This window comes from Leiobunum rupestre, chromosome 2 (genome assembly GCF_980474605.1).
Source record: "Leiobunum rupestre chromosome 2, qqLeiRupe1.1.hap1, whole genome shotgun sequence".
NCBI lineage: Eukaryota > Metazoa > Arthropoda > Arachnida > Opiliones > Sclerosomatidae > Leiobunum > Leiobunum rupestre.
This window is the reverse complement of record NC_143385.1, coordinates 9661585-9791563: the sequence shown is the minus strand read 5'-3', so window position 1 is coordinate 9791563 and position 129979 is coordinate 9661585. Positions and strand designations below refer to the sequence as shown.

General features: G+C 35.8%; 1 protein-coding gene across 1 annotated transcript; it reads left to right on the top strand.

The window, feature by feature from the left end:
- Nucleotides 1-25646: 25646 nt before the first annotated feature.
- LOC149956053 (ABC transporter G family member 20-like) lies at nt 25647-101579 on the top strand. The gene is made up of 13 exons (XM_090166749.1): nt 25647-25736; nt 26580-27096; nt 27632-27824; nt 61795-61954; nt 72895-73049; nt 73122-73323; nt 75223-75411; nt 79759-80112; nt 83140-83317; nt 86378-86490; nt 91411-91747; nt 97833-97919; nt 99023-101579. Exons 1-13 carry the CDS (start codon nt 25647-25649, stop codon nt 99238-99240), a joined length of 2793 nt encoding a protein of 930 aa, XP_090022875.1. The 3' UTR covers nt 99241-101579.
- Nucleotides 101580-129979: the final 28400 nt, after the last annotated feature.

The window sequence follows — 129979 nt, the reverse complement described above, 5'->3', positions numbered from 1 at the left end:
ATGATTAATCACTAACAATCACAATAATATTGTGAGAAATCACTAAAAATCACCAAAATATTGTGAGAAATCCCTGGCAATCACAGAAAAAGTATGATAAATCACTGACAATCACAATAATATTGTGAGAAATCACTAAAAATCACCAAAATATTGTGAGAAATCCCTGGCAATCACAGAAAAAGTATGATAAATCACTGACAATCACAATAATATTGTGAGAAATCACTAAAAATCACCAAAATATTGTGAGAAATCCCTGGCAATCACAGAAAAAGTATGATTAATCACTAACAATCACAATAATATTGTGAGAAATCACTAAAAATCACCAAAATATTGTGAGAAATCCCTGGCAATCACAGAAAAAGTATGATTAATCACTAACAATCACAATAATATTGTGAGAAATCACTAAAAATCACCAAAATATTGTGAGAAATCCCTGGCAATCACAGAAAAATTGGGTTATATCGCTGACAATCACAGAAATATTGTGAGAAATCACTAGAAATCATCGAAATATTGTGATAAATCCCTGGCAATCACAGGAAAAGTATGATAAATCACTGACAATCACAATAATATTGTGAGAAATCACTAAAAATCACCAAAATATTGTGAGAAATCCCTGGCAATCACAGAAAAAGTATGATAAATCACTGACAATCACAATAATATTGTGAGAAATCACTAAAAATCACCAAAATATTGTGAGAAATCCCTGGCAATCACAGAAAAAGTATGATTAATCACTAACAATCACAATAATATTGTGAGAAATCACTAAAAATCACCAAAATATTGTGAGAAATCCCTGGCAATCACAGAAAAAGTATGATTAATCACTAACAATCACAATAATATTGTGAGAAATCACTAAAAATCACCAAAATATTGTGAGAAATCCCTGGCAATCACAGAAAAAGTATGATTAATCACTAACAATCACAATAATATTGTGAGAAATCACTAAAAATCACCAAAATATTGTGAGAAATCCCTGGCAATCACAGAAAAATTGGGTTATATCGCTGACAATCACAGAAATATTGTGAGAAATCACTAGAAATCATCGAAATATTGTGATAAATCCCTGGCAATCACAGGAAAAGTATGATAAATCACTGACAATCACAATAATATTGTGAGAAATCACTAAAAATCACCAAAATATTGTGAGAAATCCCTGGCAATCACAGAAAAAGTATGATAAATCACTGACAATCACAATAATATTGTGAGAAATCACTAAAAATCACCAAAATATTGTGAGAAATCCCTGGCAATCACAGAAAAAGTATGATTAATCACTAACAATCACAATAATATTGTGAGAAATCACTAAAAATCACCAAAATATTGTGAGAAATCCCTGGCAATCACAGAAAAAGTATGATTAATCACTAACAATCACAATAATATTGTGAGAAATCACTAAAAATCACCAAAATATTGTGAGAAATCCCTGGCAATCACAGAAAAAGTATGATTAATCACTAACAATCACAATAATATTGTGAGAAATCACTAAAAATCACCAAAATATTGTGAGAAATCCCTGGCAATCACAGAAAAATTGGGTTATATCGCTGACAATCACAGAAATATTGTGAGAAATCACTAGAAATCATCGAAATATTGTGATAAATCCCTGGCAATCACAGGAAAAGTATGATAAATCACTGACAATCACAATAATATTGTGAGAAATCACTAAAAATCACCAAAATATTGTGAGAAATCCCTGGCAATCACAGAAAAAGTATGATAAATCACTGACAATCACAATAATATTGTGAGAAATCACTAAAAATCACCAAAATATTGTGAGAAATCCCTGGCAATCACAGAAAAAGTATGATTAATCACTAACAATCACAATAATATTGTGAGAAATCACTAAAAATCACCAAAATATTGTGAGAAATCCCTGGCAATCACAGAAAAAGTATGATTAATCACTAACAATCACAATAATATTGTGAGAAATCACTAAAAATCACCAAAATATTGTGAGAAATCCCTGGCAATCACAGAAAAATTGGGTTATATCGCTGACAATCACAGAAATATTGTGAGAAATCACTAGAAATCACAGAAAAAGTATGATAAATCACTGACAATCACAATAATATTGTGAGAAATCACTAAAAATCACCAAAATATTGTGAGAAATCCCTGGCAATCACAGAAAAAGTATGATTAATCACTAACAATCACAATAATATTGTGAGAAATCACTAAAAATCACCAAAATATTGTGAGAAATCCCTGGCAATCACAGAAAAAGTATGATTAATCACTAACAATCACAATAATATTGTGAGAAATCACTAAAAATCACCAAAATATTGTGAGAAATCCCTGGCAATCACAGAAAAAGTATGATTAATCACTAACAATCACAATAATATTGTGAGAAATCACTAAAAATCACCAAAATATTGTGAGAAATCCCTGGCAATCACAGAAAAATTGGGTTATATCGCTGACAATCACAGAAATATTGTGAGAAATCACTAGAAATCATCGAAATATTGTGATAAATCCCTGGCAATCACAGGAAAAGTATGATAAATCACTGACAATCACAATAATATTGTGAGAAATCCCTGGCAATCACAGAAAAAGTATGATAAATCACTGACAATCACAATAATATTGTGAGAAATCACTAAAAATCACCAAAATATTGTGAGAAATCCCTGGCAATCACAGAAAAAGTATGATTAATCACTAACAATCACAATAATATTGTGAGAAATCACTAAAAATCACCAAAATATTGTGAGAAATCCCTGGCAATCACAGAAAAAGTATGATTAATCACTAACAATCACAATAATATTGTGAGAAATCACTAAAAATCACCAAAATATTGTGAGAAATCCCTGGCAATCACAGAAAAATTGGGTTATATCGCTGACAATCACAGAAATATTGTGAGAAATCACTAGAAATCATCGAAATATTGTGATAAATCCCTGGCAATCACAGGAAAAGTATGATAAATCACTGACAATCACAATAATATTGTGAGAAATCACTAAAAATCACCAAAATATTGTGAGAAATCCCTGGCAATCACAGAAAAATTATGATAAATCACTAACAATTAGAGCTCGGCGTTTGGATAAGAAATAATCACTTTATTTATTTTTATCCACAAACGACAATTATCCGGGAAAAAACGATTATTTTACATGTTAAACTGCCGTGGATAATATCCGTGGATAAACAGTTAATCGTAATTTTTATGGTTAATCAAAACTTTAGCGGTTAATTTATCTGTTTCGCCGAACTCTACTAACAATCACAGAAATATTGTGAGAAATCACTAGAAATCAGTAAATTACCGAAATATTGTGAGAAATCCTTGGCAATCACCGAAAATTTATGAAAAATCATTACATGTAGGTGTACAAACGATTAACGATTGTCTCGTTCAATAGTGGCTACAGCCAGGGTGTACCTAAGCGCAAATAAAATACCCCGTAAATCATTTTTAATTACATTTGTGTGTTTCGAACCAGGAAATTCATAACGTCTGACGTCAAGGCTTTTTATTTAACTTTTTGTAGATTTTAATTTACATATTAAGGATATTAAATAAACGGCTTGCAAATATATTTTTTCCAACATAACGACTAGACTTCTACGACGCGAAAATTTGACCGGCGGTGACGATTGCAGTGTGCCGATTTTTTTGTCGGCGGCGGCGTTGAACCAAAATGTAACGTCGGTAGCGGCATGGCGCAGCGTTTATATGAAATTTCGTTTTCATTGTAGGACGTTTTAGCAATTACTTTTCTATGAGTTTAAATCCCAGTTCACACTATACTATGGGTCGGAGTGTGCAATAACTGGTGGCTTTACCGGGGCGCACTGGGAGATGTTAGCTCTGATCAAACGGTCCTATCTCCACCTCCGACTTCGGTCAGGTTTGGACTGGATACTGAGCTTCGGCTCAGGCTAGCGGAGAGGGTCCGTGCAAACTGGCCGCCTCGGTGGTTTGCTAGCCTGCTGTGGGGCGGCGGGCTTCCGTATGAGGGCACGGCGGTGCTGTTTCCCGGCCTTTTGTTTCCGGTGCCAGCTGTGCCGGGTTACTTGGGCTGCTGTGTACCCGTCGTTCCCGTTTAGGAGCTCTCTCCAAAGGGTTTGACTCCTTACCTACGTAGGTCGGGTGTCGGCTGGAGTTGCTACAGCATCCACTCTTGATCCCCCTGCTGTGTGTGAAGTGGGGATTGGTCCACCCATTGCTGCACCTTCTGCTGGGTTGAGTGGCTTGCGTCAAAGGTGCGACCATCAGTAGTAGGGTTCTGCTACCCATGCTGGATTTGTCACCTGTCCGGGCTTGGGGACGCCGGCGTAGTGCACTATGATGATAGGCCTCCGGTGGTATGGTCTTTGTTACTAGGTACACCGGGCTATAAATTCTGACACACACTATACAATTAATTGGGCCACTTAATTGAAACCAACTTATTGTAAGCAAGAAAATTGTACAGTGTGAACAGAATAAGTTGGAACAATGGTTACAATGTTTCTGTTCACACTATTCAATTTTCTTGCTTAAAATTAGTTGGTTTCAATTAAGTGGCCTAATTAATTGTATAGTGTGAACTGGGCTTAAGACGTTCGCACTAGCAAAGTAATAATTGAAATAAATACAATTTTGTTAAACTGCAAAGACACTGATATCAACGGACAATCTGTTAGCCTTGTTAACAAATATTATAAACCGTCGGCGACACGCCGTTCAAAAGGTTTCGGCGGCGGCGGCGGCGGAAAAAATATATAAAACTTAACTAAAAGCCATTGGCTAATAGTCCCTGCTGTTATATCGTAAAAAAACCTTTTCGTTTGCATGTTTGTGAAAGAATATAGCGGAAAAATGAGCTGAATCTGAATGTCGATGGTGGAAGTTCGTGAGACATGTCAGAGGAGCGCTAGCCCACCAAAAGCGTGTAATAAGGGTTTAATTTGTAAATAATTTTCATTTAAATTAAATTTGTATTTTGTGCACTAATATTTGGCAGTAAGCCATAAATAAACCATGAAAAATGACATGGGCATCCCAATTTGATTATTTCCGATACAGAGGGCCGCTAAAGCCAGCCCCGTCCACCTTATGCGTAAATCTTTAATATTTTAAATTCATATGGCATATGAGGTATCAAACGAAAGCTTATAACATTAATGTATCATTAATTATATGAATTGTTTGTGCGGTAAGACTAATATTGAAAAATAAAGATTTTTATAATTTAATGAGTTTAATAGCTAGTTTTACAAGTTGTTCTTCTGATCACATAGAAATATATATACAAATTTATATATCGTCGTCACTAATAATAATAATATTTCGTAAAGAAAAACCATTGCAGGCAACCACGGATGCCTAAGCCTTTACAAGGTGGTTACCAGGACCATCACAACACGTATAGTCATGTCAATATCCGTGAAAACAATTTAAATCAAAAATAACTTAACCAAACTAAGAATTTAGAAGGATCCATTGAGCAAATAAAAATTGTGAAACCAGCGAACGAAATTGAGGAACAGATAGCAGAGAGGCATTTTCCCGGATGTCATCGGGCAAGCTTTTCCAGGCTAGAGCAGCCCGAAAGAAAAATGAATTATCCAGAATATCACTTATATCACTCGCGACATTCTCATTTTCAACATAAGCGTTTCCAACACCGTTTTCCAAGTTCAAAACGTAATCTCCATGCGCTGGAAGTGGGCCCTCCGAATAGCTGGCGTTAGTGCTCCCGTGCTTGCAGGAAGCGTCTGCTTAAGAATTCATTTTCGAAAATAACTAGCGACCAGCGATATTTTTTGATTGGCTTTCGAGTGTCCGGAGACTAGGAATTTCTCTATTGAACAATTTCCTCGGAAATGTTTGTTAAGCAGTCAATGCTTCCCGAACGTCCATTTCAGCGAGGACAAAGTTATTCCAAAAGCTAGTTTAACCTTTGCCGGAAAACCAACCAGTAACGTCGGTACCAGATATAGCGTGTAAACCAGGAAAATCGGAAGCCTTCAGCTGTCCAAGAGCGTCAAAAATGGTTTTAATTTCTGAACTTAAAGTTTTCGATCCTGTTCTTACGAACGTAGAGTGCGCTGGTAGCTGAGGGTATCTTCGGATTGCCGAGATTAGAACATCCGTGTCGGATGATAAAAATTTATAATTTGGTTGCTCCTCTTTGGGAAGCGTGCGCAGCGTGGATGTGTATCAGATTTGTAGCCCGGTGTACCGCAAACAGAGTGCACACCCCCGGAGGCCCTCATCATAAGGCCCTACGCCAGCGTCCACAGCCCGGACAGGTGACAGAACAGCCAAGGCAGCGAGAGAACCCTACCGCTGACGGTCGCACCTTCGACGCAAGCCGCTCAACCCAGCAGAAGGTGCAACAATGGGACGACAGCGTGGATAATAATTTTAGTGTCCGCCTTTTCGTGAGAGCTCGCTAATTCGGAGCTATCAAAATAGACCACGATATTATTTTTTCTTCGATTAGATTTCTCTATCAGAAAATTTCTCAAGGAGACGGTGATATCATCTCTTATTTTAATATGTGAGAGTTCCTTTTTTAAGGGTACCGAGTGAATCTTAGTATTTCCTTCGATCTTGTACCTTTTATTGCCGAATTTCTTTTTTGCCTTCTAAGTAGTGTTCGTACGGGGTCAAAATTAAGTCGGGGTCGGGGTCGGGGTTAAGCTATCCCCGAAAAAAATAAGACGGGGTCAGGGTCTAAGAAAAATGTCGGGCGGTTTCGGGGTCGGGGTCGGGGTTAAGCTATCCCAGAAAAAAATCTTGGGTTCAGGTAAAACCACCGCCGATAAAAATAACAACTGGCTTATTTATAACTAAAAGAACCATATAATTTCGTAGAAGAAGGTTTAAAGTAAAAAAAGACCAAATAAATAAGTTCCTTTTCAATTCCAAAGTTCAAACTACAAACATACTTTCCCGAAAACTAACCCCGAAAAATAACACTCCCGACTTTATTTTTTATCTTCGGTACCGGGGTCGGGGTCGTGGGAAATGTCGGGGGTTTTCGGGGTCGGAGTCGCCGTACGAATACTACTTCTATAGGCGTAGCGTTTTTAAGGGAGTTGTCGATATAAGTATCGATACTACATGAACTTCTGACAACCGGTCATATTTGTGAAATACCCTGTCGCGGAAGTATTTCGCTAGTTCGGAGCACGTATTCAAGTTATTTATACTTATAGACTATTTATCAGCCCTCCCATCAATTATAACCACATCGAAGTCATCGGGTAGAAACTACTCTATTTTCGAAAGGCTTCGATAGTGCAACAAGTAGATGAAGAAGTCGGTATGATATATTGATCCATTAGCACTAAATAAAGCTCTCGGTATCACAAGTAGTTCGTATTTTCTAATTACGTCATGTAAATCCATGTCTGTCCGAGATCTACGTAAGAGAATTCGACGCGCGAAAAGATTCCGATCTTCTTTCAACTCTAAAATGCCAACTTTGTTTTTAACTTTCACCTTTTTTGCGGTGGTACTAAGCAATTGAAGATTAACATTGCGAAGAGGGTGCCAAAGGTTTACTTTAAACCTTCAACTATTCGTTCTTCGACAAACTTTTCGTGCTCCTTCTTACCGATCGCGCTCATTTCGCAGATATCTTTTACTATGTCCCCTAGGAGGGGTTTTACAATCACCGTGTCTGTCTGTCTGTGGGTCTGTCTGTCTGGGCTGCGAACGCGTACGTATTTTCGGGGCAAAGTGTAATCACTGCGTTCGCAGTTTCTTGGAATTAGGGAAAAGCTTTTTCCAAAAGAGCCCTCGTCATTGGGTGTAGTATAAATGTTTTTCATTATGCGTTAGTATCGGGCGTGAATCGAACCCGAGCCCTCCTGCACGACAGGTGAGCGTTCTACCACAGAACCACTGAAAATAGGTATATTATGGCTTGCCAACTTGTTCTACTTGCGTTGGCGCTACTGATTTCGACACTAAATTTATTAGGTCTGCTCCTTCGTATTTAAACGAATTTGTAAAAGTGTTTATCGTAGAAATGAGTTTCGAAACATTTTTTAATTTGCGGGACGAAACAGATCTTTTATCTTCGTACTGTTTCGAATAGTTTTGACTGGTGAATACGCTTGTTCCCGCCATAAGTTTTGTTTATTCTGCTAATTTCGCCAATTGAGGAGAAGTGAGAAAAACTTTGTAAGAGTCTCTTGTCCAACGGTTATTCCAAGCAATCCGCCAATTTTTAACTTACACTTTTCTTGTCCAAGGCCTTCGTCCCCACCTAGACTACAGAAAGGTGTAAACATTTTGTTTTGTGACCTCCAAGGGTTATTCCAACCAATCCGCCAATTTTTAACTTACACTTTTCTCGTCCAAGGCCTTCGTCCCCACCTAGACTACAGAAAGGTGTAAACTTTTTGTTTGGTGACCAACTCCCGCGTTTAATAGAGCAATAGATAAAACTTCTTTCGCAATTATAGTTTCGACGTCTCGCAATCAAGCCGCAATTAACTGGCCACTGCGGGTCTCTCTGTGTTTAGTTAAAGCCACTCCAATTTGTTATGGCATTTCACTATTTCCGCGTATGGTTTTAGTATCAGTCAGGGCAGCTAGGCGAGGTGTTAAGGTCTCAAATATTAGAGATTGAGCGAGGCGAATGGATCTCTGCTCAGTTTCGCTGCCCCGTCGGGAATCAGATAAAAGCGTGGCTTTTCCAACCATACACCACTTGAAAAATAAAACAAGATCTCGCGGTAGAGTGGATTCATCAATTGAGACCCGTTAAATTCCAATTTTTTGGAAGATGTAACTAAATTTCTGATCTTAGGCGGTTTTCATTATTGTCTTCCTCCAATCTTATCAATGCCAAATTTTTCGTGGTCTTTAAAGAACCGCGTTCTCTTTCGCGTTTTTTCTTTGGTTGTGAAAATTCGATACCTAAAATCTCTTCTTTAAAGAAATCTTTAAGTTTCCTTCGAGACATTAGGTTGTCTTTATTTGAGTCCAAACCATTCGAAATGCAAATATTGAAATAAACATTATGTAGCTCAACTATCGTTGTTAAAAGTGGCGTAGCCAGGGGGGGGTACAGGCTGCACATGTGCCCCCCCCCCCCGAAACGTATCGTCATACGTACAAATATTTTTATTTTTTTACTTTTTTTTTCAATGGTGTTCTCCTCCCCGAAACAAAATCCTGGCTACGCCACTGGTAGTTACGTTCTCCCCTACGAGATATTCTTCGACCAGGTTATTAAACTCTATTTTCGAAGCTATTATGGTCGCGTTTTCTCTCTGGACTGGATTTTCCATATCTTTATTCCGACGCAGTACTTTTATAACGTTATTGTTCCAACAGTTAAGGCGGTATATAACATCTAATAATAATAATAATAATCAGCTAGGCTAATACCCAAGGCATCACTTAATTAGGCCTAAGTCATCAAGTGATTTTTAAAGCCATTAATTCAGGAGGCCGGGTTACAAATGCGTAGGAGAGTGGTGGCAAGTCCTTCATGCCACGCGAGCCAACAGCTCCCGACACTAACTATTACCGTTAAACTCAACAAGTTTTTATGGAAGGGGAAACCGAAGAGCTCGTGGGAAAACCCCTTAAGCCAGTGGGGAGAAAACTTGTAAACTCAACGCGGAACGAGTAGTTCCGAGTTTTCCCCCAGTGCCACAGGCTGGGATCGAACCCGGCTACCGTGAGCGTCTGTTTCACTTATACATTCGCTAAGACGCACCCGCCAAATGTCATTTCGGCCCAAATCACCTGCTCCACTTCGATCATATGATATTGCATGCCAGGGATATTTTTTCGAACCCTTTTCGTCACAGAAAAAAAACATTGAGTTTTTAGTTACTTCAAAGTGGATGAAGCACTGGCGACTGAGGTCGAAGCATGGGCAAACTACTACAGGACTCGCAATTCTATACTAAGCTCCCATAGAGTATTTCTCTTCGAACTGTCGCGCTATTCGACTGGAGTGCTACCGTGCGTAATTCGCGAGTTAAAAATCTGGTACAAAATTTTCATGGAAAATTTAGATTTACCAGTAAATAATGAAGTTAATATTACGTCTTGAGCTGTACTCTTTACTTGCAAATATTATTTTGAATATCCATTCGATATTATGTAATTTAACAGCCTTTTCGAAGATTCATTAAGAGGGCTATTTTGTTCATCCTCTAATTTTTCAACCGTTTCGCAAAGATTGATATCTATTGTCAAGAATATCTGATATTCAAAAATACGTATCATATAAGTTAATAAAATAGATTAGTATAACATAACATGAAAATTCAGCGTTAATTTTACCTTTCAATAATCTGATCTACAACTCCGTGGACGCTGCCATCTTGTCCCAAATTTTTAAATTCAAAGCACTTCACTAGGTGGCGCTGCCCGTCACGTAAAATTTCAACGCGACATTTGGAAGACAAATTGTTTTACAACTCTTTGCTCATAAAATGTTTGAGTAAACCTTTTGTAGTATATATAAAAGAGATGCCAGGAGCATTTATTTAATTTAAGCTCGTTTACCTCACCTTTCATTTTCGTTAGAAATGTCTGACAGTAGGGCTGTGCGATTAGTGGTTTTAGGTAGAGCTCGGAATTTGGATAAGAAATATCCGTTATATTTGTTTTTATCCATAACCGAAAATTATCCGAATACAAACTGATTTTTTGCATATTAAATCGTTTTATAACCGCGAGTAATATCCATATATAAACAGTTAACCAAAATGTTTACGAATAATCGAAACTTTAGTGGTTAATTTATCTATTCCACCGAGCTCTAGTTTTAGGCTATCGAGTCGGTTATCGAGTACCATTTTATTTTCATCGAGTATTCGAGTCGAGCAGAGACGGCGATCCCGTGGAGGCTCAGGGGCTCGAGCCCCCCGGGGAAAAACAAACGAAGGCAGAGCCCCCACAGAAATAAAATTGAGGAAAAATGGTAGTCAGGGAAATAATTATAATCTCACGGCCTTTATTTGGATCCGAATTCAGTCTTTTTACTGAAGTTATTTGGAGATTTCCGATGCGAGTAGCATTAAGATGATATAACAGTAAAATTGATATTGATAGATTCGTCCAAACAGAAAATCGCCGCGTCGTGTACCATATTTTACCTAAAATACCTTCGTAAAGTATGTGGCTAAGAAAGGCTTAATGATCTAGCCATGTACACAGGTATTTTTTCTACAGATATTGATTTAACTTTTGTTATCAAGGTATTCATTGACGGGTGAGATACAAGAAAGAACGCTTTTAAAAAAATATATAATATTAAAAATTTAGAGCTGTACATTTTATTGCTTAAGTTGGAGTCGAGTAATATTTAAGTTCTTAAGTTCTAAAGTATTTTATTCCGGCAAAAGGCGATGCCCATCACGCCAGAGGGCTGTACAGTAGTTTGCAAGGTAAATTTATAAAACAATGAGATCAAAGAGTATATACAGGGTAATTTACACAGGATAATGAGATCAGGTTAAATAAGCGTTTAGCTCACGGGTGAACTTTGAGTGGTCCACAATGCATTTGAGGAGGTCCGGAGTTGAAGTCCTCATGAAAGGGAGAACGTAGTGCGGTCCACGCCGACCTCCACGAGGGGATCGAGCCCAGCCCGAAATGGAGTGGGAGAGAGGAGATCGAGCGCCGTGAGTTTTATGGATGATAGTGTGGACCGTCACGAGGCGTTTTACTCGCCGACGCGACCGGAGGGAGGGCCAGTGGACGTTCTGGAGAACCCGAGTTACGCTGACGTCCCACGAGTAGCCGATAGACATAGCGAAACGAACAGCCTTCCGCTGAACCATTTCAATCTTGTGGATTGATGCTGCCGTGTGAGGAGACCACACGGACGAGCAGTAGTCCAGGATTGGGGTCATATGAGTCTTGACGGCGGAGGATTTCATGGGGAACGAGCAACCGTGCAGGTGACGCTGGAGAAATCCAAGGGCACGATGCCCTTGGGAAACGATCCTCGAGATGTGAGAATCCCAAGAAAGCGTAGAAGTGACGGTGACTCCAAGGTATTTGAATGTCTTGACATGCTCAAGAGCCTCCCCAGAGAGGTGGTAGCGATAGGCGTGAGGCTTAGAGCCCGGGCGGTGGAGGGAAAGCACCTTACACTTATTGGGGTTAAGTTGAAGCTTCCAGCGGGCGCTCCAAGAGATAATTTGGTCGAGATCACCTTCTAGCGTATAGTGATCGGCTGGCACCCCAATCGCCCTTGACAGGGCCACATCGTAGATGGAGAGCCGAGAGACAACCCCTGTGCCGACATCGTTGACCTAGATGGTAAAAAGCAGAGGACCGAGGACAGACCCTTGTGGGACACTCGAGGGAACTGGGTGCCAGGCAGACTCGGCACCTGGTAGCACAACCCGGAATTCGCGGCCCTCCAGATATGCCTCGAGCCACAGCAGTGTAGAACCACGAACGCCGTAGGAGCGGAGCTTGGCCAGGAGGATCTGGTGTGGGACAGTGTCAAACGCTTTCCGAAAGTCAAGAAAGATGACATCGACCTGTGGGAACTCCTCAAGACCAGAAGAGCATTCATCCACACAGTTGAGGAGCTGAGTTTCAGTGCTGTGGCCCCAGCGAAAACCGTGTTGTGCGGGAGTAAGAACGTCGTAGTAGTCAAGGTGGGCAGTAATGGACGACACCACAATATGCTCAGTGACCTTGAGCAGATGGGCCAAGAGGGAAATGTGGCGATATTCTTCGGGATCGTCGGCCGGACCACCCTTGGGCACCGGCGTCACGTTCGCGCGCTTCCAATCCTGAGGAAGCACCGCTGTGGAGATGGAGCAAGCAATTAGTCCAGCCACAAGAGCCGCCAGCATTTGAGAATGGCCGGGTGGACACCATCAGGGTCGGGCGCTTTGTTAGGATCAAGGCGTTGTAGTTGCTTGAGAACACCCTCAGTAGAGATCTCAATGTCCTCCATGAGTGGACAGAGAAGGGGGAGGAGAGGTATGGCACAGAGTACAGGCTCAGTGTACGCACGCCTGAAGGTGTTCGCCAAAATCTCGGCCTTGGCGGACGGGGAAGAGACAACACCCGAAGGAGTACGGAGGTCCGGGACTTGCGAGTGTTTGGTTTTGCGGCTGATGGCACGATAAAAAGCACGCTTATTATCCACAGAGTTAAGAGCAGCGGCGTTGAGATAGCACGGTGACTACGGAAAGCAGCGGCGTTGGCCGGAGACGGGTAGAGTTTGCTGCGCCCATAACGACGCTGGGCTTTGCGGATAAGGCGCTTTAGCGCCGAGGTCATCCACGGAACATTGAACCGCGACGAGATAGTTCGCAACGGCGTATTGCGAGAGACAACCGCCGCAAGGGTAGACTTGAAGACATCCCACTTGTCTATCATAGCCTCCACGTCCGCCTTCCCAATAGCCAAACAGGTGCGGTGGGGAGGGCGAGGCGGAGGACTTTCAATGCTGAAAACTATTCCTTTAATTTAAATTAACCACAGTTTCCACAACTTTGAAGGTAGCGTTTATTTCCCCCTAAAAAGTTGTAAAAACCGCTCTTTGAACTTTGAAGCAACGAGGATAGAAAATACAAATAGTTTAGAGAGCAGCTTATTCGAGTAATCAGGTACCCGAATATGCAATTTTTTGGTACTCGGTAATAGACGAGTATTATCCAGTTACTTATTCGAGGTCGAGTTCGAGTACTCGACCTCAAAAAAGGCCGAGTACTCCATGATGTTCGAGTAAACTGATTAGAATATTAGCTGCCATTTTTATTTATGTGAGAATGCTCGGAGGCATATAGCTCAATCGTCACGAAATACGGAAAAGTTCAGTTCAGTTCAGTTTATGCTTGAAAACAGGGTGCCTTGTCAAATTTACTCTTATGTCCAGGGCTTTTCGTAATAAAACGTCATCGATACGTCACTCCTGACGCAGAAGCAAAGACTTATGAGATAACGGACTGTTTTATGATAAAGGAGCTTACTGTAAAATCGCTTTGTATAAACGCTAAAAATCGTCAAGGTGAACGTGACAGAAATAACAGGTGCGAAACTGCCAGGTATTGTTTAATGGAACCAACAAACCCCCACAAGATTATTTATGTTGCGGTCGCCACAGCTGTACTACCTTCAAAATTCCTTTCCCAAAACGTAGAGCTCTGCGTAACAGATAAATTAACTGACAAAATTTCGATTAATCGTAAATATTTTGGTTCAACTGTTTATTTATGGATAATATCCATGGATAAACAACGATTTAACACGCAAAAAAATAATTTATATTTTCGGATAATTGTAGGTTATGGATAAAAATAAAATAAGTGGTTAATTTTTATCCAAACGCCGAACTCTACCCAATCGGGTCCCCTCGTAGGACTTCAGTTAGTAAGGCCATGGAGGCCTCCACGAATAACGCGCGTAAAATAATTTATAGGTGGCAGGGTAATATTTTAAATAATTAAAACGAAATATTGTAACCTGACTGAACGAATGTTATATCTATCCCACCAAGACCAAGTTAAAATGTTGGTAGAACGTATACTTGTAACATTATTGAAACAACTGACTTTGCAAGATCAGTAAAAACATTTTCCGCAAAAAATACCAAGTTGGCGCGCCAAAATATACCTCTCCCCGGAAGAGATTGTCCATGGAGAAATAAAATAAAAGCCGACTCAGTCTTTGGGCTGTGTCAGTTTATTTTGAAAATAGATGCTAGCGTCACCTGGTTGGCGTACTGTACCAAATAGCGGGGCCAATTTAAACTTCTTCCGTTATTCCTCCATGGTTTGTCCGAGGGTTTGTCTATGATATTATTTAATCTGAAAACGTGGAAGTCCATGGCTCAGCTGTAAAAGATCCATGGCCTGCTAAGAATATTAGCCGCGTTCACACTAAACACTTTGGAACCGTTTTAAACCGGTTTCGAAAGATCAAATTGTAAAATTTTGCTGTCGAATGTATTTATCGTATGGCTATTAATACAGTCAACACCGTAAATGTTAAATTTTATCTTCCGAAACCATTTAAAAACGGTTCCAAAGTGTCTAGTGTGAACGCGGCTAATATGAACCGGGTTGGATTCCTATCAACAACCGTATTTTAAATTTAATAATTTCATTTTAATTTAATCTATAAATAATAAAAGTCTTACAGATTAAATAGACTTTTATAAACTTATTAACGAAAATTTATTATAGAATAAATAGACTTTTAAAAACTTATTAACGAAAATTTATTAAAGAATAAATAGACTTTTATAAACTTATTAACGAAAATTTATTATAGAATAAATAGACTTTTATAAACTTATTAACGAAAATTTATTATAGAATAGATAGACTTTTATAAACTTATTAAGGAAAATGTATTATAGAATAAAAAGACTTTTAAAAACTTATTAACGAAATTTATTAAAGAATAAATAGACTTTTATAAACTTATTAACGAAAATTTATTATAGAATAAATAGACTTTTATAAACTTATTAAGGAAAATGTATTACAGAATAAATAGACTTTTATAAACTTATTAACGAAAATTTATTATAGAATAAATAGACTTTTATAAACTTATTAACGAAAATTTATTATAGAATAGATAGACTTTTATAAACTTATTAAGAAAAATGTATTATAGAATAAATAGACTTTTAAAAACTTATTAACGAAAATTTATTAAAGAATAAATAGACTTTTATAAACTTATTAACGAAAATTTATTATAGAATAGATAGACTTTTATAAACTTATTAAGGAAAATGTATTACAGAATAAATAGACTTTTATAAACTTATTAACGAAAATTTATTATAGAATAGATAGACTTTTATAAACTTATTAAGGAAAATGTATTATAGAATAAAAAGACTTTTAAAAACTTATTAACGAAATTTATTAAAGAATAAATAGACTTTTATAAACTTATTAACGAAAATTTATTATAGAATAAATAGACTTTTATAAACTTATTAAGGAAAATGTATTACAGAATAAATAGACTTTTATAAACTTATTAACGAAAATTTATTATAGAATAAATAGACTTTTATAAACTTATTAACGAAAATTTATTATAGAATAGATAGACTTTTATAAACTTATTAAGAAAAATGTATTATAGAATAAATAGACTTTTAAAAACTTATTAACGAAAATTTATTAAAGAATAAATAGACTTTTATAAACTTATTAACGAAAATTTATTATAGAATAGATAGACTTTTATAAACTTATTAAGGAAAATGTATTACAGAATAAATAGACTTTTATAAACTTATTAACGAAAATTTATTATAGAATAGATAGACTTTTATAAACTTATTAAGAAAAATGTATTATAGAATAAATAGACTTTTAAAAACTTATTAACGAAAATTTATTAAAGAATAAATAGACTTTTATAAACTTATTAACGAAAATTTATTATAGAATAGATAGACTTTTATAAACTTATTAAGGAAAATGTATTACAGAATAAATAGACTTTTATAAACTTATTAACGAAAATTTATTATAGAATAGATAGACTTTTATAAACTTATTAAGGAAAATGTATTATAGAATAAATAGACTTTTATAAACTTATTAAGGAAAATGTATTACAGAATAAATAGACTTTTATAAACTTATTAACGAAAATTTATTATAGAATAAATTGACGTTAATAAGTTTATAAAAACGTAAAGGTCCCAAAGATGTTTCTCTAAATGTCGTTGTTGTCAAATACGTGTCGGTGGTTCTGTGGTAGATCACTCGCCTGTCATGTAAAAAGGCTCGAGTTCGGATCCCGCTTGGTACTATCGCTTGTGAAAAAAAAGCCGAATAACGTGGAAACTCTGCCATTTGGATGCTAAGATGTTTCACGTAGCCCTTAGCGCTCGGTCCGTCCCAAAAGTCATTAAATAGAAGTTGGAGAGTAGAAACACAAAACGCACAACACCCACACACGTCGCAACACTCACACACTTCGCAACACAAACACATAAAAACAATTAACCCTTTTCCAAAATTCGAGAAACTACGATCGCGGTTTTTATGACCCTTGGCCCCGGTACTGCGAAAGCGTTCGCAGCCCAAACATGTTGTCAGAATTTATAGCCCGCTGTACCGGTATCGCAGCCCAGACAGACAGACAGACAGTCACACAAACCAACACGGTGGTTGTAAAACTGAAATAAACCATGAAAATTGCCCAAAAAAAATAGCCGGGGCCTAGAAAATTATCAAACCACAGTCGAAAATAACCTTGAAAGTTTTTATTCGTATTGAATTTTCAAAGTGGCATTATTTCTGAATTGGGTCTTAAATTGATTCTCAGGGTCGAGAAATAAGTATAGTTGTATCCTAGGTTGTATTTCATCTCTGGCAGTTTGATTGAAGGGGCCAAAGTTGTTTTACAATGGCTGTAATGCGAATATAAATACTGGTATAAAGAGGATTAAGCAAACCTCGGCTTTAGTTTTTATTTCACAATAAATTGACGGAACTAGTGGTTTCTAACTGCTTGTATTTGATTATCATACTCTTGTTTTATGCAGATAACAAGTTAAGTTATCACTTCCTCTTTTCGGCTTTCCGTTGCTATGCAACGCGTTTTGAAATTTTTAATGTTTAGGCTTAGTTTCGCGCACGGTACTGATGAGTTCCAAATAGGACGAAACTGCGACCGTTGGAATTTCTGGCTAATTTATTTTAATTCATTTTATTTCGTTTTTATGTAGTTTTTTACTCGAAGATCTATTTGATCCGAGATTCGCGTCTTTTTGTTTGCTCGAAGACCTATTGGTACGAGTTCTTTGTAAGTTTTTTAATTTTTTTAGGGTTTAGCTATTTTATCCCTTTTAATTATGGACTAATCTACTTTTTCACGTATTTTATCATCTTATGCAGATAACAAAGCATACAAAACACGTTTTATAATCTGTAATGTTAATTGATTAGCCTTTTAATTCAAAACATTAAACCTTTTTTTTGTTAAATTTTAGTCGAAAGAGTTTTATTTCAAATATTTGTCACGAAAAGTAAACGTAAAAAAGATAAATTCAGTTATTACTCAGATTGCGGTGAAACAGTTCTGTTATCTGCAGTTCTTGAAAAATAAACTTCTTCATTGGCACGTTTATTTAAGATGTACAGTTCAAACAGCGACTTAAAAACACCTGTATTCCGCTTATATGTAATTACAGAAATCCTTACCGCTACTTGTAATGCTTATCGCGGCAGATTTTCGTCTCGATGTGGCTGACTATAGCCACGTTCACACTTACCCCTTAAATCGCTTCTTTTAGATAACTAGTTTTCGAAACCAGCGTGAGAAATCGCTTCGTGTTGGTTCGGTAAGCAATTGACGGCTTTTAAAATTCATTTTGCGCGTGAAAATACCTCTACATGTTATGGTCAAAAAAGCACGCAAAGAAGGCTGTGTGCCCAAGACATGTACCTGTAGTGTCGCGCGCTAAAACGTCATTTCAAAATCCGTCAATTCGTCCAAGTCGGTTCGCTTGGAATCGCTTTCAAAACGACAAGGCGGGGAAGTCAAATTGCTCGTATTTTCAAAAATAATGGGGATAAAATTCTAAATAATGTCCAATAATATTATTGTATGTATAGTAAACATGATTAACTAATTGTTTTGGGATACATTTTAGTATTTTCAAAATTCTAGTCATAATTTGAAATGGCGTTAAGCCTTGGCTATAAGCGAACCGGGCTGAATAGATTTCGCACGTGTGAACCAAAAATTATCGTCGACGGTCAAAATTTCCATACAAACCGACCTAAACTGGGTTTTAGGCTCTAGTGTGAACGTGGCTTATGTTAAATTAGCAAACATCTACGTGAGAGGGGAGCGCGCGCAGAGGGGATTTTATCTTTTGTAGGCGGGGCCAAAGCCGTCAGAGTGATCTTACCATACGCGATACGGCATCATAAGCATTCCAAGTAGAGGTATGGATTCAGGCACTGATAATTATGAATAAACATCAAAATATTCTTTTAGTAAATTCGCTAGGGTTTTTTCGCGTTCCAGGTGAATAAACATCCACGAACGTACCGATTTCGGGGGATAGGATCTGATAATAAATATTTTATTTTATTACCATGAGGAATTTATATGGTAATTACTTATGAACAAAAGACCGGCTACTTCATGGTTTTATTTTTTTAAATCTCGAGATTTAAAAAAATAATAATAAAATCTTTTCTTTTGTTCAGTAGTAAATACAATATTAGATTTGATATTTTAAACTCGATTCAAATGAGACACCAGTGACTTGAAATCCCAAATATAAAGTCTCCAAAACTTTAATTTTGGCAAATGAATCTCAGTATGCCAACGATCTTGAATGGTTAGAGAGTGTACTCTGCCTAAAATCCCCCTTCAGGTCACCCATTTAAACATCCAAATTAGTCCCCTTAATATCGAATAGCTATGTAATTAATGGCTATAGTATGGCAGTGGGGTGGCGAAGTGGTTAGCACTTTCGCCTCGCAGCAAGAGGAGCCGGGTTCGATCCCAACTTGTGGCACTGGGTGAAAACTCGGAACAACTCCTTCCGCGTTGAGTAGGGAACTGCGGGCTCGCGTGGGGTGAAGGGCTTGCCACCACCCTCCTACGCATTGTAACCCGGCCACCTGTATTAGTGGCTTTAAAAGTCGCTCGATAACTTAGGCCCAAGGTGGTGCCTTGGGTATTAGCCTAGCTGATTATTATTATTAGTTAAGGGGAATATCAACTTCCATATTTATTTATTAAGATCAACGAACTTAGAACTCATGTTTAACAGGAGCTAGGGATAATTGGCGCTAGTTACGTAGAAAATTACGCAGTAGCGCGTTTTGTGCCAGGGCTGGAAAAAAAACCTTTTTTTTATTTTTTTTTGTTTAAATCAGGTTTTTTAAACACATCTTTATTTTACTTGTAATCTATTTTTCGCTTTTGTTTAACCGGGCATACATATTACTAATCAACTAAAAATTAATATGAGTATTATTACAAGTCTCACGTGACCAGAACGAAGCTTTAGTTTCATTTTAGATTTTGTATCAATGCAGGGTGACCAGGAAAATGCCTCGAAAATTTTATAGAAAAATTAGAAAGTTTTCAAGCGAATTAAAGGAAAATGTAGGAAAAAAACCATAAACAAAAATAAAGTTTCTTATCGAAAAACAGTAAATTAAATAAAGTGAAATACATGTATAGGATGAAGAAGGGTACAACGATGATGGAATTTTCTCGGGCTATAAACTACATGAGAAAAACTAAAGGAATTTATAGGAAGGTATTGAAAACATAGGAAATGTGGTCACCTTGTAAATGTTTTAGAAATGTAATCATTTCGGTAAGAAATTGTACAAACATTTTTTAATAATTTTTAAGTAATTAAAAAAAACAAATTATTATAAAAAAAATTTATAGTAAAAATAAAACATTGGTCTTTCTATGATTTAAACCATGGTTTAAGCCAAACCATGTTTTTTGCAGAAGATTTTGGGATTTAGTTCATACTAGGCCTACATTTATTTAAACTTGTAGGTTGTTACTTCGCTAAGTACATTTTTCTATGGTAAAGCGCATTGTTTGGCGATGCTGAGGAAACCAGTTTGGGAAAAAACAGTGATGTAATTTGAAAAAATAAGTGATCAGAATATCAATGCAGAAATGTACAGGCTAGATTTTGTTTTTGACGAAGACAAGATAAAAATATTACATATAATATATGTGCATCACGTGCCCTGCTACAAAGGCGTTCAACCGCGAAATAAGATTATTTAACTCAACTCTATTGCAGTTTTTTTTATATTAAAAGAAGTATGCGCTTTCATATTTTTAAGTGTATCAATGTATTTCCCATGGCGCGCTTTGTTAAATTACAGCCACTTGTAGCGCCACGGTGTCCGATATTTTAAATATTTCCACCCAAATATTAAGTACAATCGCAATATAATAAAGGAACGACGTTAAGCCTAATAATTATCTTTTGTTCGTCAGCTTGTTTTAAAGCAGGTGGTCCGCATATAGGTGGAAACGTTAGACGATACTGTCGGTAGGAGCGCTGGCAGCGATTCAATTTGAATCGTTCGCGTCGTATTAGTGTATTTGCCCGAGATTAAGTAGACTGGATAGTTCAAATCGAGGTAATTTGCTTTTAGAAATAATTTTTTTTTATGCATAAAATTCTTTTATAAAAATATTTTATGACCAATTTACTCGATATTTTAATTTTTAAAGTTAATAATTAAGAAATTCGTTAACATTTATTTAATTAGAAATGTAGTATTTACAATAATTAAACAAGTACCAACTTCGTACAATAACTAATATAGATTTACGATTTTTTAAGAATTATTGTTATTTACAAAAATTATATTTTAGTAATTTTCGTAAAGGACCCAATAACTATTTTAGTAATTTTCTAAAATTAGCTATTTCATATTTCCCTATATTAAAACTAACTACTAATTAACTACAATAAAAATAATTGTAATTTTAATATTTTATGTTATTAAGTAACCTATTAAAATTCATTAAATTGAAAATTAAGGCAATATCCAATTTAAATTATTAAATTAATCATTTTAATTTTTAAATTAATGATTTTCTATAATAGTACTTTTTAAATAAATAAATAATAATTAATATAATTGTCAAAATTTGTAAATTGTTAATTTATTATAATTAGACATTTCTTATTTTACTACATAAAGTTACTTATTTACTGCAATAAGTAATTTAGTAATTTAATTTAAGTAGAAATTTAATATTTTACTATAATAAGAAAGTAATTAATTTACTGCAATAAGTAATTTTATATTAATAAAAATTTATTATTTTTCTTAGAAAATTACTAATGTAGTGCAATAACCAATTCAGAAATTTTGCATTATTAGTAATTTATTATTACACATGACCAAGAACCTATATAATTATGTATAAGAACGTTGAACGATCAATTTGGCGCCTGGTGCCATGAATCCCATGATGCAATCGGTTACAGAATAACTCCGCCCAAAAAACCGCGCGCTAAAGGTGTAAGCCGTTTCTAGTTCAAGCGCGCGCTGCACGCGATATTAGGGTGGAGTTATTCTGAAACCGATTAAATCATGGCCAAAGCGATGCCTTTTGTTCAACGTTCTTATACATATATACGATCTTGATATGACAAATATTCAGTAACGAAAATAATTTGTAATTTTAAAAATTGCCAATTAAGTAATTTAGAGAGTAGTTAGTTATATTGAAAACCAGCCTCACTTTTAATTTTTCAAAACTACAAAATTAATAATTTGAAAAATAAGTAATTTAAAAAAGTCAGTAAAAATTTGCTTTTTTTGGCAAATATAACAATTTATAAAAAATAGTCAATAAGCAATTTGCTGGAATATTTATTGTCCTGTTTAGAAAACTGGACATTTGGTTAATTAATTATTTAGTTATTTCCTCGTTAGGTAAAGAACTTTACTTAAATTTGTAACTATATTCAATACTAATTTAGTATTTTCCATATTAAATTACTATTTTCCATAGTAAATTAGTATTTTCCATAGTAAATTAGTATTTTCCATATTAAATTACTATTTTCCATAGTAAATTAGTATTTTCCATAGTAAATTAGTATTTTCCATAGTAAATTAGTATTTTCCATAGTAAATTAGTATTTTCCATAGTAAATTAGTATTTTCCATAGTAAATTAGTATTTTCCAAAGTAAATTAGTATTTTCCATAGTAAATTAGTATTTTCCACAGTATATTAGTATTTTCCATAGTAAAATAGTATTTTCCATAGTAAATTAGTATTTTCCATAGGAAATTAGTATTTTCCATAGGAAATTAGTATTTTCCATAGTAAATTAGTATTTTCCATAGGAAATTAGTATTTTCCATATTAAATTAGTATTTTCCATAGTAAATTAGTATTTTCCATAGTAAATTAGTATTTTCCATAGTAAATTAGTATTTTCCATAGTAAATTAGTATTTTCCATAGTAAATTAGTATTTTCCATAGTAAATTAGTATTTTCCATAGTAAATTAGTATTTTCCACAGTAAATTAGTATTTTCCATATTAAATTAGTATTTTCCATAGTAAATTAGTATTTTCCATAGTAAATTAGTATTTTCCATAGTCAATTAGTATTTTTCATAGTAAATTAGTATTTTCCATAGTAAATTAGTATTTTCCATAGTAAATTAGTATTTTCCATAGTAAATTAGTATTTTCCATAATAAATTAGTATTTTCCATAGTAAATTAGTATTTTCCATAGTAAATTATTGATTATTATTACTATTGATTTCCCTAGTAAATTATTGATATCCGTGGGAAATGATTGATTTCCATAGTAAATTAGTGATTTCCATAGTTAATTAGTGATTTCCATAGTTAATTAGTGATTTCCATAGTAAATTAGTGATTTCCATAGTTAATTAGTGGTTTCCATAGTTAATTAGTGATTTCCATAGTAAATTAGTGATTTCCATAGTAAATTAGTGATTTCTATAGTAAATTAGCTATTAATTTAATAATTAACTTAATAAACTAGGAATTCTCATAATTAATAAACTTAATAAACTAGGAATTCCCATAAATAATAAACTTAATAAACTAGGAATTCCCATAAATAATAAACTTAATAAACTAGGAATTCCCATAAATAATAAACTTAATAAACTAGGAATTCCCATAAATAATAAACTAGGAATTCCCATAAATAATAAACTTAATAAACTAGGAATTCCCATAAATAATAAACTTAATAAACTAGGAATTCCCATAAATAATAAACTAGGAATTCCCATAAATAATAAACTTAATAAACTAGGAATTCCCATAAATAATAAACTTAATAAACTAGGAATTCCCATAAATAATAAACTTAATAAACTAGGAATTCCCATAAATAATAAACTTAATAAACTAGGAATTCCCATAAATAATAAACTTAATAAACTAGGAATTCCCATAAATAATAAACTTAATAAACTAGGAATTCCCATAAATAATAAACTTAATAAACTAGGAATTCCCATAAATAATAAACTTAATAAACTAGGAATTCCCATAAATAATAAACTTAATAAACTAGGAATTCCCATAAATAATAAACTTAATAAACTAGGAATTCCCATAAATAATAAACTTAATAAACTAGGAATTCCCATAAATAATAAACTTAATAAACTAGGAATTCCCATAAATAATAAACTTAATAAACTAGGAATTCCCATAAATAATAAACTTAATAAACTAGGAATTCCCATAAATAATAAACTTAATAAACTAGGAATTCCCATAAATAATAAACTTAATAAACTAGGAATTCCCATAAATAATAAACTTAATAAACTAGGAATTCCCATAAATAATAAACTTAATAAACTAGGAATTACCATAAATAATAAACTTAATAAACTAGGAATTCCCTTAAATAATAAAATTAATGAACTAGGAATTCCCATAAATAATAAACTTAATAAACTAGGAATTCCCATAAATAATAAACTTAATAAACTAGGAATTCCCATAAATAATAAATTTAATAAACTAGGAATTCCCTTAAATAATAAAATTAATGAACTAGGAATTCCCATAAATAATAAACTTATTAAACTAGGAATTCCCATAAATAATAAACTTAATAAACTAGGAATTCCCATAAATAATAAACTTATTAAATTAGGAATTCCCATAAATAATAAACTTATTAAACTAGGAATTCCCATAAATAATAAACTTAATAAACTAGGAATTACCATAAATAATAAACCTATTAAATTAGGAATTCCCATAAATAATAATCCTATTAAACTAGGAATTCCCTTAAATAATAAAATTAATGAACTAGGAATTCCCATAAATAATAAACTTATTAAACTAGGAATTCCCATAAATAATAAACTTAATAAACTAGGAATTCCCATAAATAATAAATTAGTAAATCTATTAATTAATTAATTAGTCAATCGGTTGATTAGTAAATTAGTAATTATCTTAATGAGTAAATTTTTAATTACCTTAATGAGTAAATTAGTAATATACATAATAGTAATTTTAACAATAAATAATTTAATTCCATTGATAATTGAGAGTAGACCGCAATGAAATCCTTTCGAGTGAAACCAGAAATAATGTAGTTTTTAACGAACCTCTACAATTTTAGAACTTGCCAGATATGCCTTTGTTTTCGCAAACCATAAACCAGCTAAAGCTCAGAATTTCCCGAAATCAGCGCTAGAAAGTTTTTGCGTCAAATCATTTTTTTGGAACTGGTTACCGCGGCTCATTTAAAAGTTATATACGTATAGGCTTCAGAAACTGGAAATAAAAGAAGCCCGTGCTATTGATCGTAAAGAACCTTGAAGCCGTCGACGCGGCTAAGCTTCGGAAGCCTCGGCCGCTGAACTAGCGCGTACAAAAACCCTTCGGGCCTGTGGCTGGAAGTGCGAGCTTGTGTATGAGCGTCAGTCGCGCGTTTGGGTACTACAAAGCCACTCGTTCTTCGAACAAGTGTTAACCAACTTAACCGTCGTAATGGAATACATTTTCGGGACGGATAATTCAGCGGAAATGACATAGTTTCGTAACGGAGATATTTAACTAATGTAACGAGCTTTAGTATCAACAACTATGGATAGGGGACGGTCATCGAATGGTGAGCGTGAACTGGATATCGTGTTGTTGCCCCTTGTCGGTGGTGGCAGTGGGCGGACTGCTGTCGTAAGTTCCACGCCGCCCGAAGAATGCAAGTTAGCCGTGCACAGCGTTGCCAACCTGATCCAATAGAATTATCGTACCAACACCTGAAAATTATCGTATTTCAGTCCTATTTATCGTACCGTTCGTAGGCTTCAAAAATATCTAGAGGTCTGATTAGCGAGTAGAAAAGGGGGGCGAAATTAAAAAGGGGAACGGTTTTTACACACAATCCTAAGGATTTGTGTGTATTAGTCTCACGTACAGTGTAGCCGTTGCCGCCGAAGCCGCCGTGTCGCGCATATCCCTTCAACGTTTAGGGCTAGAAGAGTCAATGATATCTCGTTCGAATGTACATACATTACCATTCATAAAGTTTTCAAATTGGAGCCCAAAAAGTTGGGCATTTACCCAATTTACCGTTTTCGGTGATTTCGCTTTATGTGGTAGATATTTTCTTTAAAATTAAGTCCGATAACGTTAAAAAAATATTATTGGATAGGTTAGGATTCAGTTGAACTACAACTTCGGTTATATCAGTAAATATTAAATTTAAGTATAGTTTTCGGGGTTATTAACTGGACCCCAATGTTCGTGGTTTTATATTTCCGCCTGAAAGTCGACATAACGTTCCTTAATTTAAGTCCGACTTTCATGAAAGTTATATTTTTGAATAGCCGTGGTTTACATATAGCCTAGAAATGCAATTTCGTTGCTTAATTTTAATTCTTAGTAAGGTATTTTGTACCGCGAATAAGTACCCCCATCAACTCCAACATTGGAAATACGTGTGGTTATAGATAATTTAAGCGAATTTCTCTCTGGCATTTTCCAAGGCCGTTCTAATATGACTGGGTTTCCTACAAGAGTACCCTAACCGCCTATCACAAAGCTATTCGTGATGCCAAGAGGGCATCATGGAGAAGTTTTTGCGAGAATATATCCGATATTCCCAGCACTGCCAAACTAATGAAAATTATGGAACATGATAATACTAAACATCTCGACACCATTAGGTTGAAGGATGGAAGTTTTTCGACATCTGGCAAGGAAACTCTAACACATATGTTGGAGACGCACTTTCCAGACTCTAGGGTCACAGACAGTTGTGGCACTGATAGTCTCCCTCTTAGGATACAACGTACCAAAAGGGAAGACTGGGCTGTGGCAAAACAGATTGTCACACACTCCAGGCTTATGTGGGCGATAAATTCCTTTAAGCCTTATAAGTCCCCAGGTCCGGATGGGATCTTTCCCATTTTGCTGCAGGAGGGCAGCGATACCCTCTGCCCACTGCTCTGCAGAATCTACAGGGCTTGTATTGCCTTAGGGCATATTCCAAGCTCCTCGAAGCTCTCTAGGGCCATTTTTATCCCCAAGCCCGGTAAGTCAAACTACCTTGAGGCTAAGGCATTTCGGCCAATTAGTCTCACTTCTTTTCTCCTGAAAATTTTGGAGAAACTGGTAGACTGTTATATTAGGGAAGAGGTTATTTCCCAAACGCCTCTCTCTACTGCTCAGTATGCATATCAAAAGGGCAAATCTACTGAGACCGCCTTGCATGGCATTAGAAATTGCCTTGAGAGAGCAATTGAGTTTAAAGAAATCGCTCTTGCGGTTTTTCTTGACATTGAGGGGGCCTTTGACAAGGTCTCAAGTGCAGTCTTGATGAAGGCTTCCAAGAGGTTTGGTATCAATGACACACTTTGATCAAATCTATGCTGACGAACCGAAGGGTGAACTCCCTCCTGCTTGGCGATACCCTGATGGTCTCCACTAGCCGTGGGTGCCCACAGGGGGGGGGGGTGTTCTCTCTCCCCTGTTGTGGTGCCTCGTGGTGTATGAACTACTGAGGACGCTGAACAGAGGGGGGTGCCGCTGTTTTGGTTACGCCGACGATATTGCTATCATTGTCACAGGGAAATTCCCAACGACAGTTAAGGATGCTATGAGGAGAGCTCTTGCATCAGTAGAAAACTTGTGCAATGAAGTGAACCTCACGGTCAATCCCAGTAAGATGGTTCTGGTTCCTTTTACCCGTAAAAGGACTAGGGGAGCGTTTAATGCTATTTCCTTGTTCGGTACCAACCTGGAGGAAAGCACTGAAGTGAAGTACTTAGGTGTTATCCTTGACAACAAAGTAACATGGAAACCACATCTTGACTATATTATCAAGAAGGGTCAGCAAGTCCTGGGGCTTGAGTCCTAGTGTTGTTCACTGGCTTTACACAATGATCATCAGACCCATACTCTCCTATGCAGCTGTGGTTCTTGTGGCCAAGGGTTACTCTCAAAACGGTGCAGTCAAAACTGCGCACTCTTCAAAGGCTAGCTTGCGTTGGCATAACAGGAGCTATGAGAACAGCCCCAACTGCTTCTCTAGAAATTCTACTGAATATTCTTCCTCTACATTTGTTTATAGAGGAAGCTGCTACTTTTGGTGTCTATAGGCTAAACCAAAATGGGTGGAGGATGGCCAATAGTTGGGGAAAGAGCCACACTACGCTTATTAGGGATATTTAAAGTCGGTTACCTGTTCTCTCAATGGGTTCTGACAACATGGCTGCTAAACTTCGTTTTAATAAGCCTTTCGGCGTGTACTTCCCTAGCCGCATGGAATGGTCAAATGTTACCCTCGGTACCAGAGGGGAAGTTGTCTGGTTCACCGATGGGTCTAAAACCCATCTAGGTGCGGGCGCAGGGATGTATTGCCTAACGACCAAGTACGGCTTCTACGAAAGCCTTGGAATTTACGCAAGTGTCTTTCAGGCAGAGATTTCTGCTATCTGCTTCTGTGTTGACTTCTGTCTTAAGAAGAACTATCGCGGGAAAGTTATCCAAATTTGTTCGGATAGCCAGGCTGCTTTAAAAGCTCTAAACCAGTCTAATGTTTCTTCTAGACTGGTTCTTAGCTGCTTGGATCTCTTTCTAATCTCGGGACGCTTAATAAGGTTCAACTTTATTGGGTCCCTGGACATGAGGGGTATCATGGGAATGAAAAGGCTGACGTCTTGGCCAGGGAGGGTGCGATGGCTGGGTTCTGTGAACCAGAACCCGCTGTCCCTATCCCCCGTGGCTTGATACGCAGCCTGGTCTCCAAGTACATGACTACCCGTCAACTCGAGCTTATATGTGTGGCCGTGGATATACATTGGTTATGTCACCGGCGTTGTAGGTTGCTGTGAATAACTCAAACAAACTTAACACATTAGAAGGATTGTGTGTATTCTGACCGTCGTACGTCTTGTTCTCTCTCTTAGAGCACTGATGGCGCGCTATTCCAAGGCAAAGAGAATCACCGGCAGCGTTGCCATACGTACTATAATTATGGTACAAATACCATAATTTTGCATAATATTATAAATGGTACTATTTTTTTGAGAGCGCACTATAGTTTAATTGTAAACATATTTCTAAGAATAAACTTTGATAGCAAACCTAAGCCTCAAAACGGGTATTTTTCAACAACGTACAATACAAAAACTCATTCCTACTGAATTATCGTACAATCGCCAATATCGTACGTTGTAATATCGTACATCCTACTGAATTATCGTACAATTGCCGATATCGTACGTTGTGATATCGTACATCGTACGGAAGGTGAAATTATCGTACAAAACGATAATTATCGTACAGGTTGGCAACGCTGGCCGTGCATGTGCGTGATGCCCAGTTCACTTACTCTGCTACCAGAAAGGAAAGTGGCCCGGCCATTTTAAAGGATCTGACTCTGACAATTTTCGAAGGATTCATGTAAGTACTTCAGTGTAAAAAATAAGTTATTTTTCCATCAATTATTAGGTCACACTTCGAAAAGGTGTAGGAATATGAAAAAATGTCAGGGTTGTTCAAAATGCAAAATACTTTCTCCATAACTTAAAATGCATAATGCAAAATACTTTATCGGCAACTTAAAATGCATAATGCAAAATACTTTCTCCATAATTCAAAATGCAAAATACAAAATGCATTTCGAAAATTGGTTTTTCTAAATGCAAACTGGTTTTACAAATGCACTCTGTTTACTTTTATACAGTTAGTTTTTAATCATTAATTAGTAATCAATTATTTAATAAATAAATTAATTAATTAATTAATTTAATTAATTATTAATAATTAGTCATTAATTAATTAATTATTAATAATTAGTCAATAATTAATTAATTATTAATAATTAGTCATCAATTAATTAATTATTAATAATTATTCATTAATTAATTAATTAATAATAATTAGTCAATAATTAATTAGTTATTAATAATTAGTCAATAATTAATTAATTATTAATAATTAGTCAATAATTAATTAATTAATAATAATTAGTAATTCATTATTTAATAAATTAATTATTAATAATAATTGGTAATTCATTATTTAATTAATTATTACTAATAATTAGTAATTAATTAATTATCTAATTAATAATAAATAATTAGTAATTAGTAATTAATTAATTCTCTAATTAATAATTAGTAATTAGTAATAAATTAGTAATTGGTAATAAATTAGTAATTAATAATAAATTAGTCATTAGTAATAAATTAATTATTAATCAAATAATTATTAATTAGTAATTAAATATTAATAATTAAATAGTAATTAATACGTAAAGATTTCAAAACCATCCTCGCTGCCAACCAGCATGGGAAATAAAGCGGTGGCATTGTACGAACATGGATTAATCGGCTTTTTTATTCCTATGTGTTGCAATATGATAATATATAGGTAATTTTATACTAAGGTGTTATAGTATCATTTAGTATGAAAAAATAGGGTTTTTTAATTCCAATATGTGTGGTGTGTGCGAGTTGAAAATCTTCAATCCACCATACCAAACCCACCTTAAAAAAATTATTTTAAAATTTAAAAGGCATTATTTAACACGGGTTACGAATTACCACTCAATAATAATACAATCAGCTAAAAATCAGCTTAGCTAATACCCAAGGCACCACCCTAGGCCCAAGTAATCTAGAGCAGGGATTCCTCGGAACTATTTGGAAAAAAATATTAAGTGCTAATAAACCATAATATAGGGCTTACATTTGTAGCCCGTAAAACGTATGCTGTTTATTTAGGCTTTATTTTATGCTATTTATTTGTTGTAGTTAAACGGCGAGCACATACTATCTTGGGTATAAATTATCTTCCGTTTTCGTGGGAGTTTATGCTTTTTTAGTTTAGTCTAAAATTTTATTCAAATTTTCGCGAGTTCTGACGCATAATTTTATTTTAAAAATGAAATCCGGGGTTGTTTCGATGTAGAGCTCTGCGTAACAGATAAATTAACTGACAAAATTTCGATTAATCGTAAATATTTTGGTGAACTGTTTATTTATGTATATTATCCATGGATAAACAACGATTTAACATGCAAAAAATAATTTATATTTTCGGATAATTGTAGGTTATGGATAAAAATAAAATAAGTGGTTAATTTTTATCCAAACACCGAACTCTATTTCGATGTAATAAGTTTCCTCAGGTTTCCTGTATCCATCATATGAATGATCTACGATACCACCAAAGAGTATAAAAACTTCGTAATCTATAGAGATATAATGACGGCCGAAAGCAGTAAAGGAAGTTGTAGCAACCCGGGGGGGGGGGGGGATGGCACTCACAAGGAGACTATTTTTTTTACACTCGGGTGTTTGGTAGACCTTCATGAAACTTGAAAAACCCCAAAGGGAATTGTCTCCATAGGCAACCAAAAAGGTTTTTGACAACACAAAATTGAATTTTTCCTATGGAAACTAACATGGGAATAGATTTTAAGGGTACCCCCTGTAACAATGTTAAAAAAAATTGAAATTTTGGAAATGCTAAATACTTATAAAGCGCCACTAAACTTAAGTGGCGCTTTAGACTAGGCGCCCACTGGCTCTCTGTTTCGTATCCGTCCTGCCTTCCACAAGGCATTGCCTCCGTTACGAAGCAAAGGCTTGTGGAAGCCAGGACAGAGACGTTACGAGGAGCAGTGAGCGCTTGGCCTAGGCCACGTACGCTTAAGAATATTTATCCGGTTTAAAATCAGACGCAAAACTTAAGGGGTGAATTTGATAAACGGGTAGTACTTTTATGTTAGCTAACATGTTTCATAATTCGTTTTGGTGATTTTTTTTATTAGAAAGTTATAGAAAAAGTGTTTTCTACTAAAAATCTGTTTTTATTTGGTAAAAAAAGGTTAATTTTAGTGTTTTTACGCATTGCAATAACAAGTAAAACAATACCGGAAAAGGTTTCATTCCAAACGTAGGATTAAATTATCATATCATTTCGATGAATATTCATTCTTATTTGAAATCTTTTTATAACTAAACCTACAATACTTTCTCAATGGACAATTGCTGTAAATCGCGACACATTCAAATCATGATTTAATTTGTAATGATCACTTTTTAGAACAGGATATACAAATGGCAAAAGGTTTGTCACACCAAAAGCCATTCCAACTCTGGTTTGGTTTCCATAGAATTAAAACAAGTAAAAATAGTCTAAATAATTTTTTTATTTAATCTAAAGAAATTACATCCAGTTGAAAGTGAAATAGAAAAAACCGGTGATGCTAACTTCTCACCTTTAAATTTTGACCAAGGATCATTTCGTGTAGGTTTAATCTTAGGGTTTAATTATGTTATTATAATTTGAGCAATATCTCCTTGGTTTTTAGCCAATTTTGTTTAGTTGTTATGAAGAGATATTCCTCTCTCTATAACAGAAATGTAGTCTAAGAACTAGAACTGTCTGTATTACGAAATATTGTTGGCATGGACATCTTCCCAGATCACCATGATGCTGAAGTTGGAATCGAACATCATCATTAAGAAAGTTATTAATTTATATTGCAAGCTTAGACTTCACAAATTAGCGAAGGACAAAAATCTAGAAATTAAGGGTCAAGCCATCAGACTTAAATTGTCAAAGCTAATTTTATTTCAAGGACAATAGCTACAAACCTTTAGTAGAATCATCCATTTCATCAAAATTCCATTTACTTTTGTTTACAATTTAGAATCTCAGAATATTCCCATAACAAGCCATAACCACAACACACCGGATAGTACACGAGTTACTTAAGCCTTTGACAAAATATCCTTTCGCAATTAGAATTTTTTTGTTTTTAATTAAAAGATCATCTGCTGCTTTTTATTTGGGTTTTGAAAGAATTAATTGACTTATTTAAAAATTATAATAAAAATTAACCTTATTTTAAATTCTCACAGCCAAAATATTCGCGAATCACGTCAGAGTACCTAAAATATTACAAACACGAACATGTGTGACGTGTCACGTGATGATTTTTTATTTTCTCACCTAATCGACAGGCGTCGCTTAAACGTGGTACCACAGGAATACGGAACAAATACCGGTTGTCTCCTAGTTATCGCTCCCGTAATAACCCCCCGTTGAATCTTGGGTCTATTTCTTTATTATGTCTATGGTTACACCTCGGGTAGTCTCCTTGTCAGTGAATTTGCTCTTCGAATTTCGGTACCGCAGCGCCACTACGGCAGTTTTTAGCGACAATCGTAAATTGGAAAATCGCGTCTCCATTCTCCAACCCAAAAAATAGTTTGGTGAATAATGCTTATAGATCATAATTGTAAGCATACTCACCCAAAAAGAAAGAAGCCAAAAGTAGGTAAATAATTTATATTAAATGGTATAAACTAAACTATAAATATGTAACCTAATTGGCTAATATTCTCACTAATTTAGAAATATTTAATGCTGTTTACATTGAAAACACGATATTGAGATAATTAATGAAATTTGAAGGAAACTTCGAAAATGAAGAAGATTTTTTTCTATAGGAAAAAGCAAAAGTTCTTCAATGTTACGATGAAATAAGGTTGAAAGAAATCACTTATCTAACGCCAACAGGTTTGGAATTCTTGGGTGTTTTTCGCGACAAAAATTATAATTTCGATATTGATGGATTTGTTTTGAAGAAAGAGTTGTTGCTGGGAGACGCAGATTTTATAAATGAAGTGCAGTTATCATTTCGACACATTTTAACATTTTATTAACTTAATGTAAGGTACCGAAAGACTGTCATCTATTCATTCTTATTTCGATTTTTCAATGAACTGCAATGTAAATTCTTAAATTCATGTCCAAACCCAGAAGCTGACGATTCGACAAAAGAGCCTGAAAATTTTGAATATGGCCAATTACACCATGTATGTGAAAATAATACAAACAAAATTAAAGCTCTGTCCGATTGCAAAGATTTCCAGAAAAATGTGCTCCAACCAAAACCTAAAGATTCAATACTCGCCCAGCATTCATGGTCATTAAAACAAGATAGAGGTGGACTACTTCATTTATCAGAAAAAGGTTTCAGCTTTTTCAAAATGGCTTTTTCGGCGTTTGGATACACTGTACTCTTTTCAGGGGCGGACTGACCCGGTAGGCAGGTGGGCGCTATACCACGGGGCCGCGACCACAATTACCTTTTATTTCGACATGGGGCCGCTTGAAAAGCGATTTGTGGGCCGCAAGTCAACAGTGTCCACCTCACAAAAAAGGTGCCAGTCCGCCCCTGACCCTGCTTGTAATGCATTTTACCAGTGGCCGGGTTATTTAATAATAATTAGCTAGGCTAATACCCTAGGCGCCACCACAGTCCCAAGTCAGCTAGCGCCTTTTAATGCCTTATTTACAGGACTGGTGGCCGTGTAAAATTGTGTAGGAGTGTCGTTGCCAACCATTTATGTCACGTGAACTAATCAACCATACATTTTATATATATAATCAATTTTAATTTAAAGTTTTACGAGGGTTTAGTTCCAGGTTACTCAATATCTACGGGAGGGGGCGGGAACTAATCGTCATTTTAGTATCGTATTATACAATATTGCAAAAACGTGGTACACCGATGAAGTGGACAAACATTATGATTTGTAAACACTTCTCTCGGTAAGTTGTGTGGCAATTTTTTAATGAAATAGTGGAATATAATTAATTACAACCGATACTATAATTTGGTTTTAAAATATATTTACAGGAGTTTATAAATCATAACTAATGAGTTTAATAACCTGTAATATGTTTTAAAAAATGCTTGTACCATTTCTTTATCAATTTGCGCTCCAATATGTAATGATTGGTTTTATCGCTCTTAATAATATCCTATTGGTAGAAATAATCCAATAAAAAGTCATCAATGGCGATGTCTCGCACTTAATAATATCCTATTGGTAGAAATAATCCAATAAAAAGTCATCAATGGCGATGTCTCGCACTTAATAATATCCTATTGGTAGAAATAATCCAATAAAAAGTCATCAATGGCGATGTCTCGCACTTAATAATATCCTATTGGTAGAAATAATCCAATAAAAAGTCATCAATGGCGATGTCATCCATGGGTTTATCTATTTGAATGAAAATAGACCTTCGTATTATCTACCAATTCAGATAAAAGAAAGCTTAATCGGAACATTTAATTTTATACGTTTCACCTTTGACCCCTCTTATCTGTAAGACGTTCAAACCATATAAATAAACCGTCGCGTACGATCAGAATTCAATTATCAAGTTAATCTGATTAGGAGGGTCTATCTGAAAGAAAAAAAAACAATTGTGCGTTGGGTAAATTCTTCAATAAATAAAGTAGACATTCTTTCAGATAAAAACATCACAACCTTTATCTCATTCGTTTTCGTAATATACTTGGTTTTCGCAAATGAATATTGCATCGGTTAATCTAATTTTTTTATCCGATTATCCGTTACGCGGTAGGCTAATAGTTTGGTAGAATTCACAGGTGACTTGTTAACTCAGTTCCCGGACAGACGGATTTTCAAACGGAAGCGTGGCAGGCACCTCTAAACTGCGAAGTGACGTATATTGAGACATAATAAAGTGTCGTTTGGACCGTCTGAAGTACAAAATACAAAGTGGCCAATTTGCCAAATGCCTTTACTGCGCGGTGTATAAGCACACTCGACCAGTTGCGTACCTAAACCCTTTGACGCTCGGGGCGCATCACGAATTTGCCGCCCTCCCAATTTCCAAGAGTGTTATCGCTAAAAACATTAAAAACTTCAATACAAGGCACTGTAGGCACACCATAACGAATTATTGTGTTCTAAAGGCTAGTAACCTTGCTTTATTATCTACAAATTATTTGAAATGTTCATGTGTTCCGCGTTACAGCAAAAGTACAAAAACACTAAGAATACGCATTCATTCTAGCCAAATGAACAAAACGTTAGACTCACTACGAGAAAAGGATAAACGTTAACCATTACTAAAAACAGGCAATTATCTTTACTTGAATGAAAAATGCTGCCCTACAGAAAATGCCGCCCGGGTGGACAGCCCCCTCCACCCTCCCCTAGGCGTTTATCGTAGACAGTGACACTCCGTCGAGTGTGAAACCAGCTTAAGTCGTTTGCCTCGGTTTCAACGTATGAAAAGAATTAACAAATAAGTGTAACACTTTTCGGAGCAGTACACGTTGCCTCCAACGTATGATCCGACATAACAAATATAAGTGTGACACTTATAGGAGCAGTACGCACGTCGCTCTCAACGTGTGACGAAAAGTAACAAATAAGTGTGACACTGATTTTAATCGGGTTTTCGACAGGATTGTGTGTATTCTGACTGTCGTACGTCTTGTTTCAAAACGAAGAGCTTGGTAAATATCGGCCTGCATGAGCAATTAAGGGGTCGGCCTTATTCGGCCCACGGGCTTTGACGGATTTCGGGTGGCCCACCCCACTCATCTCTAAAAAATCGGAAGAAAAGTACTTCGGTACTATTATGTTGAAATACGCTTACGTGATATATTTAGTTATATAGCAAAGAACAAAAACCGTATGTGACGGTACCATGGACACTTTCAGGACAAATAGTGGATTTCCTTAGAGATGTAGACTGGCGTTGTTTAATTTATTTTAGTTACTTGCAAGATGCTATTTCTTCAATTGTCTGATCTTTTTCTTTTCGTTGAACAAAGAATTGATATGAACTTTGTTCCCGATTCTATATCACTAGTCCTAAACAATTTCGTCTATATTTCCTCAAATAATAAAAATAGCTTTCTAGAGCATTGTGGCAGTGCCTATAATAAGGCTCCCTACACCGACAAAAAAATTAAACAGAGCCACGCGAGTCCGTCCGTGTAAAGGTTTGATATAGGTTTACGTTAAATTTCGCAAAAACAAAATTTACCAAATGACAATAAATATTGAATTTAATTTGCATATATATATTGTGATATCATTATTAATCGTTTCGAATCGACGTCAGTAGCCCCGCCAGGGATTTTATGCACGTAGGCCCAGCCTGAATTAGAGGCCCCATCTATAATGTTTATTTAAAAAATTCCCGAGTTTCAAGGATTTTTTTTATTTAAATGTTTTAAATTTTGACATGATTTCTATTTTCCCATTGAATTTTTTAAAGGCATTTTAATCAAGGAATGACACTCTTCGATTAGTTTTTTTTTCCAAATTCGTCGACTACTAACTTTGGGTTTTCTTTTAAACAATTCGACAAATCACGATTTATCGACAGTGTAGCCAGATTTGAAAGCCTAAATTCTCCCATAGTTGTCCGTAGACGTGTTTCAATTCTTTTGAGTGAACTGAAACTTCTTTCTGAGATTGTATTTGCCACAGGAATGCAAGAAACAATTTTGTAGTATTTCACTAGGTCGGGGAACCCATCTACCATTTTAATTAAATAGTGGAAGCAGTCGATTACGCTGGTAAATTTCTTGGGGATAATTAAATTTATGGCTATTTTATTTTGGCTTTTTAACGAATTCAGGTCGAATTGAAACCGATTATAAGTGTTACAATGGGTTACGATATCGTTTTCGTTAAGAAAGTTTTCCGAGTTAGGGTCAGACGCCATTATACCTTTGAATAAGCCAGAGTTTTCCAATAGTCGAATTCATTTCTGAAATAAATTTATCAACTAATTCGAAATAGGTGGACCTCAACTGGTCAATCAGGGTTTTTGCTTCCGTTTCCTGCTACCCGTTGTACTCGTTACCACACTATGTTTTAATCTCTTGTTAGGGATTATTTTACGTTTCCGTAAAGCTATCGGTTCGCTGTTACGATCAGGTATTGCAATAAAAGCAGATTCTGCGATTTTAGTAGCTTCTACCCAAATTAAATCAAAACGTTCCGAGTTCCTACATTCTTCTAAGGTCTTAACGGTAGCTTGGCAAATAACTTTCGAACTTTGCAAGTATTCCGACAGGGAATTCGTTACGCCTAATACTTCGTCTAGTGCGACAATTAATATTAAGTTGTTAAAGTTATGTAATTGGGATATATACCCACGACACTCAGCAGCTTCCTCTGGTTTTCCGTTTTCAATTAGATTCTCTAACGTTAAAACTACGGAATCGAGTCTATTTCTAAAATAACTAACACCTTTTTTTTTACTCCACCACCGAGTGTCGCAGCTTTGTGGCATTTTAAGTATCTCATAGCCCGGATCTTTTTGGGAGTTTTCAAAATATTCGCTTCTAATAACCGAATTGCTTTGAAAATTGTATATGGCCTGAACCAAACCAAGTAGTTCCCTAACTGCCAATATTTTGGAGCAACAGTCAACTAAAACTAAATTTAAGCGGTGCGCGTAGCAATGCACGTACGGACAATGTCCGCCTACTGCCTCTTCTACTTTCACCCTCACTCCTTTTACGTGACCGCTCATTACACTTGCCCCGTCATATGTCTGTCCAACGCAATTCTCCAGTTTTAAACCACCCTCTGTCAAAAGATTTATAATTGCCAAGCTGATATTCTCAGAATCGAACTTATGTAAATCAGTGAAACCTAGAAATCTTTCTACGACACCTATTTCTATTCTAGTATATCGAATACAAACGCTTAGCTGCTCCACCCCTGCATTGTCTCGGGTTTCATCGGCAATTACAGAGTAAAACCCACCGGATTCGATGACCTCTTCGACAATCATTTTCCTTACTAAATTTGCACAAATGTCAATTATTTCATTTTGTACAGTGCTGTGAATATATTTTGCATTATTGGGCATACTCTCGCATTTGGCTTTCAAATCAGGACATTTTCTTTTCAGAAGTTCTAAAATTTCAATAAAATTTCCTCTGTTTCCAATTTTATCGGCAGATGTATTCCCCTGAAGTGCTAAATCTTGTTGAGAACATAAAAGTATGACTTCCACGTGTGCAGATAAGATAATACCTCTCTATTTCTATTTACGTCAGTAAACTGCATTTTTTGCAACTGAATACTCAAGCATTCGATATTTGTCGTACCAAGAAGAAATGAAACCACGATTTTTACCACCCATTAAAGTTTTAGGAAAAGGATTGAGTTTAGGCTGAACTGGAAGGCAATATTTATCTAAACTAATATCCAATTCGCGTAAGCGCACTTCTGTTAAATTAGTTAAATCTTGCACATCGGCAGATATAGTAGGGTTTCTAATAATTTCGGCTTCATTACTTAGTGCAATGTCTAAAGCAGAACTGACGTTTGGAAAAACTCAGAATTATTACCACCTTCGAATTCTAAACCCTCTTTATTTCCCAAGCTTTCCCCGGGACTATCATTATGACTCTTGCCTGACGATTTCAAAAAACGTTCCATTGCGCCTTTCTGACTACTAACAACACTATCTTCACTCTTGCGCTTCTGGCGTTTTTGGGCCCCAGATAAAAACTTTCGGGTGCTCATATTTTAAAACTTAATTTAAAACCTATTCTAAACGAAGCTTGTAATAGCTTAGTAGTCTCGAAAAGACTGTTTGGATAAAGCAGAGCTATAGTATATGTAAATATAATAGCTAATAGGTGTTTTCGTAAATCCGGCGCTTCACTTTTTACTGTTGTGAGTACTGCCAACCGAGAAATTTTTTAGTTGGCCGTAATAGCCGTTTTTTTTCGGTTTCGTCTAAAGTGTCGCCTGCTAAAGTTTATGATTCGATCGTTTCACTATCTTTTTAGGTTAAATTGTTATTTAATAAACTAGAAAATTATTAGTTAAACATTTGAAACTTATTGTGAAAGTTTCAAGATAAGATAAATTGCTTTTCTTGTATATCTGAAGGTATGTACCATATGCCAACTTTTGATAGTGCCATTATTGCCGATAGGCCTTGTCCTACGTAAAGAAAGCCTTAAAACTATACGACAAAAAATATAAAATATATTAAAACATACCTAGGAATATTTTCATTTATGGAGTCCATAACCCACCCAACACTTTGCCAACATGTAGAATAAATACTAAAATACTAAATAGGTCCAATATTGTTATTTTCTCAAAGGCCGCTGCTGTTTCACTATCACCCAGTGTACTTGAAGCTGACGCCAAATTCGAACAAAAAAAAACGCGTAACTCGTTTCTATGACGTCTTGGTGACGTTGACACCAACAGTAAAACAAGTTCGTCGATGGGGAAAACAATTTGCTTATTCAGCTATTAGGTTTCAAAAAGGCAGTGGGAAAATCAGCTATAAATAGCAAATTAGCCTTGAAAAAGGCTGTTTGGAAAATTAAGCTACAATAGCTTATTAGCCTTGAAAAAGGCTGTTTGGAAAATTAAGCTACAATAGCTTATTAGCCTTGAAAAAGGCTGTTTGGAAAATTAAGCTACAATAGCTTATTAGCCTTGAAAAAGGCTGTTTGGAAAATTAAGCTACAATAGCTTATTAGCCTTGAAAAAGGCTGTTTGGAAAATTAAGCTACAATAGCTTATTAGCCTTGAAAAAGGCTGTTTGGAAAATTAAGCTACAATAGCTTATTAGCCTTGAAAAAGGCTGTTTGGAAAATTAAGCTGCAATAGCTTATTAGCCTTGAAAAAGGCTGTTTGGAAAATTAAGCTACAATAGCTTATTAGCCTTGAAAAAGGCTGTTTGGAAAATTAAGCTACAATAGCTTATTAGCCTTGAAAAAGGCTGTTTGGAAAATTAAGCTACAAATAGCTTATTAGCCTTGAAAAAGGCTGTTTGGAAAATTAAGCTACAAATAGCTTATTAGCCTTGAAAAAGGCTGTTTGGAAAATTAAGCTGCAATAGCTTATTAGCCTTGAAAAAGGCTGTTTGGAAAATTAAGCTACAATAGCTTATTAGCCTTGAAAAAGGCTGTTTGGAAAATTAAGCTACAATAGCTTATTAGCCTTGAAAAAGGCTGTTTGGAAAATTAAGCTACAAATAGCTTATTAGCCTTGAAAAAGGCTGTTTGGAAAATTAAGCTACAAATAGCTTATTAGCCTTGAAAAAGGCTGTTTGGAAAATTAAGCTACAATAGCTTATTAGCCTTGAAAAAGGCTGTTGAAAAATCAACAATTAAATCTAGTTAAATTCTGGTCAAAAGAGAAATTGAGAACTATCTTGCTCAGGAGACGAAAACGAAATGACGATTGACGAAACGCGAGGCCCTAATCAGTCACTGACGGACCCCGTTCGATGGTCACTGAAATCACGTGACTTCGCAAAAGAGGGAAAAAGGGGAAACCCAAATTCCTCAATATTTGAAAGAATAACCCCTTCCTATCAAAGCAATAGGCTTGGGCTTTACTTCTGCTGGGACGAGAAAGAGAGAAATCCAGTTTTGGCAATCCCCCCCTCCGGTCCTCTTCACTGACGTCGTCAAATCAAGGTCCTTGGTCAAATTCCAAGAAACTAAATGTCTTTGTTGTGTGTATTGTAGCTTCTCACAGTCTCACTGACACCGAGGCAAAAAGACAGGTGTCCCTGCACTTTGCGGCCTAGCATGACGTATTTCCCCCTCCCGGCGTCACCATCTCTTATCAGTCAATTCAAAAGAAAAAGTTTTTTCACGGGGAAAATCTATAATCACGGACAGCGTTGCCAACCGTACTCTAATTATAGTACATTTCGATAAAATTAACTTTCGATTTTCTTCGTTTCCAATATGATGATGCTACCGAACGGCAGCGAAACAAGTCGTGTCTTTTAATAAAACATTTTTAAATTTTATTATGCAAGAGTGGTCGTTTTTTTAATCTTTCTACATGTATTTATTCATGTTTTTATTAATTAATATTTGATATTTACTTTATTTTTATAATATTGGTTTTCAAAAATATCTTTCGTACCGTTCGCTTTGAAACTGCATGTGCTGTGGTCGTAACGACCTAGAATGCCCCCTGGTGGTTGAATGTCAAGTCTGGCAGTCTTGAAACAAATTTTTTTGAACAAAGCGCAATATTTTGGCTTAGAATTCGCCTCAGAACATTTTTCATTCGAAATTGGCGTTAAACCAAGGACGTTTTTTATAAGAAAACGAAGGGTGGGGTATCAGTTATTATTTAATATTAATATAAATACTTAATCAATTTAATCCAATTAAACTTTGACCTTCTCCAGAGCAACAGGGCTACTTTGAAATATTATTAGAAGTTTTAATTAATAAGCAATATGTAAGAAATATACCGTTTTTCATTATAATTTAAAGATATTTTAACTTTTTTAGCTCGTGACCTTTGACCGTTTAATAAAATCGACCTTTTAAGAGCTTATAAAGAAGGATAAGACAATTTGAAGAAGAATGACACCTCATATGTTGAGTTTGGGTAAGTAATTTTGGAATTATAAGCGAATATAAAATCGTGGCCATTTTCCAAGATGGCGGTGAAAGTTGGCACTGCAGACTTTAGGACTTTGTGGAGGTTCTATAAGACCATAACCTCTTTCGATTGTGAAATTATTAGGTATGGCATTTTTTCCACAAAAAGAACATGGAAGCCGTACTAAAAACATTGGCACTGCGATTGCGCAGAAATAACTGCTCAGACGCTAAATTCAAATAAGACCATTCTTGTCAAAAACGTGCTCAGCATTAATTTTGTAATTGACAGTATAGCTGTAAAAGTAATAATAACGAAGATATTGGTGAAAAACCATTTTTGCCGGGCATTTTCCCGCCAAAAAAAAAGTTCCATACACCCCAATGATGGGGACTTTTAACACAAAGTTTATAGACACTAAATAAAGGTGTATGCAAAAATTCAGCCCGGGGGCATTTTTTCCGAAGTGAAATCCTAAAGTTACTGGACTACAGTTGAAGATAGATAAAATAAGATCGCCTGTCGTGAACACTTCATTCACTTGAAAAATCAAGGTAAAAAATTATGAGCGTTCATGTTTGACAGCTGCTCACAATTTTTGCCCACCTCTGGTTTCGTCCTATTTGGGGCTCATCAGTACCGTTAGGTAGCCCGCGATGTAGTATTTTTTTTTATCAATTGTTTGATTAAATTAAATATATTTCCACTAACTTTTAGATAAGTTTCAATGTTAATTATATTTTTTCCAACCAAGTTACGCAGGAACTCGCCACTCGGTAGCGGCTCTTGTCATTAGCTCGAACTCTACTGGGTGTTTCAAATGGTTATGCAAAAATTTTAAGGAGTTGTAGGGGGTGAGTTGAGAAGTATGTCTGTTTTTTCCCCATTTTCCTACGATGGGTTAAAAGAGCGCCAGAGAGCTTCAAAGTGTGGCTACTAGCCCCTGGAAGTAGGTTAGCTAGCATCGCCCATCTGAACTATTTCCTCTGACCGTGACGTCGTTCCTGATTGGCTCAATCATTGTATAGGGGAAACAGCTCCTCATTTTTGAAGGAAACCACTGGGGAAGCTAACGAACCCTTTTCCTCCCAGACTTTCTGTTTTATATCCACTTTTGCTACAACTCCTTCAAATTTTTGCAACCCCTTTTGAAACACCCTGTATAGTCGATTACCCGCACAGGCTCAACTAATTAATTTTAGGGGTTCATTTTCTTTCAACGTTCCAAGAATTATTTTCGTTCTTTAAACCATATTTCGTAAGAAATTACTGTCAGTTTAATAAGCTCCATGGCTAATTAAAAAGCAAAAAAACATACGTTTTCTAGCATTTGATTTTTCCTGGAAAGACTTTTTAACGTCGCTAGAGAACTCTAGTGGCAAATATTTATCAACTGTTTACTTAAAACATAATTTTCAAATGTAGTATCCTAACTGAAAAAAAAATTATCTTTCAAACGATATTTGTTTTTCAAATTATTTTAATTTATTTTATTTTATTAATAATTTGAAAACGAATAAGCAGCCTTAGGATGTCGCCACGGTCACCACATTCCTCTTCAATCATATACATTTATATTACACGTAACAATAACCATGTACTAACCTTGAATTCTACCGATATATTGTTGACGAGGAAACAACTGTAAAAAGGTCTAACGTAGCATTCAAATAGACCACAAACCTGTAGAAATATGTATTTACACCGTAATTTATTTATTTATTTGCACCGCTATTTATTTATTTGCACAGGTATTTATTTATTTCAACATATATTTATTTATTTACACAGCTATTTATTTATTTACACTTATTTCATTATTTACTTATTTCATTATTTACACTTATTTAATTATTTACACTTATTTAATTATTTACACTTCTTTCATTATTTACACTTCTTTCATTATTTACACTTATTTCATTATTTACACTTATTTCATTATTTACACTTATTTCATTATTTACACTTATTTCATTATTTACAGTTATTTCATTATTTACACTTATTTCATTATTTACACTTATTTCATTATTTACACTTATTTCATTATTTACACTTATTTCATTATTTACAGTTTGATATTAGTTTAATCTACAAATTTTAATTTTAATTTTTTAAATCCATAAATGACCGTGGCCCTCTGGTTTTAATGAATATCTTACGTCACTCCATGGAATAATTAACAATTAGTCCATGGTCACTCTCACTCTCTCTTACTTTTTAGAAGTCGGTGAATGTCGGATCGCTCGATATTACCATTCTAAACAATATTAAGTAACAAAATTATGTATCCCAGAAAATAGTTCCCAGAAATATATAGGTTTACTAGGATAAAATTTCCAAATTATTGGATGATTTTAACAATTAAAATTTATTGGATGAAATTATCGAAATAGAAACACAAAAACACTTTAATCCCTATTAGATTCAAGGCGGGTCTAGAGATCGGCGTTTGAATAAGAAATTATCCAATTATTTATTTTTATTCATAACCGACAATTATCCAAAAATAATCAGAACAAGACGTACGACGGTCAGAATACACACAATCCTTCTAATGTGTTAAGTTTGTTTGAGCTATTCACAGCAACCTGCAACGCCGGTATCACAACCAAAATATATCCTCGGTCACACATATATACATATTTACACTTATTTGTTACTTCTAGTCTGACTTTGAAAGCATCGAAGATTCCTTCGATCAGTGTCACTCTTATTTTTTACTTCTGATAACACTTATTTGTTACTACTAGTCAGCCGTTGAGTGTCACACTTATTTCTTCTGGTTATACGACAAAGACTAGTTCGATCAGTTTAATACTTATTTGTTACTTCTGATCACACTTCTTTGTTACTTCTGATCACACTTATTTGTTACTTCTGATCACACTTATTTGATACTTCTGATCACACTTATTTATTTATTACTTCTGATCACATATATTTATTTATTACTTCTGAACACACTTATTTGTTACTTCTGATCATACTTATTTGATACTTCTGATCACATTTATTTATTTATTACTTCTGAACACACTTATTTGTTACTTCTGATCACACTTATTTGATACTTCTGATCACACTTATATGTTACTTCTGATCACACTTATTTGTTACTTCTGACCACACTTATTTGTTACGTTAATGTCACATTTATTACTTCTGGTCATACGCCGAAGACTAGGTAGAACAGTGTCATACTTAATTGTTACTTCTGGTCATACGTTGAAAGCGCGTCCCACTCTGAACGGCCTTGAAAAACGCCACAGGGAAACGGGCGCGTAGACCTCTATAAACATGGGGATTTACAATGTTGGAAATTGCGGGGGTCCGTATACGCTGCCCAAAAACCCTTACTTAGAAATTAAATTTAAGGAACGTTTTTGAAATTCTAGGTTTTATGTAAACCACAGCTATTCAAAAATATAACTTTCATGAAAATCGGACTTAAATTAAGGAACTGTATGTATGTAGATTTTTGGGCGAAAATATAAAATAACGAAAATTGGGGTCAGCTAGGCTAAGGCTAAATTAGCCTTAGCCTAGCTGGCTAATACCCAAGGCACCACCCTAGGCCTAAGTCATCGAGCGACTTTTAAAGCCATTAATTCAGGTGGCTGAGTTACAATGCGTAGGAGGGTGGTGGCAAGCCCTGCAAGCCACGCGAGTCAACAGCTCCCTACACTAACTATTACTATGCTATTACCGTTAACCTCAACAAGTTTTTATGTAAGGGGAAACTGATTAATTATTTTAACATCGGAGAGAAACACTGTTTCTCAAAATGCACCATCAATTTGAGAGTGGTAACGACTTTCAAAGTATTTAAATAGTTTACCCAAATACTTATTATTTTAAGATTTTAGGTACTTCACACAATTTATAGTGTTGATTTATCTGACAACGATTGAAGCCATATTTAAAGGGAAACGGTCAAGCGCTAACCAGTTAGATAGCCCTATAGCCCATTAAAAACTAAAATTTATGGCGAAAACCGCATCAAAAAATATTGAGTGGTTAATTTTTAATAAAATAAAGAAATTTCGGGAAATTGAAAAGCGCGCGTCCGCCGCGACACCTGGTGAGAAGTCGGTGAGACAGAAAAACAACGTAAAAGCGCGCGCTGCTGAAGACGCGAAAAATAGCTTTGCACGCGTGCGCGTTCCAGTTATAAGAGACCTAAGCCTAAATTGCGCGATTTTAAAAGTTAGGATAGTTCGCAAATCGCTCATTCGGGGTTAGGGGCGCTGGCGGCAGCCCCTAAGATGGCGGCGAAAATTCAAACCCAAACACCCGGCGTTATTTTTCGTTTCAACTTTATGGGCCAAAAGCTATTTTTTCAAGACAAAAAAAGGTACGTGTTAGTATATTGAACGTCTTGTTAATCTTTTGATACGGAAATAAGGCCATATTTGGAAAAGCTTGGCCGTTCCCCTTTAAGTACAATTATCTTAATAACCATTGGCGATATCAAAATTCGGTTGGCAGGTTTTTTAGAACAAGACCTCGATCGTGATTACAGGCGCAAATACGTTACTTTTTTAAATTGAACAATTCTTCTACCCTTAAGGTAGCCGAAGTGATTTTCGAAGGATGCTCTTTTGTCATTAAAGACCGAAGCTAAAGTCATTTAATAAAATCTCGGACTTCCTTCTCCTCTAGACTCAACCTGTTTCGACGAAGGTCGAATAATAAAGCTACGCCGGTATAACGGATCATTGTGGCCAGAAAACTTATTGTTTCGATTCAAACTAACAAATGCGCTGTTAAATGAGCTCGATATTCAAGCAACGTTACTATTGAATTGTATTAAATGAATAATTCAGCATTCGCCGGTGACGATTCTTCTCGCTTTTCGGAGCCTAATGTCTTCGCGGTTAATCTTTCGAGAGCGTCATTTGTGTTTAAAATCGGTTACGAAAGCGGAACTGTTATTAAAAATCTAAATATTAGGATACCTCAATCTTGTAGGTAAGCGAAAACATTTTCCTCGCTAAACAAAAACTTAGAGAAAGTCAAGCCGGGGGTTGGCTGCGACCTACCTTAAATTTTACTTGGGGGCCCACAAATACGTTTTAAGGGACCCAGAAAAAAGATAATCAAATTATTTTGAGGGGCCCCAAGCTTAGTGATTTATTTATTGTAGAAGTCTTCAATAGGCCCTATTTTGAGAAAATATTTTGAAGTAATCAAATCGCGCCCTATTTTGATAAAATATTTTACACTACACCAGAAGTGTATAAAACACTATTCGTGGGGAGTTTGAAGTAATCAAATTGAAATCGCGCAAAAACCAAGCTACACCGTGGTACTATATTGTTTAACTGTGGCAGACGAGTACTGCTTTTTTTACTAGTGAAATTGTTACGCGCCATTCGAATCCTGGCGCTGATGAGGTAAATAACTACTAATTGAAATTTGAAATAACGATACGATGTTATAATAAAAATTGATTTATTGCGGGTTGAAAATAGTGACCCTTCTCGTCGGGCCACTGGAGAATTCTGCCCGAAAGGAGGCAACAAAAAACGTGGAAAACTTCGCTTTCCACAATATAACACAATACACAGTAGAAACAGAATAAAAATGGGTTTTATTTTACGCTAGTTGAAGGTCAGAGGGACTAGGTCGTGCTGGAGCTGGTATATAGTGGGGAGCTAGGGGGAAGTACCTGTTAAGAGGGGATTAAGAAAGGGGCTTCAGAATTCGGCCCAAGAACGGTTTCTCTCTTGGATTTTAGGCTATTTTTGAAGAAAAAAGGGGTCAAACACATTCCTTATAAAGTTACAAATTACACAAATATAAAGAAAAGAAGTACAAAAATTACACTAATAAATGAAATATCAAAAATTATACACTGAACTTAAATTCAAATCTCCTTCAATTCACAATGATTTCACACCTTACAAGACCCAGCTTTATTAGTACATTCTTCGAGCGATTTGCACGCGCGCTAGAAAAAGCTATTCCTCTGGCGACGGTCGTGCGCGCTCGTAGGCTTGTAAAAGTAAGAGACTGTGACGTCAGAGCCACATTGAAATCCTTATAAAATGTTTTGATCCCACGCGTGCATTGCTGACAGAACTCTGACAGTGTGTCAGAATTTATAGCCCGGTGTACCTAGTAACAAAGACCATACCACCGGAGGCCTATCATCATAGTGCCCTACGCCAGCGTCCCCAAGCCCGGACAGGTGACAAATCCAGCATGGGTAGCAGAACCCCACTACTGATGGTCGCACCTTAGACGCAAGCCACTCAACCCAGCAGAAGGTGCAGCAATGGGTGGACCAATCCCCACTTCGCTCACAGCAGTGGGATTAAGAGTGGATGCTATAGCAACTCCAGCCGACACCCCACCTACGTAGGTAAGGAGTCAAACCCTTTGGAGAGAGCTCCTAAAGGGGAACGACGAGCACACAGCGGCCCAAGTAACCCGGCACAGCTGGCACCGGAGATCCCGGTGGACCCCAAAAGGCCGGGAAACAGGACTGCCGTGCCCGCATATGGAGGCTCGCCGCCCCACAGCAGGCTACCCAATCCGCCGAGGCGGCCAGTTTGCCTGGACCCTATCCGTTAGCCTGAACCGAAGCTCAGTATCCAGCCCAAACCTGACCGAAGTCGGAGGTGGAGATAGGACCATTTGATCAGAGCTAACATCTCCCAATGCGCCACCGCCCTTACGGGTTACAAGAGCCAGACCCCGACTAACCGGTAAAGCCACCAGTTATTGCACACTCTAACCCATTTAGGGCCACTACATTGAAACAAGAAGGCCACGTTACTTTATAAAAAGAACTATTATGCTTTCTATACAAAATAAATGTTTCGTCCTCGCCGGGATTCGAATTCGCGCCAAAAAGTTATATTAGGTAAAAGCTTACACTACGACTAAAATAGTTTCTCGAGTGCTCACGCCATCACATATCAGTATGCTGAAGCTGTGTATATCACGAGTGGCGAAGTAGTTCTTAGTTCCACTCAAGGGACTGATCACTCCGCTTAATCGGTGTACAGAGCCGTACCTTTGACTGTACTAATTGGATTACGCGTAATCTTTGAAGTCCCTGCCTTAAGCAGTGCTAATCTAAGCGTAATCCGGCGTAATCGGTGTACAGACTTTCTAAGAGTGGTTAGCCCCTCGGTTCCACCCAAGCTAATCTGGGCGGTCTTTCACCGTGCTCCCACGAAGAACCGGACACCAGGATGTTTCTACAAGCCTTAGAAACAAGGATATAAGTGCGTGACACGTGCGGCGGATATCACGGTGTGCTACTTACTAGTCTCTAGTTTGTGTAAGTTTTTTTTTCACGGTCGGGTGTCACCCCCAAATCACGCCCTAATGGGTGGCAGCTGGGGTGTCCGCCCCCCCCCTAGCTACGCCATTGGGATTCCTTGCAAACGTTTGTTCATAGCGTTTGGACCTGGAAAGGATTTCCGTTACATGGACGCCACACTAATATCAAGAAAACTAGACAAAGGCCAATCTGAAGCAATTCCCACTTTCCACTCCCAAACAGCATGCGACACCACTTCATGTTTAAATGGAAATGGAACCGGATCAGCTTAAACCACATGGAAGGGGTATCAAGAAGCGACTTCGTTATTTTAAAAATTAGCGTTGTGCCCTTCTACCTCGGTTATCTGTAGTCCAGAGATTCGCAGTTTTAATGTACGATTGGTGTAGTTCTGATGAGACGTTATACAAACCTAGAGAGACTTGATTTCATATACTAGTGTAAAAATTACCTTAAAAAATAAACTTAAAATATAATTATGAGGTCGTTGAAAAAGGTGTGTTTTCAATTTCCTGCAGGCGGCTTTGGCTGCTTGTTAAAACTGTCACAGCAGAGTATCGAAAGCCTCTAATCATTTTTTAAGTTTATATACTTCAAAGTATTTTTAAGTCAATTTTTCTGCTTTCTTCGCCAAATGCATGATTATATCTCGATCCACTAAAATGAACAACGTCAGCCTCTTCAATCGGAATAGAGCATAGCGCGTTGATATTTGTCTGCGGCGGCGGCGGCGGCGGCGGCGGCGGGTAGGGGAAAATAAATCAAATTTTGATTTTTATTTGTCATTTTCCCAAAATATAAATAAATCCATTCTTTCTACGACAACCACGTTTTATATAAATTAATACTGTTTTTTTTTTCATTACTATCTTGATTGAACAAGTAATGGCGATTTCCAATTTCGAGATCCCTAAAACGCTTCGTCTGAGCCCGCGCTAAAAGTAAGCAATTTTTCATCTTTGGTTTAAACAAAATAAAATATGAGTAGATTACGTTTATCATTGAAAATGCACGAGAACTTTCGATAAGGCGCTCCAACTATTATATTTATCGTATGGAAAAATATTTTTTTCGAACCTGGTAGTTGTAATCAAGGCTGAAGTTAATATTTGAAATGCGCCATAGACTGTCCGTTGACTGAAATTGTGTCCGATTATCTGTTTTCGCTTATTCGACGCATTTCCATATCATATTTTTTAAATAGGCTTTTCAATGACTAACCGCTAAATGTTTCATTTAGTAGCAATTTGAGTGTTAACAATATCTATTGGTTATTATGGAGGAGTATGAATTAAATGAATGTCCCGCAGAATCTTTTTTAGGTCAAAGTTATCTTTCTACGTCGATCGCAGCGCCTCCTACGGAGGTAACTAATTACGCGGTAACAATTAGTGACGGAAAATATAGTTATAGCGAAAGAATCAGTTCTGTTTTACACGACTTAAATCTAAGTATCGATGTCGGTTCAAGGTGAGTTCAGTTTTTCCAATTTATAGTTAGGAAACAGTGACGTGGGGAAAACTAATTGGCAGAAACTGCTCAAACTGCATCGTGACACTCCCTTAGAACTAGATCCTGCCACCTAGGAGCAACAAACACAAGGAGAACGCAGCTAGCCGTTAGACACGCTAACGAAGGGTTGTGTACGAATTTCATTGGACGAGCGTCACGAGCCTTTACGATGAACGTTTTACGGGCGGGGGGAAGACAATTTCCGAATTTTTCCCTTCCGACGGCAGCAGGCGCTAAAGCGTCTAGCCAATGAAAAACGTAGACAAGAAAATCCACGACTTTTGACGGGTTGCGTTCTCCTTGTGTGGGGTGTTGTGTTTGTTGCTCCTAGCTGCCACATTTTCCCTCTTTCCACCAGTGGCGTAGACAAGGGGGTTTTTCCGGGTCCAGACCCCCCTTGGGCCTACCTTTGACTATTCTAAATTTCCACCCCTTCTCGACCCCCTCTTAACATTCACATATTTCGACCCCCCTTGAGGAATTTCTGGCTACGCCACTGCTTTCCACAGTGCCGATTGAGTAGTTTCCCCACACCATTTGTTGCCCCTTAAACAGTTAGTACTTTAGATGTTGTATCGACTAAATTCGCGTTTTTTCCGCTATGAGCGCTGTTGTTTTAGAGTGAAAAGTCTGTACGAGCTTAGACTAATTGTTACAGGGACATTTCAAAATTTATTTAGCGAGCGCGTAAACTATTCTGCATACCCCTCTATCGGGAAAAATATGCAAGTGCGAAGTTATCACAAGTAGTAGCCATGAAATATTTTTTGTTCAAAGAAGAAATAGCTAAACCGCTCACTGCGTAAATTTTGGGAAAACTCCTATCATACTATATACCAGTGTGCAGAATCCACAATTGTTACCCCCAATTTTAAAAACTTCCTTAAATCAACGCAGGATGTAGAGTTTGAAACAGACTAAAGCGATCAAGGACAAAATTAATCTTTGAAAAATAATTTAGTATTTTCTATAAAATAAGCTATACGCTTTCTGAACTAGTTTTATGTAGCTCATCAGTAGTGTATTCCTAAAAAAAGAACCGGGGCGCTACCTGGGTACGGCCAACTTCGGAGTTGGCTGTACCGGCCGCTATAAATGTACGTCCAACTTTTATGTTTATCGTGATTTGAAATTGTTATGGTTTTTTCCTACCATACACATATAAAATAAAATAGACCCCCTATTTTAATTATGCAAATAAATATATTAATTCGTAGAAAATGAAAGGTAGACAAATCGTAAACTATATTTTTTAAATAAATAATGAAAATTAAATTAAAATAAATATAAAAATATAAATTTAAAATGTAAATAATATTTGATCGAGGCTTAAAAAGTACGTTACTAGGTTATAATAAAATGATATTTCAACAATAAGGTCAGAAGGTGTAATATCCTTATATTTTCCCCATTGAAATATTGTAACAGTAATAGGCGCTAGCATAAATTCTTCATGTCTTGTTCAACTTGTTAAAATGTTCCACGCGCTCTTTAATATTTTATCGTAAAAGGCTCGTGCGTTTTTTTTATTTCAGGGAGCACGCGCGAAATCGCTCGAGCTCATTTACGCCGAGGGGCAGGTCACTTCCTTGATTAACGACGCACCCCTCAAAAGATTAAATCCGATTTAATCGTGATTATTTTGATTAAACTCAAGTTAATCACGATTAAGTTGATTAAATCACGTTTAATCATGATTAGAATGTTTAAATCTGATTTAATCATGATTAAGTGATTAAATCTGATGAAAATGATTAAATCCTGATTAAAAAAATTATATCGTGATTAGTATGATTAAATCGTACTTTAGTTTTGATTTTAATGATAAATTCTCGATTCGACCGATTATATTGATTAAATCGTGATTAAATCTAATTAAAATGATTAAATCTAATTAAAAGGATTAAATCTAATTAAAATAATTAAATCTAATTAAAATAATTAAATCTAATTAAAATGATTAAATCTAATTAAAATGATTAAATCTAATTTAAATGATTAAATCTAATTTAAATGATTAAATCTAATTTAAATGATTAAATCTAATTAAAAAGATTAGATCATGATTAGAATGATTAAATCTCGTTTAAATGATTAAATCCTGATTAAAAAGATTAGATCAAGATTAGAATGATTAAATCTCGTTTAAATGATTAAATCCTGATTAAAAAGATTAGATCAAGATTAGAATTATTAAATCTCGTTTAAATGATTAAATCCTGATTAAAAAGATTAGATCAAGATTAGAATGATTAAATCTCGTTTAAATCGTGATTAGATTTTTAATCTTGATTACCCTGATTTAATCATTTTACTATGATTAAGACTCACCCAAAATGGAAGTGACCTGCGATACTCATAATGGTGTTTAAATTTATTAGTATTTAAAATTTTAGTTTGAACATTTAATCCAATTTTTATACCGCCATCTAGTAACAAAAAATTAACTAAGAATTTTGTAAATGCTATATTTTCCACTTATAATTATTTATAATAGTATTTAATTTCAGTAGTATTTCCAAAAGTATTGTTAAAAATATTAAATTACACTCTTTAAATCTGAGCAAACCAGCACCTACACACGGGTACACGATTCATATTATAAAAATTTATTTTTGTTTTCTTGTTTTTTGAAAAACTGGCTCAATTATCGACAAACTTTTATTGATACAAACATTTCATTTTTAATATTTTTAAAAAAATTACAAGAGTGACTCAACCAAATTTTCTAAACCACCACTTCTCATAAATGGGCATATATTATAACAAAAACAGTTCTTCGAACTGAAAAAAACAGTTTAGAGCTCGTTAGAGGTGCGGCCTTAAAGGGACATATATTATTTTTTATTGTTGATTAATTTGTCAAATTAATTGAAATAGTATTAAAAAAAACTCCTGTGAACAACAGAATGACGTCATACCGCCTTTCAAATCACAGTCCACTGCTCCTCCAATTTTTAACACCAAATCTTTGGTCAAATTTTGCCCACAAAGGTATCCATATTTATATTTATTTTCTTCACTACTCATTTAACATTAAAATTTTAAAATTTATTATTATTAGTTTATTTTTTTGTTGCAGATTACTGCAATAAATAACTAATAAACTAATAATAATAAATATAAATATGGATACCTTTTTCGGCAAAATTTGACCAAAGATTTGGTGTTAAAAATTGGAGGAGCAGTGGACTGTGATTTGAAAGCAGAATGACGTCATTCTGTTGTTCACAGGAGTATTTTTTAATACTATTTCAATTAATTTGACAAATTAATCAACAATAAAAAATAATATATGTCCCTTTAAGGCCGCACCTCTAACGAGCTCTAAACTGTTTTTTTCAGTTCGAAGAACTGTTTTTGTTATAATTTATATATATATGAATATTTATACTTAAACCTAAACGAATAGATCAGTGGCGTAACTAAGATCTCCGAGGCCCCCCCGCGAAAAACTACTCGGAGCCCTTTTAAATAGCACCGATTTTAATCAGAAACGTTTGGGGGCCCCTCCGCGCCGCGGGGTCTGCGGGGGCGCTATTTACGCCACTGGAATAGATCGGTAATCGAGGTATGTGTCAGTTGTTTGAGAGATATGCTTTGAATATTCTACTTCCACATGAAATAAATTCTCAGTTGGAATTGCGTTGGGTACCAGTCTCAGTTTTCCATTGAATATTTCTATATTCGCGTGTAAAAAAATGGTCACTACAAACAAAATCGTTCTCTGATGGATGCCAGTTATCACGGTTGATGGCACTAATCCATTTTGAGAGTGTTTCGGGTTTAGAGACGGGAAACCTATAGTTTAAAACAATTATAGGCCTATAAATAATAATATAAAATATTTAAAACTACTCGATTTTCCTGTCTCGCGTTGTTTCGCATTTTCGCTTTAAAATCGTCTGCGTTTCAGCATGGATATACATAGAACTATCATTGCCAGCCAAAAATACGTTTGCTACAAACTCTCCCCCCCCCCCCCTTACAGTCCTACAATCCCCACTTTCCGCCCCAAAAACGATTCAAATCCGGAAATAGTAACGCCATCTCGTGTCTGAAATCGACACTATGGTATTTTAATATGGTTTGTAAAAATGGCGATTGTCAGTAAAATTGGTCCGCAGATTATTTTATTCGGAATTTAATAGGATTTGTCATTGTTTAAGTCGTAAATTTTATATCGCATAGGTAAATAGTAATTAGTTTTACATTAATAAAAATGTATTATTACTTAAAAAACATTTACCCGATGAAAACATTTTAAGCACTAAAAACAGAAACGCGATGCAAAAAAATGCATTAGATTTCGCGGCGCCAAACAAACTGCCCGTCTGCTCGCCGAATTGAATCGTTTCCGCTTAGGCCTAGTTCTGATTTCGCCCGCTAGGACCGATGGTGTTTGAGTCAAACTTATTTTCGAAGAGAACGCCATCCAGGACAAAATTCTCAAAAAATATAGGGCTACCTTTTAGAAATATAGGCCTACCTTCTTTTAAAATATAAGCCTACGTTCAGAAATATAGGGCTACCTTTTAGAAATATAGGTCTACCTTCTTTAAAAATATAGACCTACCTTCAGAAATATAGGCCTACCTTGTTTAAAAATATAGGCCTACCTTGTTTAAAATTATGGGGTTGTCTTTTCGGTCGCAAAATCTCAGAATATAATAAACCATAGTAGGATTCTACTATAGTGGCACTATTTAAGGATAAATTGTTGCAGAAGTATATAATATTCACAAAAGTCTTCATCTCCGAGGGTACAATATTACCAGGAAAATTTCTGTAAAATTACAGGTATTTTTTCCTGTAAAGGTAGCGAGGCTGCAACTAAAAACCTGTTCTAGACACGAGAAATATAAAGTACAATTAACAGTAAATTTTAAATTTCATTTTGTAATATTGTACACCTCCGTTATTTTCGAGTGCAGCCTCGGAGATGAAGACTTTGTGAATATTATATACTTCTGCAACAATTTATCCTTAAATAGTGACACTATAGTAGAATACTACTATAGTGTATTATATTCTGAGATTTTGCGATGTGTCGCTTTGAGCGACCGAAAAGACAACCCCATATTTGTAAAGAAGGTAGGCCTATATTTTTAAACACGGTAGGCCTATATTTTTAAACAAGGTAGGCCTATATTTGTAAACAATTAGGTAGGCCTATATTTTAAAACAAGGTAGGCCTATATTTTTAAACAAGGTAGGCCTATATTTCTGAAGGTAGGCCTATATTTTTAAACAAGGTAGGCCTATATTTTTAAACAAGGTAGGCCTATATTTCTGAAGGTAGGTCTATATTTTTAAAGAAGGTAGACCTATATTTCTAAAAGGTAGCCGTATATTTCTGAGGGTAGGCCTATATTTCTAAAAGGTAGCCCTATATTTTTTGAGAATTTTGTCCTGGATGGCGTGAGTTATTGTTAATCCATGGTTTCAGACGACTTGTAACGAAATAGCAGTTTCTTATTGGTCTCTCATATAAATTCAAATTTTGGTATGTGGGTCGGCATTTTTACCCACCCTTTAATATAGGTGTATACAAATTGGCTTGTTTTAATAAAGAAAAAACACTTCTGTGTTCGGTATTTCACGATTTTGGAATTTTCAAGGCTGAGCGAATAACCGAATTAATCGAAAATTTATTTGTCTCGATATTCGATTCACGCCTCTTTTGGTATTTGATCGAATATCGAAAAACATTTCTATTATTCAGTTTTTATTATTTGGTTAATATTCGGTGAACCTTCGGAAAATATTCGGTGAATTTTCGGAAAATGTAGACTTTTATTTCCGCATCCCCAATCGGCCTGTGCCACCGCAAAGCTGTCTATGGGGAAAGTGAAGCCAAAACCTGTTATGGAGGAAGAAAATTCTGTGGTAGAACTCTCACTTGGCGTATGAAAAGAATAGGCATATCTATATAAAAGAACGTACGTCATTGATCAATTGGCACTGAGCAAATACTTTTTTTGTGTGTACAGATAGTTTTATTTTCAAATTTACGTCACGTCATTAAATATTTCAGTTATACTATTTAGATATTAAAATTTACATTTTTTTACTATTAGACCTTTTATTCGACTAATATTCGATAAGGTAGTATTTGTATTAAGCCTAACTATTCGGTATTTGGTTCGAAAACTACTAAACGTCTCGGTATTCGATTAGGTAATTTTTGGGTTTTCGATATTCGTCTCGATAGGCTAAAAGTTCTATTCGCCAAGCCTTAGATTTTTGTGAGACTACAGCCAAAGGTTATATAGAGCTCGTACCGTAGATTCGAAATCACAGAAGTGAGTGATCGCTCCGTTACAAAACCGTTAATTGGAAAGTTGCGTACGAGATCTAAATTATCTTTGCTACAGCTAAATTAGATTTTTTTATAGACCCTATACTAAATTATATTTTTAAGAAAAATTACACTCTGAGAAAAAGTTATTTTAATTTAGAAAGATTGTCAAAAATAGTTTTGTTAATTTGCCGGAGAAATAAAATGCGGAAAAATTTCCGCAAATCGGAAAAATAGAAAATTTGAAACATATATTAATTTTTAAGGGTTTTAATTTGTTAACTTTTTATAGATATAAAATGTCTAATAACCGTAAACATACTACAAAACATTAAATGTTGTACATTGTTAATCAGTTTAAAGCTGCGGTCTAGAGGTTTAGTTTTACTTTCAGATTCGAAAAAATTAGGCGAAAATGCCGCTTTATTTAAATTTGTAAACCATCTATACTATATTCCAAAGTAGTGCAGTTCATTTAGACAAAAAAAGGGCCGAAGTTCGCATTAAATGTAGTAGTAGGTTTGACTTTTTACCTCTCCGAGGGGACAAAGTCCCCTAGGAGGGGTTATACAATCACCGTGTCTGTCTGTCCTGCGAACGCGTTCGCATTATTCGTGCAAAGGTTAATCATTGCGTACGCAAATTCTCGAAATTTCTGCGTTCGCAGTTTCTCAAAGGGTTGGCAAAACCACCGTGTGACGGTGAGCATTAACGGATGCATTTGCGGTTTGGTTTGGATGGTGTTTTTTCGCTCACCGTCGTGACGGTTCGGTGTATTACGCTTTTGTAATGTTTATGCGTAGGTTGTGAATGTTGAGTTCGTGTTATGACGGTTGTGAGTGTTGAGTTTGTCGTGTTTGTGTTTTGATGGTTGTGCATGTTGAGTTCGTGTTGAGTCTGTTGTGATTGTATGGGCGTTTTCTCTCCAACTTCTTCTAACTGACTTTGGGACGGACCGAGTGCTGAGTGTAATGCTACCTCTCAACGTCCAATGGCAGGGTTTCCAAAAATTGTTCATGGTATTCGTCTTAGTATCAATTTGCGAATTATTGGCGCCGGCCGGGAATCGAACCCGGGTCTGCCTCGTGCAAGAGATTTACTCTAACCACTCAGCCACCAACGCTTGTTAAGTTACGGTGTTTTTCTAAAAAACAGCTTTGGCGAATGTCATTTACAAAGTTAAAACGTTAGGTACTATAATTTATTCTACATCATTTTAAATTTTTATAAATTATATTAATCTTATATTTAATGAAATATTTATATATTATATTAATCTTATATTTAATGAAATATTTATAAATTATATTAAGCTTATATTTAATTAAATATTTATAAATTATATTAATCTTATATTTAATTAAATATTTCTAAATTATATTAATATTATATTTAATTCAATATCTGAGTATTTTAATTTATTTGACCGTGTTCAGGAATTGAACTCGGGTCGCAAAGTTACAATGCAGATATTTTACCGCCGAGCCATTGACTTCCTTTTGGAAAATAAAAAGTAAAGAAACCATTATGATAAGGCGGGTTTTTTACCTTTTAATAACGCTAAGAAAAAGGATAATTATTCAAAACTTCCGCGGAAACTATATCAAAGTAATAATATAGCGCCACCGTGTGGAGAATTATCAATCAAACCGGGTAAAAAATATAACCTCTTCAATTTTTCGAACTTTAGTCAAATCTCGGCGGGTTAAAAAATACAAAATAAACGTATATAAGGCCGTTGCGGTCAATTTACACGATTTAGTCTTTCTTAGTTCTTGGGTGTCAGAAGAACTACTACAGGACGGGGTCCTGGTGTCGGTCAAAAGTTATGAGGTAACTTTGCGGTTTTAATTAGTATGTTCGGTCTTCGGTCAAGAAAAGAGTTAAATTGTGTTTCACGTTTGGAACGTGAGTGAATGGACTTAAGTGTATGAACAGTGCGTGTTTAAGACTGAAAGTGTTAAAATAATTGTGAACTAACTCAAGTCAGCTGTAAGATAAAATTGATTGTTATTATTTTTTGTATTGGAATAACCTAATTATACCCTAGAAATTATCAACTCAACCTGTGAGGCTGATTAAGTAGATTGGAAGTAATTAGTAGCGAACAGCTCTCAGCTGTTAATTAAGACAAGAGTTTATAGTTAGTAATTTTAACTAAATTCAAAGTACCTCAGTATAATTTATGATATTTACTTAAGTGTGTGTTTTGGTTTATTTTTCAATCACGATGAACTAAGACAAATCTAGTCTTAGACACTTGAGTACCAGTTCTGTACAATTACGTAGGAGGGATATATATTGTTGGGTTATTGATGAAAGTTAAATCTAGAACGTTCCATAGACTGTTCTGAACAAAAATAAACATTTATAATTTTGCATAATTCTGGTTGCCATTTTATTTCTAATAACTCGCCCGCAACATTACAGTTCTGGCAATCCCGAATCAAATAAATTTTCAATTTAACGGCTACGGGAAATTATTCTCGTAAATTTATCGCGCGGCCTTAGGGAATATTCTTTTAACAAAATTTCGATAAACTATCGTTTAATTAAAACCGGCCCGATTCCGTTAAAATTATAAACTAAAAAGCGAACGGTCGTTGTAATACCCTCTGTAGATATTTTTGCATTAAAATTTGCTTTGTATTATATTCAACTGATAAACTTGTACTGTAAAAAGGGTTTAATCCAATTGTGCATTGTTATAGTACGTCTAACTCACTGCTGTAACTACTTAACTTATGATATTCTGAATAAATTAAAATTGGTCGTTTCGTCTCAATTATTTTAATTATAATTAAAATTCTATACCGGGCAGGATAGAACTGGGATAACATTTTTAACAAATAACTCTAAATTGCGGAGATATATCTTAAAGGGTTATCTCGAGAAATTAATACCACTAGGGACAATTTTTCCGAGGAGAGGTATATTTTGGCTTGCCAAATTGTTTATGTTCTTAGGTTTGGTCCCAGCAGTATATACTCAATTTTGCAACTTCGAAATCCCTGTGCTTAACTCTGGGGTACGATAAAAACCATCTATACTATATTCCGAAGTGTCTTCTGTGAACAAAAACAAAAAAAGTTACACATAAAAAAAACGATGTTAATAAAACAGCTAGTAAAGTGCTGTTTATAAAACAGTTTCATTACTCTGTTTAAGTAGCAGCAGAATTTACGGTTTTATTGAAAATGGAAATCCTTTTTTTATAGTATGTTGCTAGTTCTTATAACAAGTACTTGTTAAATTAACGGCTATACATTATGTTTCAATAACGTATTTACGACTTATATGGTATTAGTTGCTGTTTTATTAACAGTTGATTGCTAGATAGTTTAATAACAATCAAAATGTTGTTATAGCGTTACTTGCTGTTTCATAATTGATCATTTAGTTACAATTGTCACGCTGTGTATTTAACGTTGACTGCGGTTTTCAACACTCTGGACAGGAATCCATACCTCTACTTGGAATGTTTATCCTGCCGTATCACGTGTGGTAAGATCACTTTGACGGCTATAGCCCCGCCTCCAAGAGAAAAACTCCCCTTTCCACGCGCTCCCCTCTCACGTCGTTGTTTGTTAAGTTAACATAGTGACGTCAAAAAAACCATCAGCCACATCGAGACGAAAATCTGCCGCGATAAGCATTCCAAGTAGAGGTATGGATTCTTGCTGTGGGTTATGGGTTTTTCTACTGTACTACTCATAAAAAATTTTTTGGTGTTAGTTGCTGTTTAATTAACTGTCGATTGCCAGATTTTGCACTTACAATCACAATGGTTTTATGCCGTTAATTGCTGTTTTATGGGCATAACAATATAACATTACAAATTCGTGAAGGACTAGTTTGGCAGAAAACCGATTTAACTTCTTGACACTGGACCGAATAATTTTCTGTTCACTTCGCGGCGACTTTTTCAGGCTTACATTTCTCTTCGGTTACTGACAAAGTTTCTATAAAATTTAGCAAATATCCGTTGATAGTTCTCAAAGACTGTCCAATAAACAAAGCTGAATGCTACTTAAAAAGGCTTTCTTTGAAAATTTAAATTGGGTTCTGTGGCTTTTAGAATGATTATTGTCGGTTGTCGTACAAAAGGACGTGAACAGCTCGGTGAACAGTTAAGTCATTATTAGAGGAAACCCGAAATATGACTTATCGGCAAAATAATTGGACGAAAAAATTTAAAATCTGCTCTGTATCGGTAATAAACTTTTAATATTTCATGTTATTTTGGTTATCAGGGCGCTAATTTTGCTTATGGCAACTCGCTATGGCACAACATAAAATAATAATTAATTCCAAATATATTCTTCGTGTTACCTTTTTACACAAACCTTATTTGTTATTTAATTAAATATACAAATGGTATTCAAGGGTTTGTTTGTTTGTTTGTTCTAGTTACGCTTTGTTGGGCCCCAGTGGTTGCGGCAAGACGACACTATTGAAAATCATCAATGGACGTCTGCCTTTGGACAGCGGCGAGGTGCGACTGTTTGGTAGGCCAATCGCAGATCTACCAACCAGAAAAAGATCCGCACTGATCGGATTTATGCCACAGGTAATTTCCAGATTTTTATTTAAGTCAAAATTAGATCTACCCTATTTTGGATTCTTTTATCCACCATTTCAGTAAGGGAATGACGATAGGTATCAGAGTAGATATACCTTTAGGGTGTCCACTAAAAAATGAACCAGGGCGAATATCTCAAAAACTGTTTTAGGTACGAATTTGAAATTTTCAGGTCGCATAGAATGTGTAGGGTGAAAATCTACTATGAAAATGTAGATGACCTTTAGCCATGTCTTAAAGGTCATCCAAAGATTATCTCGAGAACCGTAAGTGTTAGAAAGTTGGTTCCAATTAGAAAAGTATTCCCCGTCACATTCTAGGTCTTAATAGCTTTAACCCGATCGGATTTGACCAATAGGAAGTCGAGAAAGATTTTACCAAAATCACCAAGGTCGTAAAAGGGAAAATTGCAAGAAAGCGCTAATAACTCGAAAACAAGTCGTGTTACATAATCGAAATTTGCTAGATAAACTTAAAGTTTTGTAAAATTGGATGACCTTGAAAACGCGGTTCAAGGTCGCGAAAAAATTATCTCGCGATCCATTGGGTTTAGAAACTATAGGTCTAAATTAGAAAAGTGCGTATCACCACAATCTCGTCCAAGTAGCTTTGAACCATGTCTTCAAGGACATTCGAAAATGACCTCGAGAAATAACATGAAACTGTATAATTTCAAAAAGTAACATTTGACATTTTTAAATGAAATGAAGAGTAAGCGTAGACCTAAAGTCATCTGTTTTTTACTTACGTTTACTCTTAAAAAAAGTTGCCATTTAGTATTTAAAACTGTACCACTACGAAATTAAATAATTATTCAAGACTCTTTTCGAAATCTTCTTTACCGTGCCCAGAATGATGTGTATCGTAGCTGACGGTGGCATAATTAAGCACATGTTTTGAGCTAATTTGGTTTTTGGAAATTCCAAGTGGTTAATTTTCAATTGAAATAAATGGAATAAAAAGCTATAGCCTCCTACGATCACCTTGTTTTTTTTTTCATGACCTCATATTTCAGTGAAAAATAGGCGAGTAGAAGGAAAGTGAGGGTGTGGCGTCAGTCCCGGGTTCGGGTTTGGGTTCGGGATCGAAATCCGGGATTTAAGGGATGAAATGGGGGTAAAATCGTCAAAAAGTCAATGTATTTATGATATTTCTCGCGACGATTTGTTTTCCCGTATATCAACATATTGTGTCCAGGCCAACTTGTTCATTTATCTACGCTTATCTCGAAAGATACTTGAACGTATATCTTATCAAGTTTTATCGTACGGAATAAGTTGAAATGATGTAAAAATTGATAACCTAGGCGACGCGTGCGCAGATTACCCCGGGGGACGCGGTTAATTTGAATTTAAGAGTGTTTTGACGTCATGGAATATTCGTTGTTAAAGTAGAATGGAAATATTTTTAAACTTCATTTTAATATCATTGTAGTACTTAAATATGCTTGACACTTGAACCAATCTCACGAGTATTTCTTAAAACGAATATCTCGATCGCGTTTTATCGTACGAAATAATTGGAAATTATGTAAGTTGTATGATACTTGATAACCTAGGCAGGAAGATAGCGCGCGCGTGCGTGGATTACCTGGGAGGCGCGGATTGCCCGGGCGCGCGGTTAATTTGAATTTAAAACATGGATTACCTCTCCGAAATAATTCCTGTACCCAAAATTGGACCGCAAGTTTTTTTTCTTTTTAGGGGAATCTCTATGGGAGTTTAACATTACAATAAAGCTAATAGGTCCAGTTTGGGGTACTTTTGGTCCGAAATGGGGTACATAGGGCCGAAAATGGTGACTTTGGTCGTTTTAAGGGTACTTTTGGTCTATTTTGGTCCATTTTTGGGTACATCAGAAAAGCAGTTGGAAAAACGAAGAGCCTTATTTTTCCACCCATCTCCAAACTCCAAAAATTTATTGCTTTAATTTATTTATCGCTTCCGTAGGTATAAAATAAGATAAAAACCACTTACCTATATTTTAATTATGGTAAATTAAAAATACTTAATTAGTGTACTAAGTTACGTTTAAAAGAACCTTTTGTAACAATTCCAATATGTAAATATAGGTAAAAGGATTGAAAAAATACTTAAAGTGGTTTTACTGATAAACTCTAAAGGAATTTAACTTTAAAGGGTATCTTAGATTATTGTTTTTAATTTTATTCAAGTTGGAAACGTATTAAGAGTCCTTCAATAAAAGGATTTTATTTACGAACTTAATTCATATTTTCTTCAAACTTTCAATTCGCTTTTATTACTATTTAAATACGGTAAAATATAATTCTTATACACAAATATAGTCAGAAAGATACTATAAAACACTAAAATTAAAATTAAATTAAATTTGTGTGGATAAGATTTGTAAATATCATTTTGAAACTAATAACTTTCACGCTTTATTTAAGTCAAGCCAATAAAAACAATTACCTATATTTTAAATACGGTAAAATATAAATACATTTCCGATATGTAAATAGGTAGAATAACACTATGAAAAGTTCCTTTTTCTTCTTTTAATACGACAACACACAACTCTGATACGCAAATATATAAAGAAAATATAAAAAAATTTACTCTACGTTCGATACGTTAAAATACATTTCCGATATACAAATATAGATAAAGAAATACTATAAAATGTAAAAAGGTAGAAAAATACTACACATTAACCATTATGAATTTAAGCTTACAACATCCTTCACGTATAGAGCATAACATATATGTTCAGAGTTAACTTGTTTCCTCGTTATCTTTATCGCATGTGTTTTAAATAGCGTATGGAATAAGTTAAGAATGTACTGAAATGGTGTATGTTTAAACCTCGTAGAATAAAGAGTAAAACATATGTTCAGAGTCGGCTTGATTACTAAAGCGAATAACACAGAGACGTTTCCGGTGTAGTCACGTAGGAAGAAAAATACTACAACACTCTCTATACTCTACATTCAACACGTTAAAATATACTTCCGAAATGCCAATATAGGTAGTAAAATACTACAAAATCTCTATACTTTACCTTCAATACGTTAAATTACATTCCAATATGTAAATATAGGAGGAAAAATACTACAAAAGCCTCTTTTCTTGGCGTTCAATATGTTAAAATAGATTTCTGAAATGCAAATGTAGGTAGTAAATACTACAAAATCTCTATACTCTACCTTCAATACGTTAAATTACATTCCAATATGTAAATATAGGTAGTAAATACTACAAAAGCCTCTTTTCTTGGCGTTCAATATGTTAAAATAGATTTCTGAAATGCAAATATAGGTAGTAAATACTACAAAAGCCTCTTTTCTTGGCGTTCAATATGTTAAAATAGATTTCTGAAAGGCAAATATAGGTAGTAATTACTACAAAAGCCTCTTACTCTACGTTCAATACGTTAAATTAATGATATGCCTCCGATCGAATCGTTCATTTTTTCCTATTTAAATATACGCATTTAAATTAGAATTGCTTCTAGTGTTCGGCAGTCGATTAATTTTTATCCATAAATTTTCCGATTTATTTAAAAAACGTTGGTAAAAAGAATATCATTTTAACTTATTTAATTGTGTTTTTACTCAACCAAACATTTATTTGAATAAAAGTGGTATTTATTTAAATAACCAATTATAGTTAAATAAAAATTGTTAAATGTTTAAATAATCGAAAGTGAACAAGCCTATTTTTTAAATAAAACAAACAGACTTTAGAGTTGATAAGATTTGTAAATATCATTTGAAACTAATAATTTTTACGCTTTAGTTAAGTCAAGCAATTACATTTTTAAAAATGAAAGAAGTTAAACTATATAAAAATTTGTAAATATTGTAAATATTTTTAGGTAATAAAGAAATTAAGAAATGTTTTAATTAAAATATCTTTCATTTTCTACTACATTTTTAAAAATGAAAGAAGTTTAACAATATAATTATTCTAATATAATTTCAAAATCAGGTATTATTTAAAGTACAAATGCATAATTTAGTGAAGCAATTCTTATTTAAATACTTTTATTTAATTAATTTGTGTATCTGAAATGTATTTATTGAAAAATAAGTGGGTTTTACTATTTATCACGGTTTTATATATATATATATATTGGAATTGTTACAAAAGGTTCTTTTAAACGTAACTTAGTACATTAATTTATTTTGGAAGTTCAAAACGTATTAAGAGCCCTTCAGAATACTATAAAAGGATTTCATTTACAAACTAAATTAATATTTTCTTCAAACTTTCAATTCGTTATAATTTGAATTTAAATGAAAACATCATGGATTATAGGTGCGTAATCTACTATTAGACCGAACTAATTAAAAAAATACTTAAAGTACGTGGTTTTACTGATAAACTCTAAAGGAATTTTGGAATTTTCTAGAATAGCAAAGTAAAACTAAAACGTAAACCAAGTTTAAAACGAAACTAATAACTGGGAGAAAGGTTGAAGTAAGTAATTTTTTTTGATTTTGGGTTTTTTAATTTTTGAGTTCCCTATATTATTATAAACTAAATTAAATATAATTTTTGAAAATTTGTGATAAAAGATCTGCTCCTTCGTGTTTTACATATATTTAAAAACTCGAGATTTTAATGAATTGTTTTCAAAGCATGAAAAATATAGCAGATCCTTTGATTTTAATTGTAGTTAGTAGTTACTTAAAAAAAAAGTCGCTAGCTGACTTGGAGCTGGTGTAGTTAAATTTTAAAAATGTGTATTTTAAATTTTGTTTGTAAAAGTTTTTTTTTAAAAAGTTTAGTATTATAGTTTAAATTTATTAAATAAAATAAAATATAAATTATACATTTGGTTTAGTATTTTACTATTGCAAGTAAAATTAATAGTAATTTCAATTACTTTTTTAGTTTTTTTTTTGATAAATATGCAAACTATTTAGTTATTTCAAAAACAAATACGTCGAATTATTTGGTATTCGAAATACTATTGGTTAGTTTTTATATATTTAATTTTATTTTTCAGAACAATTTCTCTTTGTCTAGCTTCTTCTAACTTTAATTTAGATGGCCTTAAAGCCAAGTATTTAACAAATTTTTTAACCAAGTAGATGGAGCTTTAAACAATTTTTCAGTCATGTAGTCAAGGAAATGTTCAAATATACGTGTATTTGGTCATTTTGATGGTCAAATAGCCCAGTATGGAACTGCGAGATGATAGTCAGACATTGAGACGCGGGTGGCGCCCGTGCCCCAGCGTCCGCGCCCTCGCCCTGATGGTGCCCCGAGCCTCCGTCGACGTCTGAAATGTGAAATGGGGCACCGACGGGGCTGGCGCGGACGCTGGGGCACGGGCGCCAACCTTTCTCCCAGTTATTAGTTTCGTTTTAAACTTGGTTTACGTTTTAGTTTTACTTTGCTATTCTAGAAAATTCCAAAATTCCTTTAGAGTTTATCAGTAAAACCACTTACTTTAAGTATTTTTTTTAATTAGTTCGGTCTAATAGTAGATTACGCACCTATAATCCATGATGTTTTCATTTAAATTCAAATTATAACGAATTGAAAGTTTGAAGAAAATATTAATTTAGTTTGTAAATGAAATCCTTTTATAGTACTCTGAAGGGCTCTTAATACGTTTTGAACTTCCAAAATAAATTAATGTACTAAGTTACGTTTAAAAGAACCTTTTGTAACAATTCCAATATATATATATATATAAAAAACCGTGATAAATAGTAAAACCCACTTATTTTTCAATTAATACATTTCAGATACACAAATTAATTAAATAAAAGTATTTAAATAAGAATTGCTTCACTAAATTATGCATTTGTACTTTAAATAATACCTGATTTTGAAATTATATTAGAATAATTATATTGTTAAACTTCTTTCATTTTTAAAAATGTAGTAGAAAATGAAAGATATTTTAATTAAAACATTTCTTAATTTCTTTATTACCTAAAAATATTTACAATATTTACAAATTTTTATATTGTTTAACTTCTTTCATTTTTAAAAATGTAATTGCTTGACTTAAATAAAGCGTGAAAATTATTAGTTTCAAATGATATTTACAAATCTTATCAACTCTAAAGTCCATTTTTCAGGTATTAGTAAGTATTTCATACAAACTAACTTCTAAAATATGGATTTAGTTCGTAAATAAAATTCTTTTAAATTACTTTGAAGAACTCTTTATACGTTTTGAACTTGAATAATATTAAAAACAATAATCTAAGATACCCTTTAAAGTTAAATTCCTTTAGTTTATCAGTAAAACCACTTACTTTAAGTATTTTTTAATCCGTTCGGTCTAATAGTAGATTACGTACCTATAATCCATGATGTTTTCATTTAAATTCAAATTATAACGAATTGAAAGTTTGAAGAAAATATTAATTTAGTTTGTAAATGAAATCCTTTTATAGTATTCTGAAGGGCTCTTAATACGTTTTGAACTTCCAAAATAAATTAATGTACTAAGTTACGTTTAAAAGAACCTTTTGTAACAATTCCAATATATATATATATATATATATATATATATATATATATATATATATATATATATATATATATATATAAAACCGTGATAAATAGTAAAACCCACTTATTTTTCAATAAATACATTTCAGATACACAAATTAATTAAATAAAAGTATTTAAATAAGAATTGCTTCACTAAATTATGCATTTGTACTTTAAATAATACCTGATTTTGAAATTATATTAGAATAATTATATTGTTAAACTTCTTTCATTTTTAAAAATGTAGTAGAAAATGAAAGATATTTTAATTAAAACATTTCTTAATTTCTTTATTACCTAAAAATATTTACAATATTTACAAATTTTTATATAGTTTAACTTCTTTCATTTTTAAAAATGTAATTGCTTGACTTAACTAAAGCGTAAAAATTATTAGTTTCAAATGATATTTACAAATCTTATCAACTCTAAAGTCTGTTTGTTTTATTTAAAAAATAGGCTTGTTCACTTTCGATTATTTAAACATTTAACAATTTTTATTTAACTATAATTGGTTATTTAAATAAATACCACTTTTATTCAAATAAATGTTTGGTTGAGTAAAAACACAATTAAATAAGTTAAAATGATATTCTTTTTACCAACGTTTTTTAAATAAATCGGAAAATTTATGGATAAAAATTAATCGACTGCCGAACACTAGAAGCAATTCTAATTTAAATGCGTATATTTAAATAGGAAAAAATGAACGATTCGATCGGAGGCATATCATTAATTTAACGTATTGAACGTAGAGTAAGAGGCTTTTGTAGTAATTACTACCTATATTTGCCTTTCAGAAATCTATTTTAACATATTGAACGCCAAGAAAAGAGGCTTTTGTAGTATTTACTACCTATATTTGCATTTCAGAAATCTATTTTAACATATTGAACGCCAAGAAAAGAGGCTTTTGTAGTATTTACTACCTATATTTACATATTGGAATGTAATTTAACGTATTGAAGGTAGAGTATAGAGATTTTGTAGTATTTACTACCTACATTTGCATTTCAGAAATCTATTTTAACATATTGAACGCCAAGAAAAGAGGCTTTTGTAGTATTTTTCCTCCTATATTTACATATTGGAATGTAATTTAACGTATTGAAGGTAAAGTATAGAGATTTTGTAGTATTTTACTACCTATATTGGCATTTCGGAAGTATATTTTAACGTGTTGAATGTAGAGTATAGAGAGTGTTGTAGTATTTTTCTTCCTACGTGACTACACCGGAAACGTCTCTGTGTTATTCGCTTTAGTAATCAAGCCGACTCTGAACATATGTTTTACTCTTTATTCTACGAGGTTTAAACATACACCATTTCAGTACATTCTTAACTTATTCCATACGCTATTTAAAACACATGCGATAAAGATAACGAGGAAACAAGTTAACTCTGAACATATATGTTATGCTCTATACGTGAAGGATGTTGTAAGCTTAAATTCATAATGGTTAATGTGTAGTATTTTTCTACCTTTTTACATTTTATAGTATTTCTTTATCTATATTTGTGTATCGGAAATGTATTTTAACGTATCGAACGTAGAGTAAATTTTTTTATATTTTCTTTATATATTTGCGTATCAGAGTTGTGTGTTGTCGTATTAAAAGAAGAAAAAGGAACTTTTCATAGTGTTATTCTACCTATTTACATATCGGAAATGTATTTATATTTTACCGTATTTAAAATATAGGTAATTGTTTTTATTGGCTTGACTTAAATAAAGCGTGAAAGTTATTAGTTTCAAAATGATATTTACAAATCTTATCCACACAAATTTAATTTAATTTTAATTTTAGTGTTTTATAGTATCTTTCTGACTATATTTGTGTATAAGAATTATATTTTACCGTATTTAAATAGTAATAAAAGCGAATTGAAAGTTTGAAGAAAATATGAATTAAGTTCGTAAATAAAATCCTTTTATTGAAGGACTCTTAATACGTTTCCAACTTGAATAAAATTAAAAACAATAATCTAAGATACCCTTTAAAGTTAAATTCCTTTAGAGTTTATCAGTAAAACCACTTTAAGTATTTTTTCAATCCTTTTACCTATATTTACATATTGGAATTGTTACAAAAGGTTCTTTTAAACGTAACTTAGTACACTAATTAAGTATTTTTAATTTACCATAATTAAAATATAGGTAAGTGGTTTTTATCTTATTTTATACCTACGGAAGCGATAAATAAATTAAAGCAATAAATTTTTGGAGTTTGGAGATGGGTGGAAAAATAAGGCTCTTCGTTTTTCCAACTGCTTTTCTGATGTACCCAAAAATGGACCAAAATAGACCAAAAGTACCCTTAAAACGACCAAAGTCACCATTTTCGGCCCTATGTACCCCATTTCGGACCAAAAGTACCCCAAACTGGACCTATTAGCTTTATTGTAATGTTAAACTCCCATAGAGATTCCCCTAAAAAGAAAAAAAACTTGCGGTCCAATTTTGGGTACAGGAATTATTTCGGAGAGGTAATCCATGTTTTAAATTCAAATTAACCGCGCGCCCGGGCAATCCGCGCCTCCCAGGTAATCCACGCACGCGCGCGCTATCTTCCTGCCTAGGTTATCAAGTATCATACAACTTACATAATTTCCACTTATTTCGTACGATAAAACGCGATCGAGATATTCGTTTTAAGAAATACTCGTGAGATTGGTTCAAGTGTCAAGCATATTTAAGTACTACAATGATATTAAAATGAAGTTTAAAAATATTTCCATTCTACTTTAACAACGAATATTCCATGACGTCAAAACACTCTTAAATTCAAATTAACCGCGTCCCCCGGGGTAATCTGCGCACGCGTCGCCTAGGTTATCAATTTTTACATCATTTCAACTTATTCCGTACGATAAAACTTGATAAGATATACGTTCAAGTATCTTTCGAGATAAGCGTAGATAAATGAACAAGTTGGCCTGGACACAATATGTTGATATACGGGAAAACAAATCGTCGCGAGAAATATCATAAATACATTGACTTTTTGACGATTTTACCCCCATTTCATCCCTTAAATCCCGGATTTCGATCCCGAACCCAAACCCGAACCCGGGACTGACGCCACACCCTCACTTTCCTTCTACTTAGGCGGATTTTCACCCAACCAAGTTTATTCCAACCTTTTAGAGTCTGCTCTCATTGAAGCTTTTTGTCTGCAACTTATCGTTGAAAAATATTTTTTTTTCAAAATCATGCAAAAAGCCCCGATTTTGGTGAAAATTAAAATTTAAAACGATTAGTAGTCACCGAATCCCCCCTGAAAATTTCGTACTTCTACAATACATGGTTATTGAGTAAAACGCTTGTATCGATCAATTTCAAACACCCTGACTCTCCCCATAATTAGTATACAATGATTACGGAAATCATTTTGAAAACTTTGTAATATATCTGTAATCTCAATATAACCCAGCCAATGGCTGAATATTATGTTATATCTGATATGTTCCATCACTTAGCCGTGATTGAGAGGAAATTCGCATGGCTGCTTCTGCTACGGGGCTTACATGTACCTCTTTTGAGTATTAATTGGTGAAGGATCGACAAAATTTTATATATGTACCTTTGATTTCGAACTTTACTCATTGATCGGTGACATTTTTAAACAAGCGTTTGAATACATTTATATCCTAATATATAATATAATACAATACAATACAATAAAATATAATATCGCTAAATATCCAAAAACGCTTTATTAACGTATAGTTCACATTAGCTTTGCACCAAAAATCCACGTTCTGGCTTGTGATTTTGGAAATAAATAATTTTTTCTTGCTGTAATCTAGGAGCAACAAACACAAGGAGAACGCAGCTAGCCTTTAATCACGCTAACGCAGTGTCGTGTACAATTTCCGAATTTTCCCCTTCCGACGGCAGCAGGCGCTAAAGCGTCTAACCAATGAAAATGCACGACTTTTGACGGGTTGCGTTCTCCTTTTGTGGGGTGCTGCGTTTGTTTTTGCTCCTAGCTGTAATTAGGTTCAAAAGAATCGTTTGAATAATTCGGGTTGAATTTCAGATACCTCCTCCCCTTCCGTCACGTGGCCCAGCCATATCTTATCGCTCCACAAAACACGTTATTATGTGCCCCCACCCTCAAAATTCAAACTATTCCGTGACCCTTTAACAAACAACACCGTGATAGCAATGTTTCCGATAATGGTTTATTCAAAATCACGGCGTCCACATTTTGTCCATTCTACAGGTGAAATTTCGAAGGGTCGGACACTTGCCATTATTTTGTACGGGATTTCGGAATTTCGTAGAGATTTTGGCGATTTTATCATTACGTTTTGAAGTGATTTTGGGATTTCAATGTTAATTTACTATAGAGAGAGTTAAAAGATTTTGCGATTTTAGTTAGACAAAGTGTACGGGATTTTGGTAAATGTCCAACCCCTCGTGAAATTTATTTCTTGTAGGAACCCGCCCAGTACTCCCAGTTTACCATTGAAGAGACAGTATCTTTGTATGGTAAACTGCACAATATGTCCAACTTGGACATTAAAAAAAGACTCAAGTATTTAATTCAACTTCTGGAGCTTCCTCCTAAACACAAAAGAGTCGGACAAATAAGGTGAATACCGTATTAAAGCAATTCCCAAAACAAATAAACAACAACTTTTAATTAATTACCCGTTGGTCGTAGCGGAGGTCAACAACGAAGAGTGTCACTGGCTTCGGCTCTGATCCACAATCCGCCGCTGGTGATACTGGATGAACCGACGGTCGGGGTCGATCCACTTCTTCGACTAAACATCTGGAAGTACTTAAACGAGCTGTCTTCATCTCAAGGAAGTACTATAATTGTAACTACGCATTACACTGAAGAAGCACGGACAGCGTCTCGGGTACGTCAAAAATCGACACACTTTTTATAGATGTTAATTATCCGTGGCGTCACTAAGGTCCGTTTAATAATAATCAGCTAGGCTAAAACCCAAGGCACCACCTTACCTTTACCTTCATTGTATTTTTCAATTTTGTGAATCGTAGGCGGATTAGTCGAAAATAGCAATTCAAACAGTTTTGGGGGTAAGAGGTCCAGCATTTCCAAGCATTAATTTTTATTGAAAATTATGCGCTACAGAAATAATGAAATTAGATTTAGATCATCTACAAAATTATGTAATGGGCCCCAAAATAGGGGTCAAGGGGAAATTATGTAATTGGCCCTAAAATAGGGGTCAAGGTGAAATTATGTAATGGGCCCCAAAATAGGGGTCAAGGTGAAATTATGTAATGGGCCCCAAAATAGGGGTTAAGGTGAAATTATGTAATGGGCCGCAAAATAGGGGTCAATGTGAAATTATGTAATGGGCCCCAAAATAGGGGTCAAGGTTAAATTATGTAATGGGCCCCAAAATAGGGGTCAAGGGGAAATTATGTAATTGGCCCCAAAATAGGGGTCAAGGGGAAATTATGTAATGGGCCCCAAAATAGGGGTCAAGGGGAAATTATGTAATGGGCCCCAAAATAGGGGTCAAGGTGAAATTATGTAATGGGCCCCAAAATAGGGGTCAAGGTGAAATTATGTAATGGGCCCCAAAATAGGGGTCAAGGTTAAATTATATAATGGGCCCCAAAATAGGGGTCAAGGTAAAATTATGTAATGGGCCCCAAAATAGGGGTCAAGGTGAAATTATGTAATGGGCCCCAAAATAGGGTTCAAGGTGAAATTATGTAATGGGCCTCAAAATAGGGGTCAATTGTGAAATTATGTAATGGGCCCCAAAATAGGGGTCAAGGTGAAATTATGTAATGGGCCCCAAAATAGGGGTCAAGGTGAAATTATGTAATGAGCCCCAAAATAGGGGTCAAGGGGAAATTATGCTATTGGCCCCAAAATAGGGGTCAAGGTGAAATTATGTAATGGGCCCCAAAATAGGGGTCAAGGGGAAATTATGTAATTGGCCCCAAAATAGGGGTCAAGGTGAAATTATGTAATGGGCCCCAAAATAGGGGTCAAGGGGAAATTATGTAATTGGCCCCAAAATAGGGGTCAAGGTGAAATTATGTAATGGGCCCCAAAATAGGGGTCAAGGTGAAATTATGTAATGGGCCCCAAAATAGGGGTCAAGGTGAAATTATGTAATGGGCCCCAAAATAGGGGTCAAGGTGAAATTATGTAATGGGCCCCAAAATAGGGGTCAAGGTGAAATTATGTAATGGGCCCCAAAATAGGGGTCAAGGTGAAATTATGTAATGGGCCCCAAAATAGGGGTCAAGGTGAAATTATGTAATGGGCCCCAAAATAGGGGTCAAGGTGAAATTATGTAATGGGCCTCAAAATAGGGGTCAAGGTGAAATTATGTAATGGGCCCCAAAATAGGGGTCAAGGTGAAATTATGTAATGAGCCCCAAAATAGGGGTCAAGGTGAAATTATGTAATGAGCCCCAAAATAGGGGTCAAGGTGAAATTATGTAATTGGCCCCAAAATAGGGGTCAAGGTGAAATTTTTTGCAATTACCTAACAACGGTGCTTTAGAATTTTTTTACGCACCATATAAATTAAATTTTAGGGTGGCCAAAGTGATGGGTCAATATGTCCTGAAATTACTCAAAAGCTTAGGAAACCGTCCTCAAGAACAGGGTAACAAGCCATAGAATGTTGTCGTCTGATACGATTTTGAAAACAGTTACCGTTTTTTTGGTGACGTCGCAGGGTTTCAGACGACAACACTCTATGGCTTGTTACCATTTTTCCGATTACTTAATTTCATGTTTCAATTTTCATTCGGGGTAAAAGGTTGGTTTGATGCGCAATGGGGAAATTCTGGTGGAAAGTTCTCCCGCTCAGCTCATGCAGCGACTGAATAAAATCACCCTGGAAGCGTGTTTCTTGGAAGTGTGTACTCGAAAAGAAAACACGACCGGTGAAGACGCGTCTAAAGTTACTGTGATAAGCGAAAAAGACTCCAATGAAACAAACAAAAAAGTAAGGTGCTTTCCGGCGGTTGGTCGCGAGTAAAGTTTTAAGAAAATTCGTAGGGCTGTGCGAGTATTCGATCATCATCGAGTACTCGGCCTTTTTTGAGGTCGAGTACCTCGAATAAGTAATTGGAGAATACTCGTCGATTACCGAGTACCAAAAAAATTGCATATTCGGGCACCCGATTACTCAAAGAAGCTGCTCTCTAAACTCGTCGAGTATTTGTTTTTTCTATCCTCGTTGCTTCAAAGTTCAAAGTGTGGTTTTTACAACTTTTTGGGGGGCAATAAACGTTACCTACAAAGTTGTGGAAACTGTGGTTAATTTCAATTATAGGAATATTTTTCAGCCTTGAAAGCTACTTTATACTTAAATTTAATTTCACAAGTACTTGAATAAAACCAGCTCCTAATCAAGTACTCAACGACCCGACTCGTTAAAAATATTACTCGAAGTTTTTTTTAGTTACTTAACTCGAATAAGAGAAAGTTTCCCCTTAATCAAGTACTCGATTACTCGACTCGACTTCAATATTACTCGACTCGAATACTCGATGAAAACAAAATTGATACTCGATAATCGACACGATTGCCTAAAACTCGCTAAAACCACTAATCGCACAGCCAAAAAAATTCGGCAATAAACAGATTAAACCTGCACTCAAATAAGTGTAGGGTGAACTTGTGTAGGCTTGGGAACTGGGGTGGGGTGGTACAGGGGTATAATGAACCCCCTCTTCAAATTGGAAACGAGAGCCAAAAGCTTATTTTTTATTACGTTTAAGGGGGGGGGCACCAAACTCAATATTCAAACCCCTCTTTATCAAAACGCTCGTACGCACTTGCTTGTATAGCTGAGTGTTAAATCAACACTCCTATAAAACCAGGTTCACACTTATCCCTAAAATCGCTTCGTTTTAGATAACTAGTTTTCAAAACCAGCGTGAGAAATCGCTTCGTGTTAGTTCGGGAAGCAATTCGTCCAAGTCGGTTCGCTTAGAAGCGCTTTTAAAACGACAAGGCGGGGAACTAATATTGCTCGGATTTTTAAAAATAATGGGAATAAAATTCTAAATAATGTCAATTAATATTACTGTATAGTAAACACGATTACCTAATTGTTTTCGGATACATTTTCAAAATTCTAGCCATAATATAAGTTTCCCAGTGCATGAGATATTTAGTTTCCCAGTACATGAGATATTTAGTTTCCCAGTACATGAGATATTTAGTTTCCCAGTACATGAGATATTTAGGTTCCCAGTACATGAGATATTTAGTTTCCCAGTGCATGAGATATTTAGTTTCCCAGTGCATGAGATATTTAGTTTCCCAGTGCATGAGATATTTAGTTTCCCAGTGCATGAGATATTTAGTTTCCCAGTACATGAGATATTTAGTTTCCCAGAACATGAGATATTTAGTTTCCCAGTGCATGAGATATTTAGTTTCCCAGTGCATGAGATATTTAGTTTCCCAGTGCATGAGATATTTAGTTTCCCAGTACATGAGATATTTAGTTTCCCAGTGCATGAGATATTTAGTTTCCCAGTGCATGAGATATTTAGTTTCCCAGTGCATGAGATATTTAGTTTCCCAGTACATGAGATATTTAGTTTCCCAGTACATGAGCTATTTAGTTTCCCAGTACATGAGATATTTAGTTTCCCAGTGCATGAGATATTTAGTTTCCCAGTACATGAGATATTTAGTTTCAAAGTACATGAGATATTTAGTTTCCCAGTACATGAGATATTTAGTTTCCCAGTGCATGAGATATTTCGTTTCCCAGTGCATGAGATATTTAGTTTCCCAGTGCATGAGATATTTAGTTTCCCAGTGCATGAGATATTTAGTTTCCCAGTACATGAGATATTTAGTTTCCCAGTACATGAGATATTTAGTTTCCCAGTACATGAGATATTTAGTTTCCCAGTACATGAGATATTTAGTTTCCCAGTACATGAGCTATTTAGTTTCCCAGTACATGAGATATTTAGTTTCCCAGTGCATGAGATATTTAGTTTCCCAGTACATGAGATATTTAGTTTCTCAGTACATGAGATGACAAACTATTATAAGTATCAAATTAAGTTTGATAGTTATAGTTTTTAATGCATAGGTTTCGTATAATTTTAGCTTAAAGTTTTTCTTATTAAAGATATGGTGTCAGAATGTTCTTGGTGTATTAGATTTTTGCATGAGGTATAATGATAATAATGGTAATGACGATTTTACTTGAAAAGTAAATATTTTTAAGCAAATTTTTAAATGGAAGGGTAGGTTTCCCTGCATTTCGTGGGTGCCTATTATTGACGTCATTTCCGGGTTGATGTATATGTTGGTTGCTACTAAAGCGAGCCGAGAGATAATTTTTATAGGGAAACCAGACAGAAAATAGTAGCCTAATATCTTAAGCCTAACTTTGGGATTTTCAAAAATCATTTTAATCCTTATGGAGAACAATAATACTACATCGGAATTGAATTCTACCTTTAATAAAATCATAAAAGTGTTTTACGTATAATGAATTTAATTATCAATAAACAGAAATCAATACCTTATTTCCAAAACAAACGATAATGTAATAACCCCTGTAGCACATGAAGTCGTTTTAGGGTCGGGGTACGGTCGAAAAGTCGCTTTATAGTCGACGACCAAATGCCGACCTAAAAACGTCCGAACGTTTTTTGACACTAAAACCGTAAATCCTTTTTGGGACTAATTATGGTCGGTATGCCGACCATTATCCGATTAAAATAGACCTTACATTTCATTATTGGATTCGACGTTAACTTTATGAAACCGACCATATGTATTTAGGAAAAGGGGATATTTTAATTATTTTCTGACTATTTGATGATTTTCTGAGATTATTTTTTATTCACTTTTATTTTTTCTTCAAACTTATTTGTGTTCGAAAAACGTGGCATCTAATAATTAGATAAATCTTGGGTCAGAAATAAGCATTTATATAAAGTCGGCCTGACGTCGTTTCGGAGTCGGTTCTTAGGTCTATTAAAAGGCGATAAAGAGTCGACGTTTAGTAGTCGGCCGACCTTGTTAACCCTAGGACATTTCGACCCTAAATCCAAAGGTCGGCCGACCGTTAGCCGACTTTAGTGTTTAGTACCATTTGCCGACGTCGGCCCGACTTTAATTGGCTACAGGGGAAGCTTTCGCGGTTTTCCGATGCACTGTTAAAGTTATTGAAAGCGCAACACAACTCTAAAATATTAGGATCGCGCGCTAAAAAGAATCAACGCATAATTTTATGCACGTATTTAATCCTAACAAAAACTAGAACGGTAGGAATTTGGTAGGAAATCTATTTATTTCCCCAACAATTTATGACGTCAGCAATGGCTAAGATTGCGGCGAAGTGATTAGGCCTAAGATATAAATATTTTAAATTAATTTTCTTAACTAAATATTTTTTTTAAGTGGCATAACATGTATATTTTAGAATTCTGTACCTAAAAATCTATCTTATGATGTACCCTAAATCACAAAATTCGAAATGTTTTCAAAATGATACTATCTTTTTAAATAATTTATTTAGAATATTCAAAAAATTAGGCCTATTTTTGAACTTTTATACTGCCGATTTCTTTGAACGGTTCCGAATACTCCCGGTGATCCAAAAGTCGATTCGCGTCCATTTTGTCTTTCTAAAACTTTATAAAACTTTATTTATTTTAATAAATAATAATTCTAATTTTAGCCCAAAATCGCCTTCGAAATACTGCTGTTAAAAATATAACGTATCTCACATCACGCGTAAAATTTACTTGATCCGAGTGGGAATTCAGAACAGTTTCGGAGTAGCCCAAAGAAAAACGCCATAAAATTGGCCCAAATCCCTCCAAAATATCATGTCTAGTCGCATTCGACAGATAATCCGAGTTAATAGTCGTCTCAATAAATGCCGCTCTCCTTTCGCTTCTCCCATGACGTAGTCACTGATCTGAAATATTTTCAGTCGGGCGGTAACAGGGTTGCCAATTCTACCTGTAACCAACCAACCAAGCCAACTTCAATTCGACTTGTAAAATAGATTTTGCGTTTCACTTTCACCATGCTTTCACAAAAGAGACCAGCCTTTGCACACGTGTTCGTCCTGGTCGAAGTAAATGATAAATTTTATATGTTATCTTTTTTAAACTTTTAACTTTTACCGCCTAAAATGTGGTCTTATTTTCGGCACCGCTTCAAAACCAAGAGACAAGGACTAAATAAAACCTAGCTTTCCATTCTATGCTCTCAGTGCTATTACTCCTTGGGGACTCGCTGATCTGCTTTTATTGAGACGCCTATTGTAGATGTTAAGTTAATCGTAATATCGTTCTTTCAGGCGGAGAAACAGTTATCGAGTACAAAGATGGGCGCGATACTGAAGAGGTCCTACTGGTATCACTCCGCCCGAAAGCACAAAGAACACGGCGCTCGACTTCCAAAAAGCAGCTGTTCGTTGTCGGATAACTTGTACAAAGTTCTCATCGTTTTGTGGAGGAATTTCATCTTTACCAAGAAGAACCTCCCTCTTCTGCTCTTCCAACTGATCATCCCTTTGGCGACAGTCAACTTCATCTGCATCTCAGTGGGAACTAAAGTCTTCGACGTACCTGTTGGTTTAGTCAACGATGAGAACCCAGTAGACTATAGCGAAATGTTCATCAACAGCATCGACAATTCAACTTTATTAATAGTAATTATAAATAATAAAAATAGTTAACTGTTTGGAATACATCTATTACGAAGAAAGTATCCGTATAATTTCCAAAGCTATGCCCAGAAATAGTGCGGGGGAAAGGCTAAAATATAATTGGTCGAATCTGCATGGGAGGGGCTATCTGAAATTTGGGCTGTTTTTTTTTCAAATGATTCTGTGGTCCTTGGAACATTAATCTTCGCGTGTACTACTGGGGGAGGGATTCATAATTTAACCCGTTAATTTCTATCGATGAAAAATGAAAAAAATGTTTATTATATAAATCATTTTATTGATTTCATCGTTTTTGACACCGGACTATTTGAGATGGTTCATATTTTTGGGCCATTATTTTGGGTGGCGTTTAATGGTACCTACGGACAAATTTCCCAAAATTTGGTGTTACCGAAATTTTCCGTTTATTCCCATTCGACCGAAAGAATTATAAAATATAGCCCAATTGGCGGGGTGATTTGGTATTTTATTTATAAGGTATGTACTATCGAAGATCCATGTTTAGGTTAGGTTAGGTTAGGTTAGGTTAGGTTAGAGTTGCTTAAGTTTACTATTTCAGTTTTGGTTCAGTTACTTTTCTTGACTAGGTGAAGATAAAAATATAATTCATGCTCATTCAGTAACTAAATTGAAAACATAGCTAAAGCCAATTTATATAGCAGCGTTCGGTCGAATGGGACACCTCAAAAACCGCCTTCGGTCGAATGGGATTTCGGTCGAATAGGACTAAAGCAAATTTTCGGCCACTGTTTTTCTGTAAAAACCAAATCGCTGTACTAATGTATTTATGGTAGTTGTACTGTTTAGGTCATCGGAGTTTTTGGCGTAAGTGACTCCGCGGAATTGACTTTAAAAATAGTTAATTTAAATTACCTTGTTCGATGATGGTTTTGAGTACATATAGATCTTCTGCATCCGTATAGCTCAAAACCGTGGGCCCACGTTGACATATTTAATTGCACTTTTTTATTTAAATATGGCTCTTAAGTTGGTTCTGGTGGTATGCAGCGCCATTCGTGTTTCCCCACCTTATTTCCAAAATCAGGTATCTCAAAAAATTCGGTTTAAATAAAAAGTCATTTAATTAAAAGCGTTTGCAGTTCGCTACCTTTTTTCCGAAACCAGGTACTAAATCCAAATTTCAAAATAGTGCGTACGCGGGTTGTGGGGTCCCGCAAATTAGCCACAAGTTTCACTTAAAATAAAAATTTATTGATGCAACCATAAACGTAGTAGGCACCTGAGGCGTACTAATTATTTATTAAATTTTCAACGAAATTAATCCTAATTTAAGAAAAGTATCTAGATTCCAAACTAAAAATCGCCCAAAATCACTAAAATGGTCCATGACAAACTTGTAGGTCCCCCATCACGAAAACTCATAATGGGCCACCAAACGCATGATTTTATCTATCGCTTGACATAGAATTGACCCTTCTAGACGTAATTGTTAAAGAGTTATGTAGAACTCGGCGCGAGCATCGACGGCATAGGCGGCTACACTGGACGTGAAACTAGTACACGCATATCCCTTAGGTATTGCCTGAAAGCGAGGCATGTAAATTATGCATCAATAGATGCGGAAATCAAATCTATATGGATCGCGATACCCGTTTGGATCCTCGGGAGCCCATCAATTTGGGCATTAGATATTAGATAAATAAATTATGCATCAATAGATAACAGGGGGAGTGGTTAGCGCTTTGGCTTAGCAGCAAGAGGAGCCGGGCTCAATCCCAGCTTGTGGCACTGGGTGAAAACTCGTAACTACTCCTTCCGCGTTGAGTTTGCAAGTTCTCTCCCCATTGGTTAAAGGGGTTTCCCCTTTCCATAAAAACTTGTAGAGGATAACGGAATAGTAAGTGTAGGGAGCTGTTGGCTCGCGTGGCATGAAGGGCTTGCCACCATCCTCCTATACGCATTGTAACCCGGCCACCTGTTTAAAGGCATAAGTTTCTAGATGCTTATGGACCTAAGGTGGTGCATTGGGTATTAGCCTAGCTGTTGATTATTATTAAATTTTAAAGCATTCGTTATCACAAGGTCCAAAGGGGCCCACTTATTCGGTCATAACAGTGTTCCAAAAATACTCCTTTTTTAGAATATTGTGGTAAATATGGTAAATAATGGTAATTGTTTTATATTGTATCAAAGAATATCATTCAAAAAAGGAACATATAAACTTTAGAATATTTTAAACTTTATTTTAATTAAGTACTGTAAAAGTCTGTTCTAAATCTAAAAGATTTTATCTCTATAAATGTAGGTTTGAGTTTTAAATTCTGAAAATGTTTCGTGGAAAAATATTATTTACTATTTTTCTAATTTTATACCATAACGTAGATTTCCACATTATTTGTCACCTGTTAAACACAACTTCGGAACTCTGAGTCATTAAATATATTTATATGTCGTTGTGGAAATAATATTACGTCTCAGTAGCCTTTTGACAGGAATCCATACCTCTACTTGGAATGCTTATAGCCGCAGACTTTCGTCTCGATGTGTCTGACGGTTTTTTTGACGTCACTATGTTAACTTAACAAACAACCACGTGAGAGGGGAGCGCGAGCAGAGCGGATGTTTTCTCTCGTAGGCGGGGTCAAAGCCGTCAGAGTGATATTACCATACGCGATACGGCAGGATAAGCATTCCGAGTAGAGGTATGGATTCCTGCTTTTGAGAAATACACTGAAGCTTGTGAACGTACATATTTGAAACGAATAATATTAGCAGCATAAAAACTTGTTGATGTTAATGTTAATAGTTAGTGTAGGGAGCTGTTGGCTCGCGTGGCATGAAGGCCTTGCCACCATCCTCCTACGCATTGTAACCCGACTAACTGAATTAATGGCTTTAAAAGTCGCTTGATGACTTAAGCCTAAGGTGGTGCCTTGGGTATTAGCCTAGCTGATTATTATTATTATTATTATGAACGTTTCTCTCGGAAGATTATGCTCTTTTGATAAAATGTATAAGAAAATATTTGATCCAACGTCCATTTTTTAGCACAGGTATCCTAACATCAGTGAAGGATTGGACGCCGTCAGGATGGCCAAGGTTAAGGGCATTATCCACATCAGGAGTGAATTTTCGAGTTGCCTTTACGCAAAAATGCAATTGGGGTTAGCCTCTGATAGATCTGTCGTCGATTGCAGTTCCATCAGAACACATTTTGACCTTACCAGTGAGTAATATTCACCAATGAAATTGCAGTTACTTAAAAGTGCAACCAAAGAAACGTGTTGAAAAGTGTTTGCTGCTCAAACTGAACCGTGACATTGGGGAAAAGGGGAGATGTAGCAGAATGGGGTTCAAAGAACGGCCACGTGTGGCCCTGCCGTACAACGCCCAAGGTAAAGGTACTAGCTTCAGTGTTATGGTTCAATTTTAGCCGGTTCTGGCACGTAGTTTTCCCCACGCCACTTTTTTTGCATATTGAAGGGACATTCGGATTATGAATAGTTTGCATCCCTACGTCATCAATGACGCAGCTCCAAGTATAAATATATGCACCAAGAATAAATATGTAATTTGGGAAAGAATGAACCGTACAATCCCACCATTTTGCTGGTGTAGATTTCTTAGTAAAACGCTAGGGTTAACAGTTTCAATCGTCTGTTAACAGATTTTAATTATTTTCATGTTATTAAGAATTTAGTTTAACGTTAAAAATGGTTATCTTCCTTGTAAAAAATTGTTCGAGTAGTTCAATTAGAAATTGAGACCGAAAATTGTCATTTTATTCGATACCTAATTTGAGAAACTTTGCCAACTTCTTTTCATAGATATTCCAGTCGTCATTTCCTTTTTATTTAAATAACCCGGGTTTAACAAAATCTAATTTTCGTACGTTTTGTCGCTTTGATGAGAATGCCAACAAAATGGCTACCTATTTAGTATAGCTACTCGCGAAATGGTTTGAATTTTTGACCCCGCTCCCGGTTTCTATGGAGACCATAGGCCCCTCGCTCAGGTGCAAACTATGTATATCCAAGGGCTTTCAGACTACGCAACAGTTAATGGTCAATTATTTTGGTCAACCAAATTTGTCCAACTTATTGACAATGAATTAAGAAGAGTGAACAGTACACGTTGGCACACTTTTGGGGGGAACAACACCCAACTTTCTTCGGGTAGATGACAGATTTTTGGGTGTACAATTTGTTCGAGCAGAAATCCATACTTCTACTTGGAATGCTTATCGCGGCAGATTTTCGTCTCGATGTGGCTGACGGTTTTTGACGTCACTATGTTAATTTAACAAACAACAACGTGAGAGGGGAGCGCGCGCAGAGGGGATTTTTTCTCTCGTAGGCGGAGCCAAAGCCGTCGGAGTAATCTTACCATACGCGATGCGGCATGATAAGCATTCCGAGTAGAGATATGGATTCCTGGTTCGAGATATACAACTATTTTAAATTCAACCAATGAAATTAAGCTAAATAGCAGACAAATAATTTTGACAGGCTAAACCTGGGGTACGTTCAGCAGCGCTATCGGTGACATCGGTTTCCTACTGTACGCTTTTTCGCGTTTCCGGTTTTGACGTCACGGTAGTCACCGGTTACTCACCGAAGTCATCGGCTGGAAGAGTCGGTTTTTCCGATGACTTACGTCATTACTGATGTAAAACTACTATAAAAGCTACTTCATTTTAAAAAACAGCGATGACTGAATAAAAGCGTTCAGCAACTTACGACGCCATTAAGACGAAAAAACTCATCAGTGGAAAATATCAAATTCCGTTGACTTCTACTGAACGCATCAGTGGGCTACCATCAATAACGCGGGCACTGTGACTAGAGCATAGCGCCTCCGATCCAACGTCGATATTTTTGAAAAATCGGCGCTATGCTCTAAACGTGACGTCAAAAGAGGAAACGCGAAAAAGCGTAAACTGCGAATCCAGATTCAATTTTTACTCAACGGTGAGTCCGTTGAGCGTTAGTGAAAGCAGCCCTAATTTAAAAAATTTCATACAGAATACAGTATAGCAGACGGGGTAGGTACATTTGTTCGAATTTCAATCGTCCGAACGGTGGAACAAATGTTCGAATTTCATTCGTCCGAACCGCCGAAATAACAAATGTTTCAATTGTTCGAATTGGACAACTTGTTTGTTTCATTCGTCCGAATCGGTAGCATCACTTGTCCGAATTCTGTTGCTAAATTAGTATTTCTTATTGCTGTTTTTTTTTTGTCTGGATTTTTTTAGTGCAAGAATTAAAAATTAAAAATACACTGTAAATATCGTTGTTTGTTAGTAAGTGGGAATTGCGTTGAATGTTGTGGATATTTTAGGTTAGGTTAGGTAAGGTTAGGTTCACGTTAATGTTACTATTTTCTTATATTAACAATATTTAAAAAAAAAAACCAATTCCTTATGTTCGAAAAAACGGACAAACGATTATTCGAACAAATGAAATTCGCCAGTAAAGTTAACATAAATTGAACGACTAAATCACCAATAAAATTTGTGATAAATTTTTCGGGCAAATGAAATACGTTTTCGGACATACGATCCTGTTTTCCGGCATTCGGACAAATGATCATTCGGACATTTGTACCACCGTTCGGACGAATGAAATTCGAACAAATATACCCAAATCTAGCAGACGATAATAATCCCATCGAAGGAACCCAAATCGTTAGCCTTCGTGTGGACAATTGTCGTACTATTACGAACCACAAAAATTGAATATAAACCCATTTTTCGTGGAAATGTGTCAACAGCGTAGAGTGACCAATTAATATCGTATATGAACAACTAATTTGCCACCAACAAAATATAATAGTCTGAACCGTACTTAAAGCAGGCATGGAACCGGCAAGTGATGGCTCGTCGTGAATTAGCTCTTTTTTCAATAGATGTCGCTAGCGTCGAAATCAAAAAGGTGGTACTTATAGGTGACCCTCGTGTTGATTGGATCGTTTGTAAATTGGCCAATAACATAAATTACAGCAATTATGAACAATATTTTTACATGAGATATATAATTTAGGTTGAAGTCCACTAAATATAGTATAAGTTGTCTAACTTTATTACTCTGCAATGGCTCTCTGATGACGTTATCATTTGGCTATTTTGAATTTTAGCTTCCTTTTCCATAAATAGATGGCACCAGGCTCTCCAGTAAAGTCACGTTTTTCAAAAAAATCGGGTAGATTCATGGCCGTCTCTAATAATGAGAAACAAATAGTTTATGTTTAAAATTTCTTAAATTTCTTTATTTTGTGTTTTTAGATAGCGTCCTATTTGCTTTAATATATCATAGCGTATTGAAGTCCTACGGCAAGTTTTTTAAAGAAGTACTTCTACTCACGCATTTGGAGGACATATCCAGTTTTCCAATAGAGGTAAGTACCGATAATATGTTGTATTATTTAACATTAAATTCAAGTACGAATTGTCAATATTTCCCGTCGGTGGATAAGTACCTCTAATAACTATAATCAAATATATTATTTATAAATGAATTTTAAATAAATTGTGGAACGTTCTAGAATAACACAAACTTCGCATTTCCAATTCGCGTTATAATTAATGTGAATTTTTAATTGCGATTCATAACGACCTCAATTTTGTGGAAACGGGAAGGTCCCTGTTTTTTCCCTTTCAAATGTTACGTAACAGTTTTATTTATACTGTTTTTCATTTATAATAGTTTGCTTAGTTTCTTAGATGTAAACTAAAGCCTGGTTTTCACTTGGTGGTTTTTGGGCGAAAAAGCCCGGCGTCGACGGAAAATGGGCGAAAATTTCCGTCGACGCCGGGCGGAAATTCCGTCGGTTTTCGGTTTTGTGTGGCGATTTTCGTTTCTATATTTTTCGCTCAGTTGGGCGATTTCGCTCTTTTTCAACCAATCAAAAACCATTTTCGAAAGGTGACTGTGACGTCAGGGGGATGGTTAATTTCCCGCTTCTTGCATCCGGAACTCGGCCACGTGCTTTTCTGTGAATTTTGGAACGTGTTTTTTTTTATACCCTTGTTGCCTTCTTTTCCAGTATGTTTCTTTCACACAAACCGATCTTTCATAACTCATATTTCTTTGAACACGATAGATCATGTAAAATAACATTAAATTTAAAATGCTTACATGAGCTTTAATCAATAGTTCACTATTATGATCAGATAAATCATCCATTTTTAGGCCTAGGCTTAAATCTCCACTATCAGACGAAAACCGACGAACTCGCTGCCAGAAAGAAATCGCTTTATTTCCGCCCTGATTTTCCGCCAAGTGAAAACCAGGGTTTTTAGGCATAGTTTTGAAATACATTTTAAAATTTTAAGGTTTATGGCGCTGTTATAATTCAGGGGCGTTTGAGTGGTTGTGTCGTAATTTCGGGGTCAAGGTCTTTCCAATTGTTATTCCCAGACGAAAAAGTCGTTGCCAACTCCGGGAAAACGTTGGTGTGTGCATACCTCCAAAATTTTTACATAGTTAAGGAAGTGGAAAATAACGTTATGGTATAAAATGATAAAAATGGTAAATAATGGTAGATCATGGCTTATAATAGGTGGTTTTTTTTCGCCTGTTCTGGGTTTTTTGAGAAGGTTAAAAAGTGTAGCCATATGACGTCATTTTACTTCAATTCTGTCTTGACGAAAAAAACGAGTTGGAGTAGGAAGGGAGTAGTTAAAGGTTAAAGGTTATTTACAAAAAGTTTCCCGTCATATTTTCGTGCAACGAAATTTAAGCAGACGACCAAACTAGATTACTCCCTCTACACCTCCTTTCGAGGAGGAGTAAAAAGTGTAACCCTAATACTCCGGAACAAGCGAACAAAATTCGGGACAGGGTAAATCTTAACCCGAGAACAGGCGAATAAAACGTCTTAGGGTAAAAAGTTTTTTTGTCCCCGGACAAGCGAAAAAAAACCACCTATTATATTTCCATGAATTGTTTACAGAAATTAAAAATTAAAACTACATTTAAGGAGATAAAACCATTATGATTTAGAACAGACTTGTAGAGTTATTAAAATAAAGTTTCAAATCTTCTCAAGTTGATATATTCCTTTTTTCAATGATTTTCTTAATTTCACATATTATCATACAATATAAACCAACATTTTCCATTATTCATATTTAACACTACGTACCATTATTTATCATTAGTTACCACTATTTACCATAATTTATCATTAGTTACCACTATTTATCATTAGTTACCACTATTTATCATTATTTACCACTATTTATTATTATTTACCATTATTTACCACTATTTACCATTATTTATTACTATTTACCATCATTTATCACTATTTATTATTATTTACTATATTTACCACTATTTAGCATTATTTAGCATTATTGAACATATTTACCATTATTTACCATCATTTATCACTATTTATTATTATTTACAATTTTTACCATATTTACCACTATTTACCATATTTACCACTTTACCATTATTTAATACTATTTATCACTATTTACCATCATTTATCAGTTTTTATTATTATTTACCATATTTATGACTATTAATCATTTTCTACCATATTTACCATTATTTACCACTATTTACCAGTGGTATGCACAATATTAGAAAAAAAAAGTTTAAATTTTGTGACAAAATCAAATCAGCCCGGTCCCGACGCAATTAAAGCGCACACCGTTTTTCTTTTAATAAGCCTTTCTATAAAGTCATTACGCTTGCCGAACTTGTTTTAATGTATCGCTCTCGTCACGAGATACCTAGGAGTTCAGTTCAGTTTTGAAGGTTATAGATCTTTATAAAAAGAGCCACTAGTCGAATTTTCAAAGTGAAACGTCACTTCTACGTCACGAGTGACGCGCCCGATACATCAAAACAAGAAGGCCAATGTTACTTTATAGAAAGGCGTATTCGACCATGATGCCCACCTATCGTCTCAACATAGTCTTGCTAAGAAGAAATAGATACGAACTTGTACAGAAATTTTTCCTTACTCCGTCTTTTCTGATTAGTAAAATCCATTATAGGGAAATTTTGTAGTCACTGTTTTTTATTTCTTTTGTCTAGCGAAATTAAAGTTCATAATTATAACAATAATCAGAAAATGTAGGTTGATTACGATAGCATCTACCCAAAAAGGTTTTAGGACCCAAATTCTAGAGACGAAATGTTAATAATAAATTTTATGTTCGGATTCAATAGTTCATCATATACTTGAAACTGACAACGATTATATTAATGGAAATTGACACCCAGTGTCATACTTACAGTTTATATGTAACTTATGGTATTTTATAGATGACCACTTCTTTTAGGCAAAAGATATAATAATAGTAAACGATGTTTATAACATGCATTTCGAGTTTTTATGGAAAGAGGAAACTAAACTACTCGAAGGAAAAACCTTTTAACAAACGTGGATAGTACTTGCAGAGAGTTTCCAGTCTTTTCACCTAGTGCCACCAGCTGGGATCGAACCCGGGCTCCTTTTGCTGCGAAACGAAAGTGCTAACCACTCATATCGCATCTGAATTTGGATTTCAAAAACGTTTCCTGATCGAGAGCTAACCATTATATTTTGAATCAGTGACGGAATACAGTGATTACGAATAGATTACAATATGATTACAGACAGGAATCCATACCTCTACTTGGAATGCTTATCCTGGCGTATCGCGTATGGTAAGATCACTCTGACGGCTTTGGCCCTGCCTACGAGAGAAAAAAAATCCCCTCTGCTCGCGCTCCCATCTCACGTTGTTGTTTGTTAAGTTAACATAGTGACGTCAAAAAAACCGTTAGCCACATCCAACGGGGTCTCGATCGAGAAACGGTTTGAAAGAATTATTGGATTGCCTCGAAAATTCGTCTGTTGCTGACGTCACCCAGATGTGATCCCATTGATTTTCAATAGGATCTCATCTCAGTGACGTCACGATGTTCGTTAGCAACGAAGTTACCAACTTTAGCCCTTAGCAACCACAGCGTATCGAGGCAACCTTTTATAGCCTAAAATTTACTAACCTTGAGCCACATCGAGACGAAAATCTGCCGCGATAAGCATTCCAAGTAGTGGTATGGATTCCTGTTACAGACAATCATTTTAGCCAGAGTGTACACTGATAACGGCAAATGGCTCAGTGCCTATTTGAAGGATTATGTGGGGTGGCGGAGTGGTTAAACTTTCGACTCGCAGCAAGAGGAGGCGGGTTCGATCCCAGCTTGGGGCACTGGGTGAAAATTTGGAACTACACCTTCTGCGTTGAGTTTGAGAGTTCCCTCCCCACTAGTTAAGGGGTTTCCCCTCGTGTTCTTCGGTTTCCCCTTCCCATAAAAACTTGTAGAGGTAGTAGTTAGTGCAGGGAGCTGTCGGCTCGCGTGGCATGAAGGGCTCGCCACCACCCTTCTACGTATTGTAATTCGGCCACCTGCTTAAAGGCATTAAAAGTCGCTCGATGACTTGGGTGCCTTAGCTGATTATTTATTTTATCTAGAACTACCTAAATTAATCAAAATTAGGATAAAATTGGAAATTAAATCACATAAATATTTTTATAAAAACCATTTTGGCCACTTCCCAAAATGATTTCGAAATTGAACGTTTTTGGATAGTACCAAAAGCGACATAAGACCCAAAAAAGTAAAAAGTAAAAAGAGGGAGCGGGAGATAAAAATATGTCATCAAAATTGGAACTTTTCCCCACCCCAGCACCGCCGAGTGAGGCCATTTATAACATATGTCTACGGGCGTGTAATCGATGAGAGAAAATCGGGCCAGACCATAGACTAAATATACCTTTGCTAGTACTATTAATACTAGTAGGTTATTTAGACTATTGTAAGACTATAGCTCTCAGTAAATATTTTAAAGGGTGCAAAGGTAGAGTGGACACACTTTTGGGTCTTATGTCGCTTTTGATACTACTCAATTTTGGAACAACCCAAATACGGCACTATTGCCCATTGAGTTGATAATAATATAGAGCCCCCATAGTCTTTGAGCTAACCATTAGTGGCAACGGGACTGAAAATCAAGAAACTTTATCAAAGTACGCGTGGCGCCTTCTGTTGACAATACTAAACAGCCTTTGACAGAGCATTAATGTCTCGAGGACTTGCATGCGCGCGCAGTCTGGCGCGAGACGAGAATGCATTGTAGAAGGTAAATGATAAAGTTCCTTGACTTTCAGTCCCGTTGCCACTAATGGTAAGCCTAAAGCTTATAGAAAAAATCCGCTCTGGGGCTCTATATTATTCTCAACTCAATGGTACTGCCCCCTAAAATAGGCCCTGAAATGGTCAGCCCATTAACGATGTCATGATCATTCAGATGTCGAATGCCATATACGGATACGAGGATGAACCTTTTACGGATTATTTGTTGCCGGGCGCCATAGTCTTCCTGTCTTTCTATATGCCACTACTGGCCAATTTGTTCACGTTCATGCTGGAGAAGAAAAGTGGCCTGCAGGACAGGCTAAGAGTATCAGGGGTCACCTTCACCCAGCTGCTCATCTCTCAGTTTCTCACCCAAACCATCATCGTCTTGGGACAAGTGCCGCTGGTCATCACTACGCCCGTTTTCGTGTTCGGGTTGCCTCTCTTCGGCTCTCTCTTCCTAGCGTACACGCTTCTAGTATTACAAGGAATTGTGGGATTAACATTTGGTAAGTACGAAACAGAAGACTTTCACAGTTAAGAAAATAACAAACTAGTAATAAGATAGATAATTACGTCAATTTTGAAAGGACTGTTAAGTGTTTTGAAAATTTAGGGTAGTAATTGATGTCATGTAATTTAAAATCCCCATGTGTACGTTCAGTAACGTCATCAGAAACATCGTTGAGTAATTTCTACAGTACAATCGGGCTAGGACGTCATGATGTCCATTTGATGTCCATCAGAAAAACCAGCGTGTTGTTAGTAGTTATTTTTTAAAACCGTGGTGACTAAATAAAGAAACCGCTCAACCACCTGTGACGACACGACCTCGTTTAACCAAAATCAAGCAAACACCGATTCTCAAGTGATTTTCGTAACTGAATGTACACCATTTTAGACATAGGCAAATCGGAACTCGCTTAAAGCAAGTGTCGGCTTGAAGTGAAGTAGCTCTTTTTTCAACAGATGTCGCTAGCGCCGACATCAAAACCAGACAGTTCAGCTATATTTTTACCCAAAAGGCGTATACTTATAGGTACCCCTCGCGTTGATTGCATCATTTGTAAATTGGCCATTAAGATAAATTAGGGTAATTTTAAACAATATTTTTACATGGGTTATATAATTTAGGTTAAAGCCCACTAAATAGAGTATAAGTTGTCTAACTATAATACTCTACAATGGCTCTCTGACGACGTTATCATTTCGCTATTTTGAATTTCAGCTTCCTTTGCCATTAATAGAAGGCACCACGCTCTCCAGTAAAGTCGCGTTTTTCTAAGAATCCGATAGAGTCATGCCCATCTCTAATAATAGGGGCCTTTTCATAATACATGTGGCAATGATAGAGCCGACATTCGCTTAACGTACGATAGTGTTTTACCAAAATGTACGCAGCGAGTTCTTTGGCAGAATAGTCTTTGTACGAATCATCTTCCACTTGTGTACCTGGGGATTTTTCACAAGACGTTACAGCTCGTACAAACTTCCAACCTAAAATTCAATCAACAGCGTTTCTAGCGGGGAAAAAAATTAAATTCTTTGAATTACCACGAAACGTTTTAAAGGCATTACTTCAAACCTTGGACGAATAAAGCCTGCTGGAATGGCGAACGAGCGGGAAGTTCTGCTCAAGCCCCGCCCTCTCTGGCGTAGTTATTTTAACATCGTGACATCTCTATGCAGTTTCCGCAACAATATTTTTAATTATATTTAGTTTTCACCATCGCCTAAAGATGACGCGAGGCGAAATGATCCCCGCCTCTAAGGGTGGGTCTTCAGCCAATTTTGAAACCGAACTGCCACTTCTGTAGGTTTTATTTCCCCAAGGTAAAACTATCTTAACAGCATCTGTCAAAGCTTTCCAAAGTTCTTTTAAAAATTCTATTTGTTTTGTTTCGCTCTCTACAAGTATTCTAATTAGACTTTTCAGTTTGATTAGTACACGTAATCTGCTTGATATTCGTCTGCTAGACAGACGCTTTTTGATTTATCGGCTGCTTATCGAAACGAAAATCCAGCAGTCAATGAACTTCTCGCGTTGGCCGCTATGTGGCTCCATTCAAACTGAAAAGACGGACGTCAATAAAAAATGAGTTGGTTGACTCGAGTGTGACCTGGTGAAAATTTATTTTTTTACTATCAGAAATTATATAAAACATTACAAATAATTAAAGATTGCACGAAACTTAAAGCAAGTAGCGGCTCTATCATTTCCACCTGGATAATGAAAAGGCCCCCTTGATAATAGAGATGGCCATGAATCTATCCGATACTTCGAAAAACGCGACGTTACTGGAGAGGGTGGTGCCATCTATTTATGGCAAAGGAAACTAGTATTTTAAATAGCCAAATGATAACGTCGTCAGAGAGCTATTATAGTTAGACAACTTATACTCTATTTAGTGGACTTTAACATAAATTATATATTCCATGTAAAAATATTGTTTATTTATGTTATTGACCAATTTATAAACGACCCAATCAACGTGAGGGGTGCCAATAATTATCGCCTTTTGGATCGAAATGTAGCTTAACTATTTTGTTTTGATGTCGACGATAGCGACATCTTTTGAATAAAAGAGCTACTTGACGTCGAGCCGACACTTGCTTTAAAAGAATAGAATGGCCAGAATTTTGCTTAAAACCACGAAGGAAAGATAAGGAGAGCCTGCTCTGCCTTTAAGGTATGAGAGGCAGATTTGGAATTACGATTATATCGTCACCTGCCCGTCATACGGCCATGACTCCCTCCGATTCTTCGAAAAACGCGACTTTACTGGAGAGCGTGGTGCCATCTATTTATGACAAAGGAATCTAAAATTCAAAATAGAAAAACAATAACGTCGTCAGAGAAACATTGTAGAGTATTATAGTTAGACAACTTATACTCTATTTAGTGGACTTTAACCTAAATTATATATCCCATGTAAAAATATTGTTTAAAATTACCTTAGTTCATGTTATTGGCCAATTTACAAACGATCCAATCAACGCGAGGGGTACCTATAAGTATTCGCCTCTTGGGTAAAAATGTAGCTTAACTGTCTTGTTTTGATGTCGAAGCCACTTCACTTCAAGCCGACAATTGTCTTGCTTTAAAGGGAATATAACCTCTAGTATACAGGTAATTTTTAATGTTCGGACAAGTGATTTTTTACGAAAACTACTACTACACTTTTAAAAAAATTATTTTTTCACCTCTAGGTGCTAGGTATATTTTATCAATTGAGAATTTGTAGAGCATCATCTGAAACCTACGAATACCTTTGTTCGATGGAAAAAAAACTATTTAGACTGAAAAACGCGACTTGAAAAATTGACAAGTTGAATAAGTCAAAATAAACTTGTTTGATCCTGGAATGCGATAGTCGCGCACTTTATTACGAAAGCATAGCTTACTCATTTAAAATTTCAATCATTATTTTGTTGCGAACGTTTCTTAACATTTAAAAAACTTGGAAAATGATTTTGAAACATCTAATTAGACAAATGGTTTAAAGTTCACGTACATTTTAGGTCACTTTTTGATTAACATCATCGACATCGTCGATCTTTCGAATTATGGTTCGTTATTCAAGAGCAGCGGGTACCGAAATTGTTGTACTGTATTTTGGAAAAGGTGGACGTAATCCAAGAAGAGTCACGATTGGGTCAGCCTAATTTTGACTTTGAGAACACAGCTCTTGTTTGGCCGACACCAACTTGTACATATAAAAAAACACACACACAGTTCTTGCACATTTTGCCGCATACCCTCGAAGAAGATGTGCCAATTTAGGTTGCAGTATAAACCGTGTTTGGAAAATTTTACGCAAATATAGGTACCATCCATACAGAGCTACGCTTCACCAAGGACTGACATGCAAACTACCCGAGGTGTTAATCTCCGGTTTGTTTCAAACTCTGGGGATAAGTAGATCTTAATGTAACTTGAAACTAGCTAGAGGTAAAAGTTACAATGGGCTTTCGTTTTTCCATGGCAACCGCAAATGTTTTTGACTACTAAGATTGAGAATTTTCCCATTTAAAATAGCATGAGAATTTCACGGAATTTGAAAATATTCAAAATTTATAATTTTTTTGGGGCAAAATCTATACTTAAAGGGGAATTGTCACCAAACCCAAAGTTTACGAGGTTTTTTTACATAATGATAGAAAATATATTAATGATTATGTCCCTGAAATTTTATAGTTATTGGGAAAGTATGACGCTACTTTTTCCGCATCAAACGGCTCGAAAAATTTCAGAAATCGCGGTTGAACCTACGTGCAGCGCCAAAAGAATGAAGCGGCAAAAATTTGAGAACGGGCGGCGTGTAAGGCATTTTAAAAACACGATAAACTACAATCTACGAATATAAATCGGTTAAAAAGCCAAGGAGAATGTGGTAGCAGACGACAGTTCCGACCGAAAAACGATAAAACCAGAAAAATAATATTTCGTTCACGAGATGGCCCTGCAGTTAGGTTCAACCAAGCGGTTCTGAGATTCTCGAGTCGGGGGGGACACGAAATTTGGTTGCTAATAATAAATCAAACACTAAAATATTCACATGAATTTTTTTGTATAACCATTTTCGGACGGCCTCTTACATTTAAATGATTTTTAACCAATTTTAGGGTGGTGACAATTCCCCTTTAAAATTTATAAATATTTGGGTAAATTTAAGTAAAATTGAGTAAATCGAGCATTTTAAGTAAAAGTGGTTAAATATGAGTGAGCAATTTAAGTAAAAGTGGTTAAATATGAGTGAGCAATTTAAGTAAAAGTGGTTAAATATGAGTGAGCAATTTAAGTAAAAGTGGTTAAATATGAGTGAGCAATTTAAGTAAAAGTGGTTAAATATGAGTAAATCGAGGAATTTAAGTAAAAGTGGGTAAATATGAGTAAATCGAGCAATTTAAGTAAAAGAGGGTAAATATGAGTAAATCGAGCAATTTAAGTAAAAGTGGGTAAATAAGAGTAAATCGAGCAATTTAAGCAAAATTGGGCTATACGAGTAAAATTGGGTAAATATAACAATTTCAGTAAAATTTGTCAAATAAAATAAATTATTGTATTTAATAAAACCCGAATTCGGTTTTTGAATGTGCAAACTATTCTGCATTACGTTTTATTAAAACTAGTACAGGTATTCTAGTTTCCGTCAATTCGCATGATACGTGAATGTGGGCATATCTTTGCTATTTCTTTCCCGGATCAAACAAGTTTATTTTGGCTTGCCCAACTTGTCAATTTTTCCAGTCACGTTTTTCAATGAAAGGTATAATTCGTAGGTTTCAGAAGATGCTATTCAAATTCTCAATGGACAAAATTGATTTAGCACTTACGACGTTAGTGGTGAACAAAAATAATGTTTCCAAATGTAAAAATATTTTCAGAAAACGATAAAATTTCGCCAATCAATGTCGCCCGGTGTATTTACTTAACCATAAAAATTTCAAATTTCTACCTTAAGTAGTTTTCGTAAAAAAATCACTTGTCCAAACAAAAAACACCCCATCTTAAAAAGGATTCCAATATTGGCCGTTATAGAGTTGTTAATTTTCCGCAAATCAGAAATATAAAAAATTGGAACATATATTACTTTTTAAGCGTTTTTATTCTAGCCCAGTCTAAGGGTTAAGTTTTACTTTTTTATTCGAAAAAATTAGATGAAAATTCCGAGAAATTTAAAACAATCATGGAATGAAAATATTTTTTTAGGAAAAATGCGGAAAATTTTCTGTAAAATTTTCCGACTTAAGGCCTTTTCACACGAGCCAACTTTTCAAATCAAAATGCTGAGTCAGCAAAAATGGATCAGTGATCCATTTTTTTCTCGCGTACTTTTTTGGTGGATCAACTCATCGAACTTTTATTCACACGAACCAACTAGTTTACTCAACTCAAAGTTGACTCATCTAGTTGGATCAAAAAGTTGGCTCGTGTGAATAGACCTTTATACAACACAAAAGCTGATAGCGCTTTTTTTCTGCGGTCAAATAGCCTATAGTCAAAACAGTTTTTTGATTAGCTTCAAACGGATTTAACCATAGACTAATAAAGCTACATAGACAGGAACGTCAATGTTAAAAAAAAAAACTAGGTGGTGCCATCTAGTGGTCAGACCTGGACAACTTTTATAGAGCTTGTCACTGCTTTTAGATCAGAGTATTTTTATATTTTAGAAATTTTATAGTCACATAATGGATTTAACATTTTTATTTCTACTCATTTTAAAAAAATTTAACACTTTTAAACCTAAAAAGGATCTAATTTTTTTATATACATATTTTAAATTAAAGAATTATAAATCTAGGATAGTCTTACATTTTTATTTATTAATATGCCTAAACAATTAATCCTTTTAAAACAAAAATTCAACATTTATAACCGAAAAAAATCATTTTATTGTACTTTAGGCAGGTACACACTCTCCGAACGAGAAAAGAAAACTAATAATGTCCAGGTCTACACACTAGGAGCGCTGCCGTCGCGGCGAACGATTCGCCGTATTCGACGTTCCTATCTATATAGCGTTGCTTTATTAGTCTATGGATTTAACCTTTATTTAACCACTCTGTTAAACTAATTTTCTTCAACAGGATTTCTTATTTCCGCTGTTACCTCAAATGAAAATGCTGCCATCATGATTGTCATTTCAACTCTGTACACGAATATGAGCTTTTCCGGTAACATTTCGATCTTATCCACTTCATTCCGGGTTGAATCTCCGCTAGAAAATGTGTCGAGGTTAGCGGTGATAGCTAGTGTAATGCTCACGTGGCATGAAGATCAGGTCACCACCCTCTTACTCAGAATTACCAAATCACCTGTGACACCTGATATCATAGGCGTAGGAACGTTCTAGAAGTTGGAGGGGGCAAAGAGAAACGAAAAATGGTCTGGAGAATGGTTTTGAATTTTTAATGGGGTGTAGCTTCTCCGAATGCATGTGTACTGTTTACTACTATGTAAATTGGCGGCAAAAGACTGAAATTTAAACACAGTTGAGGTTCTATAAACTGTATATGCTTTTAAAATAATAATTTGAGCCTTTTGAAAATTTCAACTGACCAAAATGTTGGAGGGGGCAATAACATTAGTTGCCCCTCCCAACATAATTCTAGGGAGGGGCATTGCCCCCCCCCTGCCCCTCCCGGTTCCTACGCCCCTGCCTGATATAAAGGCATTAAAAGTCGCTAGTTGACTTCTAAAGGCCTAAGATGGTGCGTTGTGAATAAGCCTAGCTGATTATAATTAAAGGATTTCTTATTATGATATTTATCTAATTAGAAATCATACCAGTGTTAATAGGCCCTAAAAATCAAATAATAATACCAAGGAAATTATAAATTGCCAAATTTGGCTATCTATAAATTCCTCAAAGGTATTATAATTGATTTACTGCTAATTATATTTGCCAAATATAATTAGCAGTATTTTAGAATTTTGGAGGAATACTGTAATTAGTAATCGTCGAAGAAATCCCAAATTGAACGACACTTAAACCCTGTTGGAGGTTTTCTTAACCTGTCTAATATTAGCGGTAATAATTTTAACCTGTTTTCTACTTAATTAATTCGAAAATTATCGTACATAATCGCACGATCAGGAAAAATTACCGAGAATATATTACACCATTGAAATTATCGTCGTCTAAAAATTGACTAGAAAATATCGACTTGTACGGTAATTATCGTACCTCTGACTACGCTATCCGTGGTATAAGGCTTACTAGAATTTTGATCCTTTGCGAAAATGTGTGATGGAATATTTCGATGTACATTTTTAGGTTTCTTGTGGCCACTAGAGGGCATGCCTCGATTTTTAAGGCGCATATCGTATTACTTTCCTATCACGATGCCAGTGGAGGCCCTGAGGGCCATTATGTGCAGGGGATGGGATATCAGCCATCAGACTGTCTACTTGGCTTTCGTGGCTTCAATATTATGGACCAGTATCTTCATTGTACTCACCTATATCACTCTGAAAGTAAAGAAACAACACTAACTCTGCAACAGCTACTATGGTGCATAAACCCTATGTTTTAGGATTTGTAAGTGGACTCGCAAAAACATGATCCAAGGTCACAAAGCCAGTTTCATAATCTTTCGTTAACTGTGCCACATACTCTGTAAATTGTCAACAGTGGCGCACCCAAGCGGGGGTCCCTGGCCCCGTTCAGAACATACGGATTTACATAGAATTGTTTAACTTATTACTTTTCAGCCAGGCGTTCCACAAACCACCTGTCCCGCCATTTTAATTAATTTATGGGTGCACCACTAACTGTCAATGTATTTAGAAGTGACACCTAAACCTTCATAGTACAAGTTAAATAAGACAGTTTTGATATAGTCACCGCCTTATATCGGTGCTAAAATGAAATATTTGAAAGCCTATCACGAAATTATTGATTTTACTTTTGACGACCAAGCCTTAGATGAGGTCGCAAGTGGCATTTATCTGCCGTCATCATCAAATCTTGAATGACATGATTCCAAAGGGCTAATCACTCCGTACAAATGGTTTCTCGTGTTGAGTACGTAATATCGGGATAATCTCGACGTAATCTCTACGTACTCCGTGTACTCTTTACGTACTCTGCGTAATCTCGCTGAACCTTTCGTGTAATCTCGGAGTGTTCTTCGCGTAATCTGCCTACTCCACTAAAATCTCGGTGTACTCTTCGTCTAATTTCGGTGTCTTCGCGTAACAGTGGCGTACCCAGACCTTTTTCCACCCGGGGTGGTCCCTGAGTTTGCTGCCCCTTTCAATAGGGACTTGGCAGCTTTTAACAATTAGAAAAAAAAAGCATATCAGCATGGCGGCCATAGCCAAAGGTCATGCAACCAAAGCCCAATATACACCAGTAACACCAGATTTCAGTATATCTCTCCTCTACCTATTTCCAGAGATAGCTTATATTAAAAATACCGCCCCCCTTGCTACGGCACTGTCGCGTTAACCTGATATACGCATAATAATCCTTGCGTTATCCTGACGTACTCATCATAATCTTCGCGTAATCTTGACGTACGTATCATAATCTTCCTGTTATCCTGACGTACTCATCATAACCTTCGCGTTATCCTGACGTACTCATCATAATCTTCGCGTTATCCTGACGTACGCATCATAATCTTCGCGTAATACTGACATACTCATCATAATCTTCGCGTAATCCTGCCGTACGCATCATAATCTTCGCGTAATCCTGACATACTAATAATAATCTTCGCGATATCCTGACGTACTCATCATAATCTTCACTGAAACCCATTAAAATACGTCATTTGGTCGTCGTTCGTCGCATTTACAAAGTACCACTCTGATGACGTTTCAGTGACGTTTTTCGAATCGACCCCTCATACCCTCCTTGAAAGTCGCTTTAACTTTATTTACTTAACACATTAACATTGAGTCTTTCTACATGTATAGTCTCTATAATTGGTTTCCATGGACTAATTGTTAATCAATATGCATATGTTAATGTTTATAATATAACAGAAGATATGATAAGACTCCCATTCGGTTTATATTCAAAACGTATAACCTTTTTCTGCGTCTGCTAGTCTTTAGGGGGGAGGTACATTTGTTCGAATTTCAATCGTCCGAACGGTGGAACAAATGTTCGAATTTCATTCGTCCGAACCGCCGAAATAACAAATGTTTCAATTGTTCGAATTGGACAACTTGTTTGTTTCATTCGTCCGAATCGGTAGTATCACTTGTCCGAATTCTGTCGCTAAATTAATATTTCTTATTGCTGTTTTTTTTATAATGTCTAATCATTTTATCCTATTATGTCCATTTTTCCTTTGGCTGATATAGTAAGTGAGAATTGCGTTGAATGTTGTGGATATTTTAGGTTAGGTTAGGTTCACGTTAATGTTACTACTTTCTTATATTAACAAAATTTGTGATAAATTTTTCGGGCAAATGAAATACGTTTTCGGACATACGATCCTGTTTTCCGGCATTCGGACATATGATCATTCGGACATTTGTACCACCGTTCGGACGAATGAAATTCGAACAAATGTACCCAAATCAGTCTCTAGTATCTTCCAAATTCTTGATTCCGCCGTCATATTTTCGTCAAATGGATGTTACAAGGAAGGTTATAAGTTATATACTTCTGATACACGTGATAATTAAGTTTCAAATATGAAGAGTTGTGTTCTGGAACGAAATACCCAGCCACCTAGTTAAAAGGCATTAAAAGTCGTTAGATGACTTGGACCTAAGGTGGTGCCAAGGGTATTTGCCTATCTGATTATTATTGTAAAATATTTTATTTTCGTTATTAACTAAAATTTTACGAATAAAGTTTATATTTTATAAAACAGTCGTTTTATGAATTATCATGTAAGTTATCACGAGTGCATTCATTTCAACCATGAATATCGAAGTGCATTTATGTAGTTTGGTCACAGTCGCTAGGAGCTTACATTCGACGTAGATTAAAGCCAAGATATTATAGAACTCCGTAGTACCTTAGATCCGAATGGTGAGAGCTTCTGATTGACGGTTTGGTATTGAAGCGTTTACCCACTTCCGGCCCGTGCTAAAAACGTTCACGAATAAATATGCATATAACTACATTTCATGTATTCATTGTTTTGGCTTGAATGTTATTATTTCAATTATTCAATAACTATATCGATTAAAAATCCAAAAAGTATTAAATTTGACGGGTTTTTGCCCTTTCAAAAAACCTTTTTTCCCAGCCCCCAAACACTCAAGTTCTGCCCCCTCCTGAAATTGTTTTAAATGACTCCCTAGTTGTATTGTCCTATCACGGCCAACTTTGATGACGCTCTGTTGGTAACTAAATGATGATGTTCCCGAAGGGATAACGTTTTTATAAATAAAACCTTTTTTGTACAAGAAGTGGAGGTTGTGGTTTTTAATTTATTTTATGTACAAGTGTCTCTATTAATTTTAATTTAACCATGGTAGCTATGGAAATAATTCGGCATGAAGTGAAATTCTTTGATCGAAATTTCGATGTCCGCCCGTTTATCTAGGTGCATTCGCAACACATTGGCAACCTTAGACACTCCAAGTGTGTACTTATACTTATCCCTACGTCACCAATGACGCAGTTCCAAGTATAGAAATATGCACCAAGAATAAATATGTAATCGTTAGAATAGTGTGAGCAACTATTGTCGTACTATTGAGAACCACAAAAATTTAATATAAACCCATTTTTTATGGAAAGATGACCAATTAAAAGGTAAGTCGCTCGATGACTTAGGCCTAAGGTGGTGCCTTGGGTATTAGCCTAGCTGATTATTATTATTACAGGGATATGAACAACTAATTTGGCACTAATAAAATTGCATAGTCTGACCGGTACTTTACTTCTTGGTGAAAAGTCGAGAAATAACAATTTTCTTTTACCTCCGTTTCGACCAATTCACATCACATAGCGCTCACCTAGCAAAATATCTTCAACACATTGTCCAAATCATTGAATATGAGCCGATACATTTACTCTATTGAAAACTGTCTAAATTCTCGACATTGGATATTTTTACTCAACGAAATTACTATAATGAAAACTTACCAAAAGTAAAATTGACTCGCATTTCACGTTTAGGAGTCCACAACAATAATGGACAGTAAAATCAAGCAAGTACGAAAATGAATTTTCATGGTATGAATAGTGTAAAGGTCCCGACTCTCTAGAAAGTTTTACATGCCCATGTAAAATTATTTTAATTTCCTATCTCGCTTCCATCGCTAACCCCCGTGGTCTTACCCCATCTAACTTATTGATTTTGTAATTAAATTTAACTTAAAATGTTGAAAAGTTCAAAGTTTCGTAATATCAGCAATCCTTTGGTGGATTTCGAATATCTATAATATCGTAGCATCAAGTAACATAATAACAATGAGCATGTCCATTTGAAAAAATTATAACCTAACTGATATTCAAAGCTATTGCGAATTCTAGGTTTAGTTCAAAGCACAGAGCCCCTAGTGTTAAATAAGTAAGGTGAAATATACTACTAACATCGTCATAATTACTCATGAGTGTGCCTCTGTTTAAATGAGACCTTGTTTCACAGCCACCAAAGAAAATACGGACTAACGACGCGTAAAACCGGTTTTAACTTCCTTCCATCCCCGCCAGAACTATAGTTTTGATGACGATAAAACCGTCATCGACTGGGAAGTGACGTCAATTACGTCATATCCTTGCAACAAGGTCTCATTGAGAAAACGTTATTTCTGGCACACTTATGAGTAATTATGTTACATATGCTAACATTGTAAGTGCCAGTCAAGTCGGAGGTTGGTAAGAATGTCAGTGTCGAAAAAGGTTTGGTCAGGAAATTAGCATTAAAACAATTTAGGAAGTGTCATAATTAATGTTATTATGTTAATTATGATATTATGAATAAAACCTTTCACCAGATTATTTGAAACGATCCAAATTTCCAATCAAAGATGAAAATCCGATGTACTATACCAAGTTAGCAGAGCGGTCTCAGTTTGCGAGACCAAAAATACCCATCCACACAGAGGTACAGTAGAGAACAGAACTACTTAATATACACTATTCATAAGAAACCAATGACGTGTTAAAGGTTTCATTAGTCCAAGTGTTTGGCAAATAGTGTGAAATCTCTCCTTGATCATCCATTAATAATGGAACAGCAAATATCGATTTGAAGAGCTTTCGAGATTATAGCAAACAATCCCAGCTGCATTTTCCGGTTCGGAAAAATACAGAAGTCAAGAGATGTTCTTTTGATATTTTTAGACTTACATCAGCTTTTATATATAAACCGTAGCTATGCAATTACATTTTTATCCCCGCGCAGTCTAACGAAAGCTATCCAGCAACAGTACTAGAACCCGTCGAGAAAGGAATCATGGATAAGCGATGCTTCAGTTTTTCCCGTTTGAAGAACGAAAGTTACTTCTTTGAACGAATTTCCGAAAACATTTACGCCAAAAACTTAATATTTTTCGTGGGATTATCCACCGGAATCTTTTGCTACGTCTACCAGCATATGTACATATTGTTAGTTTCATACCATTTCTTCAGAATCGGAGAAGTGGACTGGAATTTCACTACCAACTTCTCAACTTGCCTGGCGGCGGCACTCTCGCAAAATCTATGGTTAGTTAAGAGTCCGCTTTTTAGACGATTTAACACGCAATTGAAAAATCACCTGACAGTATTTCACAACAACGACGGCAAACACCGTTCGGTAATGCCTAAATCGCTGTGGTATCTCGGTTACGGCTATATCTACATTTTAGGCTCCATAATGGTCATGTTTATAAGTTCTTCCACGGAAAAGTATAACGCGAACCGCGACCCTTGGATCGAAACATTGTGCTTCGGCGCGTGCAACGCCACTAAATTGTCCGACGATGTTAAAACGAAATTGATAGTCACCGATTTGCTTTTGTACACGATGGCCATAGTCGGATGTGGCGCTTTGATTCAAGTAGGGTACGTTTTCCATTGCAGCACCTTCATTTGTTTCTTGGAAGAGACTAAAAACCGATTAGCGGAACTAGCGGCTTTAGCGGAAGCAGGAGACCACGAAGCCGCGCCTTTGAGGAGATCCGACGTCATCCGATTCCGAAAAAGGGTTAAATCTGGCAAACATTTGATCTCTTTGGGCAATGGCATGTATTCTACCGTTTTCTTTTTGTGGTACGGCGTGTGTTTAGTGGGAACTTGCCAAGGCACGACGGAACTGATTCAAAATATTTCTACCATCACGCCGCTGTCGTTCGCCATGTACACTGTTCGTTACGGACAGTCATTCATATGGGTCACAATCGTTTCGTACATTTCGGCTAAAATTCCAAACAAACTAAACCAGTGCTATCTTTTCGCGGAAGAAATCACGATGTATTATCCAAAATTACCGTACGATGTATTCGGAGAAATAAATGTCCTGCTACACCAAATGAGCACGGAACCCAAGGGCATGACTGTTGGCGGCTGTTTCGTCATCACCAGAAGTTTTTTCATGTCGTACATCGGGGTTGTTCTGACTTACGTTGTTTTAATCATTCAAATTACCCCTAATGCTTTGGAGAATTTTCAGAAACACACTAAAACTTTCGGGTGAAATCAGAAATACAAGAAACTCATGCTGTTTCCGATGAAATGCAAAGTCCATCCACTAGTCTGAATGATCAATACAACGCCAAGAACTAGAACTAATTTATGCAAGAACCTGGTACTGCAGCTTATGCTGTTATACGACGCACCAAACCATTTCAGGCGCCATCTTGATTTTAAGTCTAAAGCGCCATCTCTTGAAAGGAATAAAAACCATTATTCATAAGTATTATTATATTATATTAATTAATTTTATAAATTTATAACTTTATATGTTATATAGTGTAATAATAATTTTAGCTTTTTAATTTAAACTTTTCGTATTATTTTGTTATTTTATTTTTATTCGTGTTATTTTAATGATCAATAGTATAAAAAGGTATTCATTTTAAAATAAACATTCTCGTTATAGTATTTTCCAAAAGTATATTTAAACGTATTTAGAAATTGTATTTGGTATTTGAGAAAGTCCCCATCTATCTTCTATCTTCTATACTATATTCCTAAGTGTCTTTTTAGCGGCTGCGCTAGGGAGGAGGGGGGGATAGGGTTTTGTGTATGACTCAGTCTTCACGGGATTTTAGTTCTAGCTGGGGCCCGGCCAATATTTTTCTGCCTCGGCAATTTAGTGGCTGCGCTGGCAGGGGGGGGGGGGGAAGGGTTTTGTTTATGACTCAGTCTTCACGAGATTTTAGTTCTAGCTGGGGCCCGGCTGAAGGACGGGCTAACCAGCTAGTTATAAATACTTTCAATTTCAGTCAGTAGATGGCGCAGGCCCGTAGCCAGAAAAATTTCGTTAAGGGGGCAGTTGATTTTTGAGAGGGAGCACATTTTTTTCGTTACCTAATTTCGAAAATTAACATAAGTGGCGCCGTGAAATGTTTTTGGTGTTCAACAAAAAAAAACTTGCTTTCTGAAACAGACCATTCTACAACTTGTATTTTATTAAGAAATAGTGATCTATAAATAACGATCTAAACCTTAGACAAAGACAAGTGGTCCAAAAGGAAAATTTCAACGAATAGAAGTTTAAAAAACTAATAAAGATGAAGGGGCAGTTAATATTCATTGAGGGGGAATGGATTAAATTGAGGGGGCACGTGGGGGCATATAAAAATTTCATACGGGCCTGATGGCGGCATCTAAGTCTTTCAAAATAAATAAAACAATGCTAAAACTAGGTGGAAATGAAAATTTCGCCGGTTCCAAGTTATCCCTTACGTAAATCGATTCTCGACAACGCTACTTCGAAGGGAAAAACCTAGGTCTGGAAGGCTATAATTCTGTAAAAATTTAAAATGCCAAAAAACTCTCGATCTGTCAAAAAAAGCCTTATGCTGCTGCATGTGGAGAAGGGGCAGATATCGAAATATCAAACTATCGATTGTTTAAGTTCAATTCTAAGTAGTGACAGTATGTTATGCTATATCCGGTATTTTAATCAAATCATAAACTAAATGCACCTACTAAAAGGCATACCAGCATACTTGGCATACCAGTTAGCCAAGGTAAGAGCGAACTTCGCCAACTTCAACGCCGTTTACTGCTATATTCGAAAAAAGCATACCTACGATTAGAAAAAGCATACCAACATTAAGTCGCGTTAGATTCATTTTATATGAGTCCCACCCAATTTTATCGTTCACTTTACTTCGTTTTAATTTGATTTTAAGCATTTTAGAATTACTTTCATCAAATTATTTTAATTTTAAAACCATTCCACTCAAATTTAATGATAATTGCAAGCCGTTTATAGCTATTCTGGAAAAATCATACCCGGAAATGAAAAGGCCTACCAACAAGAAGTCGCGATAGTTTCATTTTATCCCACCCAATTTTTGCTATAACAGTCCTCTAGAAAAGACATTTTAAGCTTCTTATCCAGATTTTGAGCCGAAGGAAGATGCGATTTTAGAGAAGGTAAATTAAATTAAAATCTTTGAAAAGTATCGCAAAATGTATTGACATTTTCGGAATCTAGAATATTGTCATTTTCGGAATCTAGAATATTGTCATTTTCGGAATCTAGAATATTGTCATTTTGAGGGTCATCAACTTATATAAACTTGCATTATTTGTTAACCTTCTGGTTAGTGCAGAGTTAAATTTATCCAAATCTTCGTAAAAAATCAGTAAAATTGTTTCTGTAATTGTCTAACTTTTTCCCTAGAGTACTTTTAACTAAACCAAAAGTGACATAATTACCAAAAGTGTGTCAATCGGACCTATTTTTTAATGAATGTTACGAGCGAAATACAAGGTGGGAGGGGAGAAGGGAAAGTATGCCTTGGGGAGGGAAGGAAGTTAAAACCAACAAATAACGCCTCCTAGTGAGGGACAGAGGAACTAAGTAGCACTGGTCAAAGTTAGTGTATTTTTTCATTTTTCGTCGTTCTGTGGCGATGCTATCGCCATCTACCTACGATATAATACCATAGACTAAAAAAAGATCCAGAAAGGCGACAATAAATAGTCTTTTATGTGGTCGATTCATTAAACCTTTAGCACACAAAAGTACAGGGATTGTCACACTTTTGGTAATTATGTCACTTTTGACTAAACTATCTCCTCGATTTTTGTTACAAGATCGCCTTCTCTCCAGGGATTTGATTTTTTTCCCGGCCTATGTTGATGCTTCTTTCCAAATTTCTCCCAATTGTTCACCGAGGCTTCAATTCTTCTTGGTATACCAAATGCTCGAACATTCTGTAGCAAACGATAAAGTTTATTTTTTTTTGTTGTCGGCATTTTTTAGGTGGCAGAAATATGGGATTTATTGAGGGGTTTTCGGACTGGAAAAATATGGCCAAAAAGTTCGAAGAACACTTTACTTCGACTAAATCTTTACCCCAACAGTTTTATAAAAAATATTCAGACTATTTGGAATCGAAATCTCGAGGCTCAATAGTATGTCAGGTTGATCAGCATCATAAAACAGACGTTGCTAGAAATAGAGATGTCATAGCTGCTCACGTGCAGATAATAGTACTGTGCGCCCAACAAGATCTCGCTCTTCGGGGGCATAGGTCGGACGATGAAAATGGGAACAGGGGCAATTTCGTAGAAATTTTAGATTTATTAGAGAAATTGTCCCGACTTAAAAGCCAAGTGCGAAAGTATGCCAAATAATACTAAATACTGTCCAAATTGAGCTGATTAACCTTAGTGGAAATTTTGTTAGGCGAATGATGGTAAGGGAGGTTAATGAATCAGGTGGTTTATTTTCCGTAATTGCCGATGAGACTAGAGATAATGCGGGAGTAGAACAGCCGAGTGTTTGCATTAGGTATACTAGAAAGGAAATTGGCGTAGTAGAGCGATTTTTAGCATACACAGATTTGCATAAGTTCGACTCTGACATAGAATGGACTGAAAATTGAAAATTGCGTTTCTCAGACTTATGATGGGGCCAGTGTAATGAGTGCGCACGTAAAAGGGGTGAGAGTTCAAATAGAGAAGGCAGTAGGTGGAAATTGTCCGTACGTCCATTGCTATGCCCATCGTTTAAATTAAGTTTTGGTTGAATGCTACTCCAATATAGTCGCGGTTAGGGAATTACTCGGACTAGTTCAAGCGATCTATAATTTCCAAAGCAATTCAGTTATTAGGAGTGAATGTTTTGATAATTCACAAAAAGAGCTGGGCTACGAAATAGTTCTTAAAATGCCGCAAAGCTGCGACACTAGGTGGTGGAGCAAAAAAAGGTCTTCATTACTTCAGAAGTAGATTTGATTCTGTTCTATTAGCATTGGAGAACTTGGTAGAAAATGGTAAGCCCGAAGAAGCTGCCGAGTGTCGAGGGTACATATTGCAATTACAAAACTTCACTAACTTGATTTTGATTACGGCTTTAGATGAAATATTAGGTATTACCAACTCCTTATCGGAATATTTACAAAGTTCTAGAGTCGTTCTAGCTGAAGCTATCGCTATTTGCAAAGCTACCATAACTACCTTAGAGGAAGTAAGGAACCCCGAAAATTTTACTTAATTTGGGACGAAGCTTCTAAGTTAGCAGAATCCGTTTTTATCACGGTTCCCGTTCGCAACACTGCACCTTTAGCTTTAAGAAACCGAAAAATGATCCCTAATCAAAGACTAAAGCATAGTGCGGTAACGTGTACAACAGGAAACCGAGATACTGAAGCAAAGACCTTAAATGAACAATTGAGATCAACTTACTACCAAATAATCGATAAATTTATATCAGAAATGAAAAACCGAATTTTTGAAAATAATAGCCTAATTAAAGGAATAACTGCGTCTGATCCCGACTCGGAAAACTTTCTCGTAGAAAATGACGTCCTAGCCCACTGCCAAATATACACTCGCTTTAATTTCGACCTAGATTCATTGAAAGGTCAAATTAAAATAGCCAGAAATTTAATAAAATCGAAAAATTTGAAAAGCGTAACAGACTGTTATCACTATCTAATGACGATGGAAGGTGGTTTTCCCGACTTAGTTAAGTATACTATAAAGTTGTTCCGTGTATTCCCGTGGCCAATACTGTTTCTGAAAGGAGTTTCAGTTCCTGAATAGAATTGAAACGCGTCTACGGACAACAATGCGAGAGGATAGACTTTCCAACCTGGCCACATTATCCATTCATCGAGATTTATCGAATCATTTAAAAGAACATCCGATGTTAGTGGTTGATGAATTTGGGAAAAGCTCTAATCGCAGAGTGTCATTCATTGAGTAAAACGACTTTAAAGGGAATATAACCTCGGGTATTTGGTGTGGAACTGGAACACCAACGTTTGCAGCTTTGGCCGCTCTTGATTTTGACTTTATAAATGTTTGGCGCTACTGTACAGGGTAATTTGAAAAATTTAAGGGGTCTTCCATAAAGATTGCTTTGCAGGTTATATTCCCTTTAATATTTAAAATAAGGCATTATTGGAATTGGGGATATTGGATATCTAAATGTTGGTTAAACTGGGGGACAAGTGAAAAAATTAATTTAATTTTAGCTTCACATAATTTTGCAATAAGAAACACGGTGAACTCTTTCAAAACGGAGAGTTTAGTTAGAAGAAAAAAACGTGAAATTATTTATTGAAATTATTGCGTAGAGGGGGGGCCTCTAAATTCATCGGTGCCTACTTGGGAAAAAAATCCAGGCGGCGCGCGCTACTGTTTAGGTTAGGTTAGATTCACGTTAATGTTACTATTCTCTTATATTAACGGTCAAATGATTATTCGAACAAATGAAATTCGCCAGTAAAGTTAACGTAAATTGAACGACTAAATCACCAACAAAAGTTGTGATAAATTTTTCGGGCAAATGAAATACGTTTTCGGACATTTCAAAGACCATATATAAATAGACTGGCGTGTTCAATTACTCAACTTGCATACAATAGCAGACGCTGGTCAAAATTTTCCCCGCGCTTCAGCAGTGCTACTAGGGGCGCCTCTAACGGCTGGTCAAAGGCTTCTCCCGTGTTTCGAAAGTGTTAACAGGTTTATAGTATGGAGACGCCTGTCTAGTAAGCGAAGCGTATATATAGTCTTTGGGACATTTGTACCACCGTTCGGACGAATGAAATCCAGTGCCGTCTTTCCCATTGGGCCCGTTGGGCCCTGGCCCAGGGCCCCGAGTTCAAGAGGGGCCCCCTCAGGCCTAATACAAACCATTCAGTATTAAAAATTTATCCTTGAAGTTATGACTAAACGAAGGTATATCTTCGCCCTATTTTTGTGTTTCACTCAGACGTTTTATTATGAAGGGCGGACAACGTCGCCGCATTTTAAATCTAAGCTGATTTCTACCCTCGATAATTTGTTTTCCATCACCAACAGGTTTTCGGACACAGCCTTTTTATATATTAGTAGGCCAAAATGATTTGAATTAGCTGTTCAACTGAAACGTTTCTCTAAGTAAGTTTAATAGCATTATGGACAGGGTGGGAAATAAGGATTTTTTTGAAAGTGGAGCAGTGACCCACCTGGCCAAGAATATATTAACTGGACCACGACCAGTGCACGTCGTCTGCTACATTAGAATAGCGTGTTTTAACCATAGATATAAGAAATGTATATAAAGGTCTAGATAAATTTCGGGGCGTCTAAGCCTAACATAAAATACGGAATTGACACCTAGCAGACACCGACGAAGGCACGTGACCAAGAGCGCGAGCTCTCTTAGCATTTTAGTACTAAGTGCTTGACCTTTCCGCAGGCCGCAGTCTTTAGACACCATCTGTTGGTGACTTTTAGTATAATTTTAAAGCAGGAGACAATGGCTCTCGCGACGATAGCACGAGCTTTCTTACCGATAGATGGCGCCTTATAAGGATAGCCTGCAGAAATTACGCGTTTCTGCTAGCTGTCACCTCCGTATTCACTCCCTTTGAAATATTTTATCTAGACCTTTATATACGTTTAATATATCTATGGTTTTAACTCTTAACCGTTTTTAATAGCTTGAATTCTAGGGCTGTGCGAGTACTCGAACTGGACCTCAAATAAGTAATTGGAAAATACTCGTCGATTATAGAGTACCAAAAATTGCATAGTCGGGTACCCGATAACTCGATTAAGCTGCTGTAAGTTCAGAGATGGTTTGGCAACTTTTTGGGGTGGCAATAATAAACGGTACCTACAAGACGTACAAACAACAAATACCTCGAATGAACTTGGGGATGGATCACGGTTTTTAATACGTACTGCGCCTGCGCGGTTTTAGTTTCGGATGTCGGCTGGCGTCTTAACTTCCTAAGCAATATACGGACAGACGGTACATTAATAATTTAAAAAAATGTATATTGTTATTTTACTTTTAATTACTATAATTAGGCTAGTAGGCTAGTATACTAGTCTTTTATATCCCACTTCAATGTTACTCGACTCGAATATTCTATGGAAAAAAAATCGTACTAGATACCCGACTCGATTGCCTAAAACCACTACTCGCACAGTCCTAGTTAATTCGAATTGGAATGTAGTAACATGCCCCAGCCGCCATTACAGACCTTCAAATCCAAAGACTAATAATATAACATTCGGAGCTACCAATTTCAAAATATTTACCTCGGATTAATTAAGTGGTCCAGTGAACCACTAACCACCCCTCCGATTTAATTAATAAACTAGTCCGGGCAATTTTCAAACTGTTCATTTGCCCACTGCCACCGCCTTATTTCCCACCGAGGGGCTGATCACTCCGCGTAATCGGTGTACAGAGCCGTACCTTTGACTGTACTAATGGGATTACGCGTAATCTTTGAAGTCCCTGCCTTTGGCAGTGGTAATCTAAGTGTAATATGGTGTACAGACTTTCTAAGAGTGGTTAGCCCCTCGTTTCCCACGCTGATTATGGAACCGATTTGTGTGGTCGTGGGATTTCGAGAGTTTGTTTTTATAAACTTCCAAAAGAATGTAATAACCATTGAGTTGTCAGTATTATTCCCAATTCAATGGTAATAACTTAAGTCGGTAACGTCTGCTATCATACACAAACATTTTTACATAGTTTGAGCACTATGGGATAATTGTTTTTCTCCGATGCGTTTCATGAATGGTAATTAATTTTTAAATATAAAAGATTATAAGAATTATTTTTGTTTTTAACCTTTCTACAGTTATTTATTTCAATTCCTAGGTGCTAGGCAGACTTTGTTGCTTGTTAGGCCTATGCCATCGTTTCAGTCTCACTGTCTGCCGCCTGCGTTTAATTAAACTGTATAATGGGGCTAGCTATAGGTAAAATTTGCTGTAAATTATTAGCCGATAGCCGGTGGAAAAATTCGGAGTACAGAAAATGTTCTGTAACGAAAATTCTGCACCAAGTTAGAAGAGATATACACATTTGCCCCTTCTCTGGAGCTTAGGCTGATTAATTTGAAAACTTCTGTTTTTTTTAAATAAGTAAAATCAGATAAAGTGACCGAGATAAATATTACTAAACATATTTTAAATGTAAAAATTATAGATAAGTTGTTTTATTTTATAGAGTATATAATATACGAATATATTTTATTCGTAGCTTTGGCTATAGCCGCCATTTTGGGCGGGATTTTTTCTAGGTGACTTTGTGCCACGTGATACTGAAATCACTGTATACACCGAACGTTCCCAGAGGCGAATATTTTAGGAAAGTTCTAGATTTAGGGGGTGAATTTTGCGACCCCCCACCACTTTTTACTATTCAACGAGGAGGGATGGTGCTATTCCTAAAAATTAAGGGGATACATTAACATCCCCCCCCCCCCATTTTTACGCCACTCGAGGGGGGCCCCCAAAATTAAAAGTGCCAGGGGCCCAACAGTATGTAAAGACGGCCCTGATGAAATCCGAACAAATGTACCCAAATCCGCGGCCCAGGTAGGCAATTCTGTAAAAATCAAAAATTACAAAACCAAATAATGATCCGTCAAAATTGATAATGCGCGTGTGCACAAGAGGCTCCTCTCGAAATATCCAAGGTTCGTAAATCGTGCATGGCGGACTGTGATGACCAACGGGGGCGCATTCGGAAAGAAAAGTCTCGCCTCCGTTGAAAATGTTCGCTTTTCTCTTTCTCTTTTTGCGCAGTCGCGAGTGACGTAACTGGATTTCGTGATTTCTGAAGGGGGCTTATGGCTTAGTTTCAATTGTCTGTCGTTTCTCTTTTATATATTCCCGTTAAGATTCGAACTATTTTAAACTAGATATAATATTATAACGCATTATATTAAAATAAAATATAAAAGTGTTATATTATATTATATTATATTATATTATATTATATTATATTATAAAATATAAGGTCACATATTTTATTATAATGTATTATATTATATATTATATATTTTAAATTATATATTGAAAAGTAATACATATATATTTTATCAGATGTGGATAATGCTGGGAAGTATGAAAATAGTCCAAAATCGCGATTTACTGCTTGTAGGATTCATACGCGGTAAAACGGTCTCAATCGTCTGCTATAATATCTGATGTTGCCTAGGTCTACTCTGGGCAGACCTAATTGACCTTGCTTTTACATGGAAGAGTGTTGTGTAGTGATTAATTGTGGTATTATGGATTTTAACAAGGTGATTTAAGTTATAGAGGAGCAAATTAGACTTAAAACTTTGTACTTCCGCGCAGTTCCACCATACCAATTCCATTAATGGTTTTCGAGTATGCTCTACAACTTGCTTATTGAAACTTTTCGTCTACCACGTAGCGTTCAAAAACTAACACTTCTAAAACCGTGACAAATTTCAGGATTTTTCTGCAATTTGTCAATAACAACGATCTCCCCCGAGAGAGTACATACAAGAATGTATTTATTTATACTCAGGGAGAATGAATATGTCGAGATTATTTTTAGCGTTTCTCCAATTCCACCCGTTGGGCCCCCCGGTATGCTCCTCCGCTTAAATAAAATCAAATAATACTGCAATCTCATTGGTTCTTAAAAATTACGTTTTTTCGACGAGATTAACGCTGCTGCGAGGACGCAAAAAATAAGACCACCTCCTTTTTTCCTCCCCCCCCCCCCCTAGCGTGACGGGGTTAGGGACTCAACGTGTCCGTCGATAGTCTCCACATATTCATTCTCCCTGAGTATAAATAAATACATTCTTGGTACATACTGAAAATTTCACATTTCTAGTACAGTTTTTGAGAAAAATGCCTGGGTCGATCAAATGTAGACACCCTGTAAAAGATAATTTTTTTCTAGGAACCTTGGTGAGGGTGATTTTTCACCACGGCCAATCAGTGCCCCCACCAGCAGTAGGCACAAGTAGGCACGTGCCTATGTTGAAAAATTTTAAGCCTATTTAAGGGGCCTCTAAAAGTTTAAAAAAATACCCACTTTGTCCTCCAAATGTGACCGAAAATGATTTTAAATTTTTTTTTTAAATTGGTCATCTAGCCCTCTAAAAAAGTAATCCCATTCAATTTCAATTTCCAATAGTCCTAAATGGCCCTTACAAAACCTTGGAGGAATAAAACCAGTATACAGGAGTTGCGGAGAGCTGCGAAATCGGTTTCGTCAGTGACCGTTAACTCGCGCGAGATGGAGGGGTTCAAACGCGACTAGCGCCAACTGCATACGGAATTTTGCAACTATTCTCATTTTATATCATTTGTTTTCGCGTCGTCTGGTTTGTTTTGAAACATTTCTAAATTCCTTGCGCCTTTTACCAAAATGACTCGTATTTGTTTGGAGGAATAAAACAAACCAGATGACTCGAAAACAATGCTATAAAATGAGAATAGTTGCAAAATTCCGTACGCAGTTGGCGCTAGTCGCGTTTGAACCCCTCCGTCTCGCGCGAGTTCACGGTCACTGACGAAACCGATTTCGCAGCTCTCCGCAACTCCTGTATACTGGTTTTATTCCTCCAAGACAAAACGTTATCTTTTGAACCACCTATACTCGAAATCAATATTACCTGAGTACACTACCAAAGGCAAGTTTAGTGAGAAAAATTATTGTTCAAGAGGTCAATGAATCCGGTGGATTCCACTCTGTAAAAGCTGACGAAACTCGGCACAATGCGGGAGTAGATTAGTTAAGTTTTGTATTCGATATACTCAAGCAGAAATAGGTGTCGTAGAACGATTTCTAGGGTTCACAGAATCACAGATTTACACAAGTTTGATTCTGAGAGTATCAGCTTGGCAGTTATAAATATTTTGAAAGAGGGTGGTTTCAAACTGGAGGATTGTGTTGCACAGACTTATGATGGGGCTAGTGCAATGAGTGGGCACGTAAAAGGAGTGAGGGTGAAAGTAGAAGAAGCAGTAGGTGCCCATTGTCCGTACGTTCATTGCTACGCCCACCGCTTAAATTTAGTTTTGGTTGACTGTTGCTCCAAAATATCGACAATTGGTTTGGTTCAAGCCATTTACAACTTTCAAAGCAATTCGGTCATTAGAAGTGAATATTTTGTAAACTCCCAAATAGATCTAGGCTACGATATACTTAAAATGCCACACAGCTGCGACACTCGATGGTGGAGCAAAAAAAGGGGATTCACTATTTTAGAAATAGACTCGATTCCGTAGTTTTAACTTTAGAGAATGTTATTGAAAACGGAAAACCCGACGAGGCTGCCGAGTGTCATGGGTATATATCCCAATTAGATAACTTAAAATTAGTCATTGCATTAGACGAAGTATTAGGTGTAACAAATTCCCTGTCGAAATATTTACAAAGTTACATAGTTATTTTTACGGAAGCCGTTGCCATTTGCCAAGCTTAACTGTCAAGACCTTAGAAGAGTGTAGAAACTCTGAACGCTTTGATTCTATTTGGGAAGAAGCTACTAAGTTCGCGGAATAGTCTTTATTTGCAGTACCTGACCGTAACAGCGAACCATTAGCTTTACGGAAACATAAATATATCCCTAACAGGAGATTAAAACATATTGTGGTAACAAGTACAACGGCGACCAGGGAAACTGAAGCAAAAACCCTGATAGACCAGATGAGGTCCACCTATTTCGAATTAATAGACAAATTTATTTCTGTAATGAAAATACGATTATTAGCTAACTCTGGTCTATATAAAGGTATCATGTCGAGTGACCCTAACTCTGAGAACTTCCTAAACGAAATCGATAGTATAACAAATTGTAACACATACGATAGGTTTCATTCCGACCTTTATTCCTTAAAAAGTCAAATTAAATTTGCGAGAAATCTTATTATCTCCAAAAAAATTAACAGCGTAAGCGACTGCTTCCACTATTTAATGACCATGAAAGATGGCTTCCCTGACCTTGTTGAGTACTACAAGGTTGTTTCATGCATTCCTGTCGCAGACACCATCTCAGAAAGAAGTTTCAGTTCCCTGAAAAGAATAGAAACACGTCTACGAACAACTATGGGATAATTTAGACTTTCAAATCTGGCTACGTCGTCCATTAATCGGGATTTGTCGAATTGTTTTAAAGAAAACCCTAATTTAGTGGTTGACGAATTTGGTAAAAGCTCTAATCGAAGAGTTTGCGACACTTTTTAAGTTTATATATAATAATGAACTTATAATTTGTTAAGTTGAGTTTAATTAAAATAAGTAGGGGAAGAGAAAGTTAAGAGTCAATTAGTTGCCTAGGGGATGAATTTGGAAAAAAAAATTTCTTTAAAATAGGACATTTCTAAATTAAAATATATAGATGGGGGCCTCTAAATCAGACCGGGCCTGTGTATTATAAATTCCTGGCGGGGGTACTGCGGCCAATGCTATAGACAAGGCATGGAAGAAGTAGAGAAGGAACGGCGGCCAGAATTGGAAAGCCTGTACCGAAAATGTTGTTGTCTTCCCTCATTTCAACCCCCTTTTGGTTAGGGCACTCTGTCCTTAATGCGCATTATTCGACGCGCACCATATATATATATTTGGTAATGGGCCAATTGCGCAGTTCCCATTAGCGCAGTTCCCATTTCCGCAAATGCAATTTCGCGGTTTTCCATTAGCGCGTTATTCATTTGCGCTTTTTCCGTAAGCGCAGTTTTCTACTTGCGCAGATATTTTCCATTTGCGCGGTTTATCATTTGCGCAGGTTTTTCATTTGCGCGGTTTTTCATTTGCGCAGGTTTGTCATTTGCGTGGTTGTCCACTAGGGGTCAGCAAGAATATTTGTTAACGGTTAGGTTAGCCGGGCGCGCCGCAGAGGCCATTCTAACGAAATATCTTGGTATTGGCCTCTCACATAGGACGTAACTGTCCTATGACAGAGGCCATTCCTACGAAATACAGGACGCTTACTGTCCTATATTGGAGGCCATTTCAAAGAAATAGTTTTTATATAGAGGTAGTTATATCAAGGCTAGCGCGTGAAGCGCGCAACGGTTAGGTTAGCCAGGCGCGCCGCAGGCGCGTAGGCACCGTTTTCATATAGGTGTTCTACTACAGAGGACGTATATTGCCCTACGACAGAAGCCATTTTAAAAGTGGTGCTAAGGTATTAGCAGCATTTTAACGGGGAAACCGCGCAAACGGGAAACTGCGCGAACGAGAAAACCGCGCAAGCGGGAAACTGCGCAATCGGGAAACTGCGCAATCGGGAAAAAGCGCGCAAATGGTAAATTGCGCAAATGACAAACTGCGAAAATGGGGAGCTGCGCAAATAGCAATTCCGCAAATGGGAAGTGCGCAAATGGAAACTGCGCAAATGAAAACTGCGCAAGTGGACCCAAACCATTTATTTATTCTTGATTGCTTGTTCTCGAATCGTTTTTACACCCTTTATAGCAACAGTTTTTCCCAACCATTCTAGTTAAAAGTTAAATCAGCAATTCAATTTGCCCTAAACCTAACCTAACCTAACCTAACCTAACCTAACCTAAACTACCTAATGAAAAAATATCCGTAAAAATTTTAAAAACAGTACGCAGTAGAAGATGACCAAACAAATAAGTTGTACCTTACTAAAGAGCATTGAATACGGACATTCAGACCAATAACATAAGGTAGGATGCGCGTGAGTGTTGCGCAAACGAAACTTGATGCCGGGTAAAAGTATGGGGGGAATGAACAAAAAGGGGAATTTCTAATGCTTTTTGCGACAGGTTTTTAACATGAGGCCGCCGTTCCTTCTCTACTTGAAGTAGAGTAGACTACTTTTTCCATGGACAAGGCCTGTGCAGTAGATTCGACGTACATGCGCACCTGCTGGGAATTTTCTGCGAATTCAAAAAACCATTAAATTAATTTTTTCCGAGCATGAACGTGCCTTGATTAATTACGTATAATCCAGTAACTTTAGGAAAAAAATCGACCAAACTTCGGAAAAAATGCCCCCGGGCTGAATTTTTGCATACACCTTTATTTAGTGTCTATAAACGTTGTGTCAAAAGTCTCCATCATTGGGGTGTATGGAACTTTTTTTTGGCGGGAAAATGCCCGTCAAAAATGGTTTTTCACCAATATCTTCGTTATTATTACTTTTACAGCTATACTGTCAATTACAAAATTAATGCTGAGCACGTTTCTGACAAGAATTGTCTTATTTGAATTTAGCGTCTGAGCAGTCGTTTCTGCGCAACCACAGTACCAATGTTTTTAGTACGGCTTCCATGTTTTTTTTTGTGGAAAAAAATATGCCATACCTAAAAATTTCACAATCGAAAGAGGTTATGGTCTTTTAGAACCTCCGCAAAGTTCTAAAGTCTGCAGTGCCAACTTTCACCGCCATCTTGGAAAATGGCCGCCATTTTATATTCGCTTATAATTCAAAAATTATTTACCCAAACTCAACATATGAGGTGTCATTCTTCTTCAAATTGTCTTATCCTTCTTTATAAGCCCTTAAAAGGTCGATGTTATCAAAAGGTCAAAGGTCACGAGCTAAAAAAGTTAAAATATCTTTAAATTATAACGAAAAACGGTATATTTCTTACATATTGCTTATTAATTAAAACTTCTAATAATATTTCAAAGTAACCCTGTTGCTCTGGAGAAAGTCAAATGTGAATTGGATTAAATTGATTAAGTATTTATTTTAATATTAAATAATAACTGATACCCCCCCCCCTTCGTTTTCTAATAAAAAAACGTCCTTGATTTAACGCCAATTTCGAATGAAAAATGTTCTGAGGCGAATTCTTAGTCAAAATGTTGCGCTTTGTTCGAAAAAAATTGTTTCAAGACTGCCCGACTTGACATTCAACCACCAGGGGGCATTCTAGGTCGTTACGACCACAGCACATGCAGTTTCAAAGCGAACGGTACGAAAGATATTTTTGAAAACCAATTTTATAAAAATAAAGTAAATATCAAATAATTAATTAATAAAAACATTAATAAATACATGTAGAAAGATTAAAAAAACGACCACTCTTGCATAGTAAAATTTAAAAATGTTTTATTAAAAGACACGACTAGTTCACTGCCGTTCGGTCGCATCCATAGAAATCTCATAGGTAACTAGAATGCTACCGTGTAACTGGCAAATGGACCAAACGCCGTGGCAGACGATAGCCAGATCTCAGCCAATCAGAGCTCAAAGAGTGGTTCTGCCAAGAATTTAATGTCACCAGAGAGAATGACGTCACCCATCTCCCACTATAGTAGCAGAATCAAGAAGGATTATTATCCTCCTTGGCGGAACCACTCTACGGCCTCTCATTGGCTGAAGGTTCAAAATGAACTGGCGTCAAGCTCGGCCGTAGGCGGCAGCATTCTAGTTACCTATGAGATTTCTATGGTCGCATCATCAGGTGCGATGTGTATCTGATGATGCTACCCATAGAAATCTCATAGGTAACTAGAATGCTGCCGTGTAACTCAGGGCCGGCTCAAGAAATATTTTTCACCCGGGCAAGGGGGATTTTTGGCGCCCCTCTTATTTTGAGACTAAATAAATTATAAATTTATCGTTTTCCTAACAATAAATAATCCCTTTAATCCCTTTCTAAATACTTTGTGTAAACGTATTTAACCTTCTTTATGGTACAGGGTCATTTTACATGGAGCTTGAAACACTAGGTAATGTGGCAAGACTAGTATACCTTAAGTACATTAATTATAATGTCCATACTGAATAGTATCACGGTTAATATGTGAAATAAAAGAATTAAGTTTACGAAGAACCCGTGAGTTAAAGATAAAAATAATCCCTAGATATTTTTATTTTTAACTCACGGGTTGTTCTTAGTAAACTTAATTCTTTTATTCATTACATTAATTGCTTTAACATCTTAATTAAGAAACTTTTTACACTAAGGAACTTTTTAAAAGCTGTCGCTTGCTTTTCTGCTTTAACGGCTTCTCTTAATTTACTTTTTTTTTATAAAAAGAATCAGAATGCTTCTATTTCTCGGACATCTTAATTCAATTCAACGTGACTCTAATTAATATCTATCTAACAAAAACTATTTAACTGAAAGTAATAAATGGCTTTCTGCGCGTGCGCGTAAAATAGAAGAGACTAACGGTAACCACGGACACACGACAGATTAAATCGTACCGATAGACTGCTTAAGAACTAGCCATCGAAAACGATTTAAATGCATTTTAGAATATTAAATGCAGGTTCATAATAGTCTAAGAAACAAATAGAATTCTTGAAAATGGCCTGCTAGTTTATTTATCATAAAGCTGGATAAATGACAACGAAATAGCAAGCAAGTACATAGAAGTACTGTATTACTTTGGGCTTCCTTCTATTCTTGTGGCCCTAAATTGGTTAGAGTGTGCAATAACTGGTGGGTTTACCGGGGAGTCGGGGTCCGGCTCTTGTAACCCATAAGGGTGGTGGCGCACTGGGAGATGTTAGCTCTGATCAAATGGTCCTATCTCCACCTCCGACTTTGGCCAGGTTAGGCTGGAAACTGAGCTTCGACTCAGGCTAACGGAGAGGGTCCGTGTAAACTAGCCGCCTCGGCGGATTGGGTAGCCTGCTGTGGGGTGGCGAGCCTCCGTGTGAGGGCACGTTGGTCCTGTTTCCCGGCCTTATGGAGTCACACCGAGATCTCCGTGGCCAGCTGTGCCGGGTTATGTGGACCGCTGTGTCCCGTCGTTCCCCTTTAGGAGCTTTCTACAAAGGGTATGACTCTTTACCTACGTAGGTAGGGTGTCGGAAGGAGTTGCTATAGCATCCACTCTTACTCGCACGGCTGTGTGCGAAGTGAGAATTGGTCCACCCATTGCTGCACCTTCTGCTGGGTTGAGTGGCTTGCGTCAAAGGTCCGACCACAAGTAGTAGGGTACTACTACCCTAGGGCCTATCGACTTCCCGTAATCGGTGTACACCGTAACTGTAATGATTACGTATTCTTCTGTAATCTTTTGTACTTATTTTTAATCCCGTTATCATATGTAATCTTCGTACTCATCTGTAATCACCGTAATCATTATGAAATAACGCGTACTCATCTGTAATCACGTGTAATCATCTGTAAAGTGCGTAATCATCTGTAATCACGCTTATTCATTGGAATTATCCTGTACTCAATTACTCATCTGTAACAATTTTAAAGTTTTGGGTTACCTGTGTACTCATCGTAATCATTATCTTCTTATCATAATCATTCTGTACTCATCGTAATCATTCTGTACTCATCGTAATCATCTGAACTCATTAATGATTACGTAATCGGTGTACAGGCAAATTCTTACTGGCTATCCCCACGCTTCTACCCATGCTGGATTTGTCACCTGTCCGGGCTTGGGGACGCTGGCGTAGGGCACTATGATGATAGGCCTCCGGTGGTATGCCTCCTGTTGCTAGGACACCGGGTTAAAAATTCTGACACACTTCTATTCTTGTAGTATCGCCCAACCACTTTTTCTTCTTCATATTATATACCCTGGTTTATAATGAAAATCCCAGGAAAATGCTTTATCCGTCAGAACTATGCACCGTAATTTTATGGTTTATTTACTATTTTAAAATAAATAGTGGCAAAAAAAAACCGATAATCGACGATGTTGGACATTTTGGTTGGGAAAACGGTTTGTATTTCTAATTAGCTCAAGATTTTTCAAATTATGTTATGCTTTCTTTAAAAATTTTATAAACAAATCCCATTCTTGGTAAACTAAAAAGGCGCACAACTCAATTTTGGCGCCCCTCTCAAAACGGCGCCCCGGGCAGTTGCCCGGTTTGCCCGGCCCTTAAGCCGCCCCTGGTGTAACTGGCAAATGGGCCAAACGCCGTGGCAGACGATAGCCAGATCTCAGCCAATCAGAGCTCAAAGAGTGGTTCTGCCAAGAATTTAATGTCACCAGAGAGAATGACGTCACCTATCTCCCGCTATAGTAGCGGATCCAAGGAGGATTATTATCCTCCTTGGCGGAACCACTCTATGGCCTCTCATTGGCTGAAGATTCAAGGCGAACTGGCGTCAAGCTCGGCCGTAGGCGGCAGCATTCTAGTTACCTATGAGATTTCTATGATGCTACCGAACGGCAGTGAAACAGGGCGTGTCTTTTAATAAAACATAAAAGAATAATAAGTTTAAAAAACGATAAATTTATTTACTTTTTAATAGACCCATAACAAAAGAGGGGCCGCAGACGCAGGAGCGGATCCAGGCCATCAAGTAAGGAGGGGCGATCATGGGCATTCAAAAGTCGTCTGCTATTTCTTCACAAATTTAGTTGGCAGGTATTAAAGTAAATGGCGCTATCGTTTCTAAGCTCGAAGCCTATATGGAGCGTGAAAATGTAACGTGGAGCTCTCATTTTCGTTTGCTTAAACGAAGTACCTTCTACAACTAGAAAGTCTAGTATACTCTCGTAGCTATAAATATATTTAAATAACTTCAAAAATTGTTATGTTTTTTCAAGTATTCTAAGGGGGGGCGATCGCGCAGACGAGGCTTAAGTGAGACCTCTGGACGGAATATCCTGTTTGTGACGTTTTGAAACACGTGACCGCCATTGAAATATACCACGGCCAACTTAGATCTGTTCTCGCTGTACTCGCACAAGAAGGCCCGCCAGCTTGAAACGACTCAATGTTAACGAGCGTATGAGAAATTCACGTTTTACTCGAAAATATTCCGCTTGGGGCGCCAAAATACGGGAGTACCTTCCTAATGCTTTCCTATGGGAAAATATTTTGTAAAGTGGATCACTTTTCCGAACCTTTTTCGTAACTTTACCGATTTACGTCAGTGCCGAGTTTCTTATATGATTTCAGGTAAGTTTCATTAATAAATTCAAGCCTAATATCGTAATTTTCCATCATTTGGTTCGCTCACAATCTATTTTTGAAATCACCGATATTTTTAAGGCGAGGAAGCGTCTCCGCAATCCGCATCGGATTTTAAGCCTTGGAGTCGTCTCGCGCGTATGGAAGGTCCTCTACGGTGCCGCCCAGCTGGAACTTTGTAATTAATTCAACCAAGTAATTTAAACTTTAAAATAAAATTTCATAACTTTTATATTACATTAAATCTCCTAGTTATGTTGTATATTAAATCTCCTTATTGGGTTAAATATTAAATATACTTGTTGGGTTAAATACTAAATCTCCTTGTTGTGTTAAATACTAAATCTCCTTATTGGGTTAAAAACCATTAAATACTAAATATCCTTAATTTCACCTAATATATATTATATTTAAAATTTCAAGACTTTTCAAATTATTTAGAGATGTTGTGCATCAAATTGTCCAAAAGAGGGGGAACTAACTGATTTACAATATTTCGGTGTGTTGGTGAATTTTGGAACTCTTCTGCAGTTTCAGGAGTGTGTCTTGCCAATTTTTCATCCAAAAACTGGGTTATCTTTTATATATAGAAGTTGGCTATTCAACGACATCTCATCATTTGTGATTGATACCACTTTCTCGTGATGGTTTAATTTTTCCGCTTCTTCTTGAATTTGTTACTCATTATTATGTTGGTCAATTTTCTTGTTTAGTCTCCAAATTGTAGAATTGAGTTTATTTACAGTTTTCTTTAAAAGCCCATCTGATTCTTATTGAGTAATTATTTTTGTCATAAATAAATAAATATTCTATGGTTTTATTTAATACTTAGATTGAGTGCGCTTCTGGGTTTTCAATGATAGAAACTTTTGAATTGATCATAGTTTTTTCACTGTTTTCGGATATAAATAGAGATAAATCAGATCTCTCTAAGGTTTTAATTGTGTTCTTGTTATCAGTTATCCAAGTAGATGTGATCTTGAGACTTTTTTCCCCTCACTTTTTCTAGACATACTTTTCCACTCAAATCCAATTTATTTTATTTTTTCTTTGGTAAACTATTTTCCTTGCAATGGCTTTAAGCCATTCATTACATAAGATAGGATCATTAGGAATCTCAAGGAAAGACAACCCAGCGGTTTTATTTTTATCTGTAGATTTACAGAACGGTAAACAACAAACTATTACCATTTTAAATGATGTTTATTACGGGTTTTTTATTGAAACATAATAATTGAAGTTAAAAAAAGAGGCCAAACTGTGTTTTATTTACTATTTTATTTACTGTTCTCAGTTTTACATTTTCAAATCTCACGCGCGCGATACGACTCCAAGGCTTAAAATCCGATGAGGAGACGCTTCCTCGCCTTAAAAATATCGGTGATTTCAAAAATAGATTGTGAGCGAACCAAATGATGGAAAATTACGATATTAGGCTTGAATTTATTAATGAAACTTACCTGAAATCATATAAGAAACTCGGCACTGACGTAAATCGGTAAAGTTACGAAAAAGGTTCGGAAAAGTGATCCACTTTACAAAATATTTTCCCATAGGAAAGCATTAGGAAGGTACTCCCGTATTTTGGCGCCCCAAGCGGAATATTCTCGAGTAAAACGTGAATTTCTCATACGCTCGTTAACATTGAGTCGTTTCAAGCTGGCGGGCCTTCTTGTGCGAGTACAGCGAGAACAGATCTAAGTTGGCCGTGAATATACAGGCGGAAGTAAGGAAACGGATGTTCCGTCCAAATGCTGAGTTGCCAGGTAAAAATGTTAATTTTAGGCCCCCCAACTTTCATCATGGGTCTATAGGCGCTTAAATAAAACATCTTCCCAGAAATTGCCAAGAAGTAATATTTCCGACAGCCAGGACTCATAAGTTATTATTAATATAGTGCTTGTTGAAATATTAGAAAGCTGGAAACTTTCTCGAACGTAACATCGGTTTTTTGCTAAACCTTAACATGCCAAAAACGTTACCTGGTTAAAAGGAAACACTTTTTGCATACCGTACTGCAAAAGTAATATGTTTAGTTCTAAATGAATGAGTTTTCATCTTTTTCCAAAAGATAATTTTAAACGAAATGAATTAACTCTGCCTACACGAGAAGCTTTAAAATTGCCCGGTATTATAAAAATATGACATATAGTTTTAATTATTTATACCATAAGAGGATGATAATAATAACAATATTATCTATAATAGTAACATTATATATTTTACCTTAAAATATATTATTGAAAATTAACATTAGTATGTTCCTTATACACGTGAGCCGACGCGTTTCTTATCTGACGCAAAATTCTCATGAGGGCAAAAACGCGGCTCCGATTGGCTTAAATATGACTTTTTGGCTAGCCATTCTAACAGTTTAACCGACCGACCGGAAATAGCTCCTTCCCAGATGAATTTGGAGAGGGGAGTAGAAACCAAGTATCTTTTATTGAAGCGTCCATTGATGTATTTATTAATATGGTAAAAATAAACCTATGCATTAAAATATTGAAAGATTAAAAAAACGAACCCTCTTGCATAGTAAAATTTTAAAATGTTTTATTAAAAGACATTAGTTCACTGCCGTTCGGTCGCATCATCAGGTGCGATGTGTATCTGATGATGCTACCGAACGGCAGCGAAACTGGGGGGCTATTCTGTAAACATTCGAACGGGAATTCGATTTCGATACCCTATACCATGTCGAGATCGACTTCGACAATTTGCATTGATTTATGCTTATTCGAAATCTTTACCGAATACCATTCGTCGAGATCTCGAAGTTCGAAATCTAGTTTTCGATCGAAAACGGGATTTCGAATATTTACAGAATAGGCCCCCAGGGCGTGTCTTTTAATAAAACATTTTTTAATTTTACTATACAAGAGTGGTCGTTTTTTTAATCTTTCTACATGTATTTATTAATGTTTTTATTAATTAATTATTTGATATTTACTTTATTTTTATAAAATTGGTTTTCAAAAATATCTTTCGTACCGTTCGCTTTGAAACTGCATGTGCTGTGGTCGTAACGACCTAGAATGCCCCCTGGTGGTTGAATGTCAAGTCGGGCAGTCTTGAAACAATTTTTTTCGAACAAAGCGCAACATTTTGACTAAGAATTCGCCTCAGAACATTTTTCATTCGAAATTGGCGTTAAATCAAGGACGTTTTTTTATTAGAAAACGAAGGGGGGGGGGGTATCAGTTATTATTTAATATTAAAATAAATACTTAATCAATTTAATCCAATTCACATTTGACTTTCTCCAGAGCAACAGGGTTACTTTGAAATATTATTAGAAGTTTTAATTAATAAGCAATATGTAAGAAATATACCGTTTTTCGTTATAATTTAAAGATATTTTAACTTTTTTAGCTCGTGACCTTTGACCTTTTGATAACATCGACCTTTTAAGGGCTTATATAGAAGGATAAGACAATTTGAAGAAGAATGACACCTCATATGTTGAGTTTGGGTAAATAATGTTTGAATTATAAGCGAATATAAAATGGCGGTGAAAGTTGGCACTTTAGGACTTTGCGGAGGTTCTATAAGACCATAACCTCTTTCGATTGTGAAATTATTAGGTATGGCATTTTTTTTCTACAAAAAAAACATGGAAGCCATACTAAAAATATTGGTACTGCGATTGCTTATTCCTCCAAGGTTGACACAACGTTTATAGACACTAAATAAAGGTGTATGAAAAAATTCAGCCCGGGGGGGGGGGGAGGGAATTTTTTCGAAGTGAAATCCTAAAGTTACTGGACTAGTAGGTAGTGATCACACACCTCAAAATATGTAAATAAATATTTTACTATGCAAAAGGAGTCTTTAACTTATCTCTAGTGATTTTACTGCATAGGGTTAGATCAACCACAGTAATATTAATGGTGACTTTCAGTTTTTTAATTTCAATAATTTCTTTTTCTATAGAGTGTTGTCGTCTGAAACCCTGCGACGTCACCATTGTAATTTGACTATTGATAAAAAACGGTAACTGTCATGGCGGCCACTATTAACACTACAGCTGTGACTTTACAAGTTTTCAAAATTTCATCTTCGCCCACCCATGAGATCAAAGTTGGCCGTGACCCAACTGAGGAATATTTTTGGGGAAGAACTTGCAGTAGCACTTTCAACCTGTGCAGTAGAATCACAAATAGGGACGCATACAAGTTCCATTGTAGGTTCTCGAACTCTCCTATAAAAATCTTTCCTTTGGAGGTTTAAGCTGCCCATAGCTAGGATACTCTGGAAAAAAAATACTTTGCACAGTTACTTTTTTTGGCTTACGCCTTTTTAAACATAAACAAAAATAAACTGTTTAATTACCAATATCGAAACTTTGTCATTTTACTCATTTGAAAATATTTTGTTTTTAACCAAAATAACCGAAGATTTTCATCACTTGGGATCTTGTGAAAAGATAAATAATTTATATTTCGGGTGAAGTGTAGTACAGCGGCCTCATCGAATTTGATATTAATTTTGGTCACGTAGATGTCGAGGGTATTTTTTATTTTGGCCGCAAATGAGTATTTAATTGTTTAATTTAATTTTTTTAATTTAAAGAATTTCTCATTTTCATTGAATTTTATATTAATTTTGGTTGCGCCTGATAGACATTGTCACGTAGATGTCGAGGGTAATTTTTATTTTGGCCGCAAATGATTATTTAATTGTTTAACTTAATTTTTTTAATTTTAAAAATTTCTCATTTTCATTGAATTTTATATTAATTTTGGTTGCGCCTGATAGACCTTGTCACGTAGATGCCGAGGGTAATTTTTATTTTGGCCGCAAATGATTATTTAATATTTTAATGTAATTTTAAATTTCTAATTTTTGGGCATTTGCACGTGTTTTGTTGTACTTATTTCCGTCGTGTGTTCGCCGGCAACACAGTTTCGGTGTCCTAATGAATTCCACGTGATGTTCCCTTTTTGTATAAAATCAGTTACAGTTTTTGTTCATTTTCTCGGTGTTTTGTATTTTTGGGCCACAAAGTGATATTCCCGTACTTTATCAAATCTTTTACAGTTTTTGTTCATTTTCTCGGTGTTTTCTATTATTGGGCCACTATATACTTGATGCGTAAGGCTTGGTACTGTCCTCTAGGTCGCGTTATAGATGGCCCATCGCTTTTTTTAGTATGGGGTTGGGGAGGCGCTGCGCGCCCCCAGCGCTTGAGCGAAGTGAGTGCGCGGCGCCGTCAGGCGCCAATACGGGGAGTTTAGTAACGTCTTTTACGTGTTTTGGAAGTAATTATCTTCGTCGGGTTGTCGCCTACACCACGGCTTGTTACTGTTTGTTTAGGTTTCCACTCTACTAACTTTTTAACATTAAGTTAGTTAATTTAATTATCATTTTCGACCCAAAAACAAAAGTTTCGTAATCAACGCGTCAAGTGCTACACTCTCCGCCACCCAAAAATACAAAAACACGGTAATTTCCTACAATTAGTACATTTTTAACATTAAGTTAATTAATTTAATTATCATTTGCGGCCCAAAAAAATTGTTTCGTAATCTACGCGTCAAGTGCTACATTCTCCGCCACCCAAAAATACAAAACCACGGTAATTCCCTAAAATTAGTACATTTTTAACATTAAGTTAATTAATTTAATTATCATTTGCGGCCCAAAAAAAATTAGTTTCGTAATCTACGCGTCAACTGCTACATTCTCCGCCACCCAAAAATACAAAAACACGGTAATTCCCTAAAATTATTACATTTTTAACATTAAGTTAATTAATTTAATTATCATTTGCGGCCCCAAAAAAAATTAGTTTCGTAATCTACGCGTCAAGTGCTACATTCTCCACCAAAAAAAAACACGAAATTACATGAGGCCGCTGTAGTGCAATTTTGCCTTAATATTAACAAAAATAAACCTAATCATTTACAGCGACGTTTCTAGATTCGGTTTTCAAATCTCGTGTTCGAAAATGGCGCTTCCCTATATGCCACTCTCTGCTCTTCGATTAAAACTGCATTTTTCTTTTAAATATAAATCTAAACCATGT

Excerpts from the sequence above, each read along its gene's own strand:
- LOC149956053 (XM_090166749.1), top strand. The coding sequence starts at position 25,647 with ATGGATAGGGGACGGTCATCGAATGGTGAGCGTGAACTGGATATCGTG. Across the intron at positions 73,324-75,222 it reads AAGCACGGACAGCGTCTCGG|GTTGGTTTGATGCGCAATGG; the intron begins GTACGTCAAAAA and ends TCGGGGTAAAAG. Across the intron at positions 91,748-97,832 it reads AATTGTGGGATTAACATTTG|GATTTCTTATTTCCGCTGTT; the intron begins GTAAGTACGAAA and ends TTTCTTCAACAG.